This window comes from Neopelma chrysocephalum, unplaced genomic scaffold, assembly GCF_003984885.1.
Source record: "Neopelma chrysocephalum unplaced genomic scaffold, ASM398488v2 Primary Assembly neopelma1_59, whole genome shotgun sequence".
Lineage (NCBI taxonomy): Eukaryota > Metazoa > Chordata > Aves > Passeriformes > Pipridae > Neopelma > Neopelma chrysocephalum.
The window spans coordinates 27,762,197-27,884,092 of NW_020897714.1; the positions used below are offsets into that span (position 1 = coordinate 27,762,197).

Genomic DNA, 121,896 nt, shown 5'->3' on the forward strand with positions numbered 1-121,896 from the left:
GTCATTGTAAAAGACAAATGTTCAAAGTAAGGTAGAGTGAAAGAACAGTTGTTGGTGCATGTTTAATTCTACTGAAATGGATGTGAATTCTTAATACCTTGAACTAGTACTGCTGGAAATCCATTAATGAAAAATTGCTAACCCGAGGCATCTCTTTCCCACACTTTCAGATGCAAATATTTTTTAATTTCTCACTTTAAATCTGCTTCAGTTTCATCAATATAAAAATCTTTAACTTTAGTGAAAGAAATGTTTTTAACTTTCCCTTTTTTTTTTTTATTTCTATGTTTCCAGATGTTATCCCTACCTGGATGAAAAAAAAAATGTTGTAACGGCCTGTTGTTTTCAAAAAAACAGCTTCCAGACACCATGCTCACTTTTGCAGAGCTTGATATTTATTCTTAAAGTGAAAAGCAATCTGGTGCTCAGAAGGGAAGATATTTTAATTGAATTCTGGCTACCTCTTTACAGGCCTCTATGTCAACCAAAAGACAGCAGAGCCGTCAGGGGCTGGCACTCTTTTCTTTGCACTAAAGAATCTGGGTAAGAGGCTTGAGTTGTCCAGGGTTTGTCATTGACAAGTGATCTTTGGCAAATGCTTCTATTTTTTCCCCATCTACTTTGTGGTGGTAATTTAGTTGCATGTGTTTACCAAATGCTGCAGAAGTATTAACACTGCACTTCATGAAAAGAAATCTGGTTTCCATTGGAAAAGAGTATTTAAGTGGAGGGAAGAAGGCTGACAAATTTGGGTCTGGAATCTTTCAGGGCAGAGCTTTCAGCATCCTGGAGAGTTCCACTCGATGCTTTCCAAAACAGCTTTGCCATCAAAAATTCAGATTCTTACAGGAAAACTCATCTGGAGTAAAGTTCAAGCTTCCTATCCAGCTGCAATTACGGACCTTCCAGTTGTTATGTAAACTGAATGCTCTCAATAGGAAGAAAAGTCTAGGAGCTGCTCTCTAGGTCCTCAACCTGTACATAGACCATTCAAGAGAGACTTTGCTTGCAGCCCTCAGTGGTGGCAGATACAATTCTCAGGTATGGTTTGGCGGTTTGCAGTTTTGGTTTGTGCAATGGAGAGCATTCAAACTGTCTGTTGAAGATTACTTGCAATTCCACTATGAGAAAATTAGGACTACTTTCATGTTCATGTAACATAACTATAGTAGATTAATTCTGGCTGCTATTGCTTGCTATTGCTTACTGATATCACTGATTATCATTGCTTTGCAGGCACAAGTTAGATCAGAAGTTCTTATTCTCATTAGAAAGTCATCAAGTCTTTATGGTTTGTTTTTTTAGAAGCCTAGATTAGCTAAAGCCACAAGCCCTTACAGGATGACATCCCAAAAGTACAGATTCTTGTTCACTCCCACAGCTAATCTCTGTGAATTCTCAGCTCCCAAACCAGGGCCAAGTTCAGGAAATACCATGCTGGTACATTTTGAAAGTGATGGGGAGAACAGCTTCAGAGGGTTTAGAGCCCAGCTCACTTTTGCTCATTCAGGTTAGCAGAGAGATGCTTGCTGTGTCTAACAATTTCCTTATCATCTGCAGCTATTCTTAGATACCTGAGCTTACTTTTTAGGCTAATCCTGCTGCATTCTGTGGAGGTAACTTAAAAAAGAATAGCTACTTGTAGCAGAGCTCCCTTTGCTGAATAAGGGAGATGAATCAAATGTGCTTTTTTGTTTTCACTGAGAAATGACTGACTTCTGCTACCCGAAACAAGCAGCCTTGTTAATTCTGTCAGTCTGATATTTCCCTTGAAAACCTCATTATAGAGGAGAGCCTTGATCCTGGGGACTAGTCTGCTATTGTTGCTTTCTACTTTCACAAGTGCGTGCCAGCTGCTGCTTGAGGCAGATGAATAACTTTTCCCTTCCAGAGTGGAGACTTTGAGGGGACAAACCAGAGCTGTTGGCCCAAGTCAGAGCTAACTCTTATTTTCTTGTCCTGCAGAGCAGGCAGGAAGAAAAGTTTTGGCATTAACTGCACCAATGTTGCCTTTGAAGGATGTCCCCTCAAGTAAATAAATTAAATTCTGCTCAGTTGATCTAGTCTAAAGAGCTTTCCTCTCACATATAAGAGGCTTACGCAGCGTGGTAGATGCTTTCTGACCTCAAGTCCCCTTTGGTGAACTTTCATGCATGAAAAGTGATAGGCAGGTGCTCCATCACTCATTGTCCGTACTTGTGGTACATCCTCTACATTTCAGTTGCATGCACTTCCTATTGGGAGCAGAGACAAAGAAGAGAATGGGAGAGAAATGCTTTCAGTGCCTGAGCCTCACTTGCTCCCTGAAGGGCTCACCTCCTTAGGATTCAAGCTTTCATGTATCTGTTTTTCCTACCCCCACCACTTCCAGACAGAGCAGACAGATTTTCTCTCTCCTGCATCTTTGGCCTTGCTGTATATCCACAGTATGAGGTTATCTAGGAAAATAGGAAACTTGCCTGTGGAAGCATGGCTAGTTTTCTGGCTCTGGCAGACACCTGTGGTTTTTCCCCAGTTACTCCCCAGTGGCTGTTCAAGCATCTTAGTGGGGCTGAGGAGGCCTGTCCTCACTGCTGGCCATGGCACACCTCCCTGAAGCTCCTTGGAAATGCTCCCAGTGCAATGGGGCTGTCATCAACCCTACATGGCTGCTGACAGCCGCCCACTGTGTGTAGCTGTGAGTGTGACCTGCATGTTCCCAGGCACACTCTCCTCCTCTCCCCATGCTGTGAACTCCCCCTGCTCCTCCAGACTGGGTGCACAGCTATAAATTATATTCACACCTTCTTGTCCTCTAAAAACCCTTTCTTCTGCCCTTCCGCCATGAACACTGATTTTAGAGATGGGAACAGTTTGGTCTTCCTTGTAGGAGATCCATTAAAAGTTAATTGAAGTATCTGCTATCAGAGCCAGAACTGATGCAACACCACTTGTCGTGGTGAGAAGCTCTTGCTCAGCAGTCCTAGGAATAAGTGACTAATTAGAGAAGAGCCAGAAGGGATGTATGACTGCTGAATTACGAATCTGTATGACTGACTGTAAGTAGTTCCAATATGTTTGCTTTTATTCTATAGATCCAATAAACCCTTCCACTGGACTGTGACAGCAAGAGACCATGCTAGAGCCCTAAGAAAGTCAACACAATAGGTAAAACCAAGCAGTACCATTAAAAATGTTTACTTTGGTGTATTTGACCCTACAATATTTCTCAAAACAGACTTATATGCACAGATAAAACAGCATTGACAGCAAGGCAAAATGACTGATGTGTAGCCCAGGTTGAAGAATGAGAAAGGAAATCCATTAACTCTGGTCTCATTCAACTAACTTGCAGTGTAAGGAAGCATGTTTTATACCTGGTTCTTACTACCAGCAGTAAAAAGTCTTAAAATCTAGCAGAGACGACTGAGTGTCCTCAGCATCTTACTCCCTTGGTGCCGAGCAATATAGCTGTCTATAAAAAAGCTTGCTGACTCTTTCTTCCCAATGGGACAAAAGGAAAAGAAGCTCAAGTGACTCACACTAGTCTTCTGCAAAACCTTGAGGCTTGTATTTGCACAGTGAAGTAGTCAGCCTTCACTCTAGCCTCAGGAGGTCCACATAAACTATCCCAGCAATTTTCTCAACTGAGTGGCAAGGTAGGGAATCTGTTTTTCGAAGTCCTTGCACCTTTTTTACTTCTTTTCATGACCTCTTTTGAGCTCGGTCATAACTTGTCGGATTTTTGCCCTCTTCCTTTACAAATATCCTTTCGGCATGTACTTCTCTGCCCTAGTCACAGATGAGACAAGCGAAGCCCATCGTGGTGTATCCGCACTTTGGAATGTTGAGCTATTGCCCTGATGCAGCTCAACATCTCTCTGGAGTACAACACTGCTGTGAGGCCAGTGTGCCTGTCCAGCAGCACAGAGACATTATCCTTCTCTTCCCTCTATGCTGTGTCTGGATGGACATCATCAAAGAAGGTGGGTCTTCTGATTTTGCATGTTTGCCCTTTATGAGTAGATCTTACATCTCCATCAGAAGTATGTCATTCTTCTGCCCAGACCTAACCTCAAATTTATTTCCCAACCAGATGGGAGCCAAACTAGAGCTGCAGCAGATATGAGTACCTGTACTTGAGAATGAAATCTGTGAGATAAATTACTGCTTCAGTTACCCTGGAGGGATCACCACTGGGATGCTTTGTGCAGGCTTTGTTTCTGTGGGAGGCCAGGACTCTTGTCGGGTGAAGTAAAATTAATGGTGAGCACTCTTGAAAGCGTTTGCATATGTATGTCTGTGGATCACTTAGGGAAAGGGACTGGGAAGGACAGAAGGGAGAACAGCAGGTGACAGTTAAGAGCTCCAATAACATACTGTCCCTGGAGTGGATGCACTTACAGGAGCCAACACAGTCGATCTGTATGGGAGATATAAGCAATGTGCAGTGTTGCTTAAATGGGACCACAGAGTTTGGAAAACTTTCTTTGAATGGTAATTTCTATGAGACCTGTGGAGGAGAGGATGTTCTTCCCTTGCACTTGCCAAGACCCATTTATGATCCCATTGAAACATTTCCCATTGGAGCTTGCTTGGAACCCTTTTTCATGACACTCTTTTGTCAAGGTAAACTATGACTTCTATTGCTTTTATAGAACTCTTGTATTCAGAGCAGTGTTCAAGAACTGATTAATCTCTCCAAAATCACAAGGCAAGCAGGTAAGGACAGCTGAGTAAATAGAAGGCAAAGTAATTCTGACTGAGGCATTGTCAAGCTAAAATGTGAGTTCTGCTCAATAACGCAATCCTATGGCAGGTGAATAAATTACATGTAACACTAAAGAGCACTATTTAGTCATATTTTGTCTGAAGCCTGTGCTCAGTCTTCACTCTATGCTGATAAGCAAGCCTTTAAATCAGTCTCTTCTTTGCAGGCTGGGGCTGAGTCGCACCAGTGGCTGTGTTCCCAGTTCCTGCAGGAGGGTTTTCTGGGCAAATCTGATTCCAAAAGCTCTCTTTTAGCTGCAGCAGTGCAGAGGCCAAATGAGATCCCTGTGAGTCCTCTCTCTTTTGGTTTCCAGGATGGTTCTGGTGGCCCCTTGGTTTGCAACATTGAAAATGGATCATTTATGCTTTACAGCATTGTCAGCTGGGCTGTTTGCTATGCCAGCCCAAAGAAACCAAGGTTCTACTCAAGGGTGAGGATTTTCATGGACTGGATAGGACTGCTGATGAAAAGTGAGTTTTCTTTGTCTAAGTGAGGTTAGTCCTGAATATCATGCCTTTGTATAAAATATCCCAAGTGCATTGAGGTTTTGTCTAATAGGCTTTTAAGGGCAGCTTAAGATGAAGGAAAAAAAGTCCAGGTGACTTCCTGCAGAAAGTCTCCACTTCCTCCTCTTCCTCATGTCTTCCCCCTAAATAAAGCTTACTGGAAATTAGAATGGAAGTTCCAGAAGTGTAAGACTTGAATTTAACACTTTGACTCTCAAATCGATCACAATCTTTGAACAGATACTTCTATCAGTAAAAAGCAGCTGCTTGTGAAAATGCCTACCAGCCCCATGCTTGGATGGGCAGAATAGTTTGGGAAATGCTGTAAACTGAACTTGTGCATCTATGGATCTAGATATAATTAGCATCGTATTCAGAAGTCTGCAGGATAAATTTTGCCAGAGAAAGAGTAGCATATGCTAGTGAATAAGGACTGATTGCATGAAAGTGATGGCATCTCACAAAAAGAAGAAGCCCCTGTTCTTAAACTGGAGGGGCTTTCATGCAAAGAAATGAGGGGAGCAAACCTATTTGAAGTGCCCCACGTGAACCCAGCATTGTCATACTGCTTTCCCTGAACCAACTCTCTCTCTCTCCTTCTTTCCCTTATGTTTCTTTCCTGCTGAGGCTCCTCAGGTTAAGGTGAATTTGGCTTTATAGTTTCACTGGCAAATGGAGAAATCCACCACTTCATCGTGTTTAATCTGATGGAATTTGAGAGATTTCAGAGAGACACCAGATAGCTTCAAGTCTTTTTTTTTTTCCCATGTTAAATAAATAGATTTGTCATTCTACAGAAATGTTTCACTTTGGCTCGAAGTAGTTGCACTAGGAAACTGCTGATGCAAAACCTTCGTATTCCAGAGCTTTATCGCTCCTCCTTCCTGGCGTGTGCACACATACAGCCAAGTATGTTAGTGAATAGCTGTGATTGTCCCACAGCATTTCTTAAGAGGAAAAACCTACTCCTGGACAGAGTTTTTGTGTTTCTGCCCATCCTACATTTTATCCTTTTGCTGCCAGCAGAAAATAGAAGACTTCTGCTCACAGGAATAAATTTAATCTCCTTTCCCTGTATGCTGAATAAAGTGTGCTGCACTCATGAGCAGGAAATTAAAGTATATATTAAAGAAAAGGGCATGTTGTGGATAATGCTCTAGTCTCAGGTCAGATGAGCACTTGGATTCTCCTGCTTTGTGCTGCAGCTGCCAGTCTTTCTCCCTCATGTCATCGTTCATAGTCCCATGCTGACCTAACAGAAAAGCTACTACAGGTGCTGACTAAGGGAGAACTTTCTTATAAACTAAAACCAGGTGACAAAACAAGTCATCATTTGTACGGTAGCCAGACCATCTCCACTAGCTGGATATCTTCCATACCCTTGGATCTGGCACAACTGGCTGCTGACCACTGACTCTGAAGGCAGTAATGGCTTTCATGGCCAGGCAGTTGATGCAGGGAATTGCTCAGCTCTGTAGTATAAATCTTTCTCAGAGGTGGAGCCTGTAGTGTTGCATGCAGCTCTCACATACACTTTCATGCAAAAGGTTCAAAGCCCTGAGGGCTCTTTGTGCCAGATACTGACTCAAAGTCTCAGTATACTGGTACTTGCCTCCTTTATCTGACCTTCATGTCATTGTCTTCCTATTGTGGGAAGTGCTTGGCCATGCTGACTGTTCCGAGTTCTGTGTTAAGCTGCCTCTAAGCATGCTGTGCCTCTCCTCAGATGCTGAGCAGAGCATGCTGCAGGGAAGTGGCAGTGCACCAGAGACCTCAGCACAGGAGCCCTCAAAGCTAACAGGAGAGGCGTGCAGGCAGGGGGACTGCAGAGCTGTGTGGAGCTCCTGTGTGCCAAGGGAGGCAGTGCTTGGTTTGCAGGAGGCAATGGAGCTTATTCAGTTCAGGATCAGCTCTGGGTGGTGACTGCTAACAAGTCTGAGTTTTCTAACATCTCTGTGCAAGTGGATACTACTTTCTGGATTTTGTCCTGGGAAGAGTGTGTGTGTGTGTGTGTGTGTGCACAGGGAGAGGGGAGGGAGGGAGGCTGGTGAGCAGAGGCAAGGGAAGGAAGAGCCTCTTGTAGCTAGGAGCAGTGGGCTTGCATAGTGGAGCAAGGATCCATTACCATTGATGCTGCACAATTCCTGTGTGCTTGGATATGTTGCTAAATCTGCTCTCTCTCTCCCTTACCATTCCCTTACCTGGAATAAGGTACTGCTTTTTCATCTTCCATGTTTTAGACTGAATTTCTCAGGGCAGAGAGAACTACTTAATTTCTTATGCATCTACTTTGCTTAAACAGACCTGTGGTCTTGGGTGAGACACTGTCAGCTTGCTGCTGCTTTTGAAGCACAACAAACAGCCCTGTCCTACTAATGTGGCTCCTCCTGGCTAGTAAGCATTTAAATGTTTCTCCACATCCAGCACTGTGTTGGAGGAAGAATGATGAAAAGGCTAAAGTACCCTCAGTTACTGGGTGACACTAGCTTTGGCAACAAGTTGGAGAATGCATTTGCTCACGAATTTAGAAAGCAATCTGTTCAGGAGGGGACGTGCTACCAGTACTGCTCGCAGACTTGTGCAGTAGCCAGGCTGCTGGCGTGCAGTGTGTGCTTTCCTCCTCTTCCCATTGGCATCCTTGCCGGTGCTCCACAACATCACACCACTGAGATAAAAAAAGGTCCCCCGAAGTGCTAAGCAATAGGAGGTGGGCATGGTTTCTCTCCACAGGGAAGTGCAGCACAGCCAAAAACTCTGGGGGTATCATTAGTACAGCAGCTCCAGGGCCGGTTAGGAGAGGCTGGAAACGTGCATAAGGCTCTTGCCCACCCTGCAGCAGGCTTGGCTCGGCTGAGCTGCTCATCTCTGGGTGAGCTCAAAGCCATGGCAAGCGCACGGTGCTGCAATGACCTGAATTGGGTGTTGACCTGAATTGGGTGTTGACCTGAATTGGGTGTTGACCTGAATTGGGTGTTTACCTGAATTTGGTGTCAACCTGAATGAAAAAACAGCTTTTAAAATGGACCTAGAGACAAGCCCTTGTGGCTCAGCCTGTTGGGCTTTACCCCTTTCCAGGATGCAGCACCCACACTACACTGGCATTCCCTGCTGTCCCCTGATGCCAGCACAGGGCCCTCATCCTTCAACAGTGCTGGGTACGTGCAGGAGTCCTTGTGCAAAGCTGTGTGATTAACTCATTGCTTTTAACCTAGACCGTGGTGGAAGAGGTTTGGATTTCTTTAAAGGCAGCTGTCCTGGGGGAAGGGTTCTCTCCTTGTGCTCTCTTCCACTGAGAGTTAAGGCAAGTCACTCTTCCCTACACGTGCCCTCTCACAAGCACTGCTGTGTAAAGCTGTTCACAACACAGCACCTTCCTCAGGAGGCAAATGTTCTTCATCTCCCTTTTGGATTTGAAGCATTTCTACTCAGCAGGAGGGTTCAGCTCCTCCCCTCTGCGCTCTCAGTATCCCGTGCAGGTATGCAGAGACACGGCGTGGTGTCAGCATCCCATCTGAGCAGAAAGCCCATAAAGCATTGGCGTGGGAGGAAGCACACTTAAACAGAATTTAAGCTGCTCTACAGAGGGTATGACTTTAAAAATTGGTGCCTTGGGAGACAAACAACCCTATTATGCTTGGTACTAAAGGGACATGCAGTTCTCATTAGTGATCTTGTTCCCCTCCTCCTGCTCTGTTATAACCACTCAGATGCTTCCAAATATTTCCCTGTTGATTTGGTCTCTTATTTAACGAGTGCTGAATCTGACTGCACTGTGTGTGCATGCAGCTCCAGGCTAGGCCTGCTCTCCTCCTGTGTTTCTGGAGAACCAGGGAGTTCATAGACAAAAGCATAATATTTCATAACTCTTGTCAAGAGCTGATCACAAGGTCAATTTAAAAAAAAAAAAATTGCATTTCTTCCTCAGTAGTGAGTGAGTATTCGAGGTTGGTAGGTCTGTTAGCCCAGCTACATGACCAACTTGGTATCTGTTTATCTCTTTTCCAGGCATTGATTCAAAGCACAGCTCAAAGTAAATTTGCAAGCAAATCTGCTTTCCCCTAAGGCCTGGCAGCTCACTCCTTTGTGCTGCCTAGCCTGTGTCTCTGCCTGGCTCTTCGAGGTTAAGGCAAGAGGGCTGCCTTGTGATCATGTACACTTTGAGAGCTCCTTCAGGCTTGTACCAGCTCGAATGCTGGACGCTAAGAAATGATCCAACTGATAGGAATGGGTTTTAAATATTTATACACATAGATTGAGAGATGCCCTATGTAGGTTAAGCCTTTTATCACTGTAGCCTTTGCAGTGACTACAATATCTGTGCCCTTGCTAGTGATATCAGGATCTTCAGACTTTCAGAAAGCCCAGTAATACTGGTGTAGTGGAGGGACAGGTTTAAAAAAAATTAGAAAACTAAATATTGGAAAACCATTTCCCGCTAACTTTATTGACCTGCTAGACTCTCTTCAATCATGGGCAGGACTGCCAGGTTTTGTGGAAAGCTCTTACTGTCTTGTCTTAATGCTTTTATCACTGAAGTGCACATTTATCCACAGAATGTGCATCAGAAGTGGAGTTAGAAGAGCCCATGGGGATTTATATCTGCTCCTTCCTCATCACGTTACGTGGGAAGCACAGAGTGCTCTTGGATACTCCGACTCTCTCTGAAGGGCATGGCAAAGATTACATTACTATAATCTGTCAATAACATCATCACTGAACCGCCAAGAGGAGTTTCTTGGGATTTATGAAGAGAATCAGAGAGCAAGAAAAGTGCAAGGTAACAACAAATGATCCAGTTGAGGACACTCAGTCCTAGAAATTTCACTCATTCACTTGGGCCCAGTCTCAGAAAGCCCCAGCTGCACGGCTTTGACGTGTTAGCAGCCTTAAGTTAAGCTTCAGAGCCCAGGCTGTAAGGTTGGCTGAAGACCTTAATCCCTGGGTCAGTGGGTCAGTGTGCTGCATTGATCCAGTAGGAGAACAGCCCTCTTAGTACCCTAGAGACCAGTAAAAGGGACTACATAGAAATAAGCTGTGATGTTTGAGCAAACCCTCACGGACACCTGTCTACATAAGTGACTCGTGACTTCCTGTATTGTCAACTTAGTTTTCAGAGTCAAACCCCCTTCCTCCACACCCTCTGAGACAATGATGTGAGATGTAGTGATGGTACATATGATTTGACTTTTGGAGTTGGAATGAATGACACTGAGGCATCAGGGGCTGGGAAATACATGTGAGTCTTCATACCAAAAAATGTATTAACTTCCATGCAGAAGGTATAGTTTTCCTAACCATGACCCTGCTGAGGTGCGATCCCAACAAGCATCTACTAGTCTAGTTGAAAAAATCCACAGAATTAAAAGAAAACTAAATAAAAAAGAAAGGGAGAACTTCAACATTGTTTACTTGGAAGTTTAAGTTTCTGGAGGCCTCTGCATGTGTACAGCACGCTGTGCAGAGAAGTAAAATCTTGTTGGAAGTGCAGCATGGCTAGGAGATGGAGAACATCACGGGAATTCCATTTCAAAATGCGTGGAGAAAATGCTTTTTTGTTTCCTGTTTTAAAGAGTCTGTACACAGAGTAAGGGATAAGGAAGAAATGGAGAAAGTGCTGTATCGGGCAGAAACTTGGAAGCAAAAGGAATTAACTGGAAATTATTGGGACAAAATGTAAATGGGGAGAGGGAAGTAGTAGGAAATGAGTGGGGGAAAACTCAAGAAACTAGATCTTGCAAAGGTTTTATTGAGTATGCTGAAGGATCTCTGTTCCGTCCCTCAGCATCTCCTCCCAGCCTTTCACTGTGGGTTTTTTCCTTCTCCTCCTTTATGCTGCCCCTGTATTGGTTTAATTTATTGTGGTTGCAGATGTTATACAGAAGAACTTCTTCTTGGTAGATACCCACACTGGTTTACTGGTAGACACTGTGGTGGAGAAATACACTGTGAGCCTTTGGAAGTCCTGTGGATGAGTTTTAGTGTACGTTTCCCAAATATTTCCAAAATTAAGTGATGCCTTTGGAAAAAGTTTTTAGATAATAGCTATTTTGTGTAGACCTTCATCCTCTTGACATCACACTAGTGATGATGGCTAATGCTCAAGAGAAGAGGCCTTACTTGACTTCTATCTGGGTGTAGATGAGAGCTAAAAGGAAAATAAGCTGTTCTTCCATGACACTTGAACAAAAACATTCTTTTGTTACCAAATACAGTAGTAATGCTTCCAAGTGAAGACTGTTAGAGTAATGGAACATGCTAGGAGTGTTTTTGTCATTAAGGAACAAAACTAAAACCCACCAAATCTACAGTTTAGCATGTCAGTTAACTCTGAGTTGGGAGTGAAAGCACAGAAGAGGAGAAGGATAGAGGATATGCTAAGGAGCTCTTGAAGCACTCCACAGCTATCTTCTTCCAAGAACTAATTTATAAAAGGAGACAAAAAAATTCTAAAAGTGTGTCTATTACAGCTGAGAATAGCAGTTTAACTATCATAACTATTTGCATGGAGGACAGAGGAAAATATTATCAGAAATGGGGCCATCAGTCAAACTTTTCCCTGAATAGGAGTCTCACAGATAGCTCCCTGGAGCGTTCTCCAGCACACAGGCTCACTGCTATGTAATAGCATTTGTTATGGCTGGCAGTTTTTCAAGACTGGGTATATTAAACTAGATTCCTATGACTATTTATATGCCAACATATTGAAACAGCCTGTTTTCTCCTTTTTCCCCCCCTCCTTCTCTGGAGTTGGTGAATAACAGAAGTTTGTGGGTGCCTGTCTCTAAACCAAATTATTTTTAACCAAGGAACTAAAACACAGAATGAGGCTTTAATGTCAGTTTGAGCTGGAACTTTAGGATGATGTTGTGATAGTGGAGAAAGAGGCTGGAAAATTCAGAGAGCCAGTAAGTAACCAGAAGATAATTTAATGTGCTTAACAACAGAAAGTACCTGTCAGTGGAGATGGAGTAATGGCAGAAATTCCCTGTCTCATCCAATTTTCAATTTAAGCCCAAGAACAAACCCATGTGTAGTCGAGCAATTTTTCAGGACAGACAAAGAAAACAAAATGCCTAGACTTGTGGGTAGACTTAAGGCAGCTGATACTGTGCAATGAACTGAGCAAACCCTTGCTGACCAGCAGTAAGTCACCTAGTGCAGGACAGGGACTGGAGGTGCTGCCTCATCAAGAGGGGTCTGCCATGTTACTGGAGCTGAACATCTTTTAAATGTGAATAGTTCCTTGCTTTTCCACCTTTCCACAGAGTACCTTTTATGACTGTGGCCTACATTTCTCAAATGGTGTTTTTACGGGGATGTTGTGCTTGGATTTGCTTCTGTCTGTTCTGTGCAGTACTGTGCAGTCTCCTGTGATTCTCCCAAATCCCAGACCTGTGATGAAGATTGTGCTCTGCTTCAGGATCCAAGATACAGTCAAGCTGTACAAACACTTCTCTCTAAAGATGAACTGACTTGTTTGACCAAAGCTTCAGGAACATGTTTTCAAGATGCATTTATGGGCTTTCCGGAGACTTCACAGACAGATGTTCTCCAAACATATGAAAAAACAGAGCTCTGTGAAACTCTAGCCTGTGTAAAACTGTCTGATATGCACAATGCTGAGTCTTGAAATCACTTTTGTAAGATTATAATGAACAAGATCTGGACTGGTAGAATGGGAATGTAGATATTTTTGTGATTGATTTGACCTCTAATTGAACACATCTCTTTTTCCAGATGAACTTTTAAAAGGAGTATTTCAAGGTTTTGCTCTTCAGATCGTATCTCAGCCATAATCCATGCTTTTCCATGAGGGTCACATAGGAATTTTTCTAGTTGCTGGTGCAAGTCCTTTTAAAACTTAATGTTAAAGCTGAATTTAATGCTTTACATTCTTATTCTTTCCAGGACAAAAAACTGTCAATGCTCCAAAAATGCCCAAGCAGATGAGCTCGGAGTTGTCACAAGGCATAGATGTCACTCTTACAGTTTGGGAAGGAATGATTCAGTCATTGGGATACTGCATGAGATACACAACCAGGTGAGCACCCAAGTTCTTCGGGCTTTTGCAACTCCCATGAAATCTGCAAACATCTATGATGTGTTTTTTGATGAATCCAGGGGTGCTTCAGTTCATGTTAGAAACCTGGGCAAGTTTCTCAAAGAGAGTTGGGAAAGCTGGTCAGTGCCAGTATTTTGTTTGCAGCAAAGGGCAGACAAACCTGACACGTCTGGGAAAAGCTCTGACCATGTCAGAGGCCTGAATGTGGCATAACTGAAGGGCTAAAAAAGGGGATAATAAACTATTTCACTAAAAAACTTTTGGCACTTTCATCCATTTCCTTTTCTTCCTCCCTTATCGTGCTTAGTTAAGGTAAGAGATAACTTTCCATTCAGGTGGCAATACCACAGACTTCTAAAGCATTTGGAAGGTTAACTTCAGAAGTAATAAATCATATGACCAAAATAGATTTGGACCAATATCCCGCCTTTGATTTTTTTATTTCTTTTCTCTTTTTAATGGGCATTACATTCCCTTTTGCCTTTGCTCACATTTTGATCGCTATCCCTGGGAGTTCAGAGCCAATTGTTAAATATGCCAGCATTGTGACTTTGTTCTTTGCTTTGTGCTGCAGCTGCCACAGGAGAATTGTAGCCCCATTAAAATCCATTATTCGCCTTGAAGTCCTGGACTTTCTGGACTGAAAGAAATCTGTCTAATTGTCATGGCCAACTGATGGTGTGTGAAGGATTTGGACTAACGAAAGAGTTACTCAGTGAAAGAAAGCTCATCTTAATTCTGGGGTGAGAGAAATGGAGGCGCTTAACCAAGTTTCTTTTGCTGACAGACAAGGGATTTTTACATGGCACACGTCCATGCTCCAGGAAGGATTTCTGATACTTGGAGTTACTTCAGCTAGCCTAGTATCTTTCCCATCCTATAAGTATTTTTGCAATCAAACTTGTTGGATATAAGATCCTAATAATGGCATGGCTGTGCCTTGGAACTATGTGAGTCTGTGTCAGATGCTCTTTCCCAGACTTTAACTGGAAGCACGAAATTTGCTGTGTGTGTCTGAAGCTGTGTGCCAAAGACAAAGCAGCAGGTCAAAGTGATGGGGCCAAAGGGAGGGAAGCTTTTCCTACAGCCCTGCTAAGTGAGGGAAGGTGCCTACCTCACTAAGGAACTACTGGCTTGATTATGTAGGACATTTTCAGGGAAGTGAAGCTGTGTAAGTTATCTTCTGTACATGGAAGAAAAAGCATAGACTGGAAATTTGAACTGTTAAGAGCACTTATTGATACAAGGTTCTTCAGTGCCAGCTCTTAGTTATGTGAGACACTCTAAGTGACTTATTCCCCAGAGGATGTGGATGTCCTGCAGCCTTGTGAGCATTGCACAGTGTCTTGCACAAAAGAGGATGAGGGAGGTGTTGCCTGTCAGGGCCGGGATTTCTTCTGACCAGAGTGGTCCAGGCAGTGAGCATTTGCCACTAGTAATTTGTAGTGGTTACAGTGAGTGTCTTTAACTATTTGTCTGTTTGAAGGAGGCCACCATTCTGGTTACAAGTATAGCAAGTTTTCTTCTGGCCATGTTTGTACACTAATGCATGAGCTCAAAGCTGAATGACATCAGGATTTTGTGTTAAGAAGCTTTTAGAAAGTGAAATCTTTTCTGACAGTGCAATTTGAAAGACTGTAACTTGCAGCTCTCAGGAGAAAAAAGCTCACAACCCATTCTGGTCCATTTTGCAGGCAACTTCAGTGGTGACACTTCCATCTGTCCCATAAAATCTTGCAGTTCAGTAGTGACAGTGACCTTCCCTTCCAGGACTTCAGCAGCCATGAAAGGCTTTCTCTCAACTTCCTCTACTCAGGAAACATCATCAAGTAAGTCTATTATGATTTTGTAGGAACGGTGGTGAAGTAAAGCCTAAAGTATGGCTGTTATAAAGAAAAAAATATATATCTGTTCTGAAGAGAAATGGTGGTGATTAATAAGACATCTATTAGAGATCTTGAGTGTTGATTGAATGCATAAGTAGTGATCTAATTACTGCGCTCATTTCCTGCTATAAACCCATAAAAAAGAGATCCTGTCTTATCTGTTGCTCTCTATCTGCCCCTTTCCATTCTGCTCTACAAAACCAGAATCTCCTCTCCCTGTGACCTGTCTGTTATTCCTTCTACAATCTCTCTTCTGCTTCTCCACCTAGCAGGCAATGATGCTGCCAGGTGCTGCTGTTACCACTGCTTACCTCCCCAGACTTCACCCCTGCCCCACGCCCAGGGAGCTACGCAGTTAATTGGGCTCTAAGCTTAAAGATCAAAGGAAGCCTCCCTCACATTCTTATTTCCCAGGCAGGGACAGAGCTGGTGACATGGGTGGACAGTTTTCTCTGTGAACAGCACTGCCCCGGCACCATTAAGCAAACCAGTACTTTGATCTCTCAGATCAGAGAAACTCGGATCTGGAAAGATGTGTCCAGTCTGACTCTTCTGTTTTGTGGAAGCAAAGTGTTTTGCCTTTCTAGCAACTTGAGCCACATCTAATCCTCTCCCATGCCCCTTTCTTCTGTCCTACCTCTGCTCCTCACTGCTGTGTGAATGAGCACATCTGCTTGGGCGAGTGTGTTGGGCTTCAGAAGTAAATCACAGCAATTAAATTTCTCTTATTAAAATGTATCAGCATCACCAGAGATCTGTTTGCTTTTCCATGCACACATGCACTTTTCCAAAATGAACTTCAAACCCTAGCTCTGAAAATGAGGAGGTGCCTTTTCCATTCACCTGCAGCCTGGCTAAAAACTCCTCTTGGCTCAGACTCTCCTCCCCAGAATAGTCCATAATCTCTCTGTATTTGTGTACCTCAGGTGAGATAGTACTCTCCTTTCAGGTCAGGAACCTGGAAACATGGAGGTTGCTGACAAAGGTAAGACTGATTTTAACTTTCCATAAACCTGATGAGAGGGAAGTAGTAGAAAACCTATTAAAAAAAATCCTTCTCTTCTTTTTATGCACATTCTATATTTATGGCTTGGGAGTTAATCTCTATCATGGGTACGTGTCAACATTTGGGTATGAAATGGTCACCAGCAACATTAGCCATGTCAGTACTAAATGTACTTTCTTAATTCTTCACATCCCTATTTTACTGTTTTCACTTTCAATTCTTGCTACCCGAGCTGCTATGTATGTTTGGAGAAATGCATGGATACTTGAAAGCAAAAAAACAAACCCAAACAATAAAACAAAATCTCCCCAGAAAAGTCCCAAACCTTAGCTAAATCCAAAAATCTTAAATATGTTGGATCTAAGAACTCTGCACTTTGTATGAAGGCTTGAAATTTAGCCAGGTTGACCAGCCTGCCTGAAGCATGTTCCCAGCTGTTCAGCCAGAGGGATCCTCAAGGTGGAAGTTTAAAATCCTCATCAAGCTTCTACAACTTTCATGTTTCCAGCAAGCTCGATTTCCTTTCCCTCATCACCCCAAAAAGTATGCTGTCAGACCCACTCTCCTTTCACCCCAGTAAATCAGGGTCTGATGGTAGTCAGTTTTATTTTTTGGGGAATTCCTGAAAACAATGCAGGCTATTCCACCAAATCATGTAATAAAATGTTCACATCTCTAGAACATTGCATTCTGCATTTTAATCAGCTTTGTGGCAACTATAAATGCAAGGCAAAAGCATCATAGAATCATAGAACGGTTTGGGTTGGAAGGACCTTAAAGATGATACAGTTCCAAACACCCTGCTGTGGGCAGGAACACCTTCCCCTAGACCAAGTTGCTCAAAGCCCTGTCCAACCTGGCCTTGAACACAATTTATTTTATTAGAAAAATCTTTCAGCATGTTCTCTGTGTTAAAGCAGCTTCCTGACCCTGCATTTCAAAACTGATGAAACTGTAGGATACAGAGGCCTCAAAATCCTTCTTGTAGAGTTGTATGAGCAGCCAACACAAAGTGAACTGGAAGGCAGCAGCCAGTGTTAAGTGAGACTCTGGGTCTTTCCCTGCATATGCCACTATGCTGGTTTGGGCTGGGGTAGAGTTAATTTTCTTGGAAGTAGCTGGTGTGGGGCTGTGTTTTGGATTTGTGCTAAAAAGGGTGTTAGGTAATAGAGATGCTTTTATTACTGCTAAGCAGTGCTTACACAGAGTCAAGGTATTTTCTGCTTCTCACATTGCCCTGCCAGTGAGGAAGCTGGGGGTGCACAAGGAGTTATGAGGGGACACAGCCAGGACAGCTGACCAAAGGAATATCCCATACCATATGGCATCATGCTCAACATATATAGCTGGTGGAAGAAGGAGGAAGTGGGGGGGAACATTTGGAGTGGAGGTGTTTGTCTTCCCAAGTAACTGTTACCCGTGATGGAGCCCCGCTTTCCTGGGGATGGCAGAACACCTGCCTGCCAGTGGGAAGCGGTGAATGAATTCCTTGTTTTACTTTGCTTGTATGCATGGCATTTGCTTCACCTATTAAACTGTCTTTATCTCAACCCACAAGTTTTCTCACTTTTACTCTTCCAATTCTCTCCCTGATCCTGCTGATGGGGAAGTGAGCGAGTGGCTGCATGGGGCTTAGTTGCCAGCTGGGGTTAAACTGTGACAGCCACAAAGCAGTGCTGTTGTTATCACACTGCTTATTTGCTGAATGTGCTTTCCCTTAAGCTACTGTCTGAGATCATTTCAAGATACTCTTCCATGCTCTGATGTATTCAAAACTGCAGCGAGTTAATTCAGTGCTCACCCCAGGCACCCCACACTGGGTGATAGCCCCTGTATCTCTGCGGTTCACACTGCCACTGAACCAAGTACAGAAACACCCCTGAGGAATGACTGATTATTTAAACTAGTTTTTGGATTGGCTTGCTTTTGTTTAAAGCAGATGCTTATTGGGAGGAACGATTGGTCTCAGCATGTAACTGACCTCAGATTAATTAATAACCACTGTCTGGAACCCGACACTACAAGCGGGAAGCAGAAAACAAACAGTTTAAGCCATCTGTGCTAACTTTTGCTTGAGAGCTTGGCTGCTCTTATTAGAGGGTTTTGCCTTTTCCTGCGGCACACAGAAGGGAGAGGGGGAGTCCATTATAAAAAGGTTAGTTCCCACAGTGTGATCCCCCAAAAGAGGGGAAATAGGGGGATGTGTTGTACCTCAGCCTCAAAATTCTTAGTAAGTTTCTCTGTACCACTTCTACCACTGACAAGATTTTAATGGATTTATTTTTTGTTAAACCTTTTTTTCTCCCCCTAGATTCATCTTCTGTTTTACTAGTTTCTGAGGAAAGTAAATACTCTTCCCTTCCAGTTTCATTCCTTTCCTTTCTTGTGCTGACATCTCTTGTGATCAGTGGAAGCTGGTGGTGGTGAGATACAGGCTGTTTATGTGCTCTTTAATTTGCTGTTACTGGAGATGGTTGGGAACACTGTAGCAAACTAATTTTGGAAAATGAAGACTTACTGTAGTGGAAACACTTCATAAATACTGTTTCAGCTAAAAAGGTCAGGAAATTATTCTCATGTGCGGAATATGTTTTCCTGAAAAATGTGTGGAGAGCTGCTTACCCAGGACATGCTGCCAGTCTGTACACATCTTGCTAGCCTGCAGACAGGGCCATTACTATTGCCATCTTGTCAATCCTGGAAAAGAGAGATGGGCTTGCTGTCTCCCACATGTCGATGTACAAGCAGAGCTGCCCTCCAGCAGCTTAAACCTTCCTGTGTAGTATCCCGTGCTGCTAGCAATGGTGGCAGTGGAGATGGAGTATGGACTTTGATGTGTAGCTGGTAATTAATGTATGCATGCAGTCCTGGGAGAGCTTGTCCTCTGTCCCCCCAAACATGCTGATGGATGTATTAGGTACTTCCTGGCCTCAGCTGGGCAGAGGTACCACATCCTTCTGTTGAACCTTCATCCCTGTTTTATGTGGATTCCTATGATGGTGGCATAGGTCTCGGACGTTTCATCAAGATCTGTAGCTTCAACGTAAGCTCCATCTGCACTGGAGTCTGGTGCCTGAGAAGGTGAGTGACTGACACGCCTCTGGACTCCCGGTGTTAGTCATAACAGCAGCAAAACTTTAGAGGTACAAGTCAAGGTTCTCTGTCAGCACAACACCCAAAGCACTGAGACCTCAACTTGGATTCCCAAAGGTGTCCCTGTGAGGTAAGGTTATAAGTTTTGAAGTGTGCGTGTTGTTTGGCAGTAGATGCTGCAAGTGAACTGTGAACTCTTCCTGTTGCCTGAACTGTAGGGTTTCTTAAGACTGAAATAATGTATTTGCTTTCCTTTTCCCTTGCCCGATGCAGGGAAAAGTTCTGTTCTGTCAGACAGAACAGTTGTGGGGAAGCAAATACTTGTTTCCAGATGTGGATGATGTCAGTCCTCTGCTTGCAAAAGCCACGTGTACACGCCATGGTCTTGGTGGGTTTCCTCTCAGAAGTGACCTGGCACTCCTGGAGCTGCAGAAACACATCGATCCAGGTGTCATTTGTAGTCCCACCACATTTAGCTGTCCCAGGGTTAATGATTATAACAGGTCTCAGACATGGGGCACAGTGTTTAGTATGTGTGTGGGAAGGGGGTTGGGAAGACATCTGTGTATCTTGCACAGTGAAGGATGGTAAGAGCGAAATGAACAGCAAGCCTTCAGGCAGGATTGATTCCTCTTATCTGACTAAAATACAGAATGAGGGTTAGGAATGTGACTTTAAGGTATAGGTACAGGCTAGACATGATCTAGAGAATAGAAAAGATCACCTATTCTACCTGTCTTCTCAACCTGTTACCACTGCACTATGACACCATTAAAGTTAATGAGCCAAAAATAAGCAGGCATGTCCCAAGGGAGCTGTTCTTACTTTTTTTTCTTCGTGAAGACTGGTATGCACAGGACTAACATAATATCCACCTCTGTGCTGACAGCAAAGTAATGTTTTAGATAGCAGGAGCTGAAATTTAAAAGAAAGCTGTTAAGTTGCCTATACCCTTTGTCTAAACCCCAGAATATTCTTGTTAGAGGAATATTTTGCTGCAGTATATAATTTAGATTTTTATACGAAAAAGTGCCAAGCTTGGACAGAGCTGAGAGAAGTTACTCCTTCCAGTTTGCTGTGTACAGCTTGGGGCAGGACCTGGGGGAAGGAAATTATAAAAACGGAAGACAAATGTTAAGCGTTGGGGAAATGAGATGTAAATAGAGCCAGTACACAAGCACAGAGCATGTGAATAAGGAGGCTATATAGCACATGGATCTTGCCATGTCCTCTTAATAGTATCCACAAAGAAAATACCGCAGTTCTTCAAAGAACTGCCTAACTATGTGCACTGATGATGGGAGGCTTCTGCACTGAAGGAGTGAAGTCCTGGGTCAAACTGGCTTGAGGAAAGTGTCTTCCTTCAAGGCCCTGGATCCATGTCACTTTGGAGGGCCTCCTCTCTCATCTTCTTAGAAACAGCCTACAAAATATGTTCAGTTTGACTGTGCTGTGGCCTCACACAGTGGTATCAGGAGAAAGCCTCATCTGACTCATTAAAACAGTGCTCTTGGGCATCCAGCGAGTACAGCAAGGGAACATATACATTATTAAAGCTCTGTCTCATCTGTTCTGCAGTCTTGTTGTGGGATATTTGGGAGGAGGGGGGAGACGAAGCAGCGAGTTAAAAAGCAAGAAAAGCAGAGGGCTGACAGAAGTAAGAGCAGGAAAGATGTACCTGGCGTTGATGAGAATTTGCTTTCCAACACAGACAGTTCAACAGGAACAATCAGCTGCTGGCACACGGTGGAGAGGAACAAACACTGCTGCAAGATCTTAACAGCAGGAGGGGGAGAGACAGGAGCTGACAGTGAGCACAGGTTACTCTGACATGAAAGAGCACCTATGACCAATCGATGGCAGTGCCAGCTCAGACTGGGGGCAGTGCCAAGAGAGATTTCCCCTCCTCCCTAAGTGTTGCCTGCAGTGTAGGAAACATTTTCCACCTAGGAGCCAGGCTGTCTCTTCTGTTGGAAAGCTGGGAAGCTTTGGGAAAGGCAAAGCCAAGGTGGAAGCTAAGCAAAGGGGAATGAACTCAAGGGAGATGAAATCACACTCATGGCGAGTGTCCAGGGTCTCTGACCCATGTCACCACTGCTGCTTGGCAGCGTGGTCATAAACCTCGTGTCTCCTTGGGACATCTCAGTGTCTGGGGAGGAGAAACTGCTCCCCCATTTGCAAACTGAAGAGAGCTGCACCACCCCTTCATTCCAAACAACCACTGACCCTCTTCCAGGAGATGTGGGATACACATGCCTGGGTGCAGCTGGCACAGAGCTGGTCTGTGTCCTGTCTGACCAGCCCCTGTGCCAAAGTCTAGCACAGATAGTGGCAAGGAAGCACCCTACTACCTGGCTGGAGGTAACTTGGGACAGCTGGTGAGTTCATGACAGAGTTGAGGATGCTGTCAGAAGGTTTGTGCGTGCTCACATGTGCCCTGCAAAGAGGCATCCATCCCTGGTGGTGTGCTACCTTTGCTCTCTCTTAGGGGCTTGGCCCAACACTTCTGGTCTTTTGGTGACCCATGCAAGAGGCAAGGATGAGTTATGGGGACTATAGGCCTTAACATATCATGCACACTTTCCACTGTTGACTGACACCCTATTACTGCTCCTGACTGATGGGCTTGGCTCCCTTGATCCAAGCAACACAACAGCAAAAGCCATGGTGGCTCCATACAACTGTCTGGAGAGTGATTCCTTCTCCTGAAGCACATGAAATACATGAACAACACACATGCAAAGGGATGTAGACCCCAGGCTGGGGTCTGCCCCCAAAAGTGTGTTGATTGCCTCCCAGGAGCAGTTAAAGGGCTGTGACTCCTACCCCTGTGAACTCCCTGATGATGTTGGGTTTTCCAGAGAAAGAACTGGTTGCCAGGCTCTAACAAGTGGAGATCTCTCTCCTCTCCCATGAGGCCTGTGCTATGGGAGACTCCTGGGGACAAAATATTGAAGAGACCAACTTCTGTGGGAGAGCTACAGGGGCAACTTTTAGCACAGTGTGTAACTGAGAGTGCGGGAATGCACTGCAGACAACCACGACACAAAGCCATGTCCCTCCCTGGCTTCCTGCATGTGGATGCTTTTGACACTGCTGACAGGTGATAACCCCTTGCTTTCTCCTTCTCTCTTCTTCCCCTTTTCCTTCTTTCAGGGAGATTCTGGGTGGCCAAAGATCTGTTTGTTTGACAGACAAGACAAGCTGGTCAGTATTGCAATCTGAGGCAGTGACAAGTGCCATCCAGGGTCCCTGACAGTTTGCACCAGGGTTTCTGCCTTCAGACACTGGATTTCCTCCATCACAAACCAAAATGTCTGATTAACTAGAACATAAGCTTTTCAGGCTTTTGTGCATTTTTGCTCATTAAAGAGGTTGTCATGTATACCGGGTTTGTAACTGGGACCACATCCCTCCAAACCTTTCCTCTTTGGAAGTTCAGGCTTGGGTGCTCTGTTTCAAAAATCCTCTTTTTTACTGCAGTAAACCTTGTGGTGCTGTGCACTGATATCAATTCAGTTCCTGAAGGGTGCCTAGGAAATATTATCCTTCAGCGTCTGGGTGCATGGCCAGTGTCAAGCCCTTTACACAGCTGGTATTCATCTGTCAGAATTGGTATCCCTGTTCCTCTTGGATAACCTGATTTATCAGAGGGAAGTAGCTGCTGCAACAGCATGGGTAGAGAAGATGGACTGCTTTGGCTGCAGCGTTGCTTTGCTGGAAAGGAAGTGATCTGAAACTTGGTGTGATGGCTCATCCATTGTAAATATGCCTTCAGGTTTCAGAGAGATTTATCTATGCCAAGATTTTAGTCTTGTCTCTCCTATTAGAAAGACCATACTGACATGATTCCATTTGCTAGAAGGTTGTTTTTTCTTTTAAATATACCTTCTTGGGGGTGAAAAGGTAGTGTCTGACTTACCTAAATTTTCCTGTGAGCTGGTAGCTCAAAATTAGACTTGGAAGTGAAATGTACTTGTGAAGAAGGATTTTAATGCTCAGCCCTATCACATGTATGAATAAATTACAAGCCAGGAGACCTCTGCCTGCATCCATCTCCTCTGGTTTCAGCACTACTGTGCACTACATACACATCCATTCTTTAAACAGAAGATAGGAAGCTCTTTTCCATCTCTGTGCTGTATATTGTAATCCACTTAAATATGGAAATATAAACAGAGGAGTTTATGTGATGAAGCAGCATGATGTCATGTAAACAAGTGAACTTAGCAACCATCTGCTCCTAAATGGCTGAAGAACTGCAGCCTGCCCTTATACCAGGTCATTCAGGTACATAGTTAATAGTTAATACATACGTACATACATACAATACTTAAAAGATCATGTGTGTAAATTTTGATTTAGTGGACATACCAAATACCAGTGTCTCTGTTGCTTAAATGAAACCCTTCTTTCTCCTATCCACATCCCATGCTGCTTTTGGAAAGAAAACCTCATATTCTAGCACAATTCTGAAAACATCAGTCAATCTGTACAAAAATAATAGTTCCCCTGAACTAGCAGAGCTGTAAATTGCAGTATTTTGTCAGGCTGCTGTTGCTGATGACTGACTTGTTGTGTTATAACTAACTTTAAAAAACTGCTCTGCCATCATGACAGTAAATATGTTGTGGTTTTGGCTTAAATATGTGATTTCCACAATGTGTCTTCAGCTGTGCAAATAGAGCAGCTTAGGGTTTGTAATTTAGTGCTGTATCACAGACCAGGGAGGCTTCCTATTGTGAAAATATGTGTGGCGTTGGGGGAATAACACACTGACTGAAACCTTCAAAGATGTGGAGGCAGGATGGGTCACCATGCCTGTTCCTGGTGGCAGGGAGGTAGGCAGAAGGAAACCTGTCCCCAGGGTTCCTGATGTGCCAGTCACCACTTCTTATATCTGGAAAGAGGATGTGCTTCCCAGTGAAGTGACAGCCTTGTCCTAGAAATGGTCCTGTCCATGCCCTGGGAGATTGACAGAGCTGCAGGCTGAAACCAGGACTCCTCTTAATACTCCTCTGAACATTATTTTTTGACATAGAAAGGGGCAGCCAGGTGCTGAGGGGTGTAACTACTGATCTGCTAAGGAAAGTGTCACCGTGTAAAATAATTTGGACTTCCAGTGCAGAGCTAAAATTGAAATGAATATGTAGGATATCTGCTCTTTATGTTGTTCCTCAAGATCTGCTGCCTGGACTCCTTTTGGACCATCTCTTTGATGCAGAGGCATTTGGTAAGAGAAGAGACACAATCCAGGGTGAGGTGCAGCACTTTGTACAGAAGAGCTTTCCCTTTCCAGCTTTCTATAAGCAAGTCTGGATCTTATATTATAGATTTACCTCTGAGGGAAAGGGAACAGCAGATCCAAGAATTATTTGCATCTTTTGAAGGAAGAGGCACTGCAATATTGAAGAAGGAGGCATAGATGTTGGGGAAGGGTTGCATAATTAAAGCGTGACAAGTAATTCCCATAAGTGTGGACTCTAATGAGCTCTTTTCTGCAGTTCTAGACTTGTTTGAAGCAAGGATAGATCATAAATTAATCTATACAGCATTGTGGTGTCGTTTTTGGTTGGTTTTTTTTTTTCAGAATAGCTCTTCACTGCAGGACAGCAGCTTTACCACACTCCAAATGCTATTCCTGATTCATCCTTTCAGAAATATCCATGCACAAATCCCACAGCACTGATGTTTTTATGCTTAAAGAGGGCACAGTAAGTGTTTGCTGCACCAGCTTTAACTCTTCTATGCCATTTGGCTGCAGTGTCAACACAGGAATTCAAAATCAGGAGAAGGTTCTCCTGACCACCAACTCCTCCACTAGCCCAAGCTGCAGTTCAAGCTAACCTGGTTTTTTGGTTCCTTGGGCTCCAGGGATTGTATATTAAAGTCTGGAGAGAGAAGGAGGGCTTCTGCCTGGCATTAGCTGGATGTGCTTGAATGGTGTGTGTGAGCTTTTTATGGCACAAGGAAAGGGACTATGAAATCCCAAACAGACTCCTCATTACAATTTCTCAAGTAGCTGGGAACGCAGCACATCCTGATGCTGCTATAAATGTCCTTCTCTTTGCAGTTGCTGCACAAAGTTGATTGTCCTATCAAAGAGGGTTGTTCTGCTTAATTGCAATGAAGATGTTCTCCTGATTCATTGCTCTCACTTTGTGGATTTTTTTCTCTTTCCTTAAAAGTAGCTTAACAAGAAACTACAAGCTGCTGGTTTTATAAGCAGAGATTTTTAAAATTTTAGCAAGTGCTGGATTAAGATGAGTGGCGTGAAATTTTGATTACTTTTTTCTCCCAGAATAGCTTGTGCTTAATGTTGGGGCTCAGATACCCTCCTTTTCATGCTCTAAGTAGCCTATCACATTTCTACATGGACTGAGAGGCCTCCAAGAAGAATCTGTAACTTTTGACATAAATAAACCCTTACAAACTCAAAAGCAGATCTGTATATCCTTGAGGCAAAATAGCCTGAACTGGCTGGAAGCTGTTGTTTTAGCATCTACATTTCATTGCAAGAGCCAGTTCTTTGTATGTATATTTTCTTTGGATGCAGAATGAATGCACTCACATGCTAATAAGGATCAGTTGCTATTTTCTTCTCAAGACACATACAGGATTTGATCTATGCTTGCTGTACTCTCTGCTCTCCCCTAATTTAGTGGCACTGTTTATGTAATTGCTGCTTTTCTGATTAAAGTGCATGAGTACAAGCTGAAGGTTTGACACAAGGCAGCCAAAGCTGTTTAATTGCCTTTAGCTTGCCTGTAGCTGCAGCACAGCTCTTTGAATGCAGCTGACTTGCGAGAAAGTCTGGGAGAGAAATGATGCACTTTTTGTTTATGCTTTTTCTTTGGCAAAATTGCTCCGTGAATTTTTATCACCTAATGGTTTCTCTGACACTTTTAAAAACTGTGCAGCTTCTCACCAAGAGACTATTTTATATGAGACTTGGGCCAGTAAACCATTTCTGTGATCTGGGAAGTGCTATGCTTCCTTCACAGAGCAATTCATTTTGAAATTAGCTGGGCCTGCCTGCTCAAGAGGAACTCACAGTTGCTTGGCTGCTAGTCCTGAATGGACCTATTAAATGCCATATTTCTGCAAAAAAAACCCAGCAAAAATCTATTGCTGACTAGCAGGTCCTGAAATTCATGCATACCAAGGGTAGCATAAGTTGTTTCAGTGTGCGATTTTGGAGAGAAAAGTGGTCTCTGGCTTAGTAAATACTAACTTCTACCCAGTCTATTGAAAAAGGTGGTTATATAAGGTAGAAGTCAGCTGGGGCTTCAGCAGATCTGGTAGGAACTGGCTTCCATTCAAAATGCCTTTTAAAATTCACAGCATTTAGTGATATGGTTGCTAATTTACTTGTCCTGCACTAAGCTATGGCCAGCCTTGTGTTTCTCCCATGTGATTCCAAAGTACAGTCTGAAGCTCCAGGTCCTTTCTCTCCCTTGTCTAAGGCATCTTACAGAAATGCTATCACCCTATACCAGCCCCACTGTTGTACAAGGGAGGTCTGGTCCAAGGCAGTTTAGATGGGTCATTGCTGCTGCCTCTGACCAGCAAGGTGGAGTTGTGCCAGATTCAAGCACTTTGAATTCGTGTGTGTGAAAATCAGTGTGTTATGGTTAGATGTCTGCTCACTACAGTGAATTGTAATGGCAGGCTCCTATCAAGTGATGTGCTGCTTTCCACTGTTTTCAGACAAAAGTTTCCAGCATGAATCCTAGCCTGTATTTAACTTGCCTTTGCATGTGAGATTTAGTACTTAGAAGGGGACAGGAGACCTGGAACACTACAAGATACAGTGAATAGAAGAGGCATAAGGAATGTGTGCCATAGGCAGAGGATGGGGACTCATATGTAAAGGCACGACAGCAGGAGCACACCATGCTCTAAAATCATGACTGACTCCATGTTCAGACTTGCAAGAAAGAGAGCAGGTTCCAGAAGGAGAGGGTACAGATGTTTTATTTGGGATTGATGGCTCTTCAGTCCTAGCAGTAAGTTGGAGAGTAAAACCAGGTCCTGAAGACTTGCAGTTGGTCATCAGTGAAGTCAGTCCATGACAGATTTCCCAGGGTCCCTAACCACTGCTATTTGCCCCCTTTCTTTCCCCTGACCATGGAGAAGAATCCTAGTTAATGGAAACTGCAGACAATGCTCAAACTGGGTTTTGAATTTTCATGATACAGAGCTACCCTAAACACTAATACCAGTGCTCAGCCCCCACCCTTATGGCAAACTACATTTGTCTTGTCCTGTGTCCTGGGGACACACTCTGCGTGTGTATATTTTCTTTTGATGCAGAATGATTGCACTTACACACTAATAAGGATTAGTTGCTTTGTGTTCCCCTGTTGTATGTGAAGGTACCACCAACAGACACCATTTCTTGAGGAACTGGCAGCACTGGCTACTGTTGACGCTGTGTGGGTTGGAAAAAGGAGCTTGCTCTGCTGTGAGCACGGCATTGCTTGGGATATCTGGTAATGAGACCAGTTGGGAGGGAGCTATTCTCACTTTGCAATCAAGAAATTAAAACACTTCAGTGGGGGCAGTTTGAGTTGAATTCCTCAGTAATTGTCCCTCTCCTCTCACAGAAGTTGCTCAGGAAATACAGTTCCTGTGAAAAGACTAAGGAGCATCTTGCTCTATCACTTCCTTCTCTAGCTCAGCTGGAATTCAGTACATTCTTTTTCCTCCAAAGTAAAAGTATGAAATTTAGCAAAAGTGTGTGCTGTGCCCTGGTCCTCCCTTGTAATTCCCTGGGAGTTTTGCCCAGAGGTGACCAGGTTGTATATATCCACATGGTTCCATACCAGTTAGGAGTCTGGAGAGTGCTGGGAGCTTTGTCCAGCTATGTGAGCCTTTCAGAGTGGTGATGCAGAAGGAAGAATACAATCACCTGGCTTGCAAGAGGCAAAGCAGAGTTAACATTTTAAAAAATAAAACAGACTCAATTATACCGCATATTTCTCAGAGTAGAAAACCATGATTTAGTTGCTTGAGGGTTTTTCTTGTCCACCTCTTTTTTATTAAGCTCATTTTTCTTTATTCCTGACTTGTGACAGCTGAAGCAGTTTTCTTGAGAGAGAGAAGATGAGTGTGTGTGTGTGCCAGGTGACCACGTGTTTGTTTATTGTGATGGTGATTGAGTCTTCTGGCTGGATTAGGATAGTCACAGATGCTCAGCACGTTGGATCACAGCCCTAATTTTGAACATGCATGCTTTTAAGTATGCACTTAACTAAGAAATGCTTCAGATCAGGTTACTAATGTTTTATCTTCGGGCTTCCCGTAGGTATTTCCTCACTTTCCTCCTCTGCTGCCACCACGTGGGCATGTCTCAGTGTTCATTTAAGGTTTGTATTCATCTTTGAGAAGCATATCCTCTATCCTTGATTTTATTGCAGTTTTTAACTGTACACAACATATTTCTTCATTTGCCATGAAATTCAGCTGAGAGGAATCTGACACATTAAAATAACAAAGCAAGGAGAGAGAATCTCCATCATGTTTTACTTTCCCATTTTTCTACTGAAAAAGTTCCAGAAGGTGTACATTTTTCACATTCTAGAAAAGGTTATGTAGAGTAACTGAGTGTGCATAGCAAGTTACAAACATCAGACAGAAGCTTCACCGGCATCTCAATCAAAAGTCAGGCTCTGCCTGAGCACAATTTTTCCAAAGGGCTGCTCATGAGGCAATTATATGCAGAAGACTCTGTGTCACCGAGAGCTGATTGACTGGCTTTTATGTGCCATACATTCAGCTCTGAAAATTGCACTTGGGACTCGACACCATTCATGCAGTCCTGGAAATACTATTTTGAGAGCAGAACTCTATTAAAATTGACAACATGGAGTTCTGGAGAAGAGGAGGGAGAAATGAAGATGTCTGGTGCAGCTCGTACAGTTCAGTGACAGAACAGCATTGGAGCAGCAGCACAACCTGGATCCTGTTCCCCTTGGGGCTTACTCAGGCCAGAGTCAAGTGGATAACCATATTTGAAATTGGATATAGACAAAGATAATCTAATTTTATATTGAACTATAACTTATTTTCCTATATTTCTCCATCGATAACTTTCAGCATTAAATGCATCATTTATAATCTGCTGCTATAAAAAAGCAACATACAGATGCAACTCTGTTAGAAGTGGTGGCATGCTGGGGCAGGTCCTGCAACCTTGTCTTCTGTGAGGTTAACTTGTTTCAGTATTGCACACGAGCAAACCACTCATCAGGTATTACTTTGCTTAGTGATACGGCATCAGAAAGGGAAAGAACAGTACTCTTTCCCTCTGCAATGAAATGCTGAAAGCAATGAAATGTTGGGGTGGGGGACTGATCTTGTCCCCTGTCCCCTTTCAGTCCAGGATGCAGTTTAGGGGTAGTTGCTGGAAGTAAAATCCCTTGAGAGTGCTTTCTCCTCACTTTGTATCAGAGAACACCCTTCTGAATGGCTGGAGTGGAGCAGTCTCGTTTGATCAATTTACAGCCTTGTTAGGGGAAAAAACTTTAAATGAAACACAGACTTTAATGCATCAAATGCTGCTCTAGGTGTATGGGAAACTTGTTCAGAGTGATAAGTTAGCTACCAGGACAGATTACAGCTGGGTTCAGTCCTTGATATTAGCCACACAGCAGGTTGTTCCGTGTGGTTACAATACCTACAAGAATAACTAAATCTCATGTGGTTTTATCCATTACAATAGCTCTGACAGAGCAAGTTTGGCCCTGGGGCTGTGAAGTCCTGGTGCCAATATGATAGAGAATTGCTATTCAGTCTCAGAGAATCAAGAATAACTTTCCATTTTCTCTCTCTTTCCTCCCTCTACTGGCCAACAGAATAAGATCAGAACACATTCAGAATTTTCTTTTGCTCTTCAGAGACATCCTAATCCAGAATTCAGCAAAACTTCCAGCTTTGACTCATCTTGAAGGTAGAATTGAATGAGCTGAAACAGGTGCATCAAAGACCTACATGGGGTTTCTGTGCTGCTCTGGGGCTATCTTTGGTTTCAGGCCTGGGCTACCATCTGTTACGGTAGATGAGTTGGGATGGGGGAGATCCTTCAGGCCTCGTTTCAGTCCATTACCTGGAAGGATTATGCCCTTCCACCCTGCCCCCCACCATGTGGCCCTGAGACCCCCCAATGGAGCACTCACCGGACCACCAGGGGAGAGAGGACGAAAGAGGAAGTTTATTGTGGGAGGGGGCTTATATAGCCCTTGGGGACCAATCACAGGTGAGGGGTCACAATCAAGGTAAGGAGTTTACAGCCAATAAGGAAGGGGTTAACAAAGGACCAATGGGAGCACCTTGGGTCATCTTCCCAGGACACTCCTACCTGAGAGATAAGGGGTTACAGGGGAGGTATAGGGGAAAAGCAGTGGCTCTGCAAAGAGCCCTCTTAACATGAGTTTAAACAACATTAAAAACTTCTGATTCACCAGCCCATCTTTGGCAGGACTTTTTCTATACACCCATTGCCACAATCTGTCACAGGAATGTTCTAAAAAGGCTGATGTCCATGAGTGACTTAGACAGAAAATGCCCTGAGAGAGATCCTGGTGCACCTGGCTGCCTGGGGCCAGGCTGACCATTATCACTCAAAAATTGCAGAATGGCCACGGGGTCAAGGCACCTCTGGAAGTCTTCAGTCCAACCCTTGCCCAGAGCAGGGTCACCTCGAGCAGGTGGTAAAGGGCTGTTTCTAGTGAGGTTTTGAATATCTCCAAAGATGGAAACTCCACAACTCTGGGCAACCTATTTCAGTATCTGGCCACTCTCATGAGAAAAAAGATTTTTCTTTCATTTCATTGGAATTTCCTGTGTTTCAGTTTGTCCCCGTTGCTTCTCATCCTTCCATTGGGCATCACTGATAAGTGCCTAGCTCTGTCTTTGCTCCTTCTTATCAGGTGCTTATGCATATGGATAGGATCCCACTGAGTCTTCTCTTCTCCAGCCTGTACTGGTGTATGGGGTTGTTTCTTCTCTCAATTTTGGACCATCTGAGGGTGCACTTTGCCTTCTTGTCTGGGTCATTTATGAAGATGTTAAGAAGTATTGGTCCCACTATTAACTGCTGGGGTCTACTGCTGGGGACTGGCCTCCAGCTGGAGGGAAAAAGAAAACACATCTCTCTCAGAAGCCACGTGTTGGTCCCATGTAGTGCCCAGATCTAGGCCAAGAAAATGAGTTTCCTGGTGGTTTCTGTGAGGTGCATTTATTGACCTATGCAACAGGGATGAAGCCTTCTGAGTGACAAACAGCGCCAGTGCTTCCTATTGGAGAGGAAAATTCAGGCACAAAAGCTTTTAACCAAGCTGCTGTGGGAGATCCTGATGAACTCTTTCCCTCTCTGTTTTCCTCAGATCTTGAGATCTCACTGTGCAATGTATTGACAACATTGCTTGGAAGGACACCGTAGCCTTTACTAGATGTTTCCACCTCTGCAATCTGTATCATACCTGTTCCCTTGATAAAACAGCTTTTGGACCAGAGGAGTCAGTGTTCACAGGAACACAGCCTGTATCATTTTGTTCCATCTAGAAGCTTTTGGGGATGCTAATATCCAAATGCAAATATCCAGGATTGGTGTTAAATGCTTTTGCACCCCAGAGTTTTAGACTTTTCTTTCTAGATTGCCTACTGGTTTATATTTTCTGAAAAGCAATCTCTGAGTATAAAATGAGATGATATAGCAACAAACACTTTTCAAAGTCTGCTTCTGCTGAAAGAAAGCCCGTCCAGCTGCATTAAGAGAAATATGAGCCTCTTAAATCTGCTCACCACCCCAACAGAGGGAAGTTATATTCTGTTCTGCCTTAGACAATTTAGCAGCAGCCATTTCAAAAACACCCTTCAGCATCTTAAAAGCAAACATGCTTTTGACAAGACTTCTAACAAAAAAAAAGGACCCCCATAAAAAGCATGAGTAATAAAAGTTATTCTCTTAAATATAAGAGAATAACTTGTGAAATAATGGGGGATATACTGGACTAAAGTTAAATTTTTCTATCTTTTTGACTACTGTCACCGCAATGTATGGGTAAAAAACTCTCTCCTGGTCTGTATGAGAGTTATTTGGAACAGACCTATTTTAGATTTAGTACACTTCTTAATCCGACAGTGAGAAAGGTCATTTTTAACCATCTCTTTCACCTGTAGGAGAACTCTTGGTCTTTCTTCCCAGCTTCTTCAAAGTTTTTCATCTATGGCAGACTAAATGTTTCACAGCTTTTCTCCTGAGAGTCTCAGAAGTATCCTGTGTACTGTGTTAAGGTGCATTTCTTATAAGACTTTTTGGAATCCTCCATCTTGCAGGTTCACCCTGCTACTGAAAGCAGTTTTGAAGATGTAATCTACAATACCTTTGGCAATGTTTTATATGGTGATTCTAATAAAGCACTTAGTGGTCTCTACCCCTCCTCCTCAAGCAGTTTTTCACAGGACAATAGCACTGCCTCCATAGATCACAAGTGATCCTGTATACTAAGGAGAAATCCAGGATACACAACTGTTTGGGATTCCCATAATTTTCACCATCAAAATACTTGCTGCTCTGAGGTATTTTTTAAATTTCTGCAGAGGTCTGTGAGGACACAGTTCAACCATCACCTTGCCAAGATAAAAATCAAATATCTCAGTTCTGATCTGAAGTTTTTGCAGTGAAGTGGTGCCAGCAGCATGTTTACTCCGAGGAATATAATGTGGATAGTCACAAGCAGTGGTAACAAATTTTTTGGCCTTTTTTTCCTGGATAAGTATGTAATGTAACAGCAATGCAGAGGGCCCCTGAAACACTGGTATCCTGCAGTGTCTGTTGTGGCTTCAGATAGTTGAATCCTTTGGAAACTTTCTGCAGAGAAAGGAATACAAAGGATTTTGAGATGCACTGGTGTCTATAGGATGACATGTGATGAAAAATGCCCAAGTTCCATCCAAAGCTTTCAGGTTTGTTTCTCGCCAAGCGCATCATCCATCAGATGATGAGCTCAGAAGTTATGGATTGCCGTGTTAAACACTGGGGAAGTAATCCCTGGAGGACTAAACAAAAGTCATGACTATTTCTTACTCTTATAGGAGAATTTGAAATACTGTGTTTTCCAGTCGTAGGGCTGGTGTGTTTCCATTACTTACTTCCCAAGAGATCCAAGGGTGTAATGAATTGTACTGGAAAAGCAGATTTGACATTTTGTTGGAATATCCAGGTGCAAAGTCTGGAATACTAAATTTTGCTGGGAAGAGTGATGGAAACCTCCCTGTTTCTGAAAAGCATTGTATCTGAGTGTTGCAGCCATGGGAAATACCCTCCCACATATGGAATTTAGGAAGTCATTCCAATCAGCTCAGCAATAACCACTGCCTTCTCCCCTTTCTGCTTATAGAGGAACAACTCTTTCAGTCAAGTAAACATGCTTGAGTGTTTTGTACTGGCATGAGTGATTTGTACTTCTTCCGGGTAAAAACTCTTTGCTCCCCCAGTCCCCATCCTGCTGTCCATCCACTCAAGAGGTTTGCCTGAGGACAGGCAAAAAAGTTGTTGAGTACCTCATGTGAGTACCTCAGCCTTCTCCTCATCCATCGTTACCAGTTTCCCAGCATTGTTTATTGGTGGGGGTGTGGTGTGTGGTATCAGTGAACAGTTGTCCATAAACTCACTCAATACTTCCTTTGGATTTATACGCTTTCAGATGACCTCTTTCCTTAAAAAGACAGAGAACCGCTTTTTCTTAAAAAAGCCCAAACCAACCAGAACACCCAACTTCCCATAAATAGTTTCCCAAGCCTTCTGGGAGTAGACTGAGGTAGTTGGACCCTCAAGACTGCTGCATACTCTTCTGCGAGAGCCTCAGTTAGCTCTGGTAGGTAAACACTGCTAACACATCCATGTAGCAAGAAGTATTGTGGGTTGTAAAATACCTCTATATGCTGCATTTTCAAGTGCTGTTATATTGCTTTACAGCATTAGCATTGACTTAGTTATTAGTAGCAAAGGGGTGAATGAGGTGTTTGAGCATTTTGTTTGAGGGCTTATTTATAATTCCTTTAATCCTAATGGCACTATAATTCTGAGACTTGCAAAAAAGCGGCCTGCCTAAGTAGTGGCATCTCAGTCTTCCATCTTTGCATTTGTATGAAGAGCTCAGCTTAGGGAAGCTTAGGAAGAGCTAGACAGAGCTGCTACTGCTGCTGTGATGGTCTGAGAACTGGCTAACCCAGCCCACCATTGTACATCCATATCTGAAACAGTATTTCTGTTCCTCTTCAAATTTATTTGTGCCATCTAGGGACAGAACTGTGACAGCCCTGCTCCTGCCTGTCCTTTTTCAAGACCTTATGGTTTCTTGCAAAAAAAGCACTTGTCCTTCCAGCAATATCAGCTTTGTGATGCATTTTCTTTAGCAGTGACACGTTTAACCTTTCTCAGAACTGTTGCTGTTACAAATATATGGTGCTTTTCAGATACACAGAAAAATCACCCTATAAAACATGATTTATTAACCACGTGTGGAGGCCCAGTATTTCACAATAGTATTTTACTCTCTAGTTATCCAGAACTCTTCTCATCTGAGCAAGAATAGCACGCGGCTGCATACAACACACTTGGGAGCATGAGGGTCAACACAGCTCTCAGCAATTCAGAGGCCAAAAATCTGCCAGGCACAGGAACAGAAACCTAGGTCCACCCAAGAAAGCAAGAGCCGAGACCTTCTGAGGGTTGTTACCTTTGAAGTACAAAATAAGAGTGCCAGCTGGATGGACTCTGGTAGGGAGATGTTAATGAAGACAGGTGTGATTACCAAGACAGGATACATTTCACCATTTTTTTGCTGTAAGGCTGCTCTAGAGGACCATGTTTAAAGCTTTACTATAGACAAGGAAACAGCATCAACCACACTCTGCATCCAAAGAAGCCATTCACTGCATCGTCACCAGCAGTCACAGACATGGCCAGGCTGTGGTAAGTCCATGCTGGCTGTTTCTAATCACCCTGTTATTCATTCGCTGGGATTTGCTTTGCAACCTTCCCAGGGACAGAGGTTGGCTGACTGATTTGTCTGTCCTGGATTATTCTTCCTGCCTGTATTGGTGAGGACTGTGATAGTCTTTCCAGTCACCAGGAACCTCCCCAATCTCCAAGACATTTGATGGCGATGAAGTGGCCTCATAAAGATGCTGGGTACCTCCCTTCTTATCCTGGGAAGCAGATCTTCCTTTTCTCCTCTTTTACCCATTTTCTGCCTCCATTTTTTTTGTTGTTTTCCTATGTAAAATACTCTTCTGGGGACTTTTCCCTCCTGCATCTCTGCAATTTCCCTCTCTGTCATTTCCTTTTTTTTTTAATTTAATTTATTTTTTTTATTTATCCTCACACTGGGTACTACACTCAAATAGTTGTTCTTAAATATGACCCCTCTCCAAAGAACCATAACATGAGAAGATGCTTAAACAAACAGGCACTCACCTAAGCACCATTAACCTGGGCTTATCTCCCCACATCATACTTCTTTTTTAATGAAAAACTGCTGGCTGCCTCAAAAGATATTGTCTAAACAAGCACAGAACAGCTCCTTAGAGAGATGATCTCTCCAGTTTTATACACTCCAATTTATTACTGCATCATATTTCTAAGAAAATAGTTTTTCTTATGCTTTTCCGCAAAGCACTCTTCTCACAGATTATTTTTAAGCTTTCATTACGAAAATGAAAAAATCTATAAAACTTAAGTAGTAAAATGAGATGATCCTGATTTAGTAATGTTAAGGGGTGTGCCTAAACTAAGTGCAGTGCAATCTGGAATGTCTACCCATGGTGAGAAGACTGAAGGAGATCACATAAAGACAGAAGAAGCAAAAAGAGGTTGAGAGGACGTGTGTGGTTTTATAAGACTGAGGAAACGCCGCCATCCCAGGGAGACATCGGCTGAGCCAGCTGGGGCCTCACACCTTGCCCCTGATTTGAATGGATGACAGAGTTTTTCTTAAGCTTTGCTGCTGTCAGCGTAAGTTTTGGGGATTCACACCCACCCACACTATTTTTGTAGCATCTTCCCCCGCCCACACCAGTGCACTGCACCCAGAAGCTGCCTGTAACCTTGGGAGGCGAATTTGCCCCGTCTCCAGCAGCGTTTTACGACCTTATGCAGGCAGATGTGCACCAAAGCCGACCCCAGAAACATCTCTGCTCTCCCCCCTCTGGAATGCATTAATTATGCAAGCATCCAGACAGTTCCTCCTGCCAAACCCACCCGGTGTCCTTATGTTAGGACAAAGCACATTGCCCGTGAGAGGTGAGGAAAGGAGCGGGGGAGGACACATGTGAAGACCCGACTATCTTTCCTCACGGTCACAGGCGCTTAGGTGGAAAGTCGGCATTAAATCTTTCCTCACCTTTAAACCAGTTCATCCCTTCATTGTCTCCAGATGCAGGCAGCTTTATGCCTAGCCAGGAAAAAGAACTGGGGGTATCAAGTATCTGCACTTTTAAATGTTATCAGCCACTTCCCTTAATTTATTACAATAAATTGCTGATGGAGGAAAAGAACAGGATTTACCTGCATACACATAAAGAATATTTCTGCTACTACTTTTTTCAGACCTCTGCAGATCTGACTTTCTTCCCTCTCTCTCCCTCCATCATTTATCTGAAACCTGCCTTATTTCTCCCTGCGTTGGCTTTGGTGTCTAGACTCTCTTCCATTTTTCATTAAAAGAGTGTTGTTTTTGCTCACCTGCTGGTTATTTCTTTTAACTTCCCTACTGCAGAGAAGAAAGTGACTTTCATTTGGAACTAACTTCAGCACTGAGACATCCAGGAGCTCCTAATGGTTGGGATCTACAACCCAGGTTTTTAGGTTTTTCTCCCCCTTCATCTAAAGACTTGCACCCTCCAAAAAGGCACTGCTTTTATATGGGAATGCAACTCACTCAAATGTCATACTTCACTATGCCACAGCACTGAGAGCCCCTAGGTAAATTAGAGACTGGATTAGTGTGTATCTACTACCTTGTACTGAGAGAGCCATAAATACAAGAGGTAAAGAGCTGAGAAAGATTATGTTTGGGTAGTGCCACCTTGGGTATGACTTAGTCGTTAATAATGTTTCTATTCATTTTTTAGAGATAAATTAGAGTTTTCTTGTTGACACAAAAATTTTCCCTCTTTGTGGGAGCACTGGGCACCCACAACCCCTTCTCTCATGGTGCCTCCAGGAGGAGGAATGGATCCTGTCAGTGAATAACAGAGAAGCCTTTTTGCAATGCAGCAATGGTTGTGAGTGCAAGAGATGACTGCTGCCAAAGGGTTTGTTATGGTCCCTTCTCCTCACTGGGAGGAGAGAGAGGACTCAGGAGAGAAGAAAGGATAATGATACTGAACTGCAGGGCTCCTGTGAAGATACTACATACGCTCTTCTGCTGGGTATATTTCCTTGCTATAGTCTCTTGGCCTGCTTTTCCCCATGACTATGGTCTGTGAGCTGTCACTTCTCCTTTGCTCAAGGAGAAGACCTCAGTTCCAGTTCCTCAGACTCCCTCACTGCTGCAGCACTGTGGGCATGCACTTGACCTCATGCTGACCCCCTCCCGTGGCCTGTGTTTTGTTTTGCTCATCTCTCCTGTGGCTCATCTTCATGTTGGGTGCTGCTGTGAGAGGTGTTGAACTTGATGTCTTTGTAGAAGACATTTCCTGAGTAACCATACAGCTCCGTCACGTCACCACAGGGCACCAGGCAACAGAGCATGGCAGCTTTGGGATTGCCCCATGCTTTCCAAGTAAATTCCTCTTCTATTCAGCAGCACTCACCACGTATGCATTCACTCCTTCTCTTGCTCTGTTCTCCAACAGGCCTTGTGTCCTCTCCTCCCTCCTGAGACACTGGTTTTTGATGTGTTCCAGGTGATCCATATCACTTTGGGGATGCAAGGGCAGTAGGGTGGGTCCTGCCACCTGCAGTCACAGGGCAAAGACACCTGTATCCCTGGAGAGATCCAGTGTGCTGTGTAGTTGTAGCAGAGCACAGAGGATAGTCAGCAAAGTGGTGGGATGTCACGGTTAATCAGGAGCCTAATTACGGATGCACAGCAGGAAATTGCCCAGAGAGGTTGTGGCTGCTCCATGTTCAAGGCCAGGATGGGTGGGCCCTGAGCAACCTGATCTGGTGAGTGGCATCCCTGCCCATAGCAGAGGTTTAGAACTAGTTGATCTTTAAGGTCCCTTCCAACTCAAACCATTCTATGAGTCTGTGAAGGACATTGTTCTTCCACTGCTTTCTTTCCACGGAGTAAGTGCTGGAACTCTGGATGTGGCTCTTGTTCAGTGTGATGCAAAGGCAGGGTAGGTGTGTGTTTTTAGCATCGTAAGATATTGCCATACAGCCGTGCTTTGCATGGCACTGGCACATGCTAACTGGGTACAGAGCAGCTGTTAGCACTGGAACAGCACCTGGTGATGGCTTTGTCGTCTTGGGTGTGAACCCAGACTTAGGGAGCTTGTAACATAAAGCTGTGCTCCAGAGTTGTTTGGGATCCCTGTTCAGACACAGCAGTCAGGATCTAAATTGTGGATGGTTTCAGTGTGCCTTGGTCAGGATCTCACAAAAGTGGAATGTGTGTGTGCTTTTCTGTTTAAGACCAGGATTAATACGGTGCACGCTCTAATTTAGATTCCAGGAACGAAGTTCAAGAATCTACGCTTGCACAGCCAGGAGGGCTATTTGAGGCAAAAGTGAAATTGATTTTGGTTTAAAAGGGCTGTAAAAGAAGATAGGAGTAAATATGGAGAAAAATAATCTAAAATTGATTAGAAAGCAGCTATTACCCAGCAGGCAGTAAACCACTGAAGATAGGCCATTGAATAACCATGAAAAGAAAATGAGAATGCTGTGGTATATACAAATAAGAATCGAACACTGCGCTCTTGCAATGATATTTTTTTGCTTCAATCAGTGTGTCACTCTGACTGAAGAGTGTTTTAAGATTAGAAACTGCTGTGAAAGATTAGAGATGTGTGCCCTAGACCTTGGAAAAAACTTTGAATCAGGATTGGTAACTATCAGGGGGATTTATACCGAAGTTTACCCTAGAAACTCAGCACTGGGGACATACTCTGGGAGTGGGCTGCAAGCAGAACCTGTGGGTCAAATTAAGTCACAGATACCAAACTGAAGGAAAAAAAGATGAATTTCATACCTGATACTGGTATGGAAAAGGACAATCTGGCTGCACACTTGCAATATCTGGAACATGAAACTGTGGCAGTGGTTTTAATTACACAGATGGGACTTACTGAATACACCAGTTTGGAGACTGTAGAGAGATTCCCAATGAATGGCTGTATCACAGACATCAAGTCACTGTACAAATTTCAACTACATTTTTACAACCATACAGTGAACTTTGCACACTTAGGGATGTGCTCAGGGCATTTTTACTTCTAGTTCTCTCTTCAGCCCAGACTTGATGCTGTATATAAGGCATATCTAATAGGTTAATGAGAAAATAAAATTATACATTCCACTTTGTCCTTGGGAATTTATAGAGGTTCTATTACCCAATATACCTGTGAACTCCTCAGACTTATGGATTAGTTCCAAGTGAGTGAAATAATTAATGTCTCACCAAGCTATATAAGGCAAAATTAAATATTTTAAGAGTAAAAGCCTAAGTGTTAGTTCAACCATTCCAGTTGGTACGAGTTCAGACTTAGAATATCATGTGCAATCTTAAATATCATTCACAAAATTCTTGACGTGAAGTGCTTTTAGGATAGTCCTTGTAACAGCTAGGACATTAAGCTTAATCTTGCACCCAGCTGTAATAATACCTATGTTTCAAATAATTATATTAATGTCAACTATTGCATTGATAAATGAGAATTACTGTTTCTTTGAGATAAAGGTTTATGCAAACTCGTGCTTGCAATACTGCCTGCCTACCCAAGGGGTGGGTATGGCTCAGTGTTAGCTTGGACCCTGTCTGGTTAGACAGTCACCTAAGGGGCAGGAACCAGAAATGGTCCAAAAGTCAAGGTTTTTTACATGCCTCTTCAACAGACCTTGCCATAACACTGCAGTGTAGTGCCTTAGATGTTATAAGTGGTCCACGTGAGCGTCTGTGACTTCTGTCTTCAGGAAAGTGCATTCTCCATCAGCACAAGCCAAGGACTGAACCTTTCTCAGACACTGGTGACCTCCATGGCATTCCTGCTGCTGCTTTATAGAAATGAGCCACAGGCACCTGCCATATGTCTCACTGCATTGTAATAATTAAGCATGAGTGTCACAATCTGAATGTAATTAATAAACCTATATTCATAACTGCTGTTTGTCTCCAAAATCAGCAATCTGGCCTGTGTCTGGATCCAGCCCCTGCACCTTCCCTGTCCTGTGTGTGCCCATATTGGTCTTCTTCTGTCTGTGGAGTTATGGTAAGTCTCTGAGGGACCAGTTTTCCCTGTATAAAGTAACGTGCTGCAGGGGGATCTGACTGAAGGAAATGATGGCACTACAAGCAGCTGGTGGAGTGGGATGGGGAAGCAGTGCTTCTGTCTTTTGGGACTCTTTTTTTTCTTGTGAGACCTTAGGTTTCCCTTCAGTCCTCTGTGTCTAAAAGCCTGTGATTTTACACAAGAACCCCAGCCTTCAGAAAAGGGAGAATTATGTTTTTACCAAACATATATGCATATAGAGGGGCAGAGGAGGGAGTTTTGAAGGGCCTTAATTTCCTGCCAGTGTTGGGGTCAAAGAGAGTAAAAGGACTGTAAAGAAGAAGACATTGCATCTTTCAGAGGAACAATGAGAGCAGGTCTAAGCAAGTTGAGCACAGATATATACTTTCTCTGGTTTTACACTCTTTGTTGTATATTTAGTTTATTATAGCTGCTGGAAAGAAAGAGCCGATATTAGGTTTGAAAACATGACTTATATAAGATAAAGGAACCCAGAAATACAATGCACATAAATATGAGAAGAGGGAATAGGTTGCTCTCAGAAATGTGGAATAAATTTGCAGAGGCACAGTAAAAGATGAGAGATTATAAAAAGGCATTAGGGCTGTCACTGTAAAGGAGTCAGGGAATTACACAGCAAGCTCACATTACCAATTCAGACTGGAGGTTGCTTTAAAGAATGGCCTGGTCGTTAGAGGTAACGGAAGAGCAGTGCAAAGTGCATTGAAATCTGATATTCTTTGGAGAATTCAGCAGGCTCATATGGGTACAGAAAAATGTAAATGGTAAGCATAAGCTATGTGCATGTAGAAGCCTCATAAAACCTCAGAGATGAAGAAAATTGTTGAAAACGAGCTATTTGTTCAAAATACCAACTCAGAAAACAATAGAACTCATGCTGATAGATCAGGAGACACTACAGCCATGGTTTGAAGTGTAGATATATTTATACTTTGCTTTTTTGCCAGAGACTACATGGCAGTGTTGGCTCATTGTTTGCATTTCCCTGTGGTTGTGCTATAGGGAATCCAGCATTAGAGCATCTCGTAACGCCCTTCATATCTGCATTTGCCAGGCACACAACCACAGAAGGGGGCTGAGTAATGAGCTGTGCTTCAAAGAACAGAATTTTCAGCCATTTTCAAGGGCTGCCGGAGAAATTCCACAGTGTAACATCTGCTCCCAGATATCCTGTATTGAAAGGTCTACTGAAAAATGGAATTAGGATTACTTAGACTTTTTTTGAAAAGCTACCAGATCTGAAAGAGATTCTTCTGCTGAGCTCGAGAGACTGCCTTTAAAACACAGTCTGTCTCCCTTTATTTTAAGAGGTGATTGAGAACCAGACTTACTAGTACAGAACTAATCTGAGTGCTTATAAATACCATTGAAAATATGCAAGAGTCATACTCTTTCATGAGGAACAAGGATACTAAAGTGCAAGGAAGATGCAGCCTGCATACACAAACAAGACTTTGTGGTCTCTGCCTGACAAGGAGATTGCTTCTTTCTCCTTCAGAATACAAACGCCTGAAGGACAGGCTTTGGGAAGACAAGGAGAATATGGAGATGAAGCCTGGGGAAGTAGCATCTGAAAAGATTTTACTGAAGTCAAGCAGAGATCAGTAAGAGCTCCTGAAAGACATTTTGTATGCTTTTAGAGCAGCTAGTGCTTTTTTTTTTTATAAGAACCATATCAGGGGAAAAAAAAGGATTTGTAATATATGGTATTATCAAGAAGATCAGTGAGAACTGGCCTGAGAGGATCAGACTGGAGGCGAACTGGAGCAGAGAGATCCATTTTTGTACCTATACTTGCCTACTGTATTATACAAATTATTAACTTTCCCTACCATATACCCTAATTAAGGTTTGCCTGCCAAGGTGCCAAGACTACCGAAATGGCATTTTGAATTCTTGTATGGTTAGGTGCTTTTGGTCTGGGTGGGTTTTTTTGTTTGTTTGGTTTTTGTTTGGTTTTGGTTGGTTGGTTTGTTTTGGTTTGGTGGGGTTTTTGTTTGTTATTTTTGTTTGGTGGGTTTGGGGTTTTTTTGGAGGGAGGTAGGGGGTTTAAGCTGTGATTCAAAGGCCTAAAGGGCAGCTAAAAGTAACTTTGCAAGTGTTTCCAACCTGTAACTTTCCATTTGTGTTACAGTCACAGACGCATCTAAAGCAGTGTGCTCTGCAGCTGGCACAAGCACTGTCTCACCAGAGCTCCTGCCCTACCGGATGGAGGACAACAACTCCCAGGTGTCTGTCCCAGCGGAATTGTGACTGACTGTAAACCCCATATCTTCAGCTGCAGTTTCACCACTCTTGTGAGCTCACGTGGAGTCACGAGCAAATGTCCCAGACCTTTGAGAGTCACTGTTTTAGGATGACTGGGTACCCTCTGGTGCTCCCCACTGCCTGTTGTAGGGAAAAACACATTGATCTCTCCTGCCCAGAAGAGGGGGGTAGTTGTCTTGCAAATCCTTCAGTCACCCCCAGCCACACCCCACTGCCATGGCCATCACCTGTTGCACCACCTCTGGCTCCTCTTTTCTTCTCTGGCCATTCCCACTTCCAGGGCTCCCACCTCTCTGCCCATGAAGCTCAAGGACTGATGTAGCTCTCCCACAAGGACAAATCACTGCTTGGGAGGTGCTGAAACAATCAAACGTGGTGAGTTGGCAAGTTCTGAAAGGAGCAGGTAGGATTTTGGTTGGGTTGTGTGCAGCACAGTATTTCATCTTGGTAAAATAAAAGGACCAATATTTTGGATTCTGTGGCAAAGTGTCAGTGTACAAAAGCCTTAGTAAACAATCTGCTCACTGCAATAATTGGAATACATTTAAATTTAGCCTGATTTTGTTTTTTCATCTTTGGCTGTGACTGAATGGTGGCTTTGTTTATAGCAACTGTTTTTGTGTTCCAGTGAATCACCTCATGCAGAGGTGGTGTTCAAGAAAGAAAGGATGAGTCTTTCTGGACGGGGGGGCAGGAATTTGATGGGTATTCTCATTGTCAGAAAACTTAATACTGAGTGTGTATTGAACCTGCTGAGAATTCAGCATCTTATTTCATTTTGGAGAACCTCTACAAAGAAAAGAAACTATGTCTACTTGTACCAGACTGTACTCCAGAGAAATATACTCAAAGGGTGCCTTTATTTAAGAGTGCTGAGATGAACTCTGTGGCCACTATGTTCTACTGGAACAATATGGGGATAAATGAGGTGTTCAACTTCCCCTTCCATCTTGTGGCTTCTCTTCCTTTAGCTTTGGAGTGGTTATGCATCAGGATCTCATTCCTGCCTGCTTGCCATTTGTTTGTAAGCTACTCTAGGACAGCTGCACCTCGCAGAACTGAATACTCCAAAAGAAAGCATTTTTTTTTTCTGTCTTCCCTACTGCCCTCTTGTACTTAATACTCTACTGTAATACCTTTAGAAGACTTACAGCATGCACCAGTGTGTGTCATATTCCTCCTACAAACAGCTTACTGAAGGCTTGCAACAGGCAACATGCTTGGCAAGGTGGACATTTGTGTTTGAGACTTGACCTCACATCTTTTCACCCTTGTCTTAAAATGAAAGAAGACAAAAATAATTTTGCAGGTTGCAGTTACACGTGAATATGAAACACGGGTCTCTGAGTTCACTGCTTTCATGTAGACAGGCTGCCTTTCAGCACCATTTTCTCCTACCTCCCTCCATGATTTCAGAGCCATGCATGTAGGTACTGCATCCAGGAGGAATTGGCTGCAGATACCTGTATAATCAGGGTCCATGGTCACTGAGCAGCAGAATATGAATGTTGCATACAGACATCAGAGATTTACTCTTCTATTACTTGGGAATGTAATAAGACTCCTCAGGACCACAAATGGAAGTTAGGAAAAGCAAGCTTGATTATTTAAGATTATAGAAAAATAACCCAAACTTTTTTCCAGTTCTCAAAGCATTGTCCTGGGAACAGAGTAAGGTACTTTGGAGACTTTTTACTCAGTATTTCAGAATGTTTTGATACTTTGTTGTCTTTGAAAGCTACTGGCAAATAAGCCCATTTCTTGTTGCTTCTTCCACATATCTCTCGGTTTTCTGAAAATCCCTCAAGTAACATACCTGTAATTACAAAGTCAGCTCTTGTTTGTTTTGAAAGGTTTGCCTAATGGGAAAATAAGTAATTAAGATCTCCAGCCAGCTGTAGCCAACTTTAGCCACAAACTGTTCATTTCAGAGGGTGCTGGAATAACTGACTCAACTTGAAAATTTAAATAGTTGCTTCAGAATACTGGCAAAAAAAAAATTAAATTGGACTCATTGAATTGGGAATTGTTGATTCTGACTTCATGTTTGAGTTTTCAGAGTTATTTAAGGTATTCTTTTTTAATACATAGTGGGCTGGGCTTTTTCACCTCAAATTAACAAAGCAGGTTTTTTTTAAGGACTGACTCCTTAACTGAAGGAATATGCTCTTGAGATGTATGATACTGCCAAAGATCACAACCACCACTGAAACTAGAAAATACTGACCCCATTAACACTGAGATTAAAAAGAAAATGAAGGTGAGGACTTGTATTGCAAGACTGTGAAATGCACTCTGATGAGACTGACCCGGACATTTTTGTACAGCCATGAAGCAGCAAAGCAAAGCTTGTTAACCTTTTTCATCGATTCCAGTTTCCTTTTTGTTTAAATTGAAATGTCTAATGTTTCCTGTTTTTTTTCATTACTACATAGTGTAATACAGTTGCTGCTGCTATTAACCTTCAGGCAGACAGAAAATCAGTGAAGGTTGATGTGTGATACACTTTTATCTGGAACTAATAGCCCTTGCACTCAGTTACAGAGAAAATATTGTAACACCTGATTTGTGATAAAGATAGTGGGAATAAGAGCTAGTGCAGCTCAGAGAAGCCATTTTTTGTTGTCTGATGGTGAACTCTGCTTCTTTTGGCCACAGGTGTCTCACAGTGCAGAGGAAGGAGTCACAGAGAAGAGAGATCATTAACCCTCTTCAAAAGCTTAATATTCCATAAATGGCACATGGAGAAAGCGCAATGGTAGCTGCTCTTGAATCCCCAGTGAAGAAAATCTCTGCCTGGTGCAACAAGCTGCTAGCTGTGCAGGGGATGGAGCAGCAGAAAATTGCTAAAGATATCACGAAACCTGCTTTGTTGGGCTGCACTCTGGTGGGGGTTGCAGTTATGTGACTGCACTGAGACTGCTGCTGGAAATTGCATTGAAAAGATGTGGAAGCATCCTCTGCTCAAACAGGTGATGAAATTCTTATGAGTTTGGTGGGTCTTAACATTCATTTGTAGATAGCAGCATCTGTGGGGAAAGAGATGGGGTTTCATGGGGTGAGTGAGTGGGATGACTTTGATTTTCACAATTTCTGCTTTCCTGTATGCCTGCAGTGCTGTTCATATCATATGGATAGTTTCTGTGGAAGTGACACAATATGCTGGGCTGCTGAAGATACAGCTGCCAAAAAAATGGTGCAACTGATTTAGTACGAAACTAGATTAAGATGTGCACTTGGGCAACAGGTGAACAGTAAAAGGCAGGTCCATCAGGTCTTTATTTTGTTTAAAAATGGAGGTTTTCTGACTGGTGATTAAACTAGTCAAGGACATTCAGCTAATATCCTGGTAGAACTTTGAAAAATTCAGCTGACAGTTCTACTTCAGAAGCAAGGCAGTCAGGTACAAGATACTCACTGAAGTGTGCTCCCACGAGGCAAAAAACAACATGCAGACAGGTTGCAAGATTGCAGTAGAGGCCATAGGTGATAACTGGGCTTGGGCTCATAAATCACATGGCAGACTGATAATACAGATGCTTTTGCTGTGGAATACTGATTAGGGCCAAATACTGACAATTTGGCTCTCTCATAATTTGCTTTTGAAAGAGTGTTGTTGAAACACATTTTTCTCATGTCCCTTCAAGTTTGTTATCAGAGCTGTGGTGCATTTGGGCTTTTGTAGCACTGTTTAAAATAAAAGGCAGGGGAGACTTCACTCTGCCTGCCTGTAACAAATTACTTGACTCCCCTTCCCTCCTCCACCTCTTGCTGTTTGGACCCATCTTCTGGTAATGGGATTTTTGCACAAGTAGTTTGTTTTTTGCTACCAGTGGTATTAATCTAACTTGCCTGTCCTACAAGGGAGAGCATCTTCTTCAAAAGAAAGGAGGAGGGAGATGGGGCATTGTTCAGGAGAAAGAATGTGTGATCTGTGCAAAGTCCTCCCCTCTGAAAAAGGAAGGCTGCAAAGTCTAGATTGCTGTCTAATTCCTTTGGAATCTGCAACTGCTCAGTCCAGACTTTGTATTTAGGAATAACCCCACTCTCTCTGTTTCTGGAAATGTTGTTATACACAAGTAGGAAGGGGAGATAGTTGGGTTCTTACTAAGGTGGAGAAATAAGGAAATGGTCCAGTATTTACCAAGTTCCTGAATCATAATGTTAATTTTCCTGAAATCACCTAAGTGGCATGCCATTGTCCTTCTTTGCTGGTGTGACTAGTACTTTTCTATCTCCCAAGATCAGAGACTTTTACAGGAGTGGATGAGCTGAGAAGTCAGTTGCTCCCTGAAAAATGATAAGATTTTTCCTCAGCTGCATGTGTGGAGGTCTTGGTGAACAACACTTTCCCAACATTCTCCTCAAAAGCCCTGTGAAAATATTTCAGTCTTTGCCAGAAACTGATTGCCACATACTTCAGCCCCTTACTTACTGCTGTACCTCAATCAAAGGGAACAGCCATTCCTGCATTCCCCTGGTGAAAAAGTAACTGTCTGAACACCTGTGCACCAGCAGCGCTTGCAGGCTGTACTGCAACGGGTGAGTTTTGCCTGTGGAGGATGGATGGATCCTTTCCTGTGGCATAAGCTGTACATATGTATGTCCTGGGATATATTATGCTGTACCTGTACAGCAGAAGCTGCAGTAGTGACCAGACTCAGACGACCTTTAGGAACAGCAGGAGGGAAGTGGAGGGCAGCCTGGAAGTAAGTGTTCCCAGGGAAGAAAACACCATCCTGTCACCCACAGAAAGCAGCTCTAGGCTTCAGCAGTGGTGCTTCCCTACCCGCCGGGGCCTGCAGGCTAGGTAAAACACAGCCAATGCTGGGAATCGAGAGCAAGGAGCACTGGAAACCCAGGCTGCGTGGTTCCTTGAGAACTGTGTCCGATTGTTGACTACCGTGTGTGTGGGCAGGTACGAGCTGCGACCGGGGCTCCTCCCGCAGGGAGCGAGCTCCGGTACCCACCAGGATGCAAAGCCGTGCCCAGCCGCCTCCCTCCCAGCACCGCCGAGCAGGGTGGGCGGCAGCGACCCCACTCACGGCGCCGGCCCCCGCAGCCCCCGGGGGCGGGTCTCCGCTCCCCCTCCGCCGAGCGGGCACCTCCCTCCGGGCGCGGCGCCGCGCAGAGCTCGGGGCAGCGCGGCCGCGGAGCCCCGGACCCGCTCCCCATCGCCCGGCGCTCACAAGGGTTAAACACCGCCGAGGCAGCTCCCATCGCCCGGCGCTCACAAGGGTTAATCACCACCGAGCCACGGAGCCCAGCGCGCCGCCCCTCGCCCGGCGGCTCCGCAGCGCCGCCGCCCGGCCCCGCCGCCGCCCCCGCCTGCCCCGGCCCCGCCGCCGCCGCGCACATGGCCCCGGCCCCGGTAAGTCCGCGGGTAAGTCGGCGACAAAAGCCGGGCGGCGCCGGGCGGGGGAGCCCCGGGAGGTGACGGGCTGGGGAGCGCCGGGGCAGTGTGGAGGCGCTGCGGGAGCGCTGCGGGGTCCGGCCGGGGCGGGGGGCGGGCGATGAGCGGCTCTGCCCGGCCCGCAGCCCCCGCTGCCCGCCCCGCCCCGGCGGGGGAGCCGCGGGAGGGTGGCCCGGCCGTGGGTGGCCGCACCGGGCCGTGGCTTCGCGGAGGGCCCGGCCGGAGCCGTGCGAGTCGGAAATCTGTAGCGATCGGCTCGCGGTTGCCAAATCTGACGCCCCCAGCCGGGACCCGAGGGCAGTGATGGCAAGGAAGGATGCTGCCAGAAGTGCCCCCGCTATGGGGCTGGAGGAGATGTCATTGCCCAGGCCGCTGGCGGGGACACAAGCCCTGGTACCTCAGACAGGGATCCGGCAGCTTTGGCCACTTTCTAGGGAGAAGAGAATGAGCTGGTGTGCCAGGGTGATGCCAGGGCAGCATGTGCTCTGTTAGGGATCCCACCAGGTAAAGACTCTAAGCTGAGCAGTCCTCTGTGAAAGGAAGCCAGCAGTCTTGTTCCAGGGCTTGCACATTTCCCATGTGTGACCTGCCTTAGCCTTGGGAAAGATTACGCTTCCCAGAACAAATGGAGGACCTGTGACTTTGAGATCTTCTTTCTAAGGACTTCCTTCAATGGATAGTGACAGAGCCTGTATTTCACTCAGCTGTGTTTGTGACACTTAGGCTGTATAAAGGAAACCAACATCCCTGACCCTGTCCACAGAGATGTTGCTTGGTGTGGTGCATCCTCGAGGAGAAATGCCTTTGGCTTCTTTCTCCTCACAGCCCTCGGTGGAATAGATTACAAGAAGGTCTGCAAAAGGAAGGGGTTACTCACTTCAGTGATGGTCTCCTGAAAGCCAAAACCACTGGAGCTTATATTGAGTTTGAGGTAGCTCCAAACTCATTCTGAGTGGAGATTCAGAGAAGCAGAGCTGGTTTCTGGAGATTTCCCACTCTGCTTTTGGCAACAAGTGCTGGATCCAAATGGCTTGACCCAGTTTTACTTACAGGTATGTTCAGTGTTTAGAAAAGGAACAACACTTCAGCCAAAGTCCTTATAAATCAGACTGATTTTCTGAGGGAAGGGGAGGCTCTTAATATGAATATTTATCCTGTGTGTTTCATAGCATCATTGCGGAACTAGATGTCAACCATGTGCAATCCCCAATACAATGAGGTGCTAGACCAGCAGTTCCCTTGCAGGATAAGGCCTTCCTGCATTTGGAGAGCACGCCTTGTGTATCTGTATGTGTATATTCACATGCATACTTCCAAAGAAGATTCTTGTCTTAATGCTTTTGAGCAGAAGCACCTGCATTTAATGAAGAAAAGACAACATTCTCCCATGACATTCCTTGAGTGACACAACAAACACCATCACAATAGTGAGCAAACAGTTTTTGCAGAACAGAACAGCATCTTTTCAGTGCATTCACTTCCAAGAGGATACCATCTTTTTCTTTGAATCCTGAGCAGTAGCATTTCACATGACTCTGTTTCCCCACGCACTTGGAAGAGGTGGCTTTTCCCATCTTTCCCACACTGTTGACCTGTGTCAGTTGTTCGGCGACTGAGGCACATTTGCATTGTTCAGGGCCTCCAGCAGCCTCGTAGCAGCCTCCTGCAACTCTTCTTCCTTCACTGCCTTCCCAACGGACAACAACAGCTTCATTGTCTGCAGCGAGCTCTGCACCTGGCTGTCTAGCAGCCTGAGGAGGAGATCCTCGATGTCACTGTGTGGCAGCTGTGGGCCGCTGGCTGTCGCCTCTGTGGCTGGTGGGCCAGCAGGTGAGAAGGTGGGGGTCACAGATACTTCCGTGTCAGGGCTGGAGCCAGCTGGATGGGTACTTGTGGGAGATGTGGGGTGAAGTGGACCGAAGTTTCTGGATGACATGGCATCGCTGCTCGTGCTAATGTCGTTGGTGCCTGCTGTGTTCGGCAGCTTGGCGCTGCTCTCTCCTGGGCATGCAATCCTCTGTGGAGGAGAAAACATACCTCTGTAGAGGCTTCAGGAGCAGGCACCTAGGCACTCCCCTGTTCTGTGAGTTTAGCTCTCACTGCACAATCCCATCTTTCCCACTCCCTACAAAGATGAGCCCAAGAAAGCAAAGAAACCTTCATATCCTTTCTTTGTCAAGTCTCCCCATGTCTCTCATGGGACTCACAGCTGTCTTTACTTTCTTTCTCTTCTAGCCTGCATGAATCCCCCTCTCTCCTGGAGAACCTAGATTGTCTCAACTTGGTTGGGAATGAGCTGGAGAGGAGGGCTGAGGTGGTCCTCAAAGGTTCATTTTCTTGAAGATAACTCCTGCAAAGTCTCCTTTTTGGCAACTGGCTTCAGGTGCCATCTGAAGCTAATCAGCTTGGTGTGAGTGCCCCTGGAATGTGGGCTACCCTTGGTTCTCTCCTCTCTTCCCTGTCTTTTAGCCTCTTGTTTTCCCACTTCCTCATTTTCAGGGCTCTCCCTTTGGCCTGTTACTTGCCCAGAGCACACATAGTCTTCAGGAAATAGCTAAATAACTCACCTTAAGAAAATACTTTTTCTTAATACAGCGATAAAAAGAAAAGGTGCAGAAGTTTGGGAAGAAAGGATTTCCTGGCATTTCGGAGCAGACGGGTCCTAGAAAGAGGCAAGTAAAGAGACAGACCTAGTGATAAACTCCAGTGCTGGCATCTACCAGCCCTTAGCAATAACCTCACTGTCGAGTGACATCCCTCCATGAAAACCCCTATGCCATTTGGGTGCCCCCCGGAACCTTGTGAGAAACTCTGTGTTTTCTTGGTCATTTCCATGACCCAGAGTGTGAGAGGAGGCTGGTCCTAGGGACATGTGAGGATGCAATCAGGTGTGAGAAAGGATGTGCATGAGCACATGCCTTGTCTTCACTGCAGGATTGCTACCCATCTCTCTCCCCCACCAGCTCCCAAGTCTGTCCTCTCCCAGTGATCAGGTCCCGTGTTGGCCGTGCAGGACCCCCATCCAGCTGCCTGCCCTTGGGAATCACACTTGGCTTTACCTTGAGGGATGACTCCGTGGTTTTCGTACTTGTCCAGTGTCTGGACCAGAGAGTTCTGGCAGCCATACAGCTCACGAAGATGGCAGGCAGTGCTGGCTTGGAGAGTGATCCGGAGGAACTTGAAGAACTGGCGGTACTCCTGGTCGGAGAGTGGCGTTCCTGGCTGCTGTGCCTTCGTCCCCCGAGGGCCAACTATGCAGCCCCAACCCAAGAGCACTAGTGAAAAATAAAGTGCAGGGAGTCAGAGGGAGAAGGAAACCCTAACCACACCATATTCAGAAGAGCTGGAGGGCTGAATCCAGATCTCGGTTGCCTTTTCTGGGTGCAGGACCCAGCATGTGGGAAATGCAGTAACAGACTAGAGATGGCAGGTCCAGACCTGGGAAAAACCTGCGCCACCCATGTTGAGAGGGGTGTAATATTTTGGGGACAGTACTTGGCTGAGGGGCCTTCACCATAGCTCTGGAGATTCAAATCTTGAACTGGGAGAAATGTCTTGGAAGTCATGGCTGGGAATATTGCTATGCTCTTGCAGCTGGAGCAAGGAGACTTTCATTTCAAGATTTTTAGCCTCTGCAAATGTTCTTCCTCTGGCTAAGTAGGTCTTTAACCAAGGTCCTCTCTCAAATCTCCTTCTCCTGCCTCCCCTGTTGCTTCACTGGGCCAGCTCTTTCCTCCTGGCCTTGCAGGTCAAGTCTAGATCTCTGTGCTTGTGTCTGATTTAATGCACCCAGGTGTCCCTGTCTCCAGTCTCTACCTCTGCTCCAGTCTGTGCCTACACATCCAGCTCTGACTCCTCCCTGGCTCCTGGGTCACTCTGTGGCCCTTCCTGAAGAATAAGATACCAGCACCAGTGGGTGAAAACTGCCAAAATTGTAAGCCTCGGGATCTTTGCACCTGAGGTGTTGGAGGGTGCTCCCGTCCCTTCCTTTTGCCTCCAGACTGCCCAAGCTGAGGAGCGATGGGGAGGGGTGCAGAGCAGCCACTTCAGCTGCCCTTTCTCACAACCAGGCTTGGAGGAGAGATGTTTGCTACTCACCAGACAAAACCAGGTAAGCCCTCATAGCCGATATCGAACTGTGAGCAGGCCCTGTGACAGGCAGGGCCGACAGTCAGGGCCCAGTGTGCTGCCAGAGGTGTCACCTCCACTCTTTCACTGGTGATGTCACAGACACCTGCATTCCCAACACTCCATCCTCTGCTGCTCACGCCTCCTCCCAGCTGTGCCTCCCTGCTGCCTCCCCCCCCGCTGCCCCCTGACAGGCTGAGTGTGGACATATTGGTATTTGTGCACAAACTCCTGCTCACTGCCAGCTCTTTAAAGTCCATCTGGAAGGAGGCCATTTTTCTGGAGCACAGGACAAAAAATTCTGCCTTTGGACTGCTTCTGTCAATAAATGTGTGAGCAGATCAAAATCTTGTCTCTCACCCAGAGCTTTGCGTGCCTGGCTGATCCACTGAGAGCAACTGAGCAAAGTACTCCTTCAGTGAAGGCAATAAACAGAGTTCCAGGCAGAGGCAAAAAGCAGCCTGGTTGTGAAGGTGGCATTTTTCCTCCACCTGCAGAACAGAACTGCATTACATTATGTTCTCCTTTAGTTCACTGGGAAGAAAGATGATGGCGAAAACACAGTTTGAAGAATTGATATTTTTCTTACACAAAACTCATCAGGAGGCATTTTTGGTCTGAGAGTGCAGCAGGAGGAACATCCAGACACTTGTGAGAAGGCAGCAAGCTGGCAGGCAGCTCTCAGTGTGTGTGGTTGACCTGTCTGTCCTACATGAGGTGGCCCTGGTTATTGGACCTGAACAGCGGTGTCACAGTGTGCATGGCAGGACAGACAGTGACCCTGACTCATGTTTCTGGGTGTCATTTTCCTATGGTCTAGGTTGCTTCCAGCTCCTAAACACTTACCCTCCTGAAATCTCATTCTACAGCACTGCTACTATGATGGGTATTTATTATGTCTGTTTTCTTTCCTCTGATCAGGACCTGCAGTCCCCAGCTTGGCTTTAACCTTTCAGATGGAGTGAAGAGAAACAGCTTTTTGGCCAGAAGCAACTAAATACCAAGACAGTAGAGGGACTGCTCACAAGGTGAGAAATTGCATGAAGCATGTCCAGGAAGGGAAGAGCTGAATGCTGAAAATTTGATCTGTACTGTGCTGCACGCTCCACGGTCACCCTGCCTCTTCTGCTCCCATACTATAGAGGTGCTGCTTTCAGGAAGATTTGTAGGCAGGGTATGACAAAGACAAAATACACCCCTGGGGTATCTAGACTCTGTCCAAAATGAAATCAAATCCTGTGTATTTTTCAGCAAAGACTACACTTAGACTGTTAAAAGACATAACTAACCAAAGTGTGGCTTTTTCTTCCTTTCACATGGACAGTATTTTTTAATGTTTTATTGGTCACTTTGCTGCTTTGAGGTGCTCTTGAGTACCTTTATTTGTACTACAAATGTTTTTCATCCCTGAGTGTTGTAAACAAAACTTTGGGAATTGGTATAACCTGTGTGGTAGTGCCTTCCAAAATCTGCAGATCACTTGAAACAAAACCTGCTGCATGACCTCATATTCCATCTTAACTCTGAGTGGTTCCATCCAGTTCATCCACGTACCTCACGCTCCAGCATGCATTTCCAAGGTGTGTTCTCCAAATGAGTACAACCAGTGAAAAATCAGGAGTCTCTAAATGTTTCAGTCTAAAGGTTCATTTCCATGCTTAATTAATAAAACCATTTATCTTTCCACTCACTTGCCTATCTGTTCTGTAGACAAAATCTAGATACAATTTGCTGTAGAATATGTAGGGCTTTCTTTTTAAGGAAGAGAGCTATGACTGGAAAGAAGAGGGAAAATAGTCCACTGGGCACCTACTTGGGTGGATGTTCCAGTGGTGGTGGCTGTTTCCTTCCTTGATTAAGCATGAGAATGTTGGCAGAAGAGCAGTGGTTCACAGGCAGCAGGAAGAGAAGCAGCTACAGTGGAGGTTGTTGAGGAGAGCAGTTGTGATGTTCTTCTAACCTTGCTACACGTGGGAACTTTGAGGGCAAGCAAGTGACAGGTCTTGCCCTTTAGGGCTGTAACTTTATGACAGAATACCCCCTTTGCAATCTGTGCCATAGTGGCCACCCATTCTTGAGTCACATTCCATTCCTACACTCCTTGGTTTCTGTGCCCTCTGCCCTGAGAAGATACTGAGGGGCTGTCTCCTGTGCTGTCAGCTCATGGTGCAGCAGATCTTGGTGGCCTCCCTGTTTGGGCTTCTCCCTCAGACAAGCAGGAAGTTATTCATTGCTAGTTCCTCTGTTCACTCCAGCAGGTGACAGGACCATGGGCGACATGCAGAACGGCAGCCATCATCAGGAAAGTCCTGTGGGAGCTGAACCGCATCTGTGTTCCCCCAGGAAGCTCACAGGAGATACCTTGCAGGACACCGATCAAAGACAAGACTGCAAGCAGGAGTTGGAGGTGGAAAGTGAGATGGAGACATCTTTTGCAAAGAGACAGGGAATGGTAACTCCCTATGGGATGGAAATCTGGGAGTGCGAGGACAGCAGTAGAGGCCATGTCAGCAAGGTTTTCCTTGCTGGGGACAAGCCCAACCCACCCATGTGTGGGACTGGTACCATTTGGATTCAGCAGGTGGGAGAGAAAACCTATGAGTGTCCCGAATGTGGGAAGAGCTTCAGCCGGAGTTCTTATCTGAGCCAACACCAGAGGATCCACCTGGCAGAGAAACCCTTCAGCTGCTCTGAATGTGGGAAGAGTTTCACCCGCAACTCGGACCTGATCAAACATCAGCGGATCCACACCGGTGAGAAGCCCTACCAGTGCAACGAGTGCAAGAAGACCTTCAGCCAGAGGTCCAACGTGATCAGGCACCAGCGGACCCACACGGGAGAGAGACACTACCTGTGCAACGAGTGCGGGAAGAGCTTCAGCCAGAACTCGCATCTCATCGTCCACCAGCGCAGCCACAAGGGTGAGAAACCCTTTAATTGCCTCCGGTGTGAGAAAAGCTTCAGTGACCGTTCCTCCCTGATCATACACCGGAGAGTCCACACCGGAGAGAAGCCCCACAAATGCCAAGAGTGCGGGAAGTGTTTCCGGGACAGCTCGGCCATCATTCGGCATCAGAGGATTCACACGGGAGAGAAACCGTACGAGTGCACCGAGTGTGGGAAAACCTTCCGGCAGAGCTCCTCGCTGGTGACCCACACACGGACACACACGGGCGAGAAGCCCTACAAGTGCCCCGTGTGCAGGAAGGGCTTCAGCCAGAGCTCGGCACTCACCACTCACCGCCGGATCCACGGTGGAAAGGGCCTACCCATGTACCACGGTGGCCTCCTGCCTAACCCCTACCAGTGCACCGAGTGCGGCCGGAGGTGCAGCAACCACTCCACCCTGGCCAAGCACCAGAGCACACACGCCGAGGAGCGGCCCTTCATCTGCGTGGAGTGCGGGGACAGCTTCCGGCGGAGCTCGGCTCTCAACGTCCACCTGCGGATCCACCGCGGGGAGAGACCCTACAAGTGCGAGGAGTGCGGAAAAACGTTCAGGCACAGCTCAGCCCTTGGTGCCCACCTGAGGATCCACGCAGGAACCAAGCCCTACGAGTGCGTCGAGTGTGGGAAAAGCTTCCGGAAAAGCTCAACACTTAAAGTGCATTTGAAAATCCATGTGGCCAAGAAACCCTATAAAAGCGTGGTGGGTAGAAGAGTGCTCGCTTTCCGCTCACTTCTGCCATAAGCCTGGAGTGGGTGTTCAGAGCAGGAAACTAAAGCAGTGTTGGGGCTACCTTAAAAAGGTGAGTAATGAGGACCACGGTGTGGAGAGACTGACTGGAGACACGGTGTCTCTGGTGTTAGGGCTGGGTGCTAAACCCCAGTGGCACAAGAACCATTAGGAGGTCTGGAAACAGGGAGTTAGTCCTAAGAGCTGAGTGCTGGTGGTTTAGGAAGAGTGCCAGGAACGTGAGGAATGAGCACCAGCTTCAGGGTAAATTGGACTGAGAATATGTGGTAGAATAACAGCTGGGAGAATTGGGCTTGTAAAATACAACAGAAGTGAAGATCATAATAACATGTTTCAGGTTGGTTCTGGCTCAAAACTTTAGCTTGTTAGACACTGTAGTAGTCTTAGGAACTGAACTCTCTTATTATTACCTTCCCTTATTTTTCATGAATATAGTAAGTTTACCCAGTGTTTGACAAGGCATTTTCAAATCTTTTGAGTCTGAGACTTTGGAGCTGAACTTGTCTATTTTGTCTTTTCCAAATCTTACGTGGGACAATGAGTTCCTACCTCATGATAGGTGAGTATGTACCCAGAAAACATGGATGTGGAAGTGTTTCCAGTTGAAAAGCAGACCATTAATAGTCTGTGACAGCTTCTCTCAGATTTCTTCTTGCTGATTTGAAACTCCTTCCACTTGAGACATCAATGAAACATGGACAAAAATGTTGCCTTTTTTATTTAACCAAAAACCAAGATTTTCCCCCTAGATGTCCTAGTCTAAAATGTCATGTGATGAGTTCTTACTGCTGGTCTGGAGACTGACTGCAGTTCTGTAGTCCTTTTTATGCTACTCTTCTTTAGCTCACCATTGTTTGAAAAGCATTAACATATAAAGTTCAGCATCGAACAGTTAGGAACGACTATATTTGCATTTATTACTATGCCAACGACTGTATATTACATAAACCTGTATTGCAATGTTTTGTTACTACGTGTTTCCATCCTGAATAAAACCTTTCACTCTCTCCTGTGTACAGTCCAGTTTTCTGTCTCTGCCTGTGATGGAAGGTGGGAAGGGGTGGGGTGAGCACCAGGCGGGGTTTGGCGAGGCGGGATCCTCGGGCAGCGCGATGGGAGCGGGGGAGGGAGGACGGGGCGGCCCCGCGGGCTGTGCGGTCCTTCCTGCGCGTCACGGGAAGGGGCGGGAGCGGCTCCGGCGCCCGGTTCGAACGGAGCGGGATGGAGAGCAGGATGGAGGGAGGGATGGAGAGCGGGGCGGCGGCGGCAGCGGGCCCTGCGTGCGGCCGGTTCCCGTTCCCATACACGCCGTACCGCATCCAGGAGCAGTTCATGGAGGCGCTGTACGGCGCGCTGGAGGCCGGCCGGGTCGGCATCTTCGAGAGCCCCACGGGCACGGTGAGGCGGGGCGGGGGCCGGGGCTGTGCCCGGCGGGGCACGGCTGCGGGGTGGCGGGGGTCTATGTCTGTGACAGCAGCGCTCCCTCACCCTGTTGGCTTCCCACGGCAGGGAAAGTCCCTGAGCCTCATCTGCGGGGCCCTCTCGTGGCTCCGGGACTTGGAGGAGAAGAAGCGGCAGGAGGAGGCGCGGCTCCTGGAGGGGCTGAGCCCGGCGGAGCCGGGACACGCAGGAAGCACCGACGCGGCCGGGGAACCGGACTGGGTGACGGCGTTCGTGCAGAGGAAGGAGGAGCGGGACAAGGTGGACAGGCTAAAGGTTGGGAAACGCTCGTCTGTAGGGGATGGGTGAGATAACGAGGAAGGGATTGGGAAGGCTGGTATCACAGAATGGCTGGGGCTGGAGGGGACCACTGGAGGGGACCACCGCTGGTCCATCTGGACCAGCCTCCCGGCTCCAGAGCCCCTGGAGCAGGATTGTGTCCAGACGGCTTTTTAATACCTTCAGGGAAGGAGACTCCACAGCCTCCGGGCAAACTGTTACTGTATCCCGGCTGATGAGTGGAAAAACACGTGAGGCAAATTTGGTGGTGGTCTGTCTGTCACAGGACTTTGTTTCCATGAGGAGGGATGAGGCATTGCCCTGCGGGTTGCTTAAGACAGGAAACAATATTGCTTTGAACAGAGCAACACGCAGTAGGTGCTCGAGGAGAACAGGACTGTGTACTAACAATTTCAATGTTAATTTTTCTCTACACCCAGAGCTTAGTGATACCAAGGGTTGAGGACTAAATACACTTCCCTCTCCCTTTATTGTAGGAAGAGCAGATCAGGAGGAAAAAGCGAGAAGATCGTCTCGAGAAAATTCGCAATAACGTGCAGTTAAAATATGCAGCAAAGAGGAAGGTGAGTTATTCCACAGAGATTAGAACTTTCTGTTTTGGTTACATTGAGTTTTGTTCATACTTGTTTATGTCTTTAACTTCACCCTGCCTTTCTGAGGAGCTTTTTGTATTCAGATGCTGAAATTTGCCATCCAAAATTTTTGGTTAGATTTTCTTTTAGAAGTACAGATGTGAAAAACAATTTGTGCATCAGTAGTTTCCTCTGGGTGTGTTTGTGTGTGGGTGGAAATGATGTGTGTTTTGATGACCTCTGGCCCTCTGCTTCTCTTTAAAAGTTTTAATACTTAGATTTTTTTTTGAAAGCTCTCTGTTTTATGAGCATGTATGAGCTCTCTGTACTTCTGGAATAAAAACTGTCATTAAATTTATGGTCATGGGAACAGAATACCACCCAAAGGAAGCCAGGTCAGGTGTTGGTTGTACTTCAGTCACCACTAGGGAACAATTGTTTTGTTTACTTCCACAGTAAACATGATTGTGTTGTTCAGAAATGTTTCTTTTCTGCATGCAAAATGTTCTCAGATATATTTTTCTGTAATTTAGATTAATGAACTGGCCTCAGTACTCTTAGCTCTGAGAGGTTTTTGATGGTACAAGTGGAACTTCCCAGAAATACACATTTCAAGTCCCCAAATAGGCAGATTTATGAGGCTGCCAGGCTGTTAGTTTCTAGTGTGCTCCATCTCAAGTGTTGTGTAATGTTTTGGTCAACTCCTGTCAAAGGGATGTGACAGAAATAGCGAAGAATGGCAAATAAAAAAGAAGTGGAACAAAGACCTTGTCTTTTTTAAGAGGATGAAGAGCCTGTGAAATGAGAAGCATGATAAAAAGCAAGAAAGTAGATGAGAGAAATATTATAGAGATTTGGAAAAGCAATTAATCTTCTGTGTATGGCTTACCAACTGCATTTCTTTATAATGCCATGGTAATAAAACACTCCCTGACATTGGAAGATACGGTTTTCAGATTGAAAAACAAACTTTATCAGGACACAAAGTTAACCAAGAAACTGTTCTTCAACAGCTTAATGCAATTTTTGTTGAAGGCTAGACCTGTGTTAGAATAACAATCACATAACTGGAGAAAAAAGCAGCAAGAGAAGTCTTGTGCTCTGTGTTCTAAAACAGATGCTGAGTTAATCCTAGTTTTGAATTAAGTGTACATGGAGTGTTTGATTATATCCTTATATGTTTGCTTGGGTTTATTTACGCACTTTTTTTCTCAGGCAGATTTGGGCCACTTTAAGCAACTAATACTTACATGAATGTTTCATTGAGGATCTATTAGTTCAGCAGACCTTTGGCATAGAAGTTTCTTTATGTTTCCCTTTTGTAACTGTCTGTGTGGGCAAGTCTTTGATTGTTGGTAACAGCTGCATTCTGTGGGGCTGAACAGCTTCAGACCCCTTTGGTGCACGTGCTTGTCCTGCTGCGGGTTTACCCAGCAAGTCATTCCCTGTGCTGTGTGTGAGGGACTGCTGTCTTCTGACCTGTCTGTGCCATAAAGTGATGCTTGTGCTGCCTCTCTTTTTATATGAGAAATACTGCACTCCTGTGTTCCTCTCAGAGATCCGAGGAGGAGGAGACAAAGCGCCTTCTTCAACTCAGCAAGGAGGCTCTGTCACAGGAAGCTGGAGCAGATGTTCTGGACCAGCTGGATCACAATGAGGAGGAGCTGATTCTTGCTGAATATGAGAGTGATGAAGAAAAGAAAGTGGTATCTGGGTAAGGACAGGGACTGAGGGGGTTCCATGCCAAAGAAACATTTTCTGTATAGTTTTCGGCTTGCTTGGATTAAAGAGATGTCACCTGTAATGGTGCAGATTTTATTCAAAAGAGTTTCTCATCTTTTCAGACTGTGTAAGGTAGTGGTTGTTCTGGGGTTTTGTTTAATTGGTTGTTTGTTTTTTTAAGCTTTTCTTAGATTGATCAGAGTGACCTGAAATGCTTTCTGAGAAAGTGCATCTTAAAATGCTTGGCAGTGTCCTGCCTTTAACCATGCCCAGTTTCCCAAAAAGTGCCTCTGGATGCTGAGCGAATGACTCGAGATTAAGTTCCTTGCATTGGAAAAGCATAATGAAACTCAGGACATCAGAGGAAGCTGTCAGTCCTGCAGATTAGCACTGGCATCTTTTGATACTCTAAAGGGAGAGACATTCACATTTCCAAAGACAGAGCTTCAACATGAAAATCTCATGCATACTTTTCTCTCTCATACATTTGGTTTATGCCGAAAGCCAGAAGTCATACTTCAGCACAAAAAGTCAAATGTGTTTAAAATACAAATTTACTAATTAGTATCTAGACAGATCCTTCTGCCTTAGAAATTGAAAAACACTTAACTCCTTCATTTATATGTAGTTTATCAAACATTAAACTGCTGTTGCCTTTGAGGAACTCTGTGGCAGCTGAGGGCTTTCCTGAAGCTTTTCTTTATGCAATAGCTGGAGGGTGGTAAATTGCCTCTACAGGGAAAGCTTTACACAAATAAATAGAAAAATAAGCTCACCAAAGAATGGTATAGCAGTGATTAGCTTATGCCTGGGGTTTAGAAGCCCCAGAATCAAAAGAAAAAAACCTCTTGAATTTGCAAAAGGCAGAGCCCTAAAGACATTTTCCTTTTAAAGAGCAAAGCTCGATTGTGTGCGCTTACACTTTTCTTAAAAAGTTGATTTTTCTTTTACCACCTGGGTTAAGATCTGAGGCTTTTTTTGAGGTGACTTAACCAGCTCTCTCTTTTGAGACCTCTCTCTTGTAGTAGAGCATAATTTGATTCTTACTGCCACTGATCTGCTGAAAGGGAACTGTTTGAGCTTTCTCTTTCTTAGGCTGGAAGAAGATGATGATGATTTGGAAGAGGAGCATGTGACTAAGGTGAGATGAGGAAAGTAAGTAGTGACATTTCATAAAATAGTGTAGGAGTGAGCAGAATTATGGCTTCCTTGCACCTTTCCAACAGTCATGTGGTACAGAAGGGTTTAGGAACTAACACACAAGAACTGCCAAGTTTGTTGATAGTGACAACTAGTTCTGCTGTGCTCATCTCCTTCTGGACTACACTGGCTGCCTAAGCAACTTGCTCTGCTAGCACTGCTTAATTTTTGCTGTGTCTTGCTGTAAAAGCACACTGCAATAATAAATAGCATTTTATTACTCTCCAATGGTGAGTCCTTGTTTTTATAGAGATGTTGGAAAATTAAATGGAAACAAAGACAAATGCATAGGAGAAAACAAAGATGGGGCTTTTAGCCTCAACAGTTGTGGCACTCAAACTTGTGTTTTTGAAGGCTTGAGCAAGGTGAACCTTGTTGAAGTGCTTGGCTGCATCCTTGCAGGATTGGTTGTAGGTAGGGGATTGGCTTCCATGTTCTTCTTGTCTTCCCTTTGTTCTCTCTTGCTGCAGATTTACTACTGCAGCCGCACTCACTCCCAGCTCTCTCAGTTTGTGCGCGAGGTGCAGAAAAGTCCTTTTGGCAAAGACACGCGTCTGGTCTCCCTGGGATCCAGGCAGGTATGTGGTGTTGTTCTCCAGGGACCCAGAGGGCATGTTAACCTAGTGTGAAAGGCTTTGTGAGGAGGTATGTGGATCTGGTGCCACAGAAGGCACCTCGGGGATTGACTGAGTCTCCCACTGGAAAACTAAAGCAGTCGTGGGACTCAGCACAGATCTGTGTGATGTAGATTCTTCTGTGAACTCTCTTTTGGTCATTTACCCTTTGATGTAAATGCAAGGGTCTGTTTTACCTTTCCTGATGTGGAATATTACAGATGTCTGAGTCACTGAGAAGGCACTCCTCTTACTAGTACGTCTGGCAGCATTTTTTAGAAGCAATGGTGTAGCAGTGAGCCCTCTCAGTGCACCTTTCTTAATTTTTTTCTCCTTGCTAAGTTTTTATGGGTTTCGAGCATGTTTGTAGCAGTTAGTATGCACACTGTGTGACTGGTAGACTTTTCCATTTTGGAATCTGGCCTAAGATTGCTTTAAAGAAGCAATGAGAGCATGGGGCTCTCAGTTCAGAGTTGACCCCCTTCCTCTTCCTCTCTTTGCACATCCCAGAACCTCTGTGTGAATGAGGAGGTGCGACGCTTGGGTGCTCTCCAGCTCATCAACGACCGCTGCATGGAGATGCAAAAGAACAAACATGGTAGGAAGACTTTCAGCCTGGGGAAGCACTTACTGATAAAGCTGCTTTAAGAACCTGGAGACAGTGGGCACTGCCAATCAGTTCTGGAAAGAGAGTGTTAGGAGCTTGGAAATGACAAGTTGGAGGAGCAGAGCTAGAGATCCCCAGCACTTTTACTTTTCTTGATCTCCATGCTAGGATGCTGAGATCTGGATGTATTTTCTCAGTGTGTTAAGTTGGTCAGGAGTTCTGGTACGGAAGGGTACTTGCGTTTGTTAACTCCACACTAGAAATGTTGGAAAATGTCACGTGGCTAAATCTAACTGGCAAGAGTAGTGTTCACTGTGGAGATGGAAATGTTAAAGCTGAATAATTTTTAAATAAGTGATAGGTGAAAAATACATGACAGAGCTTGCTTTGAAATCCATGAAGTTCTGCATCGTGGTTGTTTTAGGCTGTTGTGTGTCGCTCATGGCTTTCTTGTGATTTCTGCTGCTAGAAAAGAAGAGCGATGAAGAGAATGAAGGGAAGAAGAGACGTGTGAGCCGTGCCGTGTGCCCATTTTATTCCTATGAACAAATGCAGTTTCTCCGCGATGAAGTTCTAGTGGAAGTGAAGGATATTGAGCAGTTGGTGTCTTTGGGAAGGGAAACCAAAGCCTGCCCATACTATGGGAGTCGATATGCCATTCCTGCTGCTCAGGTAAGGTGTACAGTTTTAGCAGAATTAATGCCAGACGCTCTAAAAATAAACCAGTTGCCTGCTCCCTTCAGTGCTGTTGCTCAATAATGTGGGAGTCTGTAAACAGGCTGTGTTTCTGTCAGCTGTAGTTTTGCTGAGAAAGCAAAGGAAAATGAGAATTCCCATCAGAAGTTAATAAGGAGGCTGTGAGTATATCTCAGCATTCTGAAGTATTTGAAAGGTTCAGTAACTGTGAGGCAATACAGACACATGGGTGTGCTCTTAGCTCTTCTTCCTTGCTTGGTTCTCTCTCACAAGACGTGCTTTCAGTGCTCCAGAGGAGATTTGGAAGGTAACCTGAGCCGATATGCAATTGTAGCATAATCATTTCTCTTCAGCTTACATCCCAGTGGCCCTCTCAAGCATGTGCTCCTGTCTCTCTTCCTGCCTTTCCCATAATAAGTCACTTGGCTGAACTCTGCGAGGCCCTCTGAGACGGGCCTTTAATGAGTGGTTGGGGAGTGCCGTAAGTCTGCAAGGATGAGAGCTGGAATCAGGGCAGTGTGTGCTTCTCCTGTAGTTGGTGGTGCTGCCTTACCAGATGCTCTTGCATGAGCCTACCAGAAGCGCTGCTGGGATCAAGCTGAAGGACCAGGTCGTAATCATTGACGAGGCCCACAACCTCATAGACACCATCACCTGTATCCACAGTGCGGAGGTCAGCGGCTCTCAGGTGAGTCAATGGAGAGGGAGCTCTGCATCCAGCAGACTGCCCTTTCTTCACTCCTTGGTAACAACAGCTCCTTCTTTCTGTTTGTGCAGCTTTGCTGTGCCCACTCCCAGCTGTCCCAGTACATGGAGCGATACAGGTGAGGATCTTGGGGCAAAACTGCACAGCAGTGGCAGGCAGTGTGGATGCCATGGCTTGTCCCATGGCTGCAGAGTCTTTCTTGCTTTTCCCTGGTGGAAAGTTACTGCATTAATAGTTCTGCAGATGAAAAGGCCCTTGCTTCATTATTTTTGTCTAGAATCTGTCTAAGTCAGACTCCTGGGGCTGGTATTAAGCAGTGAGAAGGGGATACCCTGAGGATTATGGCTTTCCCTTATACTCTGTTCCTTTCCAAATATCTCCCTCTAGTCGCTTCTACTTTGTGATGCAGAGTTTTAAAAGATTCAGTCTTTTATGTCTCTCCTGGACCTTAGTCTTTCATGTGCTGATTGGCATTATGGTAGAGGCAGTAAGCTCTGAGGAGGAGGAAGCTGTATGTGGGTTTTGGCTCTGCATCTTGTCATCCCTTCAGTGGTTGGTTATTGTGCTCAGTGCTTTGAATAACTTCGAATTTGTAGAGCATTATTGCAACAGGGACTTGAGGCATCACTGCCACTGTAATAACAAACTGTAACTAATGTGTGAGGAGAAGGGCAGTGGTAGGAACAGAGTGGGATATGAGGGTGAGTGTATTGAGGTGACCTTGGGCAGGATGTCCAGAGGACTATGCCCTGTCACAAATAGGGAGAGTGAGCCTGGGAGAAATCATTCTTGGTTCCTGTCTCTCCAAAATGAAGAAGAGTTCAGGTACTTGTTTCTGCAGCTGAGCTGCTTGTTTTACTGCCTGAAGTTGTTTTGGGGCCTAATATGCGTCTCATTTTTCATAGGAAACGTTTGAAGGCAAAGAACTTGATGTACATTAAGCAGATCCTGTATTTACTGGAGCGGTTTGTGGCCATGCTGGGAGGTAAGGAAACCAGTTCTACATCCAGGGATACTGATGGACTCTGAGCTAGTTAGTGCTTCTTCAGGACACTGTTCCCTTTCCCACTCGGCAGAGACTGTGGGGAAGTGTTGCTCACGTATAGGTTCAGAAGCCAGTAATTTTATTTCTTAGACTGGTTTGTAAGGTGGGGAAGTTGACTGGTGTCTATTTGACCCCTTCTCTTTGTTTCATTAGCTGAAGATCAGCAGATGACATTTTAAGTTGTAGAGGCAGTTTTCTTCTCTTTCTATGTGGTTTTCAGATCTGACTTGCGTGGGGATGGTCTAAGATTCCAAGTGAGCAATACAGCAGATGTATGACAGTGCAGCACAAGAGCTGTGTGGCATAAATCTCCTGGGTCATCTGGTAGCCAGGCCTCTACACGTGTCAGCATGCCTCTGCAGAATGAATCTTTCTTGAGTGGTGCCTTTCCTTTGCGAAAAAATTACCATTTTGCTGTGATTTTAGATCCACAGGAATTCACAGAGCTCTTTTTCTCTAATAATTTGCTTGCTGGACCTCAGCGTGTCTTGAGGGGAGAGCCTGTCCTAAGTTCATGAAGACCTTCTTCTATGCCCTGGAGAAATGCAGCCCTTTGGGGCAGGGGGCTGGTGATGCTCTCTGCCTTTCTCTCAGATGTTACTTCTCTTCCTGCTCTGTCCTGCCACTCTTCTCTTCCCCACACTCAGTGAAGTGCTTTCATTAGAAAATGCAGCCTCTGTGCAGCTTCATGACTGAGGCTGCAAATGTGGGATGTGAGGTGGATGTTAAACACTAGGACATAAAACGCAGCGAGTGGCAGCAGTTAATCCTGTTCTGGTTGTTGGGGTCTGGGCATGGAGGTGTCCTCAGGTTTTCCCCTCTTCCCAATCACCTGCCAGCCTCTGTGCCTCCCAGCTCCCTGCTGCTGCATTGAGGAAGGATGCATTGCAGTCCCTGTCCCTTTACCTTTGCAGCATGATGACTACACAGTGTGTGAGCACTTCTGAGCACCCACCCTACCTGCTGCTTCCTACCACAGAAGGAATGTAGGTGGTGCTTCTTAGGATGCTGCAGCACGCTTGTCCTACAGTGTAGGGCTACACTGCAGGGCAAATTAAAACTGAGTGGGAGCTGATGTTTTGTCTGTATAGCTACATTTTGCAGAGGTGTAGTTATTTCTTGCGTTTTGTCATGGTGCAGTGTACCTATCAGCTTAATCGTTAGTTTCTTGCTTAATTTTGAGACAGACCCATTGAAAGCCTTCCTTGAATTGGTTTCATGTTTTACAGGTAATGTGAATCAGAATCCTGGCTGTCAGACAGTTTCCCAAACAGGTAAGACTGGAGGGAATGCCTGGTGTGTGCAGCTGTCAGTCTGTGGGTGTGGGCAGTAAGGGGCTGCAGGCCCAGCACTAATAAAGTTTTTTCTCCTTTTCCCCCTTTTCTTTCAGGGACAGTGCTAAAATCCATCAATGACTTTCTATTTCAAAGCCAGATTGACAATATAAACCTCTTCAAGGTAATGCAAATGTTGTCTGCTGAGGCACAGGTGGTGGTGACTTGTTCGAGGTTGTTGGGGAGTGCGTGTGAGAGTTGGAAGCAGAGCCAAGGCCCACATGGCAGATTCTCCCCATCTCCCCAGTGTAGAGGTCTCTTCTGCTGCAGTCTGGGTAAAAGTGCACTGAGGCTGGATAGGTGCTCTTGGAGTAGAGGGAAGCAAGTGATTAAGCATGTACAAGTGCAGAAGCTGGTCAGGAATCAAGGACAGCAGGATGGGAGAAGAGATACTGACTGCCAGTTCATTTTTCTGTCTTCCTCCAACAGGTTCAGCGTTACTGTGAGAAGAGCCTCATCAGCAGGAAGGTACTTGCCCCCGAGGTTTTATGGTCAGCAGTGTTCCAATGCTGTTTCATATGTGGAATGTGAAGTGGAAGATGCAGCAGCTGGGATGGGAGCCTGTCTTCTCCACCCTGCTCTGCAAACAAAATGATTCCTGCAAAAAGCACTATATGTGCAGATTAACTTTTGCTTTTCCAGCAAAGAAACATACAATGTTGTGTACGATGGTATTCCAGTGGGTGCTAATTCTGTGATGCTTGGCCTCAAACCTGCCAGCTGGGTAGACTTGTGCTGAAGGAACAAGCATCAGAGACTTGTTTTGGTTTTGATTCAGTAGCTGTAGGAAGGTAGTGGAAGCTCTGGGCTGTGCTGATAGATTCTAATCAGGCTGGTTTGTGAACACCTACTAAGGAACTTTATCTGTGGCAGACCAGCAAACCTGCTTTTATCTTGTCTGATTCCTACTGTTGGTATCTTAGTGTATGTGCCTTTTGTTTGGCAGCTTTTTGGGTTTGTGGAGCGATATGGAGGCCCTGCCGCAGCTGTGAAAAACAACAAGGAGAACCAGAAGATGGCTGGTTTGCAGAACTTTCTCCTGACCCTTCAGCAGGGATCTGATAAGGAGGGTGAGTTCAGACATCCTCCCCTTCGGGCACAGTGGGGATGTGGAACCTCCATCAATCTGCATGAGGAAAGGTGGGAGGCAGATTTGAAGAATGAGAGACTGCAGGAGGTGTCCTGCATAGGTGTTTTTTAACAAGTTGACCTAGGCAACTATACATTTGATTAGAAGGTCTCCTGAGGTCCCTTCCAACCTGAATGATGATGTGAGTCCATATTCACACTGCACACACTCAAGCTTTGCACTGCTGTGACCTGCTAGCTCCGGGTCCAGAGCTACTGTGTGTAGCTCTGCTTAGTGGTGCCGACCACAAAAAACAGATCTTTTTTTTTTCTTTCTTAGCAATGAGACAGAATTCAGATTTTCCCCTTTTCTGGGTCTTTTTTCTCTGCCTGCACATGTAGACCAGGTGTCATGTTTCTATAGAACACACTTCATGTTTAATCCCTCTCTTTAGAAGTATGGCCTAAATTGCCTGCCTCTCCTTTTCTTTTTGGGCCAGCAGGTACCCCCCAGAGCCCTCCTGTGGAGGGTGAGAACGACCAGCTCCGAGCTGCCTCTCCACTGATGCAGATTGAAGGATTTCTGTCAGCCCTCACAAATGCAAACCAAGATGGCAGAGTCATTCTCAACAGACAAGGTACTGGAAAAGGCGAGCTGGGGAGAGGTGGCATGAGTCAGTCACAAGCAGGGTGCTTCACTGGCAGTGAGGGAGGAGATCTGGAGTCTGGGAGGAGCCTGCAACAATATTTCTGTGCCATATGTGATGCAGGCTGGCAGGCTGGGTCTGTCTGAGGATGCTCATGACCCCAAAGGAATTCTTAACTAAGGGCATTGGGGCCAGGGTTTGCAGATCTCTGCTCCCACTTTGGATGTTAGTTTTCATCCTGCAATTTACTGCACCTCTTCTACAGCTCCAGGGAGATTAGGAAGCAGAAGGTAACTTCCAGGTTGGCATTGCTGCCTCTGTCAGCGTTGAATAGCAAGTCCTTGCTTTGAGAAGTGAGGACCTGCCAGAGTGCCCAGGGCACAGGGGAGAATCGTTTATATATCCCTGTGTGTGTGTACCCACAGCTAACTCCTGATGCTCCTTCTCTCCTTTTCCAAGGCACAGTTGGTCAGAGCAGTCTCAAATTCCTCCTGCTGAATCCAGCTGTCCACTTTGCCAAGGTGGTGGAAGAATGCCGTGCTGTAATCATTGCTGGAGGCACCATGCAGCCGGTGAGGAAATCAGGGTGCTGTACTGGGATCTCAGGAGGTGCTGTCTGCAATCAGGCATGGCAAGAGAGCAGCTAAGCCCCACTGGAATGTGCTGCTCTTCTTGGTCCCCGTGATGTGTGTGGGAAAATACCTCTCCTACCTGCCCTTCTATCTCCCTGGTATGGGTTCCCTGCATGAGGTGTCACTGCCTATTTATGGATAAAGATGTGGGTGCAAGGGCAGGATTGCCCTCGTCAGCCTTTCTTGTCCTCAAGACGATACAGGCCGAGCTCTTGGTAGTTTGGAACCAGCATGGGTAGCAGTTGGAGGACTTTGTGATACCATCTGTCCTTCTGCAGGGGACATGGAGCCCACAGGGACCATCCCGTAGGGATTCAGGAAAATCAGTCCCGATGTGCGCGGGCAGGGGGCGCTGCCGCTTCTCCGGCGGGCCGGGAGCACGGGCTGGGCTGGGGGCTGTCTGTGTTCGGCATTCCCTGTCCCCGATGTGCTCATCCCGGAGGGATCTGGCCGACGCTCCCTCGACACTGGTGCTCGAGGAGCAGTACAGGTGCCTCTGGTGTGGTGTCTTTTGGGCCACTGGTACTTTACATGTGGCTTGTGGTTCGTAGGTGGCTGATTTCCGAGAGCAGCTGCTGTCCTGTGCTGGTGTGGACCCTGCACGTGTCGTGGAGTTCTCTTGTGGTGAGTGTGCCAGGCTGGCGGGGGGATCATCAGCTGCAAGTGCTGCAGTCTGCCTTTGGTGCAGTTTTGTCAGGCAAAGGTGTGCAAGTTCCCTTCCACTCTGAGCTTCCTCAGTGCCAGTACTGGCAGGCAGTGTGCCATGCCTTCTTCCTAGGGGCTCAGGGAATGGAAGTAGAGCAGCTGAGTGACTTAAGCACTTTGGCTTAGCCAGGAAAACATTTGCCTCTGTCATGCAGGTAAAGCTCTTCAGCTCGTGGGGTTTGTGCCAACAGCAGTGATGTTGACTCTCACTACTTGTTTTTGGCTCCAGGACATGTGATTCCTCCAGAAAACATCTTACCCATAATCCTCTGCAATGGTCCTTCCAACCAGCAGCTGGAATTCACCTACCAGACAAGAGACCTGCCCCAGATGGTCAGTCTGCCCTTTGTTCCCTTCCTTTGGATCCCTTTTTTGCTTCACATGCTTATGTTTCATAGGACAGTACGCTCTCTGTTTGAAAGGTGGGCTGACCAAAAGCCACAGCAAGGGAAATCCATAAGATTTGGGGCAGGTGTGTTGCCAGGTGATTGAGAAAGAGCAATAGCAAAAGGGATTTTGAGCTGCTTCCTCAGAGGTAGCTTTTGGAGATGAGTTATACAGCAACTTCTGTTTGGCTGTACGGAGATCCTGCAGTTGTGTGCTGGGCATCAGGAGGAGGTTTCTGACCGTGTGTCACAGTTTGAAGGGCTCAGTGACAGTGGAGCAGGGCAGCCCTGCAAAATGCAGCCCAAACCACGGGGGCAGCAGCAGGTGTTTTGGCACTTCTATCTTCTTCCTGTGGCAGGCCAGTAAACACCCAAGGCCAGACAGTAAGTCTGCTCTGCCCCTGCTGAATCTCCACCAGATGTGCTAACTAGCTCTCAGCATCTATTCTGGTGTGACAGCTCCCATCTACTGAGGCAAACCCTCCTTTCCTGAGTGACCAGTGCTCCACAGCACTAACAGAAACCCCAGGTTAGGGAAAAAGGCCGATCAGTGAAGAACTTCTTTGTGATGCTCAGCTCCCCTAGAGAGTTCTCTTAGACTTGGCATATTTCCCACATTTTTTCCTCCCCTAAGGCACGTCACAGGGAAAGTGTGATCCTGGGATTGAGCACAGAACTGGAGCAGCATTAGCTGGAGCTCCTGCCAGCTGCAATATGCTCTTATCTCTCTTGCAGATGGATGAGACAGGTCGGATCCTCTGCAACCTGTGCAACGTGATTCCAGGAGGTGTGGTGTGCTTCTTCCCCTCCTATGAATATGAGAAGCAGGTGTATGCACACTGGGAGAAGACAGGGCTGCTCACCCGCCTGGCAACTAAGAAGAAGGTGATTGTGCAGCCGGGGCAGTTGGTACTTTACATGGAGGTTTCAAAAATCAATTACATATGCACTACAGGCCTCTCTCTTCAAGTTGTTCTCATACCCTGCACAGTAGAGCAGAGAGGATGCTTATCTGGCTAATCCCTCCAGTTACAAATAAATGGTACTTCCCAGGTGGCTGATCACTGAGCTGGGATCTAAATTAGACTGAAATGCAGCCAGACGTTCTTTAAGTGCACGGTCTGTGTAGTGGCCATGGGGGGAGACAGTCTTCGCTTCCCATCACCAGCAGGCTTGTTCCTGTGTGGCTGGGGAGGCTGTTCAGATTGAGCTCTTACAGGGAATTTGTTTTTCCCAGGCTCAGTGTGTCCTTTGAGCACAGACCAGCACAACCAAGGGCTAGGCAGAGTGGGGCCACACTGCAGTTCATAGGAAAAATGGTGGTTTGCTTCCTGGTAGCTGTAACACAGATGAGAAGTGGAAGACCAACAGTGCTGACTCCTGCCAAAGGAGTGATGAAACACATCTAAGAGGGAGATCACTGCAAATATAAAAATCTTTGCAATGACTTTTCACAAGTATTTGAAGATCAGGCGTATTGAAGATCAAGCAGTTCAGGGTGAGGTGCAGGGATCTTTGATCACATGCCAGGGGGGTGAAAAAGTTACGTATACCCTGACTGTGACTTCTGTCTACCAAAAGCTAAATAACTTACCATGTGGATTAGAAGAGCACAGTCCCAGATATTTCACAGCCTTGGTGCCAGCATTCTGGCACGTGGATCTGCCTGTAGGTTTTTGTGGTGGAAGCATTATGCTTTGGCTTCTCCACGTGTTTGTACAGCTACTACTCCTCGTGCCTTTCAGGTGTGTCCTGTCAGGGTCCCAGTGCTCTGGCTGGTGCCTCCAAGGCTTTGTGCCACCATCACACAGTTTGTTCTGCCTTTCAGCTCTGATTTATTCTTGTTTGGCCTTTGCAGTCTCCAGCAAATTGGATATGCGTTAGCAAGGCAATTCGGTACAACTGCAGCAAGTGTGACTTTCAGCTGCCAAACCATAGCAGGGGAAGGCTCGAGTCCTGAGGTGGCTCTGGTGACTTCACACTGAGATTGTATATAAATAATGTAGGGAAAATTAATTTAAATCAAAGGAATAAATAGCTACTCTTCAATAAGTTAGTTTGGGCCTATATTTGTAACTGCCAGTTATTTTTCTACTGAAGGACTGATTTTGACTGGTAAAATTTTATAGTACTTCTTGCCAACCAAGAAAAGACACATCCTTTAGGTTCTTCACTGTCACAGAGAAGACAGATGTTGCACCTCTTGTTTACTAGGAAAACAACTTGTGATTTAGGCCAAGGTGCAGCATCGATCAAAATACAGCTTAATTAACTGCAGGGGCTTTCAGTAACTAATTAGGCATGCAAGAATAACATAAAGATATATTACTTTATTTATGCATTGCATAAAAAGCTGATTTATTCACTGGGCAAGTGAAGCTATCACTTGGAATTAATTAGTGATTCAAATTGATCAGTCCTGTCACTGTCCTCCAAGATCTTGGAGCTGGAAAGTCTCCTCACCCTGGAGGATCTTGATTCATAGGTGCAAGAGGTGCACACTGCTTTCCTGCCTCTCAGCTCTTGGATAACTTTTAACTTCTTGCAGAATTAAACAAGTCTGCCAAATCTGAAGGGGAACGTTGGAAGGGCAGGAGCAGCTTCTGCTCCCTTCATAGCCCAGCTGGAAAGTGAACATGCAGTGCGTTTCCCTGGTGGAGGGGAAAGGTGCTGGTTAAGTTGGTTTTTCAGGCAATTTGCCTTTCCCTGATCTCAGTTCCATATGCTGTTTAATGGCGTGAGAGTGAAATGATTTGCTTTCTTTAAAGTGTTTGCTTCCTGTTGTTGCAACTGACACACTGTGCCTGTGACAGATCTTTCAGGAGCCTAAGAAAGCCAACCAGGTGGAGCAGGTGCTGGTGGAATATGCCAAGTGCATAAAGGTAAGCTGAGCTGGCAGGCTGGTGGGAGTGTGGCATCCCAACTGGTGTGGGAGTGCTGCTAAAGAGGGCACTGCAGCTTTAACAAGAGGGCTCTAGCTCAGGTGAGGGAGTGTTTCTGAAGCACAGAAATCTTCCCAAATCTGGTTTAAGTTGATGGTCCCTCTCCTGCAGCGCTGCAGCCAGGCAGGAGGACAGATGACAGGGGCCCTGCTGCTTTCTGTAGTTGGAGGCAAAATGAGTGAAGGGATCAACTTCTCTGATGACCTGGGAAGGTAAGGTGACTGCTCCTTCTTGAGGGCTGAGCTCTGGCTTGTGGTGACTCCAAGCAGGATGGTCACGTCAGTACTTGCATAGATAGAAAATCCTGGGGAGCACATGACCTCAGATGACGCTTAAAGCAACAGGAGGGTCTGCTGGGTGGTCTAAACCTGCTTGTCCAGGCTACTTTTCCTGTGAATGATGCAGTTAGGCTTGCTGTGCTAGATAATCCCTTGTTCTGGCACCCTGAATCCCTCTGCAGCTCTGTTCAGAACAGGCTTGTCAGACTGCTGTGCTTTATTACCACCTTTGGTTATCAGGGCTGGCTGTCTTTTGGGGGTGCAGTGACCTCTAATTTATCGGTCTGTTGGCAAAGTGCTATAGGATGAGACATTAAGTATAATGCAGTCCCTTCCTTGCAGGTGTGTGATCATGGTGGGAATGCCTTACCCCAACATTAAATCTCCAGAGCTTCAGGAAAAAATGGCTTGGCTTGACAAAACAATGGTAACAGTGACACACCTCTGCCTGTTTCACTTCTGCTTTATAGGGTTAACTTTTCTCTCAGCACAGGCATGCAAGAGATGCCTTTGAAGGCTTTGTTTTGTTTTCTCTGAGCTTGCTGTTGTTTCCCAGTCTATGTGGTACCAAGAGCACAGCCTTCTCCAGGCAGCTCATGAACAGGTGGTGCCAAACACAGGGAAGAAGCTCAGTGGAGGGAAATACCATCAGGGCTCACTGGGAACTCTGAGTTCCGAAGGGAGCAAGGACCCTTTACCCGAGAGGAGGTGGCAGGGTGGTAGAAGCTGCTCGCCAGGATCACTTTTCTTGGGTCATTTGTCCTTTCTTACTGCTCACTGGATGTGCTGTTCCCGAGCAGCTGGGGACAGGATTTCTGCCTTCTAGGGGACCATGGGCTGGCTCTTTGTGAATGCTCAACGTAGTTTTCTGACTGCAGCCTTTCTTCTGTCCCTCCCTGCTCTCCACTTGGGGGTCTGCCTCGCCACCCGCTCACTCTGCAGGGGTAAAAGCATTTGCCTCACGTTGTCATTCAGACTCCCTAGTTTGATTTACATCTGCCTCATGTTCAGACTTGCCTATTTCTCCTTTCCAGCCCAGAGCTGCTGGCCAGGCACCTAGCAGAGTGCTGATTGAAAACCTGTGCATGAAGGCAGTAAACCAGTCGATAGGTAATTCATCCTTCCTTGGACAGGCTGGGGGGTACGAAATGTGACTGCACTGAAGGAGCAGGGTGGGAGAAAGGAAGCATTACCCAGTCGTCTGGGTAATCGTACTTAGAGATGATGGGAACATGAGCTTCCTTGTCTGAGAACAAACACTTGACTGGGCCATGTTTTGTTTTTATGCTCTGTACAGGCAGAGCCATCCGGCACCAGAAGGACTTTGCGAGCATCCTGCTCCTGGACCACAGATATGCACGCCCTGCCATCTTTAACAAACTGCCACAGTGGATCAGGGAGAGAACCCAGGTGAAACCTGCCTTTGGATCAGCATTTGCAGAATTAAGAAAGGTCAGAACTTCTATCTCATGTACTGCTCTCCAGACTGTTTCCCATTGTGCCCATCTTGACTTGTCTCAAGTCTTTACTTTAGAGTAAAGCCAGGGACAAACTGTCTGGTTTTGTGTGTTCCCAGTTCCATCGAGGGAAGTTGGATGCTTTGTGACGTGGCCCAGAGAACAGACGGTATTCACCTCTGTGAGTTACACCTCTGAAAAATGGGTGAAGCAACACAATCTGCTTTTGTATACCATGGACTTTGTAAATCTCTGCATTCTGCCTCCTTTGTGGATGTTTGCTGTTCAGTATCTGAGCATTATGATGGTGAGACAGCCTTCAGCACCATAACCGTGAGGGAAACTGGTTGTAGGTCTGAGGCAGGTGAAGGTAGTAGCAGCAGGCTTCTATTTGTTTACAGCTGTTAAGGTTTTATTTAAATTGATTAAATACTTTCAAAACATTAAGTATGGGGAGTATAATTATTTTAACTGAATACATCTGTTTTTTCCCATCAACCACTACATGTAGGAGGCCTGATGGTCAATGACAACATAGAGCTTTTCACAGGAATTGTAAACTAAGCAGGCCATTAGTTTGTGTCCTGTGGAATAACACACAGCTGGAGTGGTAAGACACAGGGCAGCTATGGGTAACATTTCTTATCCTCAGCTTTAAGCTGTCAGTAGATTCAAGGAACGGTTTATTCTTTCCAGGGGAATAAAGATATGGCCATAATATAGCACTTCTCCTTTGATCATGCTTAAGCACAGGGTTACTCTGTTCTTTCTGAAGTAACTTTTTTAGGTTAACATTCTTGGGGTTCTTTCCAAGGTTATAGGTCAGTGCTGGAGGGCAGCAATAACAACAGGGACAGCTACATCATCCCACAGCCATCCCCAGCTTGTTCTGTCATCCTGAGGAAGTTTCTTCCCAGGAGCTTCCTTTTCCTCTCTCCCAGTTTCAGCAGCTGGATGCTACCTCTCAAGGCTCTTCACAATGAAGAAAGTACTTATAATTATGACACAAGAGCTGTTACCCACTCCCTGTATGTTAATTAGCCCCACAGGGAAAGAAAGAACTGCCTATGAGAAACTTCCATTGTGAGTCTCCTGCCCCTTCAGAGGGTACAAACCCTGCACAAGCTCTGCCTTCACCCCAGTGAAAGAGGGAGAGGGGGCACCTGCTTCTAGCAGCTGGTGCCCTCCAGCTTGTGGCTGGTGGTGCTGGGCTGTAAGGCTGGTCCCCACCAGCCATGGGTGGACAGCTGGGCTTTCCCTTTCCACACCCTTAATTGATGACACTTCCCACTTTTACCAAAATGAAGGTGGAAGGACCTGCTTCCTTCAACTTTATTAAATTTTTCAGACAGCAGCAGATTGACACTAATGCTCAACTGACCCCATCTATGACTCCCAGTCATCCTCATCCTCCTCACCCACGGGCTGCTGTGGGGGTGGGAGGGGTGGTATTGAGTCCGACATGCGAGCAAAGGCACCAGCAGGACTGCCTGGAGCATCGGCATTCCCAGAGGCTCCTGGCCCTTTCCCTGAAATACCTGTGATGGAAGGAAAATCACCAGTAAGTGACAGCCAGGGACTAGAGAACACAGACTCAGCAAAGGGAAGGGGGAAAGTCATGCTCCCAGCACCCAGGTAAGCAGAGCTGCCAACATGTTCAATGCTGCCACAGTCCTGTGCCAAGGGCTCGTTTAAGTACAGCTCCACCTGAGCAAGTCCCTGCTGTTCTCTGCCCAGCACTCAGGCATGGCCTGGCCCTAAATGCCCCTGGCTGGGCAACTCAGGTGCCCCCATGGGTGAGGGTCCAGGTGGCTTTCAGAGTCCATCCTCTGACTGAGACACACAACCTCCTCCAGTGCCTCCAGCTGGACTTCAGGTGGAAATTCCTCTGCTCAGCCTCTCTAAAGACACTCCCAGTCACACTGTGGTACACTTGCCAGGGAAAGTCTCTCTCTTCCTGTTTCTAGAGCTGTGGCTGACACAACTGAGGTGCCAGGAAATGCTCTCCCTCTTTCCTAGGGGGAAGGAGCAGCCCACCCTGCAGGACAGTACCTTTGCGCCTCAGCACCAGTTTATTGAAGAGGTCTGACATCAAATCTCCACCTTGTCCTGTAGCTCTCACTGAAACAGGAGAATAAGTCAGTCAAGAAACACTAGTCTGAACCAAGCACTATAGCAAAAGCATTTCCCTGCAATACTGCCTTCAGATTAAAGAAAAAAACTCCAAACCTCTATTCTTGTATCACACTCCAAAACTATAGCCCAGTTTCAGGTCAGGAGAACACTAGGCACCACAGGGTAATGGCATCTTCTGGGGAAATCCAAGAGTGGAATTCCTTGAGGGGCTTTGCATTTGCAGTCTCATTCTGCCAAACCAGCTCCATCACTCCCCTCCCCAGCTACCTCAGCCAAGGTGCTCAGACTGGTTCAGCCTTGACCCTCTTGGCCCTGGGGTTTCATTTGTGTGTCTGCTCCCATGCAGCACACGGGAAACTTCTACATGTGCCCTGAGACAGAGCGTGCCTCCATCAAGAACATGGATGCCCTGGCAGATGGGGTTCAGTGAGTTCACAGAATGGGAAACACCTGAGACCTACACAGGCCTGTGAGGAGAGAGAACCCCTTTCTGCTCTCTAAGTTCACTGTGCTCCTGACTTGCCCGCCTGCCCCCAGTCCCACACCTCCCCAGCCTGGAGCAGAGAGCAAGGAAGAGCAGTTCTGCTGAAGGGCCTCAGCACCTTGTTCCTGTTCCTTCTGTTTCTTTTTCTCCAGCTTCCTCTCCTTGACACTGCGGAGGTTGGCCTTCCCAATGCCACCGGCCTGGCGGATGGACTCCAGGAGACTGGCACGCCCAGTAGAAGGGTTCACCACCTCCTTTGGGGCTCCCTGGACAGAAGCTGCAGGGACAGGAAGGACAGGCAGCACACACGGGTCAGTGCATCAGCTACAGGCCCAGCCAAATTCCAACAGAAAGGGCTATTCCAATACCCTGCCAGCCTCCCCGCTCTATTGGAAGGCTGGGAAGGCACAGGAAACCACCCAAGGACACAGGCTGAAGCCAAGGAGTCAGAGTCAGACGGGGCTGGTGAAGCTGTGGAGATGCCCAGCCCTTACCTGCAGGCACTGTGTTGCTGCTCTCCTCGCTCGCTGTCCGGGCCGGCTCAGAGGGGGCCGTGGGCTGGGGCAGGGGCGGCGGAGGAGGCACAGTGGTTGGCACAACAGGAGGCGGCGGGGGAGGCGGAGGGGGCGGAGGTGGCAATAGTTCAGCATCTTGAAGATCTGAAAGATGAAAGAAGTTGTATCTGAAGGATCCCAGAGAATGGCACGCTGAGAGCTTCAGCTCAGAGCTTCATGTGCCACAGCAGCAATGATCAGAGTCCTCAGCACATGCCGTGCAGCAGAGCACTCCCACCTGTGCACCATCTCTGACCAGCAGGCAGGGCCAAGGTGGAGTCTGAGATTCCCCTACTCCCTTCCCCAGCTGCATCCCGCTCACCAAGGGCACCCACCAGGCTGACGTGGAGCCAGTCCCTGCACACTGTGGTCCCTCCTCCTAAGCCATGCAAGGTAAGGGGCCTGAAGTCAGGCCAGCGCCTGAGCCAGCTGCAGCTTTCACTCAGTCCTAAGCACAAGCCAAAGGTATCTCCAATATTCATCTTAAAATCTCTACCAAGGGACTTTCTGCTTTGTCTCCATCTTCTAGCAATCCCTGCCTTCCTCCTTCACAGGGTCTTGGGATCAGGGATTGGAAATACCTGGTTGCAGAGGCTCCACCAACTCAGTGTTGAAGGTGGGCAGCTCTGGAATAGCACTGCTGGGGGCAGACGGTGCAATGCCGGGGCCCAGGTCAGCGCTGTACATGAGATCTGCAGCGATGCCAGGCAGGTCTGGCAGGTAGGATGGCACATCAATCTCAGGGACTTGGCCCAGATCTGGCACATAGAAGTAATTTTCAGCTACCTAAAAGAAACCCAAACCAGCAAGATAAGGCAGTGACTGTGCACTTGCAGCAAACAGGGGCACTGCAGGGAACACTCCGGGTGGCAGTCAGAGCTGAACTTGTGTACCCTGGTACAGCGGCCACTCATCAGCTACCCCTGCAACTCTGTGTTCAGAGGCTACCTCCTGCAGACCAGGCCTAGAAAAGGCCTGGAGGAGGAAGTGAGGGACTCTTCCTAATTTCTTGCAAGTGGACTCTCTTCTTCTCTGAAGGTTTCATGCACTAACTGTTGCAGTCAACATAAGCCAGTCCCTCTCCTCCAGAAGAGGATGGAGCCTGAACCATTTGAGATTAGGATGCAGGAGAGAAGGCCAACCAATTGGTTAGATGGGCTTGGTCTTCTGTTTAACACAGGGAAAACAGTAGCGAGGTGCACTGTGAATAAAGGATTTATTCACTGTATACACTATTTCCTCCAGTCCAACGTGATGAGCAAATGGCTCCTAGGCTCCTTTTCCCAGTTCCAAACCACATATTCAACCACACACCAGCAAAGCTGGTATGTCCCAGATATGGCTTCAACAAAGTGTCAGGTACAAGATCAGTCACATGTTTGAGCAACTGGGTGGGTGTCTGCACTGAGCACAAGCCCTTTGCTCAGTCTGGCTAGCCCTTCTGTTTGCACCAGCAGGCACCCCTTCCCAGCAGGAATGATGGGGATCAGACCTCCCACCAGGGACCTGCTAGCAGTGGCACCTCACCCTCAGACTCCTCATGAGGCTCAGGAGTTATCACAAAGGAGGCTGATCAAGTGATAGATCCTCCAAACTCCCCTACAGACCTGAGGTCTCATGGCAAGGTGAACTGGTGTCACATTACTCTTCTCACACCACTCAGCAAAGGATGGAGCACAGAGAGAAATGCCTGCCAAGTCTGAGGGTTTTGTCTCGCGTCAAACTCACACCAGGACCTCAAGCACAAAACCAAGCAAGGTCCTTCTGGTAAGTGAGGTACTCTGCAGCCCCATGAGGGGCCATTCTCCTACCTGCCCTCCACCCTACAGAAGCCCTCTCTTCTCAGAGAGCTGAGCACAACCCTCTGAAGTGGAAGCAGCTGCATCACCACAGCTGCGTCTCACCTGTCGGTCCAGCTGTCCCCTTTTGGTGATGGAGAGAGGAGCATCAAAGAGCTTCTCTTCTGTCTCTGTTTCCAGAGCCACATGGGTCTTGGTCACTGCTCCAGCCAGAGGATCCAGGAAAACGTACTTCTTGTACCTAAGAGTAGAGGACATGTATTTTAGTGATACTACCTCGAGAGCCAAGGCCAGAAGAAAGTGTACCCAAGAAGGCCATGGAGGTGGAGACCTCCTGACTTCATTCAAAAAGGTTGGGCCTTCCAGTTTCCTTCTTTTAGCCACATTTTCCAGCCTTTCCCCTCCACAACCAGGAAGCAATCAGCTCCCCACCCTGCCAGTGCAGCCTCCACAATCACCCTAAAGCAAACCCCACTGCAGTGCCACCATTGCCAAGCTCTCCCCTTTCCACCACCCAGCCTGTGGCAGGACACCAGTGACTTGTCACTCAAGGTCCAGGAGGAAAGACAAAAAGGGAAAATGATCCATGGCTCAGGAGAAGAAAGGGAAGGTCCAGCAGCTGAAATCTCTAAAAGGGCTTAAAGAAGCTCTTCAATATGGGCAGAAGGAGGAACCATAAGGCAAAGTCCAGTAATGGGAAAGGGAACTGCAGTGAGGGAGGCGGTGGAGACACTGAAACAGTGAGGGCAGTCAAGTGATGCTGCAAGGAATCATCAGGAGAAGAAGCAGTACCTAGGCTGGCACATGGGGCAGAGAAGGATAGGAGTGACAGCTCATCTCAAGGCTGGAGAGAAATTACAGGGGAACAACAGGAAAAACTAAGTCAGGGACACGAAGTGCAAAACTGGGTTGAATGCAGATGAGTAGAAGATCAGGTGCAGATAAAACAACTCCCTCCACCCAAGGGAAAGAATGGGGAAGAAAGTGTTCCTAGCTGGAAGCCAGTGCAGATGTAGCAAACCTTGTCCTATCAGGAGCCTGATATGTAACACCCCCAGGAAAGCAAGCAGTTACTGCTACCCCTGGGGAAGGGAAAGCTCCTCTGAGGACAAGCAGGGGCAGGCGAGCAGCACAGCACTGCTCCAGCTCTCACAGGTTCTCAGTGGTATTGAAGAGCAGCAGGGAGCTGAGGGAGCTGATGTTCCTGGGCAGGCTGCCAAGGCCTTCTTCTGCATCATCCTCCTGGTGAATTTTGGTGCTCACGCACACGGGGAAATACTTGAGCTTTTCCTGCAAGAAAACAGATAACAGGTAGTAAGACACTAAAACCATGGCTGCTGAGGTAGCTCTCCCCAGCCACCACAACCCACACTGCTGGCTGCACTGTACAGTCTGGGAACCCTACTGCTTCCTCTCTACCTCCCTTTGAGCAAGGAAACACATGGACAACATTGCAACCCCACACTCATCACAAATCTTGGCAGTTCAGACTCATGGCACGTGCTTTTGGTGCCATGGATGGGTCATATCGAACACGTTGCTGTGGCAAGGACCCACCAAGATAAAGCCACCACTCAGGCTCTATAGTCAGAGGCAGGGATCAAGCACAACAGTCTAAAAGGCGTTTGTTACAGTGTCTCCAACTGCTACACATTTTCATGCAGGCAGAGTCCCCCAAACATCTCTATTACCTCCCCTCTGCTGCCTTCAGTTGATGTTTTAAGAGCTGTGATCCCACTGTTGGGGTATGCAGGGAAGGCAAAGGAAAAAGAGATTAGGAAAAAACAGAGTGCCTGCACTAGGCAAGAGATCAGGCAGAAAAGAGTGTGCGGGGTGGAACGTGTGCCAGATGGTTTTGCAAAGCCTGAGGGATTTGCAGGAGTTTTCAACTCTAATGAACTGAAATCTCCTCTGTCTCGGTTCTAAAACTTCATGCATAATATATATAGAACTCCCTTTAGAAAAGGACTTATTACATCTGAACTGCCTGACTTTTATAGAGCACAGGAATTGCCATCCCACATCAGACCAGTGTTTCAGCTGGCGTGACAGTGCCCACTGCCACATGCTCCGGGGGACGAAGCTCAGCCCCCGCAGCACTCTTTGCTCTAGTGGGAGGAAAGGCATCAGTTCCTGAACCCAGAGACAGTTTGGGAGGGAAAAAACCACCACCTCAGATCCCTTCACACACCTCAGCCCCTTTACAACTCCTGCTTTCTTCACAAACTGGGGCAAGCAGCAGCCTGGCAGTCACAAGGCGGTAAGTGTTCATACCAGGAGAAACCAGAGCAGATTGTCAGGTTAAATAACTGGCCACACTTGTGGTTTCCTTCACCAGAAGACGACCACTTCAAATACTGCCCACAGCTTCCTACAGCCTCACTACTTCCAGCATCCCTGCACCATCCCATTCTCTGTATCATCTATCCTTGTCTTTGTATGGGGGAAATGGAGACCACCATTGGTTCAGTTTTAAGATCACATCTCAGTGACACAAGCAGTTTGTCCTGTTTGAAATTTCAGTCTTGAATCTGGTAGCCAGAAATCCTAAGAAATGGCTTAGTCACAGCTCAGTTAATCCACTAGGAGTTTCTATGATGCTCTGAGTCTATAAAATGCTATAAGACCTGGGAGGTTTTGATTTAATTCACGTTCCAACTTGTGAAAAATACACTGAAATGAACATCTTGTATTTTTTTTCAGAAGTAGGCAAAAATATACAAATTCTTATTTATAGACTGTAGAAGCAGAGACTCAAAAATAAAAGTTCTTTTGATCATTAATATTCGTTTCTCAATGTTTAATTTTTTAAGCATGAGGGAGTACTGACTTTTTTGCTAGAACTGTTCAGACACACTTAGCCCTCAAGTCATATATATATTTTTTTAATTCTCTCTCTGTAGATTTCAGTTACCACTGGAAGTCTGTGCGCCACTTTAAGGGCATAGTGAGAAACCAACCATTACTTACATTTACTTATAAGCCTCATCTAAGGCAGTTATAAAAGCAGTAAGCATGAGTATTATTCTGAAACTTTTAATTTAAATGCTATCAAAGTGCTAGTCTTATTCAAGTATCTAGATCTGTTTTGAAATTTGGAACAGCTACACACTGTCAATACTATCCCACATCTGTAAATTCCTGAAGTTAACAAGCCATTTAAAAAGTAGTTTTCTTATAGGAAGACTAAGGCCTTAAGCCAAAGTTCAGCCACCTTGATATACTGAAGTCTTGAGGGATGCTTGAATGCTCAAACACCCCAGCCTGGAGTTTGGCAACTGGCAGGATCACACTGCCAAGGACACTGCATTTTCAGGCATTTTTCTCCAAAAGAACCTACAGTTAAAAATACACAGTCACCCTGGTTCTGAAGTTTAATTAAGCAACAGTATTACAAAGGGAATTGGTGTGATACACCACAAATCCCACTCTCCCATACCAAGGGAGTGCTTAGGCTATCTGGAAAAGCACTTCAAGATAAGCAAGTGGCAAAAATCTGGTTTAGCCTCCCTATGCCTATGGTGGGCTCTGAGAGAGGCAGAATTCCCAAGAACATGCCAAGTTACTGACATTTTTGAAGCCTAGTAAGGTTACTCGAGCAGCAGTCTGTAACTTTGTTTGCACCTCTTCTGAAGCCCAGGTAGACCATGTCTCCCACCCCATTTTTCAGTCTCCCAAGGGGCAGGTACAGCACCAATACACAGCTCCCACTGCAAAGGCAGGGCACAGAGCCTGGGAAGCTCCACAGGGCTGCAGCCAGCTCCCTGCTGAGCCCTGCCCAGCTGCTACCACAGCAATGTGCAAAGCAAGTGGCTTTTCAGGCTTACCACAAGGACTGAGCTTCTGGCACTCTTATCCTTACCTTACCAATCTAAACAGTGCCCACTCAATGACTGAGTTTTCACTTGCTTGGGATGGAGAGGGAAAGAAGAAATTCCAAGGGGGGAACCATTTTCAAATAAACTGCAGAACCACACAGATTTACAGCTCAGCTGCTTTCCCCCCTGAGCACAAACCCTAAATGCTGAGCACAGGCTGCCACCGTTTACTCTCAAACTGACAGGAGCAGAGTTTGCTTTCCTGGTGGGGATGTGCAAGTGGAGTTAGCAAGGGCCACTGTGACTGCTCCCAGCAAAGAGGCCCTCATTAGAAGTGAAAACAGGCAGTGAGCCTCTGCTGAAAGCCCTAAATAATTGAGGAGGGCATAAATGCAAACATTAGACTTCTCCCTGCCACATTTCATTACTGCAAGGCACATCAGGCTCCGTGCTCAGCTATGGCCGAGAAGGGTCTGTCCCACTGGAGCACGGTCAGAGCTCAGCTGCACCAAGCACCACTCAACACACCAACTGCTCCTGGTGCAGGGCCCTCCATCATTCACCAGCTGGAAGCAGCATCCCCCCATCCCACAGAAGACATGAAGGAGCTCCCGTGTGTGAGCCTGACAAGAGTGACCAGGCTGCTGCATGACGCAGGGTCAGCAAAGCCAGAGAAAGATCAACAGCCACACAGGACGATCAAAAGATGGGTCACAGGAGGGGAACAACAAACATCCATCAGGGCCTGAAACAAAGTCCCTGTGGGGATGGCAGCCTTAGTCACAAAGGGCAGAACATGGCAAAGGTATGGAGACTGCCTGGGAAGAGGTGGCATTGCAGGCAGATGGCTGTGGGGAAAGGCTTGTGGAGCCTGCTGGAGCCAGCAGGCCAGTTGAACGGGCACACCATTGGCTCTCTGCAGGACACTGCTTTCTACCAGCTGAAGCTCTTCTCAATTTCCCTCCTGTGTCAGGGGCTATACATTGGCACCAGCCCTTCATGGCGAGGACACATCTCCCTGTCCACTCACTGCTCACTGCCTACCTCTGCTCCCCCCACGCTCTGATGGGACGGGGCCACCAGCCAGACAGCACCACTAACTGGCCTCCCAAAGGCTGGCAGCAGGTCCCATGCAGCTCTGCCCTGCCCTACTGCCAGGACCCGGAGGAAGCAGGGACCCTGCTCAAGGTTGCCAGCTGTCCATTCAGCCAGCAGCCCTGCTTCCTTGGCCTGGCTGAAATATTCATAACTACCTCACTGTGAGGCCTCAACGCCATTAACACTCGGGAAAGTTTAGCATGATAAATTATTCAGTGGCAGCTTTATTTTTGGGCCAAGTCACACATGGATTAGGAAGGAAGTCTCTTTAGGGGTGGAAAGCATGGAAGTTGTCAAGTTGATCCCTAACCTGCCTGGAATAGCACATTTGCTACTCCTGACAGAGCACATACACATCAACTTTTAAAATTTAAGCACGTCAACTTTTCCTCCTGTCCTTCCAACCCAGGGATGTTGACCCAAATTGTTGAAGAATCCTTTGGTAGCACTTCCTGCCAAACCCATTGCTTCTCAGACCTCCCTAAAACCTCCCCTCTCTGCTACTGTTGTGGTTTGAGGTTAAAAGGGAACTCAAAAGTTCAGAACCTCTTTCAATGCCACCAGCTGCAGGCATCTGTGCTATGGGTACACCTGGAAGCCCCAACTGGGCTGGGTACTGAGAGATTCAGCCTCTCTGAAGGGCTTGAAACCTACAATGGATGAGCTACATCTATTGTATGTAGGCAAAGGAAAAGCAAAGCACAAACTAAAGAAGCAGCAAAATGATCTTCCCTCCTCCCCAAGATGTACAACTTTGCTGGGAACCAGGAAGGGACAATATCCAAGTGCAACAATTTCCTGGGGCAGAAAAGTGCTCTAATGAAGGACTTCTTTTTCTCCTGAGACACTAACAATCTTTCTTACCTTTCCCCTCTCACCATCGCTTACATCAGAGCCTTCAGAAACTATTTTCTAAACAGCTACGACCCTGATCCCAGACTTACACAGTTGAAGGATTAAGCCCAGGCAGCAGCACCCACCAACAATTGCTGCAGAAAAGAGCATTTCAGGAAATGGAACTGCTCCAGAGAGTTGGCAGCTGACAGATACCCAGAGCACTCAACCACCCAGACAAGGTCTTGTACTGACACAGCCCTCTCAAACTGGCATCTCCACAAGCTTCCCAGCCTAATCTCACATCCTTTCACTGACAGACCAAATGAAAATATGTTCTGCTCCCAGCCCATATCCCAAAGCCTTGATCCACTTTGTCAAAGAGACTAACAGCCTCCCAGCTTCTTTTTGCTTGTTCATGCCAAGGTCTGCTCTCCTCCTCCTTACCTGCAGAGCTTTCTCATCCAGCATTCGATGTTTGCTCTGAATCTTGTGCCTTGGCCCTTTCTGTTTAGCTGGGTCTTCTGCACCAGCAAAAATTGAACTGTACTCCTGCAGCCGTTCAGGGGCTGGGTACTTGGCACTGGAAAATACCTGTGGAGAAACAAGGAGGGACTGAAACAACCCAACAGCTGGGAAATTCTACAACACAGAAACACACAGAATGGAGTGAGCATCCTATCTGTGCTGCCAATGGGAATGGACAGCCTTGGAGATAGCAGGCTCCTAACAGTTACGTGCATGGACTGCCACTTCTGAAACTGGAAGCGCCAGAACCTCTCTATAAAAGTAAAAGGAGATCATTGGCAAAAATGCTTCCACTGGCAGGAAAGGAGTTGGAAATACTGTATAAAATGGAGCAAGAACAGTGAAAGGAGGATTTTCACCAGTTTTACATGGCTCAATGGGATTAAGATGCACTAAGGGGAGGCTCTCTAACAGCAGCTTTCATTCAAATAGCCAAAGTGTCTATGAGTCTGAAGTGCGAGGGTGTTGGGCTTAGTCAGCACATGCCTTTCATCTTTCTCAGGAAGCAGCTGGGACAGAAACCTATAAAGGCTCCATAAAGCCTGGGGCTGTGTGGCTCATGGGTCTAAAAATCATCAGTTGGCCAAGTCAGGAATGGGATTCTCATCACAACCCTGCTCAGCAGCACGGCATGGAGTGGTGAGTGGGCAGCAGCTGTGGTGGCCGAGCACCCTTTCTTCACCAGAGCTTACATCAGAGGTACAGAGAGAAGGTGGAGGGAAGAAAGGAAACAGTGCAGCCTTCACTGAAGTCACTACCTTAATAGCCTTTTTGCTGCCTTTTATCTTCTCAATCTTCGCTTGGGCGAGTGTGACTCTCTCACCAATTGCCTGAAGCTGTGCCCGGCTGGCCTCCACCCGCTGAGAGATCCTAGGAAGCAAGCACATTTCCTAGGATGAAGAATCCAGAACCAGCGATTTTTGGGCAACAGCCAGTGCCCAGACCCTCAGAGAAGGATGCAAGTCTCTGTGGACTGGGTTGTTTCAAAGGGCAAAACAAAGTGCTGGTTGAGACGCACTCATCTCCATCCCATTGAGAGCTTTATGTACTCCGACATGACATGAAGTAGGACTAGTCCATGACTCACAGCACAATGTTCCTGAGGCTGTTTAAGGCACAGAAAGATGGAAAACTGCAGCTTTTTTGCCAACACCAGAGGGCCACAAGCCTCTCTGCAGGTACTGCTGACAAGAAAGCCAGTTATCAACTGCCAACATATTTTTAATAAAAATGACTTGTCACAAATGAAAGGCAACACATGTTAATGAGCAGAGTTCAGGACTCGCATGGCTTATACTGTCCTCTCCTGTACCAGCAGGTCGTTACACAACTTTGTCTATGTTGCTTAGCAGATTTGTGATTTGGTTTCCACATCAGTTAAACAAGATTAGGTCCTCATTTGGAGAAATGAAGCACGATAATGTGCATCATTTTTGCATGACTAGATGTGCTGGTTTTGGTTGGAGTAGAGTTAATTTTCTTCATAGTAGCTGATATGGGGCTGTGTTTTGGATTTGTACTGGAAACACTGTTGATAACTCAGGGATGTTTTGGTTATTGCTGAGCAGGGCTTGCATAGAGCAAAGGCCTTTTCTGCCTCTCACCCCATCCCACCAGTGAATGGGCTGGGGGTGCACAAGGAGTTGGGAGGGGACACAGCCGGGACAGCTGATCCTGACTGACCCAAGGGATATTCCATTCCATATGGAATCATGCTCAGCATATAGACTAGGGGGAAGGTTGGCAGGGGGGCACTGCTCAGGGCCTGTCTGGGCTTTGGTCAGTTGGTGGTGAGCAATTGTTTTTCATTTGCATCACTTGTCTTTCTTGGGGTTTATTTCTCTTCCTTTTATCTTATTTTCCTTCTCATTACAGTATTATTATCATCATATTTTATTTCCATTATTAAACTGTTCTTATCCAACCCATGAATTTTCTCACTTTTACCCTTCCAGTTCTCTACCCCCCAGCCTGCTGGGGGCAGGGTGAGCAAGGGGCAGTGTGGTGCTTCGTTGCAGGCTGGGGATAAACCATGACACTAGATCAGCATCAAAATGCTTTGGGACTGAGGTGAAAAGCACTCTGTGGCAAAAGGGGAGAGCAGACACTGGTTAAGTACCTCTGTGTTCACCATGTGGACATATTCCTTTCCCACAAAGACTACAGCAGACACCTTGCAGCCAGGGGCACAGCCAAAACTGCCTGCATGTCACGCACAGTGGCTGCCATGCTGCTGGAACTGTCACACAGGTTCAACCAGAGGTTAGGAGGAACATTGGGAGCAGACATCAGCTACAGGAAACTACGGAATCACCCTCTCAGAAGAGCCCTTCCTTCCCCATGCACGACCAGCAGGTTCTCCCTAGCTTCAAGCTCAAAAGCTGAAAAGTGTTCTGAACATTCACCCCTCCAATGAAATCAGTAAAGAGTACTTTTATGGCTATACGACCCATTAGGAGAGAGAGCACTCCACTTCACCAGTGTTTTGTAGCAATGAGTTCCATCAGATCATTTTGTGCCTGTAAAAATCAATCTCAAGTACTGTCTTTCAATTTTACCAAAAGTCCCTCTTTGCTTTTGAGAGAGCTCTCACACTTTTTTTCTGCTCTGTTTGTATAATTCCCTTCAGCAACAAATTTGACATCAGCAGTGATCCATGATTCCCAATTTCAAACTGTACCAAACCCATCTTTTCAAGTATTTTCACCCTGTGCAGCACATTCCCTATTACAGTATAGAAATGGACTCACTACAGCACATTCCCTATTACAGTACAGAAATGGACTCACTAAAGCCCCCCACAACATAGGTAGTGAAAAACAGCCAATACAAACCTGTTTCACCTTGTATCATTCTGGTAGTACCCCACTTCTTTCACTAAACAGCTTTAACTGTTTCTGTTTGTTTATACCCATGCTCCCCTGTTCCTGGAAGTATGAAAAACCTTCCTTATGCATATGGCAGGATAGCACACAGCCTGTTTCCACTTTATTCTGTTTGGAGTAGGAGACGAGTAAAATTGAACCTCATGAGATTCTCCCTCTCAGAATTATTCTCCATTTCTCCATCCTTTTATTTTAAACACAGTCTAACAGCTTGTATTTTGTACCAACACTGAGTACAAATCTGTTCATGATTTTCTTCCCACATCCTCCCTCTGCCTCAGTGGAGTAAGTCCACATCACTTATACACTTGATAGGTTCTCAGAGTAGTTTCTGTTGTTCCTTTCAGTGTGCATTTCCTAGCACCTGTCTGCAGCAAGTTTCATGTGTCACAGGGCTGTCCCATTGCCTTGTTTTGTTCAAGTGTGAGATGCCTCTGAAGGACCTGAGTCTTCCCTAACTGCTCTCCCCAGAACATTTTCCCACCTCACAGTTCACCTCTTTTCTAGAAGTTTCATAATTGTATTGATTGACTCTATTTCCAGTACTGTTCCTGGGGGCATCTGACTATTTTTTCTTCCTTCAAAACTGAAAAAACCCCAGTCATTTATTTCTGCTTTGCTGCTCTCCCTCAAATCAATGATGCAATTTTCTCTCTCACCTGTGAGTAGACCTCTCTCCTAGAAGAACTCAACAAAGCTTTCCTGAAGCTCCACATAAAAGCAAGGTATCAAGTGCCTTTTAGCCAATACCCTGCTGACTCCCAGACATAAGTTTCAGGACCTGACAGAGCACGTTTCTCTCCCAGAAGGAAGTGTTAAGCAAGCAGTTATGCAAGCTCAGACCTAGAAACCAGTAAGTGTTCTCCTTTCTTCCACTCCATGACTGTGAGTGGGTCAAATGAGCCAGTGAAATGCTTCCCTTGCTCCCTTTCCTGCCCCACATTATCCCCAGTGCTTCACCAGGTATCAACTTCTTCCTCTCCCTTGCCTCACTCAGTGTTTTGCTAGCTGTGAAGAAGCAAAGGAGTTTTTGAGGAATCCCAGTTACACTTACCTTTCACCCTTAAGCCCTCCCACATTTAACTCTCATCCTCCAAAACACCTGTGCAGGAGAGGAACAGTGCCACAACTCCCTTTACAGCCCCACCAAACACAGCAGTGCATTGGCTATTCCAAAGGGCTTCCCAGTGCCAGACTCCTCATCTCTCCTGTAGCACAGACAGCACCATGGGAATAACAGAGAGCAAAGCACCTCTCAGTCCACCATGCTGCACACACCTTTCTCATTTAAAATTTGCTGGAACCTCTCTTAAAAAGGAAGCAGCCCTAAAACCCGGACATGACTGGCAATTACTGCGTCCTAGCTGCAACAGTAATGGTGCATCCATAAGGAAAGAGGGAAGACATCCAGAGTTTCATCCATCCCTACTGGCCACCAAATATGATCAGTGAAAGGGCAGTATCAGGCAGACAGCCCACTTCCAGCACAGGCTGGGGAAGTTGTCCAGTGGCAGCTCAGGTGTTTCAAACCATGACAGCCCTTCCCCAAGGCACTCTGTACTCTCTCCTGTGATCTGCTACTCTAGGATTTGACAGGCCAAATCCCACTGACCTTAGGAGTTCTGCCAAAAACCTTCACCTGAGGTGGTATAGATGCAGGCCCACAACACCGAAGGAATACACATCAGTCTACGAATTAATTTATTTGTTGCCGAACAAAATAACTTTGAAAACAAATATTAAACCTCCTCAATCCAACTAATCCAAATTCCATCACATGTACAGCCTCCTAGAAGTGCATGACTGTTATGCATGTACAGTTCAAGATACAGCTGCATGTGTTAGTTAAAAGAGACAATATACTGTACTGATACAGAAAAAATATATGGAGAAAAACCCCTTGTGTTCAATCATCCTCCAGTAATTTTAGTATTTCTACTGCTGTGGAAACTGAACTTACTCTAAGGAGTCAACCAGTGTTTGTAAAGAAAGGAAACAGAAAGGGAGGGAGAGATGTTGCCAAGGATTTCAGGAGCAAAGTGCTTGAAGCAAGGTGGCATTCGGAGCTCATCACTGAGCAGTGTTTGGTTGAAAGGCAATTGCACTCAAGACAGCAGGGTAAATGTTCATAAAATACCCATTGCTGCCCCTCAGAACCCTTTGCTCAGACAGCCAAAGCCACCATCAGTGTCTAAGCCTGCCCCATGCCTAAGTTATTAGTCACTGCTGTGTTATTTTGCTCTCGGTGCTCTCTTCTGCTTGAGAAACGCCTTTAGTTAGATTCAATGCGACTTTGGAGTTGCAAAGAAGCAGGAGGCTACAGCAACAGCCCCCCCATTTCATCAGGATGTGCTCCCTTTGGGACAAGAGAACAGGAGGCCTGTGGAAAAAGAATAATCACCTACCTTCAAATCCCGGGCACTGAGCCAAATCAACCTTCCCCTCCCAATGCTTTTCTTTGGGGAAGTAATACATGTGGTAGATTAAATCTATCTAGTGGATTATCTCTTAATCCATATAGGCTTTTATTTTTGATCTGAGCAGATATTAAAGCCAATCTTTCAGCTGCTTTGATTCAAGCTTTCACTTTCTCTTGTACCTCTGAAATCTTTTTGCCCTCAAGCCCCCTGCACCTCACCCCCAACTTAGATCTTGTTTCTCCATTCTCCTAAGGCTCTCATCCTGCTGCCTTAAACTCCTCTCCATTTTACAGGCAACTCTATCCAACACCACAGCAAGTTCCAGGAATATTTCCTCCCAGATCACTGCCCCTATCCTCTGTCCCACCTGCAGCCACAGAGCAGATCACTTCTTCTTATTTCCTTATAACTCCTCTGATATATCCCACATTCAGGCAGCTACTGGAAGACCTCCTCTGCTACATCTGTGTCTACTTGTGGGGTAAAAACTACTGTTCTCTTGCTCCCATAGGAAAAAGATTTGAGGCATTAGGAGTCTGGCATCCAGGACACTGGATACTGCCTGACAGTCATCAGCACTGGCAACAATGCTATGTTTCTATGTGTGTCTCCAAGCACTCCATAATGCCAACAACAACAACAAAAAAGAGATTTTTTATCATCTATATTTGTTAGGGATCAGACAGCATCAGAAAGAAGTTTAAAATCAGAGCAGGTTTGAAGACAGGCTGACATATTCCCAGAAAAATGGCTGAGCAAGACAGAATTCATCTGTAAGGAAGCATCACAGCAACAGGAGATGCTTTGCTGTCTATGCTGAGTGTACATGTCACCCAAAAGAGACAGGGATGACAAAATTTGTGAAGTGGGAGAGAGAAGAGGCAAGCTTCACACCAAGGTGAATGAGAAAGGTGAGGCAGCAGAGGCTGGAGCAAACCTCTCTAGAATACCAAAGAACTTCAATTTCATGTCTGAAGCACAAAAGTAAGCGATCAACCAAGGAGAAAGAACATTATGGAGCAGAATGAGAAATGAAGTTGCACAGGAGGATAAGGCAGACGAAGTATTAAATTACTTTTTCCCTTAAATAAGGAAACATCACAGCAAGTCAGGCTTCTGGTCTCCTCCCAGCCCAAGCTCCAGCTCTGAGAGATAGCAGGGGGATGCTTGGCAGTGCTGTTCTAAACTTCAGGGTACATACAGTAAATTTATTCTATTAAACCTTGGCTTTTTGCCTGAAAGTCAAGCTGCCTTTTTTTCTTTTTTTTTTCCCAACAAAGTGTGCTTTTATTAAATTCCTGCCAAACTGCAGGAAGCATGAATAAGAAAGGATGGAGTTTATAGCTCTTGTATTTTATTACATTCCCAGACTCTCCAAGCGGCTGGTGCTGGAGCAGGGTAACAAGGGAAGAAAACAGTGCTGGCTGCCATTTACTGTTCCACAGCACTGGTGTCAAAACTGACATGATACCACTACTGATGAATGGGATACCACTAAAACTCTAGGGCAAGTTTCAGTGGCCTTCCAAAAGCCAGGGAACCACTAGTGTGCATCATCCCATGATGAAAGCAGCAAAGGAAGATGGTGCTGAGGGAGATAAATGTCCACCTTTCATCGCAGGCTTCTGAGCTCCTTCCTCACCCGATTCTTTCCTATGACCTCTGTCACTGCTCTCTTCTACTTGTGTGCTGAGGAGAAGAACAAAATCTCAAATTTTTCAAGAATCTTCTCTGAGAAAAGGCAATGGGCTTTTATGACTCCTCAGGCTGCTGTAGTGATGGGGAAACATCAATGCATCAACCCCCGTACCCATAACTCAGCGCTTTGATGCACAATCCCTAGACTGAAGCGGGCCTAGAGATCTTGGCTAGAATATATGAGAGTGTTCAGGCTGGCTAACAAAAGATAATGTTTTATGAGGCACCAGAGTGCTCTCTACAAATGGCCTTACCCCTTACTGCCTACACACTGTGGTGGGCCAGCTCAGAGTTCATGACTGGCAGTGTCAAAAATGAAATGCAAGAAACCCACTCCCCACTCCCACGCAGTGCCTCTACCCCAGCAGCTGGCAACATCTCAGGATCGAGATGGGGAGAGCAAAGGAAAGGCTGCTAAGACATTTACAGTTTATAGTGATCCAGAGAAGCATTCAAAACCAGCTGACAAAACCAATTCACCTCAAAAGTTTGAAAGGCAAAAAGCAAAAAATGTACACTCTTATAAAAAACTAAACACGTTCAACCACTCAAAGAAAGATCAACTTGTTTGCTTTCTGCTCTTCTCTCTCCATATTTAAGCAGTTTTTAAGGTCTTACTTCACGTCTGAGTAAGTGTAATCAGAAACTGTCATCATACACCATCTCTGACAGAAAGAAATCCCAAGTGAGACAGTGTAATCAACGTTCCTTCCTCCATTAAGGGCTCGGGTATTATACTAATTAATGTTTATCTCACTTTGATTGCTCCTCAAGCCTGATTTGCAGGTGTTTCAGCATTTGCACAGTGCCCTGCTCCTGTGATGCTGAACCGCTTTCCAGATTGGAGAGTGATCAAGGTTGCCAGGTTATCCTCAGCAGGATCTGGCATATATCACTCTCCACAGGTCATGTTCTCATACAAAAATCATTTCAATTTGATTTTTAATCTCTCATTTTGCAAGGCACTCCTGGTACTGTGAGTTAAGTTTATGTAAAACTGGAAACTTAGAATTTTGACCTATCATCACAGCACCCTCCTCCCTCTTCCCCTGCAGCTTGTTCTCTTCCCCAGAAAAGCAGCTTCCCTTTTTCTTCACAAAAAAAAAGGTCACAAACAAGTTCCTCTTTAACCTTCCAGTCTGACTGATCTGAAAGCAGATGTGCTTTCCTTTTTTTAGAAGAAATATGTACTAAATAAAAAGTTTGTGTATACTAAGCAGAAAGTCACTGTTTGCAAATAAATTACACAATTAGATCTTCTATTTAAACTACACAGGCTACTTTTGATAAAACTACTTCTCCATTAATAGTGTTAAGATACATAAACAAAACAGGTTCTACCATCACAGTGACAACTTTTGGGAAAGATTACTTCTAAAAGAAGCAATGGAAAAAAAATGGTTCTTTCCCAGTACTGCTGAAGTTTCACAGGTGACCTTTTGAGTTCCCCCACTGGTAGTGGAACTGCTTCCCAGAGCAGCAGCCACAGGAATGGTCTTAAGATAGTAGGCAGCTGATGCTGTAAGTATAGAATCATAGAATAGTCTGGGTTGGAAGAGACCTTTAAGGGCCATCTAGTCCAACCCTCTGCAGAGAGCAGGGACATCTTCAGCTAGATCAAGCTGGTCAGAGCCCTGGCCAGCCTGGCCTTGAATATTCTCAGGGTCAGGGCCTCTACCACCTCTTTGGGCAACCTGTTGCAGTGTTTTACCAGCCTCATCACAGAACATGTACTGCTTATACTTATTCTGAATCCACCCTCTTTTAATTTAAAGCCAGTACTCCTTGTCCTATCCCAACAGGCCTTGCTAAAAGGTTTGTCCTCATCTTTCTTATAATCCCCCCTTAGGTAATGAAAGGCTGCAAAAAGGTCTCCCTGGAGCCTTCTCTTTTCCAGGCTGAACAACCCCAACTCTCTTGGCCTCTCCTCATGGGAGAGGTGTTGTAGTAACTGATACTAGTGCTGTAACTAGTAAAAGTTACTAATGAAGTATAGTAACTGGCTTGTTATCTATACAGTATTCATTCATCCTTGCAAAAATCTCACAAGTATTTACTCACTGAAGCTCAATATTTTGTAGTAATAGCCTTAAGTGTTTTGGGGTTTGTTTACCTTTTTTTTTTTTGATCACTTGTGAAAGGAAAGATAATCCTGTTTGGACAGAATTTTACACGACTGTCAAAAGTAAATTTTGTTGTCATGTTGCTTGAAGTAATAGATCTTATTTGGCAGATAGCTTGAGAGGGTGTTTTGGCACCTTGTAACCTTAAATTAATCAACTGTGTACACAAACATTAGGCTTTTCTTTCTCCCATCAAAGCTCTATTCTCAGACTAGCCAAAGATCTTCCACCCTGTTCCCATTGAAAACAAAATGCATGTCACTACAAAGAGTCACAGGAAAGATAGGCAGTGGAGAAATGCCCAAGTGACTCTGTGGTGAACTATATCTGGGGGTAGGGAGAACTAATACCTTTAAAAAGATCTCAGATTCCTCTCAATCACTGAGTGTGGAATAAACTCCTTCCCAGCCTTCATTTGGGCACCACGTCTGATTCTACACTGACAGTGTTTTTGTTACACAGCTCACTCTTGATCAACATTGTGCTCCACGTTTCCTACTAGAAGTAGTTACAGGAGATAGATCAGCCTGGATTTAGATGTCTGATCTGTGTCCTCTTCGAGGCAGGGTTGCAAGAGAAATGCATAAGCCATCAGCCAAAAACTCTGTTTCTTCTGATCTTCACCTGAATGTAGCAAGAGCAGGAGATGAGCACTGACAAGCAGCTGCCCCAGCCCTTTTCAGCCTGTGCCTCACTGGAGCGAAAGATGCCTCACTACATCGCCATGATCATGTGGGAAGAGCGACATTTGCAGAGCCTTCCTCCCCACTGGCAAGGCAATCCACATTGACTCAACACAGCAGAACAAGAGGACAGTCCAATCTATAGCAGAAGATCAGGAAGCCCCTCTTCATTCCTAGATTTCCCCTGTATCTTCCAAGTGGTTTTAAATCAGTTTTCTTGACCAAGGTAAGTAGTACCCAGTTACACATGTGTGATAAGAACCAATGTAGTGAACATCCCTAGAGTTCTACTACAGGTCTTGCCCTTATGTAAGGCTGAACACATTGAGAAAGCTGAGCTCCCTCTCATTCGTTGGGGTGGAGGGTTTTTTATACCAACACAGCACACAGCACAAATCTGCTCTCAGTTTGTTGATCTTCACTACCAAAACAACCCATTGCCATCAAGAATAAGAATGCTGATCAAAACACACCTGCCTCCAGAGCAGAAAACGATCCCTGGTAATAGGACTCTCTCATGGTTTTCCAAGAAAAGCACTGCTGTTCTTTGCATTTAATCAAACATCCTTGGAACTTCATAATTTTTCACCCAAAGATCTCAAAGCAATTTCCAAGTGTTAATTAAGTCTCAGTTGCTTGTGAAACCAAGAGTGGAATCATTTGTCCCCTGTAACAAAAGAAATTCACAGTGCAGGCCCAGCAGATCAGATTTTCAGTCCATACTTCACTAAATTGAACAATTTTGCATTAATTCACAGAAGTTAACACATACAATTCAGTAGCTAATTTTCCATTTTACTGAGCTTAAGACCACCTGTGCAAGTACTTCTGCCTTTTTCAGCACCTCCCCATGGTCAAACCCATCCCACTCCTGCTCTCCAGAATAAACTACAGCCAGCAAGCCCTGACACAAAACACTGCCCGTTCTCTCATCACCACCACTTCTTTATTGGGATCCATAAAATAGCCTCTAACCACATTTAAGACATATGTTTAAAGGTAAAGGCTTTTGCATTGACCTTAAATTTTCTCCACTTCAGAGTAGTGATGGCAATCACACAAAATTTAACTTGCACATGGTAAGTTGAACCATTCATTCCCCTTTTCAATAACAGATACTTAAGAGCTAGCATTTACAAGCTAGTGCTCACTCAACAAAATCTGTCTCTGTAAAACTAAAAATCCCTAACTAAAATCTGTCTCTATAAAAACCATTGTCCTGCACAACTGGATGTGCATATTCAGGGGAAGGAAAGCCTAACCAAGAAAAACGATTTGCTACCATAAAACAGTCTGTTTCATCAGTTGGGAAACCCTCAAAGACAACTACGCTTCATCTCTTCTTCTAAGTCTTACTTCCTTTCTGACTTCTGTCACATCTGTGGTCTTCCCTCACTCTGTCCTGACCTATTGAGGTTGTCACCAGATACTTGGTAAATGACCAAACTAGCTTCTGAAGCACGACTTGGAGTATCCAGATCATTTTGTTTTGCACTCTCAGTACTGTGTTTCTGTTCACCATATTTGCTGCAGAGACCCCTGTACTTTCAACAGCTTATATTTCAATGAAATTTCTTCTACTTCCTTCCAGGCTTCCTTCAGTTAGATAATTCTGCCCTTGTGAACATTGATACCTGGTACTTCTGCTCAGCAATGATCCTCTTCAGCACCCTGTGAGGACTAGTGTCCATTCCTAAGATTCCCCCAAAATTTTGCTACAATTAAAACAAGCCCAACCACATAAGACACACTTTATCAGAAACAATTATCACCCCTTTGCCATTACAAAACCCCATTGCTAACTTATCTCTTTCCTTTCTCACCTGTGCTTTCAATTTGAACTTCTTCTCATAACAGATACTTCAAAACAGGTCTCCTTCTTTCAAAGGAAATATTTCTTTACATAATTTTTGCAAATGAAGTTTTTTATTTCACAATATTGGCTCTTCAGAAACAGAGGTTGTTTAGTGTTACTTATTCGTTCTCCTACAATCAATTGCAGTCACACTCAAATCTCAAAAGGCACCTTCTGTGATATGCCCATCAACAAGCTAATTTGAGCCTAAGTGCTTCTTCAACAAATTAGAGCAACTCTTTATGACACGTTATCCATCTAACACCTTTCCTGAGTGATTACAGCACTTTCTTGAGGGATTTCTAGCTACTCTTCCTCTGAAAACTTTGTCCCACAGGCAGACATGTTCCTAACAGCATCAAAAAGCAGATACCTCTCTGCTTGCCCTGACAGCTGCTCTGTCATTCCAATGAACAGTCTGTGCCACATCAGTGATCAGACATCACCTTTAGAATAGTTCTAGACTCATGATTTCATTTTCCCCACTGTCCTTTTAAAACTCATCTTTCCCACATAGTGATTCACAAATAGCCATTAAGAATGGAAACACAGTAATACCAGAACAAATTTGTACAGTACACTTCCCAAACCTCCTTTCCTACCCCAAAACTGCCAGGACAGTAAATTCATAAATTTTAATAGCCTAACCACTCTCCCTCTGACATACCCAAACAATAAATGTTCTCATGGATCAATGCCTTTAGCAGCAGCTAAACCCCTCATCACAGCTAAAAGTAAGCATGAAGAGTAATGACGGGCATGATTTTGGCTGTGTCCTTGTTTGTTCCCCACCCCCTAAATCGCCCATGTGCTAGAAAGAACAAAGAAAATCCTGCCTGATGCTCAGCTGGCAGCTTCACACCCTCCCTTTCTAAAAAGAATAGTCACACACAGTCTGAGTTTGCTCTGGAATTAACAAAATCCAGGATGTCACTCCCAAAAGTACTGTTGTTGAAGCAAAACCAACCCAACCCAGTCACCGGGACAAATCAATATAGAGAATTGCTCTGTGGAGACCATGAACTTTCTTACTTCTTGGTGCTGAGCTACTGGAATGACTGGCATGTTATATTTATGTCAGAGATAATCAGTAAGGCTATTCCTGCTGTACTACCACAGAGCAGAGCTTTACCTCCTCTTCTAAAAGGCATGTCCTGTTATGCCTCTTAAGCCCAGCAAGCATGTTTTCATATTCAGCTTTGCTGGTCAATCTAAAACAAGAGTCCTAGAAGTAAATTCAAATGCAAATACCTGGTTTTATAACTTATATTAATCCACAATAAGGATCATGTTCTTGGATAAATTAGGAAAGGAATCCATCTCAGAAGACACTAAATTACCCACCTGGGGTTTCTCTTTAACACATTCTACCATCCAAATCCCTTATCCCAGGCTCCAAAAGTAATTTTTATCCTCTCCTCTCCTTAATGGCACAGCATGGTGAATTCCTTCAATAAAATGATTGCCTGGAGAATTTAGATGGAAGAGAAACAGGAACCCCTTCATTAGCATCTGCAAATGGATCTACTGTCTCCAAAAGCGCTGCTCTGTCTCAACTGTCAGTTGCAGTTACACCCAAACTCTAACCTACCCCATTTGCAAAAGCCCAGTGACAGCATCACAGCCAGTCAGAAAGGACCATGGAAAGGGAATTTAATCCGCCAGTCAAGTGTGAAGAACAGACCTTTGGCACTGGTGTTCCTCCCACAATTCTCCCCTCAGTGTGCACACTCCCACTTACATAGGAGGGAGCCTGTAATACACATTTCAAGCCACTCAGTGTTATTTTCCAGACAGTTTTCTCTGCACTAGATCCCTAATGGAAGTCATGCCTGTAAAACAAAATTACTTACTTGCATCTCTTCCTCCAGGGCTGACTGAGTATACAAACTCATCCATAGAAACAGAAAATTACCCCAACACATGTGTGGGGCTCCAGTGTCTGAAGCTGGTTGAGAAGGTAGAGCTATCACTTTGTAAAAATAAAAGAATAACATGGCAGTTGTGTCAAGAAGAGTGGGAGTGGGAGAACCTGACAATATTGCTGAAACTGTAGGCTAAGGAATAAGGGAACACTTCTTCTGCTCTAAGGCACACACTGACTTGTTATGATCTGTTTCTCCTTGCCTATTTCCAAACAGAAAAAGCTGCAGCCACTTGGGTAAGGGACTGAGTGGGAAAGGAGTGCCACTCTGGATGGGGAAGTTCATAAAATCTTTGCCAAAACTCTCTTCATTAACAGAGACTTATCGCTGGACAAAATCTCAGCCACTGCATCTCCCATCAAGTGCAGATCTGGATCCTTCCAATCCACTGACATCCAGAGTATTTCAAGGAAAGGATGCTTACTAAGCTACACAAAGAGCAGAGTTTCGGAGTTCTCCTGGATAACCTTCTCAGGGCACCACAACAGCGGGAAGACATTAGGGAAACACACTGAATATTCCCACGCTAAAGGACTGAAGCCATGAGACCTCTTTGCACTATTCACTCACAGGTGTGGTGGGAGGTCAGTCCCACCTCTGCTCTCTGGACAGCCCTCAAGGCGCAGGTCACTGCCTGGACCCTGAACTGACACGGACATCACACTGAACTACTGAGGGATTGGCACCATGGCTGTTAGCAGAACACAGCCAGAGACATACTGCAGCCCAACTTGCATGTCCTCCCACAGAAAAACCCCTCATTTCCCTAACACACCTTCCCTCCAGGCTCATGCTGAACTGCTGCCTCCCTCCAACCCAATGCTACTTTCAAAGCACCCCTGAACATTTCTGAACACCAGGTAACAGTGATTCACACATTACCATGTCTGAACTGGGTAGAAACTCTGAAACAATGGGGTCAAGAGATGAGCCTAGAAAAGGTGTCAACATGCCCGTGCAGTTCTGGCTTCAGAATTAACTGATAATAAACATGCAAAGGTGGATACCTGGTCCCATTGTAAAGACTTGCATGACTTGTCTTTTTGGCACATGGTCAGGAGGAGAGATCACCACCACTTCCATCCTCTGCCAGATCTTTTCACTTCTTTCTCAAAGGGCTCTCAGTGCTCTTGCCATGCAGAGAAGAGCCTGCTTTAGGGTTCAGTGTGGAATTCTCTTCTCACATACCTTTAGACCACTATGGATACAACATCACCATTATTATTTCTGGATATATTACTCTCATGCTGCAGGATATTACAACTGATAGCTATTTAAAACCTCACTGCATTAATGTGTCAGACTTTTTGAAGCCTGTAAGCCTCCACAAAAGCAGACCCCGCTGCACTTGGCTTCAGATAAGGTTATTTCACCACAATTACTTAGTGCACACTATCTTTGCAATGCAGAAACAGTTCAGTGAGCAAAAACTTCCATCTTTCATCTTGTCAGCAGCAGAGAGGTCCTCTTGGGCTTCCACTTCTTAAAGCAGTAGAAGCAGGAGTAATTACACATCTGTACTTTTTGCTACAGGATAGCTCATAAAAGTTTAAAAACCAATTTACAGCAGTTGAGGGTATACAAAGTGATCCATCCTTCAACTTAGTCACAGCTCTGTCCTCAAATTGTGCTCTAAAATAATCTCTGGTGAAAGAAGGCAATCTTCATCAAGATTATCACTTCTCACCTCCTCCACAAACGGGTCTAGCATTTGTTTCTTTTGCCTCTTGCTGCTACAGGCTTTATTTCCACAGATAGTTTTGCAACTGGCTTTATCTGTTTTGGAACACAGCCTTTGAATAATAAGCAATGGTGGCTACTACTGGTGCCATCTCTTGTGTTAAAATCATAGCTCTTTAAACATTTTAGGCATGTTTTGTTGAGCTACAGGGAGTCTATAGATGGTAGTAAATTAATTTTAGTCTACAAACACATAAAAATATGAGCAAAAAGCAAAGAAAATTAATCCAGAAAGCCACTGTGAACTAGATGTGCTTGTATCAATTTTTTTTTGATTAATGATTTTCTTCAAGGTGCAAATTTCTGCTGCATGAACAGAGTCTGCACAGTAAATGTGTTAAGATTTATCACAGACTCCTCTAGGACACCTCTTTTCAGGAAATCCCTGTTACAAAGGATCAGCATTGTCATAATCAATCCTCTACAAGCTAAGGTGGGATTTCCCCTTGCTCATGACCAGACCAAGAAAAAAAAAAGCACTCCTTTACTGAAACAGCAACCTTGCCTCCCTCTGTTCTCTTTTGTTACCTACTCCTTCACCCTTTGAGGAGAAGCAAATCCTCCTTCTGAGAATGAATCTGATGGCCCTAGAGTTGCAAAAGCAGGATGAAAACTACCTAGAGAGGAACATAACAGATTCAGGCCTCAGGCTGGTCAAACCACAACGAATATATTCCATTGGGTATTTTTCCAGGTACCAAATCATACTTATATAGGTAGATAAATCTTACACTTCTTCCCACTCCTGAATCTCTCACATGCTTTCTCAGGGAGTCTGTCTAATCCTGTCTTTAAGGACCAGAGAGGAAATTTGCTCACAAGAACTTGAAAGCTGCTACTCAATATTGAATTTTCTCCAACAAGGCACAGAATATAAACAAGAGGCTTCCCTGTCAGGGTTAAAAAAAACACCAACTAAAATAAATCAACAAGCCATATGTACCCAAGTTACCTTAGTTTCTCCTTACTGTTTGCCTTTCCTATTGCACATGCCATCTGTTTTGATCAAACTGTCTCATATTTCCACAAGATATTCTACTACCACTGTAAGAGCAGAGAGAATCCTATCAAGAGCTCTGTTAAGTCTGGAATTGTTGCGTGGCTCCTTTTGCTAAGGTAGGAGAACACCTCTCCTCAATGTTGCATTTTCCTTCAAACTGAAAGAAGGCAGATTTAGATTTGATATTAGGAAGAAATTCTCTACAGTGAGGGTGGTGAGTCACTGGAATAGGTTACATAGAAAAGCTGCGTATGCCACATCCCTGAAAGCATTCAAGGTCAGGCTGGATGGGGCTTTGAGTAACCTGATCTACTGGAAGGTGTCCCTTCCCACATGTTTAGTGATGGAGGATATGAGTAAGGCTTGTATTTCCTTTGTGCTCCTGAATGGCCATTTCAGCATCCTGGACACAGTATTCCATCACTCTCTTTTCAGATGCAGAATCAAGAATTAAGAGCCCTTCCTCTCCACAGAATGTCTTCTGTAGTTAATGCAAACTCATCCTGTGTTTTAAGAAATATTTTGCATTAATGCCAGCACTGAATCTTTTAGCTATTCATTAAATTGTATCACTATTTGTAGACTTGCTATTAGGTGCAAGAAGTTGAAGTCAGGTTGGAGGAGGGTATCGAAGGTGAAGCACTTCAATAATTTCTTTAAATTTCTCTGCACTTTTAATAAAATGCTGAAGGCCTTGTTAGTGTACAAAAGGTTACAGCTCTCTTATGAAGTTCAAGCCTGCCTTTCAATCACTTAAGGCAGAACAGATTGATCACCTTCCTTTCAGGGCCATGGGATTCACAGATAAACAAACTCATAGACAAAACTGATGTGGAAGAGCTGTTGCTAGTGGATGTAGAGCAAGGGCTTAAGTAACCATCACTACATTTCAATGACTGCCATAAAAAGCATCTTGCTTGCAGAATCAACTTTAGCATTCTGTTCCTGTCCTTCAAAAGACACATTTAATCTCTGGAAGTCCAAAAGACAGATTTTCAGCACTTTCTGAGATGAGCAAGAATCCTGTCTTGCTAATTCTCCACTATGTTTGTTTAATTTTGAAGGGATAATCTTTTAATGACTTAGTACCATTCAGTCTTCTTCCCACCCGCTGCCCACTCCATGGGCTGTCAAGGCATCTGAATAGAGCCTGGGGCCCAGATCCTGCAAGATTTCAAGCTTAGGGATTTTAGAAGCATCCAGAAAGAGTTGTGACCTGGACTCTTGCAGAACAGTTAGTCTCCCTTTGCCTCCTAAGGGTGTAGGAGGCTGTCATGGTTTGAACAGTGCCAGCTGTCACCAGCAGTCCAGGCATGCTGATCTGACACTCCTGTCACCTCCCAAAGTCTTCCTCCTATAGTCTGGGAACCTCTCTGAAGCTACATCTTTGCAAGCTTTCAAATTTAGTTTCCAGAGGATCATGACAGCCAAAACAAATGAATGGTTTCTTACAAAGTCTGTGCTACACTTAAAAGAAAAATAAATCCACATTACTTGGACATGTCTCTACAAGAATAACAACCATCTGCAAGCAAAATGTCTTCCCTGTGCTCCATTTCCTCATGACTACAGGACAATCCAGTCACTCTTTACCTCACTGTTTCTTCTTAATCTTCCTGGCAGCGAATGACTGCTCCTACAGCCTCTCAAGAGAGGTATCTGAAACTAACCTAGACTTAGCATCCTCTTTCAGGTTCAACTTCAAATTACCACAAGGTAACTTGTGGTTTAGCAAAAGTCATAACACTCTCAAATTAACTGGAGAAAAATTAATTCCCTGTGCTACAGCCATCTTCCTGGTGTAAACTCCCCTGCACTGGAGCCAGCTCTCCTCCTGGCAAGATCCAACCCTTGCAGCCAACAGAGGAACAAATACAATGAAGTGCCCAAGCTCCAAGCTGCATCCCAGAGCCCCATTGCACAACAAACAACACAGTACAGCTTGCAGCAAGACCCCCCCGGCAAGTTTCCATTCCACAGACCTCTTAAATCAAGTACATTTACAGGGATACTTTTAGTCCCCCCACTTCCATCACTGATCATCATGACTAATCGCAGTAACAAGGGGAACACCCAAATGCACCTCAGGATTAAGATTTTGTCTGTATTTTCAGTTTCAGGACTGCTCACATCTCAGATCTGCTCCTGTCCCAAACAACCCTTAAGGCTGTGCTGCCCATCACCTATTCCTCACCTTCCTTAATCACACACTTACCACATTTCCTCTCCACCCTTAACAGCATTTCCACAGTACTTTTGTTTTCCAGCTACCATTTTCAGCAGTGTGGCTTTCAGTTAAATCTTTGTTTAATATTAAAGCCGTTTTCAAATATTTAATATGAAATTAACTTGAATCCAACTGGGGAGAAAACAGAAGGATACATTGGTTTAGCGAAGTATTATTCCAGACAAGTAAAAGACACTGAATAAAGATTTTTTAAAGGAGCAACCCAAGAAATCTTCTGTAAACTGAAAAAAAAGAAACACAAGGATGACAAATTTTGTATACTGGACAACTTGTGGTTGGATCACAGGCAAAGTAAACCAGGACCTTGATAACAAAATTTCAACCCCAAATATTTTTCTTTCTGCTGTAAAACTCCATGAGATAACTGGCAAAGGCAATTTTCCACAAATCTGTAGCAGAAAAGTGTACACTTTAAATATTGAACTGACATATTAGAGATTATTAACATTTCCCAACAATACAAACTCCCCATAGAAACTGAGAAATCCCAAAGGATAAGTCCAGCTAATGAGTGGAACATCTCAGGAAAGCTAAACCCATCACCCATCTCCAAGTACTTACCACAACAACATTCCTGTAAAAAATTCCACAGCACATAATTCCAACACAAGCTCTCACTCAGAAAATGCCGGTAATGAGAAATCAAACCAATGAAAGGCTACTGTTAATTGAGTGTTTAAATTGGTCATCCTGCCTCCTGTGACCTGTATCTAAAACCCTCCTTAAAAGTTCAGGAGTTAAACTTAAGTAGATATTATGTCAGACTGGCTATGTTAGAATATTTATGTTTTAAGCAGTAATGATATGTATTAAAATCTCAGTAGCTACAGGCAATGAATCTGATCTTTACTGCAGCTTCCACAGCAGACTAATTACATGTATTCAGTGAACATACGCAAGGTTAAAACTTCCATTACTCCAAAGCATAACCCTGAAAAGGACATGCAGCCTCTTTATCCTCTCACTGATATCAGCACCAAGAGGATTTCCTAAGAGGGTGGGACTGTTGACAGCACTGGCCTGAGATATCAACCTCTACTGCCCAGCAGCCAAGAGCCTGCCCAGGTCAACACTCTCCCTTTGAAGGATGTAGTACTTTGGTGTTCTCCATGTGGAAGCAGCCAGGTGGGTCCCTGCTTCCGAGGGTTAGAAATATGATGGAGAGGGATGCTAAGCTGATGTATCCTGCTCTTTCTTACTGATTCCAGACTGCAGTCCAGGTTGCTAGACCTACCCTCCAAGGCTGGTCCCAGAGGGTCTCTGGGTCTCAGCCATAGTTTACCTGTGGTTTTGCACCTGCACAACCCTTGATTATCTACAAACTAATGAACTCTGCAAAGTGTCTCATTCACCATGTACTTCACCACAGTTGAACTTAACAGCAAGCAAGCTTGTTTGAGAGTGATTGGAAAGAAGAGCTTGGCAGGGACTTGTCTCATGGGTTATCTTCCAGGTTCCCCAAACGGTGGGGAAGAGGAGGAAAGCTCCTTATCTGTTCTCCTAATTTTCCAAATGCAAAGGTGTCTTTCTCGTGTTCCCTTGACATGTTCATTTCAAGAACTCTTACTTAGCTGTCATGTCAGCAACAACTCAAAGCAGAAACTTAATTCAGCTAAAATGTAGAAAGAGATCCGTTTGCGGAAAGATCCCTCTTTCCACAGAGAGTAAGAGACTCTTTCACTCCATCTTCAACAAACAGATTGGCTTGCCACTCAAAAGCACTGTACCAATCCAACTGTTCCCACTAAACAAGCCCAGAACATCTGCATCTTTGTAGTACTGAAGTAATGAGTTTGACACACTCAGCCAAGTCTGCCACACTGAACAAGTCTCCTCTCCACCAACACTGCAAGATGCTGTTATGCAGATCAGAACAGTCAGCTTTCCCAGATAAGGTAGCTCCTTCCTGGAAATGGAAGACAGAGCTGCCTTATCTCAGGAAAGGGAAGATAAAAGGTCACTCTTCAATAAGTGGCAAAGTTCTCACCTTGAAAGCTTTGCCCCTTGATTGACATGGAACAACCAAGGTCATGGAACTTTTAATCAGATGCCTGCATAATTACTAAATCATTATTAATTATATCAGAGACCCAAGACCTCAGAGGAAAGGCAAAGCAAACAAAGAACCCAATGAAGCCTCCTCTGTTGTTGGAGAAAATTGGTAATTAAAAGTCATGAGTGCACCAAAGGATGAGGGAACAGCATCACAGTCACTGTTCAGGACTCAGGAGTGACTTGCATACAAAACAGCAGGCTCATCTCCCTGGGGAAATTACAGGGTACTGCATTACAAAGCAGTGAGGAGGGAAAAAAGGAAATAAAAGAGACGGAGAAAGAGCCACCCCTGTCTTATCAACAGCTTTATTTGCCCCACAGAGAGGGGCAGCACTGCCAACCAGCCCCAAGGTTGAGAGGTGCTTCCACATGTTTCTGGCAGCTCCAGAAAGCCTTCTCTCAGCCTCATATCATGAAGGGTTCCAATATTGTGAAGTGCACAAAAGAATGGCACCTTGTACTCAACCCAATCCAGCCCACACACAGCCCTTGCCCAGAAGCCCCTGCCCAAAGACTATTCCAGCATAAAGCCTTTATTTCCCTCAGTGACCTGAGCTCAGCCCTAGCGACTACTCTTTCCCCAGAGGCTGCCTTTCAAAATAGCTCTATCAAAAACTGAAGAACTTCACTCTACCCTTAAAAAAAACCCCCAAAACTCAAAAGAAGACAGAATGTCATGGTCCTTCTCACACCATAATAAATCAAACTAGGTAGTCATGATCCCCCCTGAAACCAAAGCAAGTGCTTTTGCTAACCAGGCTATGAGAAGACAAAGGCTGATCTGTTCCCATACCAATAATATAATGCCATCTCAGAGCACTGAGACACCAAAGATGGCATTGGATGGAAAAAGGCAGCATATTATCCACCACCATTTGCAGGCAAACACAAGAATCTCTCTGATTTGCTATATAGGCAGTCTTATAGATTCAATCCCAAAGATGACCATATGCAAGAAGTGCCAAGTCTGGGCCAAATCCCTGAAGAAATGGGTTCAGATGTATTATGAGACTGTGGCAAGAAGAATACTCTCATGCACTCAGCCCTCCCAACACACAAAAAGTGCAAAATACCAGAAGCCCAAAGAGAACAGTTTGTAAGTCCCAGAGATCAGAACAAAGAGACATTTTCTACTTCACTGCTTCAAGCACAATGACTCAAAAAGACATATCTTCAAGATACTCCAAATAACAAAGCCTCCCCTTTAAAACATGAGCAAGAAGGAATAAAGGATAATGGCAGCAGAAGCAATAATGCAATTTGTGGGACTCTGCCACTGAATAAAAAATTAATAACCAACAAGCTCTGGCTAACTGCAGCCATTTCATTATGCTTCACTTTGACAGACCTGAATCCAATAAACTTTTATTGAAGTGCATCTGGTCCCTTTTCTGACCTTCCATTGCTTGCCACTGGAATGAACTTTCACGGCTGCAACCTTATTACGGCACTGTTTCGTATTGCTGAATTCAAGGCACCCAACCCCCTGTGAGAGCACTTTACCTGTTGAATATATCACCAGACACCTTTTGCAGGTACTGAAGTGCATCTGCCACCTGCTGAACAGCCTCCTCCCTGCGTAAGTCCGGTTGGATCAGGGGGACTGAGTATGTCTGCCCCTCCAAAAAGTGCTTCTGGGCTACTGCAGCCATTGTACCTAAAGGAAAGAAGAAATAGATCATTATTAAACACACTTCCATTTTATCACAGCATTTATTCAGAGATTTCCACTTTCTGATCCCCTAATTATTTTAGGAAAGCATTTGCAACAGAACTGGTGAGCTGTGGAGAACAGCACAAGGTAGTAAGGTTGACATATTGGATTTTTAATAAATTCAAGACAGCCACAGTGAGGTGGAAGTCTCTTGTTTATCCGAATGCTCTCTTTTTTTGCATGCTACTTAACAAATCTCTGCTCAGTACTGTGCTGAAAACAAAGACCACACTTCAAAGAAAAGTCAGTTCAGGGTGGCAATAAGACTCATCAGAAACTGCTCTGTCCCCTCCTCCCATCCTCATATTCCCTGTGGATATGTTTCAGGTCATTCAGCCTTATCAGCAAAATGCAGTATTTCATCTTACACTTCTGCTCCACAAAACACAACCACCACTTCCTTTCAGGAAGAGCAGCCATGAAATGACAAGGCATGCAAGTGCACACACCCCCTTGCTCCAAGTAGGCTAATGGGAGTTCTTCCATTCTGAGACTCCCAGGAGCTGTTTCCTGCTTCTGGTGGCTGGATTTTTCCTTAGTAACTATCTTAAAAGAAGCCTCCTTATTTTAGGATACTTTTAGGTACAAAACCTAAATGGTCACTGACACATTTCAGTTGTGTGCAACACATGCACCAGAGCAGTACACGTGCTCTCAGATGCAGCTGGGCCCAAACCACTGCTCTATAGCTCAGCCAAGAGAAGGATATGCATCACTCATGTTTCCATCCCGACAGCCTTGCTCACCTCTCCCTCAGCAACTCCCAAAAAATCTGCCTCCCACGTTTTTACTCACAAAAATGACAAAAACATTCCCAGGACATGGAGGAGGGTAAAGAGAAAAAAACTCAATTTCTCTAAGCACATTAAAAATTGCAAACTCACAAATACGTTACTGTTAGGACAGTCCAAAGAATGAACAGAGTAGAGTATCCATACAGTTTTCTAACCCAAACTCTACTGCTTGGTCCACACAACTCTCTTCAAACTTGTTTTTTCTGTGTCTTCTCATTCAGGCTGTAAAAACCCCACAGATTACAGGTGCTCATTACAAGGTTTCATCACACAGAGTGCTGTACATCAGTATAACAAAGTATTCATTAAGCTGAGGAGAAGCAAAACAAAGAAGGATCAAAAAGCAGGGCATCAGAAACAGACAGGGATATCTCAGGACACACCACATTCCCTGTGTGATACCTGGAGTTCTGCAGGAGCTAATCCAGACAGCGCTGCTGTGTGCAACCTCTATTCCTGCCTGTACACTAGGACAGACTGAGAATAACACAGAAACACAGCCCATACTGGAGAAATTCACAGAACAGGAGCCTGAAGAGATAGTCACAACATAAAACAACAGTTTAATATGCGAAAATTAGGGGAGTCTTCACTCATTCTTTACATCCTCTATCTTGCTTCGCAAAATGAAAAGATAACAGATTAGACTTGCCTGCAGCCATTCCTGTACATTTAAGAAACACCATCCACCCTCTCCACATTTGTCTTTCCTGATCCTACCACAGCAGGGTAGGGAAAGACTTTCTGTAAATGTGACGCGGCTGTTATTTTAAGGGCGATTTTTTTGGGACGTGGGGTTTTTTGGGTTGTTTTGGGTTTTAATAATGAATCGCATGAGATTTAAGGACACCTAGTAGCCTTTTTGCAGTTAAATTTGCAAAACCAAGCCTAGCCAGCAGAAGAGCTGGCTCTGCTGCAGGAAGCCTAGACCTATTCTGTTCCATTTCATGCATCACTGGCAGCCAGACTCTGTATCCGCACTCTTTAGCGGCAATGTTTGCACACTGATTAGTCTTCTTGACTGGGCCTACTCAGCAGACAGGAAATTATTATTTAGAGCTGTAAAGCATACAAGTTAATCAGAGAGGAGCACAGCTAATTTTGAGACGGCATTTTTTGATCTGCTGACCACAATCAAGCTCGAATCCTCTTCCTTTCAAATCTCCTCTTTGACTGTCAAGGCGGAACAAAGCGAGCACATAACAGAGAGAGCGCACGGTGATGAGTTACTCTGGCTCCAGCAGCAAAATGAGTTTATGATCCTCCCTGCCACTGGTCACAACTCTTCCGTTGCATCAATGCTGCTCATGTTGGGGATGCCTATTTTTAGCTCGGATCAGTTCAATGACCCAATTTGCTGCAGCCAGATAAACAGCTGTAATTGCCCAGTCATGAAGCAGAGTGGGAAGCAGGGGCAAAAAGGGGACTTCTAAAACTTGCTTCATTATCAAAACCATTCCTGTGTAATGGTAATCCTGAGAAAGCCAAGCTTTTCACCTCTTGAGGCCAGATGAGATTATACATGATCTCTCAGACTCTCACCAATACTAATTCTTCCAGTGACCTTTCTAAAGCCAAGCTCAGTTCAGTTGCTGACTGACAGATGCTCACAAATGGAAGAAGCACATCCATAGCTACTACCAAACTGTTTCTTTGCCTGCAATCAGAAGCTACAGACTGTCCTCCAGGTCTCACTGCTCCCCTCCAAAGAGAGGAGCACACAGCAGCGGGCAAAACAGGAAAATCCCTGTGTGCTCCTGCTCACACTGTCAGAGTTCATCTGACAGTAAACTTCAGCTTCACAGGTTCTCAACGCAGCCTCTCAGCTGAGCTCCAGATTCTCACCTTTCCTAAAAAAACCACACATTGGAGAAATGTGGCAGACTCTTTGGGAACTGCTGTAAGAGACAAATACAAGAGATAATTCTTTCTGTGCAAGGAAATGAGTTGGAGATTTATAGCAAGAAGAGGAAAACCAGCAACACCTGAATGACTAGACTCAGGCAAAATTTCATGCTACAGCTGCTCCTAGGACCAAATTGGAGAAACAAGACAATGCTACAAACGCTTTGAGTAGGGACCTGACCATATGCTTAGAATAAAAGTGGAATCGATTTCTGCAACAGAAAGAGACTGCAGGAACAAGGAGGATTTTAACAGGAAAATTCAAAATATTCCCAACTAAAGTCAAGAAGAAAAGCAAAGACTGAATGTCACTCAGCAGGACTGACTCTTCCTTTACCTCAACCTTCAGTGCACTGAGGAGGAAGCAGCACTTTTCCTTGTCATGCTCCATTATCAGAATTAGACACTACATAAAAAAAATAAGTGCCGCATTTTAGAGATATCTCAATTCTCCCACCCTGCCCAGTGTCCAAGCCTTCATGTAATATACACAGCAAAGGTGCAAATAAACTGATCATCTTACATATGGAAGGGACTTCTAGCAAAGCAACAAACTGGTTCCAGTATCACTCCAAATCTTACAGAGGGAGCTGGCACGTTTCAGCAGGAAGTCCAGAATGCTGGAATTATGGTGGCTGACATGAAATACTCAGATGCTACAGCAAGAGAGGGGCACGTGTGCCCAAAGCAAGTATGATTCACAAAAGCAGATGTCAGATCACCCAAGAGATTTAATCATTAGTGGTGTGACCACCTATGGGTCAGAAAAAACAGCAATACAGACCTTTTTTTTTTTTTTGGTGATCAAAGAGGCTCTGGAAAAAAGCTGCAGCATCTGGGGCTCCATCCTCTCTTTATTCAATTATTTTTTCTGTGTCAACTTCCATGATCAAGACAAATGTGCTCTGGTGTTATATAATAACCTCATTTACCTTATTAAAGTGCAAACAAAGAGAAAAAAGTTGTTTTCTCACTGCACCACCTGCTTCCAAGTGCTATATCCTGATTTGGAAGCTCTGACTAGAGTTACCAACTGCTCAGATTTGCACTTCTGCCTTTAAGCTGTCTATCCTTTCACCTTAGGCAAGCTGGTGCAAAGCTCATCAAGGCTGGTGGCTCTCCCTCTGCTCTCAAAGTTGCTCTTTCCCTCTCGATTCCAACACTCACACTGAGCAAAACAACAGCTGTGGGAAATGCAAAATCAGCCTCCACCAGACTGTCTTGCCTTTCCAAAAGACTTTAAACCAGGACAGACACGGGCTGAGCACGCCAGGGTTTTCAGGCATCTGGAACCAACAACTGGTGTTACTGTTGAATCACTCCAGCCAAGTGTAATACTCTGATGGCTGTGTAGAGATTTGTAGCTCTGAACCTGGAAAACGAAGTACAAAATTCACTCCTCTGGATAGGTAGAGAAACATTCCACCTACTTTGCTCACTTCTTGCGTTACCTCTCCCTGGACCTAAGAATAAAACTTCTTATATTAAGGCTAAGCCCAAGAGAACTTCTCACAGAGCAAACAGAGTCTGTAAAAGAAGCAACACTTCCCAAAGTTCTTCAGAAAATACTGCACTATGGAGGATCAACCACTGAGGTGATTATCTACAAACAAAAAAAAAGATGCCCACAACCTTAAAATACCTTACTTTTTCAAAGGAACATAAACAAAGGCAATATCAAGAAAACAGTTTGCCTGCCCTCAACACAGGCAGGCTGTAAATCTATATACAAGCGCTTACCAGATGTGTACTTTGTTATGAAAATAAAGGGAGAATAAGGCAAGCCATCAACAATACCTGCTTTCTTAACATGCCTCAAGAGACTAAAAAGAGAGGGCTCAGGGGAGAAGAGGGATTAAATACTTTGAAAACAAAATCAGTGTGTATTCTTCAAAGCTACAAAGGCTGCTTTAGCAATTACTTGCTGCTCCTTCTGTCCCGGCACTGGAAAGGCAGCATGAACTAGAGGCTTTTAATTCCCACAGGCAGTAACATCTCCAAAAAGAAGTGTCAGGCTGTCTCTAGCCCTGTGTTTCTCCTTTGTAGGATCCTAATAAAAGATCAGTGCCTCATAGACACCTGTGAGGATGCAGAGACCAGCAACACACAATAAAACACAAGTCTGCACAGCCCTCACCACACACCACCACACCACTGCCACCAGTATGGTTCCACAGTGGGAACAAACAAAGCCACAGGTGAGCCGCTGGTTAAGATTAAACACACTCAAATGATGGAGTAGAGACAGGCTTATCAGAAAATGCTGCCTCCTCTGATAGAGGAAAGTCACATCCGTAACTTGGTTCACAGTGAGAAGTCATCCCGAATTCCTCACTGACCGTAACTTCTTACACATAACACTTTCTACCACGTTCACCTGGACAAATGTTTTCCTGTGCTGCCTGATAATAACAGACCTCTGTTATCCTCACTTTCCTCTGCTCCAGTCCAGTGTACTACATCAGCTCACTGCTCACAATACCTGACTGTGGCTTTCAGAGCTCCAAAGGCTCCAGTTGCTACAATGTCTGTTGTACTTCACATCCCAAACTTCTACTACTGTGCACTTAACTATGCACTCTGTAGTACTGCACTTAATGGACTACTGCATCATCCTCATTCCCTACTTTCTGCATGGGCTTCCCACAGAATTTCATGGTCAAATCTGCTGGTGTATTCAAGTCATTCCTTGGTTATGCTAGAGGTTTGCCTAGAGGCTATCCCAGAAAAATATCAGAATCAAATCCTCCAAGGAAAGAATAATAATAATAAGAAAAGATAATTATATCACCTTGCCCTTCACAGATAAAACACACTCCTGTGAGTTTACCAGCTGCAAAGCCAGAGAACCATATTTAAAAAAGAGACTTGAAGCCACAGAAAAGCAAAACATCATTGCACATGCTCCTCCCGTTAAGGGACAGGACAAGGCAGTGCGTGCACATGCACTTGCACAGATGTAGACACACAACTGGAGCAAAAGCTACAAGTTTCTCATGCTCTGGCTGTAAATGCAGCAAAAGAGCCTAGACATAAGTCCTATTCTATTGTGCAGCAAACGATTGCTCTGCCCTGTGTTGATATTCACTGGAGGGGTTGAAATTTAGTCCTCCGGCAGAGCACACAAGAGGTAACTGGTATTTCCAGCAGTGAGATGAGAGGTTCACCACAGTCCCTGTGCTAAGCCAACTTTAGGGTTTTTGGGGGAAGCAAGGCAGGGGGAGGAGAGAAGCACTTTGATAAGTTAAGAGGATGAAAAGTCTATTTATATTTTTTAATTAAGCATGTTCTACAGTGTTATTAAGCAGCAATCAAAGATGCAGATGCTACTGATTTGATTGGCAAGAAGTACGCTGTGATGAATATTAAGGAACTCTGCCCCTATAAATAGGTCTAATCACCATCTGAAGGCTGGAAGGCAGTGATGAAAGAAAGCATTAATAAGACCATAATTAGGCCCCATAGCAGGCTGTACTCCACCAGGGTGCTCATGTTACTAGACGTGTCTTATAGTAGCAGCCTCAAACTCCACTGTAGACGTTACTGCTTTGGGTCTCAAGACCTCTAGTAGCTATTTTAGATAAAGCTAAGAAGAGTGGGGTTTCTCCATCTTTGGAGGGCCTGGCATCAGCTGGGATTTTACATCCCAGTGCCATTTCTGGAGCAAGAGAGCTCTCCATTCCAGCTGTCCCTCCGTGCCTGCTTTCAATGAGTGAAATAAACTGAGGAGCTGGAGTTCCCCAGACACAGAGACTGGAAACGGGTGCAGGAAACTAGAAAGCTTTAGGAGCCATCCCTCTCCCTCCCCCTCAGCAGCAAGAGCACATCATGGCCATATCTACATCACAACACTAACTTAGCCACAGCTATAAAAGCCATTTCTGCTCCTCTGCTCCAGCTTTAGAGACACTTACTCCACCTCACACTTTCAGCCTATCCGTACTGTATTCTACCACCAAAGCAGTCTCACCTCATCTGTCCCAGGAGCAGCTACAGGAAAAGAAAAATCTTTTTCTGCTGCACTAACTGCCCAGTGATATAACACCATAGCTTCTCCATATCTAAACGGTGTGGATTACTGGCACTTACCACATATGCAGAACCTCACACAGCTGGGTACCACAAGAACATCTTGTTGCACCACAATGTCAGCTACAGTGCTAGGTGCCTTTTTATTAGCTGCATCCATGGACTACTGCCAGCCACTTAGTTCAACCCAACAGACCATGGGATCTGCATGAAAGGTACTCCAGGTCCATTCCATCTGAAGTATATGTTTCACTCAACCTACTGACTACCAGCACTGTACTAGACAAAAGTATTCAGGTAATGAAGATACTCGCTTCTGGAAACAGCAAGAGAGGCTCTGGTATGAAGCTTGCATCTGAAACCACAAAACTTTTATTTTTCCCCAGTTAATTCCTCAAGTTGCAGAGGGAATACAATAAACAGGCTGCTTTGCACTAAAAGAGCAGCTTACTGACAGAGTTTCTGTAAACTATGTAAACTATGGACCTGAGAGGAACATGTCTCCCTGGACCACAGGCTAACCAACAAACACCCTTTTCCTGTCCTGCTGCTTCTGGAATAAAATATTATCTGTACATGATCCCTCCTGAGTTCTCAGAGCTACCAAAGGAAAAGCACTGGCCTGTCAAAAATCTATTTCTGAAAGTAGTATTTAAGTATTTAAGGCAGCCCCTTCTCAAGAAGCCAGAGCCTGCTGACACCTTTGGCTCAGACACTTTGCTTTGAAAGAAACAGCAGCTATCACAGCTATTAAAGGCAAATGAAATCTACCAGCAATATGACATTAAAGCAATGACATTACTGACAGGGAACTAAAGGCACATGGACTGGATGTTTTCCCACCCGCTGCATTACCTCTTGGATCATGGGAGTGTGGGCCTGAACCAACACAACAACAGACTTGATGATCATTCTCAAATGGAGACTCTCCCTAAAAACTACTCAGAGCCACTTAGATTTGTTGGTTTGTGACATACTGCCCTATTCCACTTAGGCTTAAGAGAAAGAATCAAAATTTGAGATCTCAGAGCCCAGCTTTACAATAGCATATGGCAACTCACTGGCAAATTGCAAAATACCTGACATTTAAAGATGGATCAAGTATAATCAAATGATATTGACTCTCCAGAAGACAGAATGCTATTACATTAAATTTTGAAGAGAACCTGAAAGGTAGAGACTTAAAAGAATTTAGAGGCGCACTTCAGTCCTCCCAGCTCCATAAGACTGCCTCTAAGCCACTACTGTCCTCAGGACAATCCTCTCAAGGCAGAGCTCTGCTTTGAGAAGCACAGGCAGAATCCCTCACTGCCATGAGGCACCGAGCTGCATCACCTTGCTGAGAAAGCCCTGTCCTTTAAGTACAGGCTGAAAATTATTTCCTCCAGCTGGATACATAAAGCTCATTTTGATGGACAGATGTTGATATCTTAAGTTAATCAGATAATCCCCTCTGCTACTGTCACCTTTGGCTCTCACCACTAATGGAGACAATCAGATGCTCTAATGAACAATTGATCTGATTCTAAGCCATCTACAACTGACCACAAACACTCTGCTAATTGCCTGCCTTCCCTTCCTCTCACTATTTATTATAAAAGAAGACTAAACAAATAGCCTAGCTACAGCTACAATACAGACATCAAAAGTAAAGCTGAGAATCCCATCCCAAACATCCAGACAAAGCTCTTCCTTCAATTTCCTAAATGGACCGCTTTGGTTTTGTATGCCTAATGTACACAGGAGCCACTGGTTAAGCCAAAAGTCCCCTGGAGGGCCCTTTCCCTGCAGTAAGTTCTCTTAAACACTGGAGTTCCAAACCCAGGGTAGCTGGAACGCTGCTGCAGAGCCTCCTGCAGAACGTTTGGAGCTTCTCATTCTTGCTATCAGACCGCATCAAGAAATACTTACTTCCAAAAACATAGCACTTCAAAAAAAACAAACAAAAAAAACGAGTTAATTTTTTCCTCTTATTTTCTGATACAAAATCAGCTTCAGCCTCCTGCAGAGGACCTTAGCTGCAGACATAACCATTGCCACATCTCTCTGCCATGAACCCTAACTCACAATGTCCTGTTTTTCGCCTCCTGATTCAGTACCCTCTGCTCCAAAGTTCTGCAGTTTTACAGCCCCCAGACCCCATACACAGTATTACAATGGACCCTTTAATGAAGGAAACAACCAAATCAAACTGGCAACCGAAGTAGTTCCTGCCCGTTTTATACATTCAAAAGCAAAAGGAATGTTTGCACTTCTGGAAGAAGACATGAAGGGAACTCATTATATAAGGAATGTCTTCAAGCCTGTTCACATTCACTGGAAGGAATATCCCTACAGAGAGGCCTGGATGACAGGAGCTGATGAAAAGCTGGATCAAAAAAATGTCACCTGGATGGACTATTTTCTGGCAAAGGTTACCTTGCAAAGGGGTCTAAGCAGAGCTGATTAGCTACAGAAATTGCTTTTTTGTGTGACAAAAATTATTCCCTTCAAGATCCTATACCACAGCCATAGGAAACATAACAATTTCAGACATAATCCTCTTCTTCCTCTGCACATTACCTTTAATCTAAAAAAATGTTATATAAAAAAAAATCTGCCTTGTTTTCAGGATTATCTCAGTATTATATTTCCCCCGCCCTCAATTTCTATCTTTCTCTTTCACTGCCCAGGCTGAGCTTGCAGTGATTGGTATTACCAGAACCCAAAAGCCAGACTGCAAAGCACTTCCCAGAAATTATCTGCTTTCAGTTTTCTGGCCAATTAACTCCTGAGTTGAAAGAAGAGAACAGCACTTTTTATCTGAAGGAATGAAGACTTAAAACTCAGTTTAAATATCCAGAGTGACAGAAGAAGGGCAGATGCTAAGACTAGCAGCCTGCGCTGCTCTGGGAGTGCCTCAGGCATTTTTTCTGCCTCAGGGCTCTGGAGGTGGGGCTGTTCCCCCGCCCTCAAAGCATCCCAGAAATACAGAGGTGTATCAGGCAACCTCTACATCCCAGCTTTACTACTCAGACAAGACAAACATAATGAAATATCAGGAGAACTTTGCAGGTAACCTTCCTAAAATAAAGTCTATGCAAGGAACAGCTGACTGACTGATTCCCCAGAAAACTGATGTGCAGAAAGCCTCTAAAGGACACGCCAAAGTCACTCTGCTTCCAGCCGTTGCCTCTGGCAGGAGCAGCACTATCCGCTCCGCTTCCTTTCACCGCTCAGAGAAGGCTCCATATTTGAGAGAACTGGCAAGAAATAGGGGCATTTTCAGCTTCTCCCTCATCAACCCCAGGATAGGTCAGCCCAGCCTGGAAATCACTGCCAGCAACACTAGCCACACAACCCAAATGAAATAAATAGGTCAGCTCAGGCAAAGCCCCGGCTGACATTTGCCTGAGTCACATGAAATGCCACAACCACAGCTGGTGTTATCCCACGCTCCTTGTTGGAAGCTGCACTGTAGAAGTGAGCAGAGTCAAGAATTAGCCTACTCTGTGCAGGGACAAAAAGCCTCCTCTTTGGAAAGAGGCCTTTGGGAAAATCCAGGTGCTGTTAAACCACTCAACACGTGAACCACAACATTCAATAAATAAACAACAACAAAACAAACAAAACCAAACCCAAAAAGAGGAGAGCGGGAAAGCTTATCACAGGACTTCCACTGATTACTAAAATAAATACCAGACTAAAACAAATACTAACAATGACCATCACTGCTGGATGTGGATCCAAAATGTTCCCTGTGTCCATCAGCAGCCCTTCTTCACAGGTACAGCAAGGTCTAGCAGCCCTGTGGTCTTTTTACTGTTGGCCGACTCATTCTTTATTTTTAACACAGAAAAAGATTAATACAATAAATATAATTATCACAACAGCATTTGGGTTCACTTGTAAACACTGACAATGTGTTTTTTATTTGACAAATCATTACAACAGCACAGCTTCAAGCCTGGGAGTGAGAAACAAGCCCTCATGCAACTTAAAGGCAATCCATTATCCATGACTCCAGGTAGCATGGTACTCCAGGTGCTGACCCCTGAGGGACTGGCAGTTACATTTTTTATAATCTGGGGTGTTCTCTGAATTAGCTGATAGTCCACTGTAACCAGTCAGCACCCGGAATAGTAGAAAACACCCACAACCCCATAACAAGCCATCAGCTGACTTGCTGAGGAAAAAAAAAATCACATAACCCACAACACAGAGTCCTGTAACCCTCTCTCTTGGACACCTCCTTCCCTGTTTTGTCTCTCCCTTCAGACTGCAGCATCTCCTGTCCACTCCTACAGGGTACCTGACCTACATGGAGAAAAGGCACGGCCTTGACCATTCCCCAGAGCGTTGTGTGGAGCCCGAGAGCCCTGCATGCTCAAGGTTTTCATGCTCCATGCCTGCCTGGTAGGTTTCCCAATCTATGTCATGGCTCAGCATCGAAGCACAGCGTAAAAATCACGGAAGGGGTCAGGCTGGAAGGGACCACAGGGGGTCAACTAGTCCAACCTCCTTGCTCAGGCAGGGCCATCCCTGGGTACATGGCACAGGGTTGTGTCCAGATAGTTCTGGATTATGCAGTGAGGGAGACTCCACAAACTCTCTGGGCAATCTGTTCCAGTGCATGGTCACTCCACAGTAAAGAAGTAATTCCTCCTGTTCAGGTGGAACTTCCAGGGCATCAGTTTCTGCCATTGTCTCTTGTTCTACTGCTCAGCATCACCAAGGAGCACCTGGCTCTGTCCTCCTGGCACTCCTTCAGATACTGACAAACACTGATGAGGTCCCCTCTCAGTCTGCTCTTCTTAAGGCTGAACAGGTACAGTTCCCTCAGCCTTTCCTCGTAACAGAGATGCTCCAGTCCCTTAATCATCTCTGTTGCCCTGCAATGGACCTGCCTCAGTAGCTCCGTATCTTTCTTGCCCTGAGGAGCCCAGACCTGGACACAGCACTGCAGATGCGGCCTCACTAGGGGTGAGTAGAGGGGCGGGATCACCTCCCTCAACCCGCTGGCAATGGCACCCCAGGATAACAACCGTAACAAACCACTTCCCTTCTATCCCACCCGAACAGGCGCTGCGTGACTCTCATTCCACACCACCAAACTCCCCTTCCGCAGAGCTCCCGGGGTTCCCGCCGGGCAGCGCCGGTGGCCCCCAGACGGGACAGGCCGCGGCCCCGGCTCAGCCCTTCGCGGGGGCGCCACTCAGGCCCGGCAGGGGGGGCCCCCCCGGAGCCGGGGCTGCTCTCTGGAGGGAGCTATCCCGCCCTGTCCCGCTGTCCCGCCGTGTCCCCCCGTGCCCCGTGTCTGAGGGGCGGAGGGCACGGCCCCGCCCCCCCGCGCGCCCCCCGCGGCCCCGCGCGCCCCTCACCTGCTGCGCGCCGGCCACGCCCCGCGCCCCGCGCCGCTTCCGCCCTCAGCCGCGCGTCACTTCCGCCCGGCCGGGCCGCCCCGGCGAGGTCACGGTGCCGGTGCGGGAGGGAATCCGGGAATGTCCTGGGTTGCAAGGGACGCACAGGGATCAGCGAGTCCGACCCCGCGCGGGACACCCCGACAGTCGCACCGTGGGCCTCAGAGTATCGCGCAAACGCTCCTTGAGCCCTGTCAGCCTTGGTGCTGTGACCGCTGCCCTGTCCCGGCGCCTCTGTTCACCCTCTGGGTGAAGAACCTTTGTGTAATACCCAGCCCAGACGTCCCCTGACTCCGCTTCATGCCGTGTCCTCGAATCCTGTCACCGCTTTGTCATTGCCGCGTTCAGCCCGGTTCCTGCGCCGGGCTGCTTTTGCGCTTCCACATTGCTGGCGCAGCAGAGCAAGAAAAAGGGGGACTGTGACCCATGCACGTGTTTTCTCTCTAGTGCTCGGGGAGAGTCGGGCCGTTTAAAAACTTAATTTAAGGAACGGGGAGATTTTAAATGCGTTCTGCTACTTTGTTCTTGTGTTGGTTTCACGCTCCTCTCTCGTGCACCCGCTCAAGCAACCGAGTTCTCCCGGCACAAAAGCTCATGAAAAGCGAATCGCAGGAGCGCGATGTCTGTAAACTTTAACCCCACATTTTAAAGGGGTATGTGCTACGCGTGACAGAGGTATTTGCATGCTCATCCACTTCAGGATCAGAAACAATTTCTCAAAACTTAAGTAAACAGGTACAATTTAACACTATTTCAATAGCAAATACCGGCTTTTGGACGCACCAGGGAACACTTGTGATTGATATGTAGCATTAAAAGCAGCGCACAGGGGAAAAAATGAGGCAAGCCTCTTCAAACAGTGGATGCACTTGAACACATCAGGAGCCACTCATGCATATTCAGCTCAGGGGAAAAGGGTAAATTCATTACATAAATTATCTGTTGCAGATTGTTTGCTCGGTTCCCCTCCTTTGCAGTGGGAAGCAGGGACTGAAGTGGGGGAGGGATGTTGGGCCCCGTGGAGATGCAAAGGAGATCAGGAGGCAGAAGCAGCAGCTCCCCCGTTTCAGAGCCTGCAGGAGGGTGCAGTGTTTGCCCTGCGGTGTTTTAATGATGGGCCTGGTACGACCCATGAATATAGAGAGCACAAAGTGAGCGCTAAGGACCAGCGTAAGAGCTGCTGAATGGAAAATCCTGCCAAAAACTCAAAGCAGACGAAAAAGCAGATCTAGCCGAGTCTGAGCAAGGAGGCTGTGTGTGTGTGTGTGTGTGTCAGGACCTGTCAAAAACAAAATGGGGAAGCGGATGTAAGAAGCAACAATCCAATCTATTCTGATCCATTTTCATTTATATACTGCTGACGGAAAGCCCTCCAAATGCTTTTTTTTCTGCTTGAGTAAAATCCAATTCAAAGCATTTATGAAATTCAAGAGGAAGCAAGAGGTGACACAGTCCCTTCCCATGTCCCCCTGAGAAAGAGGAGCCAGCAGGTTTGCAAAATCCATCATTAAAGGACAAAAAGA

The 121,896-nt window shown here is 45.4% G+C and overlaps 4 protein-coding genes and 2 long non-coding RNA genes across 16 annotated transcripts; 4 read left to right on the forward strand and 2 right to left on the reverse strand.

The window, feature by feature from the left end:
- Positions 1-17,619: 17,619 nt before the first annotated feature.
- LOC113966293 lies at positions 17,620-32,881 on the forward strand. Its single transcript, XR_003533767.1, has 7 exons — positions 17,620-19,433; positions 19,598-19,751; positions 21,015-21,113; positions 22,221-22,406; positions 24,894-25,017; positions 28,614-28,674; positions 32,761-32,881. It is a non-coding gene; the product is annotated as an uncharacterized LOC113966293 (long non-coding RNA).
- Positions 32,882-38,617: 5,736 nt separating this feature from the next.
- LOC113966294 lies at positions 38,618-46,685 on the forward strand. 2 transcript variants are annotated; one of them, XR_003533769.1, is made up of 3 exons: positions 38,618-40,750; positions 42,927-43,463; positions 45,719-46,685. It is a non-coding gene; the product is annotated as an uncharacterized LOC113966294 (long non-coding RNA). The 2 variants fall into 2 exon arrangements; XR_003533768.1 differs by having other exon boundaries at positions 42,927-43,435.
- A 1,701-nt stretch (positions 46,686-48,386) lies between these two features.
- On the forward strand, positions 48,387-57,310 carry LOC113966235 (zinc finger protein 501-like). 4 transcript variants are annotated; one of them, XM_027680634.1, is made up of 4 exons: positions 50,497-50,883; positions 52,267-52,584; positions 53,523-53,629; positions 54,857-57,310. In XM_027680634.1, exon 4 carries the CDS (start codon positions 54,871-54,873, stop codon positions 56,290-56,292), a length of 1,422 nt encoding a protein of 473 aa, XP_027536435.1. In that variant the 5' UTR covers positions 50,497-50,883; positions 52,267-52,584; positions 53,523-53,629; positions 54,857-54,870; the 3' UTR covers positions 56,293-57,310. The 4 variants fall into 4 exon arrangements, with proteins under 4 accessions (XP_027536436.1, XP_027536435.1, XP_027536438.1 ...); XM_027680635.1 differs by lacking the exons at positions 50,497-50,883; positions 52,267-52,584 and adding an exon at positions 48,387-48,431; XM_027680637.1 differs by lacking the exon at positions 50,497-50,883 and having other exon boundaries at positions 51,743-52,584; positions 54,860-57,310.
- Positions 49,809-52,682, reverse strand: LOC113966236 (acrosin-binding protein-like). Its single transcript, XM_027680638.1, has 4 exons — positions 52,572-52,682; positions 51,533-51,748; positions 51,041-51,135; positions 49,809-50,490 (listed from the first exon to the last, which is right to left on the reverse strand). Exons 1-4 carry the CDS (start codon positions 52,594-52,596, stop codon positions 50,071-50,073), a joined length of 756 nt encoding a protein of 251 aa, XP_027536439.1. The 5' UTR covers positions 52,597-52,682; the 3' UTR covers positions 49,809-50,070.
- Positions 57,311-57,577: 267 nt separating the features above from the next.
- On the forward strand, positions 57,578-75,149 carry DDX11 (DEAD/H-box helicase 11). 4 transcript variants are annotated; one of them, XM_027680639.1, is made up of 26 exons: positions 57,578-57,696; positions 57,808-58,014; positions 58,515-58,601; positions 60,167-60,324; positions 61,428-61,473; positions 62,003-62,110; positions 62,657-62,744; positions 63,223-63,425; positions 63,985-64,137; positions 64,227-64,273; positions 65,061-65,140; positions 66,430-66,474; positions 66,561-66,658; positions 66,964-67,002; positions 67,481-67,604; positions 68,103-68,240; positions 68,709-68,821; positions 69,433-69,505; positions 69,816-69,919; positions 70,708-70,857; positions 72,786-72,854; positions 73,026-73,126; positions 73,535-73,619; positions 74,227-74,302; positions 74,490-74,644; positions 74,769-75,149. In XM_027680639.1, the coding sequence occupies exons 1-26, from the start codon at positions 57,631-57,633 to the stop codon at positions 74,796-74,798; spliced, it is 2,643 nt and encodes an 880-aa protein (XP_027536440.1). In that variant the 5' UTR covers positions 57,578-57,630; the 3' UTR covers positions 74,799-75,149. The 4 variants fall into 4 exon arrangements, with proteins under 4 accessions (XP_027536440.1, XP_027536441.1, XP_027536442.1 ...); XM_027680640.1 differs by having other exon boundaries at positions 68,106-68,240; XM_027680641.1 differs by having other exon boundaries at positions 66,591-66,658.
- Positions 75,150-75,951: 802 nt separating this feature from the next.
- On the reverse strand, positions 75,952-120,399 carry WASHC1 (WASH complex subunit 1). 4 transcript variants are annotated; one of them, XM_027680645.1, is made up of 11 exons: positions 120,335-120,399; positions 108,036-108,189; positions 86,659-86,770; positions 85,820-85,966; positions 80,776-80,912; positions 79,728-79,863; positions 78,405-78,609; positions 77,764-77,928; positions 77,388-77,546; positions 76,702-76,770; positions 75,952-76,187 (listed from the first exon to the last, which is right to left on the reverse strand). In XM_027680645.1, the coding sequence occupies exons 2-11, from the start codon at positions 108,182-108,184 to the stop codon at positions 76,036-76,038; spliced, it is 1,431 nt and encodes a 476-aa protein (XP_027536446.1). In that variant the 5' UTR covers positions 108,185-108,189; positions 120,335-120,399; the 3' UTR covers positions 75,952-76,035. The 4 variants fall into 4 exon arrangements, with proteins under 4 accessions (XP_027536446.1, XP_027536448.1, XP_027536447.1 ...); XM_027680647.1 differs by lacking the exon at positions 120,335-120,399 and adding an exon at positions 120,016-120,165; XM_027680646.1 differs by lacking the exon at positions 120,335-120,399 and adding an exon at positions 118,674-120,000.
- Positions 120,400-121,896: the final 1,497 nt, after the last annotated feature.

What these genes read in the sequence shown, in the direction of transcription:
- LOC113966236 (XM_027680638.1), bottom strand. Translation starts at nt 52,596, where the DNA reads ATGAGGGCTTACCTGGTTTTGTCTG. An exon ending in GGCTTACCTGGTTTTGTCTG is followed by an intron (nt 51,749 to 52,571) that starts GTGAGTAGCAAA and finishes ATTTTTCACTAG; the next exon opens with TGCTCTTGGGTTGGGGCTGC. An exon ending in AGAAAAAGTATTTTCTTAAG is followed by an intron (nt 50,491 to 51,040) that starts GTGAGTTATTTA and finishes TCTCCTCCACAG; the next exon opens with AGGATTGCATGCCCAGGAGA.
- LOC113966235 (XM_027680635.1), top strand. Translation starts at nt 54,871, where the DNA reads ATGGGCGACATGCAGAACGGCAGCCATCATCAGGAAAGTCCTGTGGGA.
- DDX11 (XM_027680639.1), top strand. Translation starts at nt 57,631, where the DNA reads ATGGAGGCGCTGTACGGCGCGCTGGAGGCCGGCCGGGTCGGCATCTTC. An exon ending in CTGGAGGCACCATGCAGCCG is followed by an intron (nt 68,822 to 69,432) that starts GTGAGGAAATCA and finishes TGTGGTTCGTAG; the next exon opens with GTGGCTGATTTCCGAGAGCA. An exon ending in CTTGGCTTGACAAAACAATG is followed by an intron (nt 73,620 to 74,226) that starts GTAACAGTGACA and finishes TCTCCTTTCCAG; the next exon opens with CCCAGAGCTGCTGGCCAGGC.
- WASHC1 (XM_027680644.1), bottom strand. Translation starts at nt 109,257, where the DNA reads ATGAGAAGACACAGAAAAAACAAGTTTGAAGAGAGTTGTGTGGACCAA. An exon ending in TGGATGAGAAAGCTCTGCAG is followed by an intron (nt 80,913 to 85,819) that starts GTAAGGAGGAGG and finishes GTTTTCTTGCAG; the next exon opens with GAAAAGCTCAAGTATTTCCC. An exon ending in ACAGAAGGAACAGGAACAAG is followed by an intron (nt 76,771 to 77,387) that starts GTGCTGAGGCCC and finishes CTCCTGTTTCAG; the next exon opens with TGAGAGCTACAGGACAAGGT.